The sequence below is a fragment of the Canis lupus genome, chromosome 13 (genome assembly GCF_003254725.2).
Source record: "Canis lupus dingo isolate Sandy chromosome 13, ASM325472v2, whole genome shotgun sequence".
Lineage (NCBI taxonomy): Eukaryota > Metazoa > Chordata > Mammalia > Carnivora > Canidae > Canis > Canis lupus.
The window spans coordinates 8,949,335-9,093,513 of NC_064255.1; the positions used below are offsets into that span (position 1 = coordinate 8,949,335).

Consider the following 144,179-nt stretch of genomic DNA (forward strand, 5'->3'; position numbering starts at 1 on the left):
CACAGAGCTCCAGGGAAGACCTGTGCGTCAGCGTGGACCCTTTGAGTTTGCCCATCATTGTGATCAGGGCAGGATTTTAAGGTCCCAAGCAAAGCAATTTAACAACTATCCCTTCTCTTTTTTCTCTTTAATAAATTGCCACATCACAGTGCTTGGAGGGGCCAGAATATACTCTGTATTAATCCCATTACCAAAAGCAGTCTCTTTAGAGCAAGACTTAAATCCCATCTCGGTTCTGACACAATAGAATTCTCAGAAGCAAAACCTTCTCAGGGAAAGAGCAATAAATCAGGATGCAGCTCCTCCCGGAGTCTTCGCCAGCAAATGTATTTTCCAGGCAAATAGGAGCTGGCGGCAAAAAACAAGTGAGCTCAGGTTTCCTGTGATGCGATTACTACCTTGGGGGAGGGAGAGAAGGGTGGATGGAGAGAAAATCTGACCCTACCTTGGACTGAAAAAAAAAAAAGAAAGAAAGGGAAGAAAAAAAAAATCTGGCATTTTGGCAGTCCATCTACAAGCGCGTTCTGAATGCCAAGTGCACAGTAGAACCCAGCCAGAAACAGAGACCTCCGGTGCCTTGTGATAAGCCACTGTTCCCTCGCTCCGCTTTTCAATAGTGTCAGGTGAACAGAGTCTAGCGCTGCAACCTTAGAATGGGGCGAACAGCAGCTGCAGGGCAACCGAACACCCGCCGGACCACAGCGCCGCACCGCCGGCGGGGGGAGGAGGACGCACGCCTTTCTTCTCTTCAGAGAAAGATCTTGATACTTTGCCCTTTTTCTTAACCTTTCCTTTTCTGCTGTGTACTCCAGTCAGGTTTATCAGTCAGCGGGCCAAGTTGGACCAGCGAACGCCACACCTTTGCCTGGACAATTGCACCCTGGGGGGTTTCCGGGGGTGAGGAGCTTGACCACCCAGCCACTCACCCCAGTCGTCATCTCCTTATACTCAGAGTGTCAAGGGCGCCCCTTTGGAGCCCGGAGAACCGAACTTGGACTTTGGCTGTGTGTTCTTGAGCATCATACCTCACCTCTCTTGAGCCTCAGCTTCCTCGTGTCTGTGATGACGATCATGATGTATGCCCGTCAGTGCTCTGTTAGAAATTAATGAGACAATAGTAAAATACTTAGGATCGGGTCTAACACGTAGGAAGCACTTGAACAGCAAATATTTAATGTAGGAATGTGCAAAACAGATGTGGAAAAGCATGGGTTTTATTTTACCTGGAATGTACTTTAAATATCTTCTTGTTCATTTGGTCCTTCCATTGGCCCATCAGGGGTCAATCTCTCTGCCTCTAAAAAAATTCCTGCCCAACCTCACAGAGCTCAGGGCTTCTCGCTCTGTGTACCCAAAGCAGATCATATGAGTATCTATCTACACTGCAGCAATTCCTGCACTGTTGAATGAGGCAGTCATCGTCTGTCAGCCCTATCGTGCCATAAGGCAAAGGAGACATTGTTCAGTTACAAAAGGGTTACAAGCACCTCTGTGGCCAGACTGCTTGAGACCAAATCCCATTCTCACTTTGCCAGTTAACTGCCTCAGTGTTCTCCCTGAAACTGGCTATAATAGTAATAGGGCCTGCCTCTCCAGGTGAGCTTAAAAGAATGCTCAGCATCACAGAAGTATTAACTTTTATTATTATTCTCCTGTGCCATAAGGCAAAGGAGACATTGTTCAGTTACAAAAGGGTTACAAGCACCTCTGTGGCCAGACTGCTTGAGACCAAATCCCATTCTCACTTTGCCAGTTAACTGCCTCAGTGTTCTCCCTGAAACTGGCTATAATAGTAATAGGGCCTGCCTCTCCAGGTGAGCTTAAAAGAATGCTCAGCATCACAGAAGTATTAACTTTTATTATTATTCTCCTCTGCGTCCCCCAGAGCCTAGGAGATAGCAGGCGTTTGAGGCATGGGTTTGGAGGAACCAGAGAATCACTGCAAATTACAAAGAGAGTGATCCATGTATATCTTTCTGGGCAACACATTACACAGTGATTCAAGAGTGGCTAAACTGGTATCCAAAAGATTTGAAAATAGGATCTTGAAGAGATATTTTCTCACACATGTTCATTGCAGCACTATCCACCATAGCCAAAATGTAAAAGCAAACTGAATGCCTATCGATGGGTGAATGGATAAAGAAAACATGGTGTATACACACAATGGAATACTATTCACCCTTAAAGAAGAAGGAAATTCTGTCATTTCCTACAACATGGATGAAGCTTGAGGACATTATACCAAGATGAAATAAGCCAATCACAAAAGGACAAATACTGTATGATTCCACTTATATGAAGTAGCTAACAAATCAAACTTACAGAAACAGAAAGTAGAAGGGCTGGGGAGGGGGAAATGAGGAGTTGCTCTTCAATGGTATAGGGTTTCAGTCACGCAAGACTGAAAAAGTTCTAGAGATTTAATGTGCAGCAATGGGCATTGAGTTAATAATACTGTTCTGTACACTTAAAATTTGTTAAAAGGGTAACAAAGCAAATTTAAGTCTTGTGTTCTTTACCACAATAAGAAAAAAATACATATTTAAATCCTAAAAAAGAAGCACTAAATTGGATGTATGGAACCCAGCCCTGCAAGCCTATTTGTGCCCAGCCCCATGCGAGGTAAGTGCTGGCCTTCCCGAGGCAAACTTGACACAGTCCTGGCTCCTTCTTTATGAGGAGCATCAACGTCTCCACATCTGCACAAAGGTAAACACCTTTGTGCTTTCTGTTGAATGCCTACAAACATCATTTCAGAATACCTAAGGCATTCAAGTAAGGAAGACAATACAGAATAAGGGATGCCTGGAATAGTAGAATAATGTTCTACTTTTCTGTCTATTCAAGTAGTTTGCTTTCCAAACTAGTCTTCTGCTAAATAGCCTACAGTTTTCCCCCTTATAACACTTATCTCCTCTGGCATTATACAATATATTCATTGGTTATTGGTCTATTGCCTGGTAGTAGAATATAACTCCATGAGAGCATAATCAGGATATGCCTAGCATATTGTGATGCTCAATAAACATTTATTGAATGAATGAATGAATGAATGAACAAATGAGTGAGTGAATGAATGAATGAATGAGTCCCTTATTAGAGAAGAACAGGAAAAAATAGTTTGTCCTTAGCTTGACCAGCAAGGTTAAGGTGCTTATGTTGAATAGGAAATTGTCTTTGGAAGAATAGAATCCCTTTATCTCTTTGCATTGCATCATTTTGCCCCCTCTAGTCCGAGGATGCAGACCCCAGTGCCACTCTGCAACACAATAAATATGAATTTAGTTATGATTTCTTAACTAGATATTTCCAGCACACACTGAACTTTATAGATTTTTATGAGCTAGGTAATTCCAGAAATTGAACTGCGTGACAAGAACTCATTAGACATAGGGGATGAGAACCACTCAGGTAGGGCCAAGAAGACAAACATAATTGTGTTGTCACCATTTCAACAAACTCTCAGATAACATCCCTTGAAATTGGGTTCAGGAGCAAAGAATGAGAGGTGTCTAAAACATGTAGACTTGGAGTATTATCCAGATATTCATCCAATCAGCCTTCAAACACGGAGTCCTCACCCTGAGCTAAAACTCTTCCTCTTTATTTCATTTCAGAGTCAACCAAACTTTCTACCACAGTCATCTGCTAGGTTTGGAAGGCTTAGAATCCTGAGGTTGCAGAGTCACTCTTTATTCCGATGCCTGCCTCACAGGCTAATGAAGAGGACGAACCACATCTTCCTCATTCTGACCCGTGGAGACCCTGTGTCGAAGCCATCAAGAGGATACTATTCATACTCGTGCTCAGTTCCTCTGAGCCTGTATTTCCATCTGTAGCATCCCATGTCATGCCTTCTGCAGGCCCACCGAGGATTATTTTTATATGCTTCATTTGGGCTTTCTTATGAAATTCTGGGCCAGAGCACTTTCCAGAATAATTGGAGAAGTTACCAAGGCTTCTGAGGAAGAAGATACCAATGGCATTTTTTTTTTCCTTTGGAACAGTCCCAGGGAAGAAGGTTTGGGGGAACCTCAGTTGGGCTTATGATCCCCCTGCATCAACAAACTGTCAGTAGCTGACTTTGCACAGCAGTTCCAAAACCAGAAACCAAAATAACTGCCACTGAGAACCTACTGACAGCAAGATTTTACAGCATTTTTCCCTGTTGTGTAACCCAGCCTCCCTTCCACCTTCCCTCCCAGAGATCATTCTGTAGCCAGGAATTGCTTCCCTTTTCCTGCCCCAAGCAAGTGCCCCACAAGTGCATCTGTAGTTTATAAGACTCCTCAGTCATATTGGATGTGGCAGGAAAGGACTGTGGAAGAATGAAAGCAGAAGATGAGATCTGAGACTGTGAGTTCTCTCCTAACCTCACTCCTGACCAGGGTAGCTCAAGACGAGCACAGGGTCCAGGAACTATCACAGAGAAGAAACACAGAGATACAGATAAAACCCAGATCAAACGCAAAATCAGTTGCTGTGTTCAAGTACAGAGTCAGGAGAGGCCAGCAGAAAGCTGCCAGCAGATGTGAGTGAGAAAAGGAAGGATTTTTGTCTCAGAGGTGGCGATGGGGAGACTCACAGAAGAATGGTGTGTATGTGGCACTGATGCTGCTGATGATAATGATCGAGTAATAATAGCTACCATGTATTAAGCACCTGTACTGCAGCACCGTGGTGGGTTCTTTCTATGCATCAACTCATTCAGGCACCAGGCAAGGTGCACAACTACCTTTAACTCCATTTCTCAGATGCAGGTCCCAACGGTTAGAGAAATTAATAACTTGAGCATGGTCATTCAGTTGCAGAGAAGAGCTAAGACTTCAGCTCAAGTCTGTCTGAAGCCCATATAGCTATCCCAGCCCCTGGATAGGGATACTGTCCTGGCGACCTGTGGAATGAACCCCAAATGGAATATTCAAGTTCTGATTTATGCCCTCCTTCTTCCAGCTCCCTGCTTATTGAGCATGCACAGGGCGAAAGGAGGATAAACCAGGGAGGCCATTGCTGCTTTATTCCTCACCTAGGGGTGGCTCTATGCTGTGATTCCTAGGGGTGGTGTCCATTGACTCCTGTGAGGAGGTGACAGGAAGCAACTGGTAGTCCACAGGGAGTCAAGCAAGGTGCCATGCTACACTTCTGCACAGTATTTCTGCCTCAAGACTCCTGGGCCCATGGGTGCCCACCTGTACTCACTCTTGATTGCTTCTTTAATTTCCCATCTGAAAGTTCAATTTGTCAGTAATTCTTCTGTTTATAATAATACTTTAGCCCCCGCCCCCCACCTCAGCTTTCGCTGACTGCTCCCACACCCTCCTATGAACATTGCTTCCTTCATCCCCAATGTGGAGAACAGCTGACTAGGAATGCTAAGCCGAAGCCAGCGAGCCCCCAAGCAATGCTTCCTTGGCAGCAGACTCTGAGTTGGCAACAGGCATGCAAGAGCTCCAAAGAACACAAATATTCCCCCTTTTTTGGGGCAGAATTAATGGATAAGTGCTTTTAAAAAGACAGGAATAGAACGGAGACTGGGAAGAAAGGAACAAAGAGGAGAGACTTTTGACTAGGTAAGAATCCCACATCAGAGCTCATCCCCTAGGCTGCGGCGATGACTTGTACTTCATACTATACGCGCACCCAAGCAAGGGTCTTCCTTCTACATTCGCAGCAGCTGCTCTCACATTGTCAGAGCTCCACACATTTTTGTTTTCTGTAGTGAGAACAGAAACCATTTCTCTTCCCAAAGGTAACTATTATCATGCTGATAGTGATGATGATAGCTGTCAGGTATACAAGCCCCTATGCTAAACACTTTAGATGATGATGATGATGATGATGATGATGAATGATAATGAGAACCCACAGTTTCATAGTTTACTAGGTACTAGGCACTGTTCTAAGTGATTTGTATAGATTAACTGATATACTAATACATCAGTTAACATACAAATCCTTACAGCAAAATGATGAGGTAGGAACTATTATTACAGATGGAGACACTATAGAGCAAAGAGTTTAAGTGACTTGCTCAAAGTCATGGCTGTGAAAGGTAGGTATTTATCTCCCAAGAACCTAAGGCTCAGAGGGGTTTAGTAATCCATTCAAGGTCACACAGTGAGAAAGTGAAGCTGAATTTCAAACCAGATCTGCTACAGTCCAAAGCATATACTATTAGCCAGTATGTTTGATTAACTCTCATTCTCTCTATAGATATAAAGATATATATATATATATATATACAGATATGTATATACATGTGTGAATGTGTATATACACACACCATCCATGCAACCTAGAAAATGAGAAGTTTGATGAGGCCAAACATACGATTGTGTTTCTATCCAAGAATTTGAGTAGAAGACGGTCTATGACAGCCTTCAAAAATTTTACATTTGGGTCCAAATAGAAAAGGATTATATTTGAAAGTGACTTGGGCAACATGGAAAAGCAGCTGAGGCCCCTTTGGCCCTGTCCTGCCACCTATGAGCAGCTGAAAGGATCAATATTTTAGCATGCCCGATTTGGGAAGCTCTGCCTTGGAGAAATTTTTCAGGCAGGTAAGCAGGAAGTGAAGAGAGATCCTACCTTATCTTCTCTCTTCTCCCCTTCTTACCTCTTCCATTTTCCTGCTCCTTCACCTGCTCTGAATTTCAATGGCCCCAGGAAGAAAAAGAAATGTGTTGAATAAAGTCAGTGTGGGGATCCCTGGGTGGCGCAGCGGTTTGGCGCCTGCCTTTGGCCCATGGAGCCTGCTTCTCCCTCTGCCTGTGTCTCTGCCTCTCTCTCTCTCTCTCTCTGTGACTATCATAAATTTAAAAAAAAATTTTTTTTTAAATAAAGTCAGTGTGATCACTAAAAAACAAATATGCCTCATCACCTAAAAATATGCCTCATCACCCAGTCATAATTTTCCTTATTCTTTTCTTCTTCCCCCAGGAAAAAAGAACAATAGTAATTAAAATAGAAACATTAGGAGGCCCCGAAGCAAATTGTGAGCACAATTTGCCTAGAAGACAGCCAAGCTGCCGAATTCACTTCCAGCCCCGCCACTCGCCCCCCACCACAAACAGCAACTACTGTCTTGCAGTGCTGGAGTCAAAACCTGCCTACTGGGTGCCGCACAGGCGTGCGACCACTCCGGGTCTCCCTCGGAGCCAAAGCGGTATGAGCTGCACCGCTTGGGGCATTTTTTTTCCAGAACAGAATAAACATTGGCGTACATATCATCGGGAGCAGGCGTGCCCTGGCAGAAGGGCACGCTGTGTGACTGGCAGCCAATCTTTGGCTTTCAGTTTTATGTTTCCAACTTCTAATTGAATTGCAACCACACCAGGAGCAGTTCTGCTTCATTTTTTGTTACATAAGGCTGATGGCCCAGGAGCACAGGGGCCGTGGAGGTCTCTGGAGCTCAGACTGGGAGTGAGTGAGTGCATTCCCAAAGGGGACTCCATGCGTGAGAAAGGGAGAAAAGAGAACAGAGACCGTGAGCCTTCACCTCTCTGCATTTTCCGCTCGAGGCCGCGCAGCGATAGATGCCAGGCAAACCCTGCTGCTCCTCATGCCAGATGCAATGTACATGTGTTGTCAAACTAGGATTAGTTTGTTATTTCTCCTTTAAGTAGGTTAAGCTTTTTTAAGCAGGGGGTAATTAAGATTATGACTAGACGAGGAATGAAGTCACGGGGCTTAATGAGGGTATGGTAGTTACCCTCGAATGCAAAGGATAGTAAGTTTGCTTTTATTGGTATAAAAGAAGAAAAAGAAAGGATACACAGATAGACAGCTCCATTCACCATCCCCAGTAGAACTGAGAGCACACAGGAGCTCTAACGTAGACTATCACATTTTTGAAAGGGTTTTCTCCCCATATCTCCCTGCTGCTCATTGGCTCCTTCAATCCTCTATCATTACTGATTTCAGAATACTAAAAGCATATAGCTTTATGCTCAAAGATAAATTGGCACACACACGCTTTCTGCTCACAGGGGCTATCTGCTGCAAAGAACTTGGTGGGAAACAGAAAGGGGCAGGGGATCAGAGAGGTTGTGCAAAGGCTCTATCTGTGATTCTAGGTGATTCTATCTGTAAACTGTTACAATAGCCTGCTTGCTGGGCTTTCAGCAGCTCTCAGGGGTTCTCTCCCAAAGAAATACAGGAGACTCCCAGTCTCCTCACTTCTGATTGTTCCTCCCTCTGCTCCGTTGTCCAACGCAGCCGCCAGACTGGTGGCTCGCAAAGGCCCACTTGTTGGTGCCATTCTCCTGTTGAAATTCCTTCCCAAGGGCACAGAAATGCTGCCCCAAGGGGCATCTCCTGTAAGTAATACTTGCACGTTTCCAAAGATGAGAATCTTCAAATCAGCACTGTGTACTGACTGGCAACACATTTAATGTCTATCATTAGTGGATTGGTTAAATAAACCATGGTCCAACCACATAATTGGAAAACATGGAGCTGTAGAAAAGAATGAGACAGATCTGAATGTGCCAAATGTGCTGATATGGGACAATCTCAAGATTCAAGTTTGTATCGTATGTTCCTGTGTGTTCAACAAAGGAAGAAGAAAGAAGATACTTACATATAGAATATTTCTACAAAGATACACAAGTACACAAGTAATCATGGCTGTGTCCTGGGAACGGGACTGAGGAACTGAGTATCTGTGGTGCCAAATTTTCTTTTCATTGTATGCTATTTGCAGGTCTTATAAGTATGTGTATATATTACTTGTGTAATAAGAAACACTAACTTAAAAAACAAGAATAAAACCCTGATGTAAAGCGCTTTCTCACCATCTAATGAAGGTACTTCATCACTCCGCCCAGCCCAGCCCACCTTTGATGCCTTCTCTGCTGGCTCAGGTTGCTCCCCACCATTTGTCACTGCCTGACACGTTCCTGCTACCCAAGAACATGCCACACACCAGCGCACAGCTGGGTCTCCTCATCTATGTATTGAGAATAATAACAGCATCTATCACATAGATTTTTTTGAGAATTAAATAAAACATAACAAGTACTTATAACAGTATCTATCTAGCAAATAAGTTTTCCATAAATATTAGTTGCTATTATTATTATTATTATTTTTATCCTAGGGCCGTTCTTCTCTATAGAAAAGCCTTTGTTCTATTCTCTTTCTGGTGAAAGGCTGCTTATAGTCTCTGGCCTAGCTCAAATGTCATCCTCTCTGTTCTAACAATGTCTGAGCACTTTGTTCATACCCTTTGTGTGGTGCTTTTCAGTGTTTATCACATTAATAACATATTTGTCTGCTTCAATTCATACCTTATGGGCTAAATAGAGCAAGGCCTGTGACATAGATTATTTTCTATAGTCTAATATAGTTTCTCTGCAATTATTTAGAGAATTTAGTGTAATGAAAACAGTACGAAAATCCCCAGAAGATGTAGCATATGTGTATTGCAGCAATCAAAATCCTCTCAGAGTGTGTGTGCTAACGGTTTCCCCACTGTGACACTGGAGAAACCTTCTGAGAAATAAGTATTGACATTAGTGCTAAGATTCCCCTCAGGGGATCTGAGTATTTCACACCATTTTGGTTGTCAGGCCGCACTGTTTACAGCTCATTCCTTCTTGCCAGAATGCTGGGCCAGCTTTTAGTACTTAGTAATATAGATTGCAAGCTAAATTTTGGCTGATGTTTAATTTTAAAAAATGCGCATTAAAATCCATAGAAGAAGAAGAAGAAGAAAAGACTTGAATAAATCATTATAAGAGATATTTCCTGGTTGATTATCATTTTGGAGTTGAGTTTCTAATATTAATACAGTTACATATTCAATGATCTTCCATGCTCATGTGAGAACGAATATATTATTCAGGAACATATAACACAATCCAGAGGTAAAATATCTGAAGGGGTAGGGTGTCTTGGACTGATATATCTCCATGGATAATGTGTTATCAGAATCATATGGAGGTACTTGTATCAAGACTCGGGTTCCCAAGCTTTACCCAAGGTGGTGTCTCTGGCCATGAGGACCCTAGAATCTGCTAGCTTACATAGGATACCTTGGTCATTCTTAAGTATATTAAACCTTGGAGAGCCAGTGATTTATAACCGCATTAAGACAATTTGGCTTAAATAAGAAAGTTCAGCAAATATAAAGATCTCGTGAAAAGTCAAGCTCCACCAAGTCACGAAATATCTACCATATGCTGCTCCCCATCTTACGTGCTCCTTAGGCAGGGAGCATCTTTGGTTCTGCCAAGCACCTTGTACGATGTCATGCTTGCAAAGATGTCAGATCTATAGCCAGGTTGGGACAACTGTAGGGAACTGGAATGTGGCTAGCTAGTGATTGATTCTCTTTCCCTTTGGCTCCACGTTGAGTTTCTCAACTCTAATTGGAGATTCTCTTTTCTGGGCTTCAGGCCTGATTAAGGATAATGGCCATGGGAAGGAAAAGGGAAAGCAACATAGTGTGGCTTGAGTCTCAAGTAATATGGAACCCAAATAATGAGAATTGAATCACAATTATACTTGATCTTTGCACCTGCTTGTTTTGCATTTTTAAATGCCTTTCTCTTGAGTAGATACAGTTGTCTCTTTCAGTCCTTCTTTATATAACCCTGTAAGCACATGGCATAAAGATAATAATCAAAAGCAACACACTCCACTCAGCAGGTTCCTCTTCCCCCATAGTAAATAAGTCAGTTCAGTATGATCTGAGAATCATTGTACTTTGTGAATGAATCTATATATTCACAGAGATTTACTGCAAAACTGTAGTCTTTAGTGGAAAGAGTATTTGTTTTAAAGTCAGTATCTATGTTTAAGACCCACTCATCTCTTCTTAGGTATACAACCTTAATAAACCAAGTCATCTCTTCTTTCTGAACCATAGTTTTCCTGTCTGTAAAATAAGAGTAAAAATTCCCACTTCACATTGTTGTCATAAGGATAAAAGAAATAATATTGACAAAGCACTGAGAATATTGTCTAGTACATAGTAAGTATTTAATAATATCTCATTAATTCAATCATCAAATGACAAAGCATCCATGATTTCCAACTATGCAGTATTAACTGTGTTGCTATGAGAAATACTAAGAGTAGTACAGATCGTGCTTAAGCATGACCAGCTACCAGCTGGTGCTTATCTACAAGATAAAACCTGATACACACAAACTATAGCAATATTGTATACAAATTTTTTAAGTAATACAAAATACATCATAAGGCAGTATGTGATCAATTGCTAGAATAGGGGTTTAACTAAAAAATCCAACAAATAAGAGTACTGAAGAAATAATTTAGAGGCCAGAAAAGTGATTTGCTAAGATCACTTTGAATATTACTGAGACATTCATGAAAGTATATCTTTATCCACTTAACAAATATTTCCTGAATGTCTACTATACCATGCACTATAGGCTCTGGAAAGCAGTGATAAACAAGACAGAAGGATCCTGGCACCATGGAGCCTATATTTTAATGGTAGGGAAAAGACAAAAAAAAGAATAAATTAATGTTCAAAACAAACATAAATCTAGATAGTGAATGACAAATTCTAGGGTAAGGCATCACAGTAGGACTAGCTGGCAGGTAGTTTAGAAATAGAGTTAAGGAAGACCTCTCTCTTCAGGGAATATTTAATGAGAGACCCAAATGAAGTCAGAAAGTGAAGCAAGAAAAGACCAGAGGGAGGACAAAGGAGCAGCAAATGCAAAAGCAGGAATGAACTTGGTGCACAAGATCCTGCGGAAGACCAATGTAGCTGGAATGAGATGAGCCTGGGGAGCAGTGACAGGAGATATGGTGAGAGAGGAAAGTGGAGGCCAAATCACACCATACCCTCTCAGCCGTCAAAAGAGGGGATTTGACTCTAAGCTCTGATATGAGCCCATTGCAGGATTTTGAGCAATTGAATGGTACAATTTAATGACTTCCTTCACATAGGAGTGAAATGATTTCCTTCACATGATCATGTGTGGAGAACAGATTTATGAGGTAAAGAGGATAAATATGAGACCAGTTAGGACATCAGCACATGGCTCTAGAGAAGAGGACAGTGATGTAAGCTGTGGGAGATGAGAAAGGGAGCTAAAAACACAATAATTAAAAGAAGAATTTAAAGAGATTATTAAAGGAGAAATGATGAAAAATATGGCAAGCTGGTGGACAATATATGAAAAATAAAGAGGATACAGAAGAAATGAATTAAAGCCGGATGAGAAGTAGGAAGCTCAGAGAGAGATTATTATCTGGATAATAGAGTATAAAGACCTGGAATCTGGAGCTCATGCTCTTGAATTTGAATCCCAGGTCTACCCTTTACTCTCCATGGGCCTCTGGAAAGGTTCCTTACCACAACTAAGCCAGTTTCTTCATCTGTAGAATAGGAACAACAATATCTGCATCATAGAGTTGTGAAGGTCAAATGAGAAAATATCTATTTCCTTACATATGGTAGATTCTCCAAAAATATTTGTTCATTCCCTTATACCTCCAACTGAATTTAAACTTTACTCATCTCCTGCTAATAGCAAGACCGTCTAAATACCATTATTTAGAAACATGTGTAACTTCTTCATGGAAACTTTATTACAGTGGATCAACAATTATATTTTTGTTACTTACTCTATTCTCCAATAATCCAAGGAGAATTCTAAAAACTGGCTCTGCTTTATGGCAAGATGGGAGATTTCCAGGCAAACTGTGTGGTGTAGTCAGATCACCTTAAGGGGAATCTCCGTGCCAAGCCCTGTTTACCAGATGGCCCAGTCTTAGGTCCACTGAAATTGTAAACTGTGAACGAGCAAACTGCAGGGCAATTTTGATTGTCTGGAACACTGTATAGAAGGAGGCAGGCTTTAAGAAAATCAAAGCATAAACTCTATAGGGCTTTATGGATTAAGGTCACAGCCCCTCAGTGAATACATAATGCCCTAAAGATGATTCCCATTTGTTCATCCAAAAGGAGAAATGGACCAACAGAAGGGAGGTGGCTTTTATTTATTTCCATTGTGCTGTACTAAGTGAATCCAGGACTCACTGTAATTTCCTGTCAGAGCCACCCTTTCAGTACAGCTTCCTATTCATGCAGCATGTAGGAAAATTGAAGTTTTCTAAAAATGAGAATGAACCCCATTAAGCAGTTGAAGATAAAATGTTGATTCAGAGCTGCCCAGTATGAGATACAGCTCAAGGTTTGGTCTTTCACACTGCTGGAATTTTATTTAATTAAATACTATTAATAAATTAATACTTAAAAAATAAAAAAAATAAATTAATACTTTATTAAATACTGATCACACAGCCAAACCAAAACAGAGAGTACTGTTGGTATAATACTGGGGTGACATGCAAAAAATAATTTGGGGTGGAGCATAGTGGAGAAGGGAAGGTGAAAGCACATATGAAAGCTCTCACAAGCTAGGGATGAAACAGGCAAGCACTTCTAAATCAATCAATAGTTTTTTCATCTCCCCAAAAGACACTAATGCTTAATTGGAAATAGTGGCCATTGAATCATTGACTGAGAAAGGATCACCACAATATATCTAGTTACCATACATAATTACAAACATTTTATTCTTGTAATGAGGACTCTTAAGATTTACTCTCAGCAATTTTCAAATATGCAATAGAGTATTATTAATTATAGTCACCGTGCTGTACGTTACAGCCCCATGACATTTATAACTGGAAGTTTGTGACTTTTGACTCTTTAGCCATTTCACCCACCACTCACCCCTCTCTGGCAACCAGCAATCAGATGCTGTCAGAATTTACCAATGATCATATTTTCTATAGTGCAAGTGATAAACTGAATCATGGGAAGAAACAAAAAGTGTTCTCCCTGACTCAGGTATTTTGATTTGGACAATGGAGTTTCAAATCATGTTCTTGATTTCTATGAAGATTTTAATGAAACTATGGAAAAACCAAAAGATTGTTCATATCTTGCTCAAATAGAGCTAGATTTTGCTTATCTATCTGTATATTCAGCAGATATACTACACAAATGTAAATTTTGAAAAATTATACTTAGTCTATAAACTTCTTATCAAAGAACATGAGATCTTACCTGCTAAATGTTCTACACACCTTGTACACAACACTACTTTAAAAAAATAAAGGAGTAAAGTTTATTTACCTGTAACATCGAGGCTTTCATAATGAAAACATTGGTCACTTTTTAAAATGTGTAAAATGTGTAACTGTATGGAAGCTCTTAATGAGATTATTGGCTCTATAGGAGTGGAAATTGTCTCCTTAGACATGTGCCTACAAGTTGGGTATCATTGTTCTCAGCCATAGAAAAGATGTTGAAACATTAACTTGCCATAAAAATCATATTTTCAAAGTGTGGCACAAGGAGAATGCGCCCGAGTGGCTCAGTTGGTTAAGCATCTGACCCTTGATTTAGGCTCAGGTCATGATCTCAGGGTCCTGGGATTGAGCCCAGCATCCTCCATTCAGAGCTCAGCAGGGAATCTGCTTCTTCCCTCTCTCCCTCTGCCCCCACCCCCATACACACTCTCTCTCAAAAATAAATGAATAAATCTAAAAAAACAAAACAAAACTAAGAATGTCCTCTAATTTGCAAATGCTTTGAGGATGAGAATGGAAAAAAGACTACAGTTAAACAGAAATGTATATGCCATTCCTTTGAAACTGTTTGGTCTTAGAAGGGGCTATAAGGAACCTACAGAAAGGTGAAGGGGCTGCACAGGAATTGTTCAATGTTACATGTAGATTGCAACAAAACTTATACACAGAAAAAGAAATTACTCTTTTTTTGGAAATGAGACTGCTTTCAAACGCAGAAAATGGCAGACAAGTTCAACAGGACTTTCTCATTTCTTCACTAAAACTGAACCTTATTTGGAATCCAACTTTAATTTCACAAGTTCAAACTACGTCTATGCTTTAAAATCATTTTCCCTGAGAAATAGAGGTTTCAGTGATGGTGACATGATTGTGTTTTGAAATGATAGACAATTTAGATATGGGCAACTAAATGATTAACTTCCAAGTGGTTTTATGATTAATAAGCAGCTGGCCTATCAAAACGGGTCTGTGGATTCAAATTGAATGGACATATCAGGAGACTTAGAAACTAATTCTTACAAGCCTAAAAACCTGGTGTTACTAGTGAGTAAAATCCCAAGTATTCAATGCTCACATTCTTTTGTTGAAAATATTTAGATCATCATGTTGGATTGACATCAGGAATCAATGTAATGTGGGTTTAGTAAGAGCAGAGCAGCAAAGTAATTTTACATTTGATTATATTTACTTTTGCAGCTACAAAAAAGAAAAAAAAAAGGGATGCCCTAAAGAAAAGCTTGCAGGCAGTTCTGAGAGGTATTATTGGAAAAGGAAATTGAAAGAATAAAAATACTCTACTGGATCATGATTCAGAAAGAAATATCTCATTATTATTTTTATTAGATATAGTTAATATCTGTGTAATTAGTATGGATCTTACAAATAATATAGCCTGAAATAGTTTAATATTTAATAAGATAATAAGAATGAAATCAGAGTAAAGAAATATTATCAAAATACTGTTAACTTTTCCTCACCCCTATGGTTTTTAAGTTAGTCCCTATCATTAATTACTAATTGCCACTGCTAGTTCTATTGCTTTAGTTTAAATCATAACATTTATATAAAAGAAAAGTAAATAATATAGAATTTTATATAATTTCAAATAAACACTCATTTTCATATCTTTATATTAAAGTAATAACATATAAACTACTTATTATATACTATATGGGGCTATAAAAAGTTGCTTACTATTTCTCTCCCAGCCAAACAGTATTCCTGTGCCCACAAAGTGCTCCCAGGAACACTCTTCAGTCACCCTTCTTCAGACAACTCTCCATCAGCCAGATTTCAGAGAGCCCGCTGATCGATGCAGAAATGGTTCCTTCTTTCATGAACTTCCAGACTAGCAGGAAAGAAAGCATCAAATATGTAATTATAGAGATAGTGTGTGGAAAAGAATGGGGCTATCCAGAGGACTAGAAAAGCACAACTGCAAGAGCCAGTTGGGGCAGGGAAGGCTTCCCTGAGGAAGTCACAGCTAGTCAGCTCCTGTAGGCTTAAGGGAAAACCATTTGCAAGCCCACATCTCCAGCATTGGAATGAGTCCAGGATTGCAAACCCATAGACTGTAGCACAGATTTAGACTGAAGGCGTCCTGTGATCTTTACACAGTTTTCAAAAAACTCAGGCTACTTTATATATACATATATATAAAATACTGAGTTGGTATCCTAGCTTCACTCTATATCCTTGATCAAATTATTTAACCTCACAGATCCTTGGTTTTCTTATCTAGAAAAAATATTCTTTCAAGGTTGTTGAGGAATTATGTGAAGTGTCTAGCACTTTATATACAACAATAAAAAAATATTATAGCAATGTAAGATTTATCTGCTATGGTATCCTACTATTCCTCATACTTAAGCTGTGGACACATAACTTGTTCTAGAATAATTTGAGAGAGAGATTGATTTCAGCTGAACCAAAATAGCACAGAAATACTTCCAAATATCCAGGTCTTAGCTGGTTTGCCATTAAAAGATAATAAGGGGCCTGGAATGAACTTTTTCCTTGCTGGCTAAAGTCTAAAGGCATTCAATACAATGTTAAACTTATTGATTTTAGTTCCCACCTGCTCGACTTGCATCTTATTTCCTTGACAGCAAGATTAAAAGAAAAGAGCAATGAGTAATGGAATGTCTGGGGCAGATTTTGGACACAGGAGATAGACTCCGAGTGTCTAAACTTGCACACATATCAGCCTATATCTCTTTCTGATCTTCCTAGTAGAAGTACATTCCTTTGGTTTATCCTCACCTGATCTCTTCCATTTCCCTACTGCGGACTTACCAGACCCTACTCCAGTCATACCCTTGATAGGAGAATGAATTCCATCATCTCTTTCGGTGGGGTGTCATTTGTCAACTGGAATAAGGGCCTCGATTGTGCAGAGGAAGCCCTGAATATCGATAGACAACTCCTGGCTATCAACACCTCACTTTTGCCTTGCGCCTGATTTCAGCCTGGCTAGCTAGGTGTCAGAGGTAACATTCCTCTTGGAGGTTTCAATACCCTCCCTTGTGACCCCTTGACTCTGCTTGATGACTTCCATGATTTGTTTCTATATATTGAGGAAGGTGAGATTTTTAAGCTTACAGAGGGAGAAAAGCAACCAATTGGATGCCATTTAGCCCTCAAAAAGAAATGGATTGAATATCAGCCAATTTGTTTTAATTCCTGGAACTCCACAACTTACAATATCCTCTGGTTGGGCTGGCTGACTTCCTGACCCCATTCACTTTCAACTGATTTTATTTTTTATTGTGAAATATGTCATCCATAAAAAAAGGATGTGTAAAGCATACATATACTTTTTAAAAAAACTATTGTGAATCACATACCAAGCTCCCTCCTCACCCTGTCTCTCTCAATCTCTCTCTCTCTCTCTCTCTCTCTCTCTCACACACACACACACACACACATGCACACACACTCATTACAATATGATAGAACATCAATATCTCAGGGGACTTCCCATCTCTTCCCCGGGTATAATACTAGTATAACTTTTGTGATAATCATTATCAATAGTTTCATCATTTACATATGTTATCTCTTAACAATGTAATTTAGCTTCACCTGTCTTCAAATTTTATAAAAATGGAATAACAGTAGCTTTTATTTTGTGACTTGCTTATTTTGTGCCATATTCTATTGTAAGACTCATTCACATTGATAGAGAGGTATAATGAGTTGATTTTCTCTGCTCTATAGTAATCCATTGTATTGGGACACCTGGGTGGCTCAGCAGTTGAGTGTCTGCCTTTGGCTCAGGTTGTGATCCCGGGGACCTGGAATTGAGTCCCTCATCAGGTTTCCTGTATGGAGCCTGCTTCTCCTTCTGCCTGTCTCTGCCTCTCCCTCTGTGTCTCTCATGAATAAATCAATAAAATCTTTTTTTTAAAAAGTAATCCATTGTATTACTTTACTAAACTGCAGTTTCTTGTATCTATTCTACTGCTGGTGGAAATTTGATTTGCCACGTGTACCTTGCTCCACTTCTGCTTCCATGTCTTTGTCCCAGCCTAGGAGACATGTTTTCTCCCCATGTATTTAATTCTCTCAAAATATGAATATTGTTCTGTTCCTGATTCTTCCTCACCAGTTCACTGTCCATTCTGACAGGTCATAGATGTTGAGGTGAGACTATTTAGTTACTGAATTACTAATGAGCACCTTCACAAATTAATCAAATATGGGATGCCTGGGTGGCTCAGCAGTTAAGCATCTGCCTTCAGCCCAGGGCGTAATCCTGGGGTCCTGGGATCAAGTCCCACATTGGGCTCCCTTCATGGAGCCTGCTTCTCCCTCTGACTGTGTCTCTGCCTCTCTCTGTCTCTGTCTCTCATGAATAAATAAACTCTTTAAAAAATTAATCAAATATTTTGAGTATTCAGTGCTAGGAACTTAGACTCAAGACTATGCAATTTAATATTCAGGAGAGCTTACAAATATTTTCTTTTACCAGCACTGTTGGACTGATAATAGTGCTCAGTTGGTATAGGTTAATCCTTGATTGACAATAATAAAAACAGCGTAATTGCAATAACAATAGTAGAAGCTAACATTTATTGTGTACTTACTATGTGTAAGGCACTGCTCTAAGAGTTTTAAAAGTATTAAATTATTTCATCCTCACAGCAATACTATAAGTACTACTATGTTAATCCTCGTTCTATAAATGAGAAAACTAAGACCAGCAAAATTATGTGATATATCCAAAGTCATACACTAATGAGTATTAAAGTAGAGGGAGTAATAGAAACTTAAAAGATAGGTTAGTTATGCTATGCTGATTTACATAGGCATAATAATAACAACAAATAGTAACAACTATTACTATCTTTACTGTGCAAAATACTAAATTGAGCTCCCTACATGATCTCATTAATTCTCACAATAATTCATTGTGATGAGTATTGTATTTCCAATTTAAAAGGAAAGTTAGCGGGATCCCTGGGTGGCGCAGCGGTTTGGCACCTGCCTTTGGCCCAGGGCACGATCCTGGAGACCCGGGATTGAGTCCCACGTCGGGCTCCCGGTGCATGGAGCCTGCTTCTGCCTCTGCCTATGTCTCTGCCTCTCTCTCTCTCTCTCTCTCTCTCTCTGTGTGACTATCATAAATAAATAAAAATTTTTTAAAAAAGGAAAGTTAAGCTTAAAAATGTTAGGTAACTTGCCTAAATATCTAACAAGTGGCACACTAGGGTTTGAACCTAAATGTGTCTTACTTCAACATTTATAATCTATCCTAACACTCTGCTGTCCCTCTATAGATTTTATCCAGCTTTTGACATTGATTCATTTCCTTCTTAAATCCCAATTTCTTCTTTCTTTCTTTCTCTCTCTTTCTTTCTTTCTTTCTTTCTTTCTTTCTTTCTTTCTTTCTTTCTTTTCTTTCTTTCTTTCTTTCTCTCTTTCTCTCTCTCTCTCTTTCTTTCTTCTTTCTTTTCTTTCTTTTTCTTTCTTCTTTCTTTCTTTCTTTCTTCTTTCTTTCTTTCTTCTTTCTTTCTTTCTTTCTTTCTTTCTTTCTTTCTTTCTTCTTCTTTCTTTCTTTCTTTCTTTCTTTCTTTCTTTCTTTCTTTCTTTCTTTCTTTCTTTCTCTCACCATAGGATGTGGTGGAAATAAAATCTATAAAATTCAACATTCAACTTGCAATGATGTCTAGGGAAAAGAGGTCATCACTGGTTGGAGTCACAGTATTAAGTACTCCATGGAAATTTTTTATCCATTCTATTCTGCTGTCACCATAAGTGTTTGGATGTAGCCTAGGAAGAAAAAGTGAGTGTGACCATTGTCCTGCTCAGTAAGACTCCAAAGAATATCAAGACATTCTCTTGGCCCATTAGCCCTTCCCTTAAATGACTCACTTCTTGCTTGTTTCCTAAGAATGGAAATTACCAGTTGGATCCTTCTCTGTTCTTTGTTGCTCTGATTAGTGAAAGCTATACATCACACAATGCTTTTAAAACCACTGTACAGAAAGTACAATTATAATAGTAAGTCTAATTGTTTTTATAGTTTGTAACATAGTTTAAATAACATAAGCAGCTAAATCTTGGCCCCTGAAGTGGCATTTAGCTATCTTTTTGGTTATTTATTTAACTACAAAACAATTAGTAAACTGGAAATGTAGATGTGCCTTTGAGAAATTCCCTTTCTGAGGCAACCACAGAGAAGTTAAAAACATTAGTACACACAGAAATGATCAGGGGATGATACAAATTAAAAAATCAAGATGTAAATGCATTTTTTTCCTTTTCACTTTAATTTACAAGCAGTAGAATTCACTCCTTTAAGTGCACAGTTCTACGAGTTTTGACACATGCACAGAGTTAGGTAATCATCACCATAAATGAGATACAAAGAGTTCCATCAACCGCAATCCCCTACCCCCACCAAGTCCTTTCTGTGGTACCTCTGGAGTCAAGCTTTCCTCTGACCTTTAGAGCCTGGCTACCATTCATAGTTTTCCCTATAGTTTTACTTTTTCAGAATATCGTATAAATGGAATCACATGGTATATCTGGCTTCTTCCACTTAGTATATTGCATTTGAGATTAATCCATGTTGTTGCATGTACCGATAATACATTCTTTTGTATGGATGAGTACCATTTTATTGTATGGATGTACTATAGTTTATCTATTCCCCATCTGAGGGACATTTGTATTATTTGTAGGATTTGGTATTGGGAATAAAGCTGCTATAATATTCATATACAGGCTTTTATGGAAAATAAGTTTTTTTTCTAAATTTCACTTAATTAAATGCCTGTGAGTGGGGCTGCAGGGTTGTAATGTGTGTGTTAAACCTTGTAATAACTGCCAAACTGTTTTCCAAAGTACCAGTTTGCTTTCTCAGCAGCACACTATAAGAGTTCCAGTTGTTCCACCCAGTCCTGTATACAAGGAATGATCAGGCTTTGATTTTAGCCACCTTAATCAATGAATAATGGTATCGTGCTGTAGTTTTAATTTGTATATCCTTAGTGATCAATAGTATTGAACATATTTTCATGCATATTTACAACATCCGTATAGCTTCCTAACAAATTGTCAGTTCAAATCTTTGCTCTATTTTTTAATTGGATTGTTTGTTTTCTAATTTTTGAGTTTTCATTATATAATTTGGATCTAAGATCTTTTTCAGATACAAGATTTTCTCCAACTGTATGGCTTCTGTTTTCATTTTCTTAGCAGTGTCGTTTGCAGAGTAAAAATGTTTTACGAAATCCAGTTTGTCAATATTTTTCTTTTACGGACTGTGATTTTGATGTTGTATCTAAGCATTCTTGCCCTAACTCAAGGCCACAAAGATTTTCTCCTACATTTACTTCCAAAATTTTTATAGTGTTCCCATTTACATTTACGCCTATGGTACATTTTAAGGTAAAATTGGTATAAGGTGTAGAGTATAGGTCAAGGTGCATTATTTTTGCATATTGATGTTTGTTACAGCATCATTTTTTGAAAACACTATTCTTTCTCCACTGAGTTGTCTTCACACCTTTGTCAAAAATCACTCTGCCATGTATGTAGAGGTCTATTTCTAGACTCTCTATTTTGTTCCATTAATCTATGTACCTGTTACTTTCAGGAATATCATACTACCTTGATCACTTACTTTTAAAAGTTATTAGTTTTTCTTAATCAAAAGAAATTACCAAGGTTCATGTGGTCCTGAATTTAAAATAAAATTATTTCAGAGATAAATGTTTTCCAGATGTCCTTTAAAATTTATGATTGATTTATATACTCATGTTGACTTAAGAAAAACAAAACAGGGCTTAGGAAATAATTCAAACATCTAAGCTATTAAAATTCAGATGCCAAGATAAACGAGTTGAAAATGTGCAATGCTCATCTTGTTTCTGGAGGCTCCAAAATTTATGACTAAGTTATTTCTATAAGTCTAGGACCAATTACTGCTGTTTCCATAATGTTTATTTTTTTTTGTTTCCATAATGTTTAAAGCAATCCTGCCACTGTACTGGATTCAAATGGATTAATCTGTATTTTAAGATATGGCTGTGATTCTCAAAAATCTGACTTAATAAAGATAGTGAGTGGAATAAAAGAACTTCTAAGAAATATTTATTAATTTTCCACTTTTTTACTTTAATAAAAATATTTTTCATAAATAGAAATTTACCTTGAAGTCCTCTAAAATCAGAATACTTTTTATTTAAGATTTTATTTATTTATTTATTTGAAAGAGTGAGAGACAGCACAAGCAGGATAGGGTGGGGGAGCAGAGGGAGAGAGAGAGGAGACTCCAGGCGGAGCAGGAAGCCCAATGTGAGGCTTGATCCCAGGCTCCCTGATCCCAGGACTCCAGGATCATAAGCCAAAGGCAGCTGCTTAACCAAGTGAGCCACCCAGGCGCCCCTAAAAATCAGATTAATTTTTCTATCTCCATATCCCATTTCAAATATTCTCAAAGCAGCTACATGCTGCCCTGCAAAACCGCTTCTCCAATACACGATATAAAAGTTAGGGCAATCAGATAGATATTCCAGCTCAGATAATAAATTATCATGTCACCCTATCTAAAATAAGTTTTGAGTCAAAGCTATTAATATAAAATTAAATATTCATTAGAGCAAGTACCAAGTGACCAACGCGAAATGCATAGCAATTTAAAGATAAAAAGAATTATTGCCTTCTGCTTTTAATGAAATGACACATCGTAAGTTGGTGTATACAAGCACTATCAAATAACAAGATGGAGTTTTCTAAAGCACTATTACTAATATGTTTAAAAGACTATAACTGAAAGAAGAAAGTTGAGCATAAGCTAGACTCAGCCCCATAAGAAGCATGAGCTTGTCTGCTTTGGTCCCTATTCTATTCTTGGCACCTAGCATAGCACCCAGAATAACTTCAGTCTACTGACTGTAAGTCTAGTGATTAAGTACATGGTTTTAGAGGTCAGGCAGAAATAAGTTGAAATCCTATATATACTAAAACTTTCATTAAAGACAGTATTGTTTGGACACGTGGGTGACTCAGTGGTTGAGTGGGTATCTCAGGTCATGATTCCCGGAGCCTGGGATCAAGTCCTGCCTCCGGCTGCCCACAGAGAGCCTACTTCTCCCTCTGCCTAGGTCTCTGCCTGTTTCTGTGTGTCTCTCATTAATAAATCATTTATATATATATATATATATATATATATGGGCAGCCTGGGTGGCTCAGCGTTTAGTGCCTGCCTTTGGCCCAGGGCCTGATCCTGGAGACCCGGGATCGAGTCCTATGTCGGGCTCCTTGCACGGAGCCTGCTTCTCCCTCTGCCTGTGTCTCAGCCTCTCTCTCTCTCTCTTTCCGTGTGTCTCATGAATAAATAAATAAAATCTTTAAAAAATAAAAAAAAATAATAAAGACAGTATTATGCAGGGGCACCTGGGTGGCTCAGTCAGTTAAGCGTCTGCCATCCACTGAGGTCACGATCTCAGGGTCCTGGGATCCAGCCCCTCATCGGGCTCCCTGCTCAGAGCGCGGAGCCTGCTTCTCTTTCCCTCTGTACTCTCTTGCCCTCTCTCAAGTAAGTAAAATTAAAAAAAGAAAGAAAGAAAGAAAAAGAAAAAGAAAAAGAAAGAAAGAAAGAAAGAAAGAAAGAAAGAAAGAAAGAAAGAAAGAAAAAGAAAAAGCATTATCCAGTTTATTTTTCTAAGTCTGAAGACATGAGTTTGAAAGACCCTAGTTCTAAAATTTAAATGTTTTCAAAAGTTAGGATTACCACATGAAAACCACTAAAAAGTCATGCTTTAGGCTTTAATAAGGCAATTCATAAAGAGGAGTTTCAGTGCTTGCCACATGTTGCATGAACAATGATCTGTGCACAGTGCTCACCTCACGGGGGAGGATACTTTGGGGCCGTAAGTGTGGGAGAGCAGGCCCTCGGCGGCCGGAGACCCGAGGGACACGCATACGCGGCAGCAGCTCCGCGCAGGCGCAGGCCGGGCGGCAGCTGCCAAGTACCCCTGCCGGGTCCTACCGAGGCAGCAATGCGGGCGGGAGGGCGGGCGGCCAGGCCCGCTGGGGTTGGGGGCGGCCCCGCGGCCCCGCGGCCGGCGCTCAAAGCGCTCTGAGGCCCCTGCAGTCAGTCACGTAGCAGCACCTGCTGACGCGCAGGCCCTCGGCTTCTAGTGGTTTTGCCTTCCTCTCTTCCACATACTTCAGGTCGTGAGATAAAACCGCCCGAGAGCCAACCCGAACTCACGGCTTCGCCCCGAGCCTCTGCTCCCCGGCGGCGCCTGCCGGCGTAGCCCCTCCCTCCGGGGCCTCTTTGTTCCAAGGTTCCGGGCTCTGAGGGTCGTTGCGTCTCCCACTGGGAGCCTACGCGGAACCCCGCACGTGACTCCCATGTGACAGGAGCGGAGACTGACCTCCCAAGCCTGCTAAAGGCAGAGGACGCCCCAACTTTCCTTCCGGAAAGGAACACGGGCGGCTTCGGAATGGCCCGGCACGCCTGTCGCCCGGTCGCTTTAAGCTGCGCACCAGAAGGTTTTTTCCTTACTTTCTTCTTGGCGTGGCAGCTCCCTGTCTCTCCTCCGCCGGCCCGGGCCTGGGCCGTTCTCTTCCCTGTGAGGGAAAACAACACAAACTGCCGAGTCTCCTCGGATCAACAGGTAAGTGATGTACTGATGGTTATCAGGCGGCGGTGCCCCTGGTGCCCTACCGAGGGGAGCTTCAGTTCCGAGGCCTGGGAGAGGGTGGGCAGTTGGCTACACCAAGCCGTGCGGCCCTGGAAGGCTTCACGTCCGGCCCTTTGGAATCTGTAGAATAGCCTTGAGGCCCGTCCAAGGGCCAGATAAGAGCTCCTTTGCTGAGTCCCAGACGCCGCCTTTGTTTCCACCGCCGCCGCAGCCTCTTCCTCCTCAGCCAACCCCTCCAGTGACCCCCCACCCCCCACCTCCCTCTCTCACTCCTGAGTCATCATCCTCCAAACACCATGCCTTGTGCTGAGTCTCACCACCACCCCTTTCCGGCCCCTCCCCCACCCCAGCGGAGGGGTGGGGGGATGGGGAGCCCTCCGCCATGAACCCGTCAAGAAACGGTACTTTCGGGAGGGATGGCAAACCCAAGGTAAATTATTGCAAGCCTTCCCCTCAATAAGGGGAGGAAATCAAAATCCCAGACATGAGAGTCCACCCTTGGCAATGTTAAGGAATTTAGGAAGAGCATCGCTGATAATGGGATTCAGAGCTCGTTTACCAAGAGGATGATAGAAGCCACTGGGCATGGTTATGAAATGACTGCCTAGGGTTGGAAGACTTTAGTTAAGATAGTCTTAACCACAGCCCAATATAGTGTTTGGTCACAAGAATTTAATAATGCAGCTACCACTATCTCTTTGGGAAATTTGGGAAATACAACTCTTACCGGGTTTGATAGGATCACTGGGTCCCGCCCTATGCTGACCCTTATGCCCAAGCCTAGTTACAGAGGCAAGTTTTTAGTCAGACATCTCAAGTGGCCATGAGAACATGGAATAAGATCCCTAAAGTCAAAGTACCCACCAGGTCCTTCACCACAATTAGGCAAAACCTCACAAAACGTTTTGTTGGCTTTATTAATAGGCTGCAAAATGCTGTTATAAAACAAGCTGATCACCCCCAAGCAGCTAAGGTTCTGGTACTGCACTTGGCTTATTAAGTGGCCTTTAGAAGAAAAAGAATTGCGACAAGCAACTCTCTCAGTTCAAGACTAATTAAAAGCAGGCTACATAGAGTCCCCATATAGTCCCCGGAACATGAACATGCCCATTTTCTATGTCCCTAAAAAATCAGGAAAATGGAGGCTCCTTCACAATCTCCGCCAAATAAATGCCTGACGCATAGTGTCTATGGGAGCACTACAACCAGGTCTTCCACACCTAGCATTAACTCCCAAAGGTTGTCACCTCCTCATAATTGATTTAAAGGACTGCTTCTTCACTATTCCTCTACACCAGGATGGTAGAAAAAAATTTGCTTTCTCTTTACCTTGTATTAATTCAAGAGTCCCACTAAAAAGATACCAATGGAAGGTCCTTCCCCAAGGAATGGTCAACAGCCCCAGTATTTGTCAGGACTTTGTGGACCATGCTCTACAGCCTACCCATACTACATTCCCTGAAGTTCTAATATAGCAGTATATGGATGATACTCTCTTGGTGCATCCAGATGCCATCACCCCAAGACATATGCCCATTTGGCAGATTATACCAACAGGCAGGCTTACAAATCACCCCTAAAAATACAAAAGATGGAACCATGGAAATATTTGGGCTATATTATTATCCAAAGACATATCCAACCACAAGGAGTCACTATTGCAATTAAGAAGACTGACCCTCAACGACCTTCAAAAATTGCTAGAGAACATTAATTAACTTCGGTCCTCTATGGGCATTCCCACTTACAGCCTGTAGCACCTCTTCAACACTTTAAAGGGAAACTCCAACATCCTTTTTCCTCGAGTCCCCTACCCACAAGCAAGGGAAAAATTAAAGCAAATAACCAAATGGCTTAGTATTTGTCGCTTAGAATGAGCCACCCTTGGTAGTCCAATACATTTAATAATCTTAGACACACCTCACAGTCCCACAGGCCTCATCTGTCAACTTCTCCCACATGTAGGGGTCCTAGAATAGACATTTCAAGCCCATCACCCCAAAAAGAAATTTTGTACTCAATTTAAACCACAGTCTTACTTAATGGAACAGGAACAGGTTTGGCACCAATGTCAAATACTTACTGGGTGACCCAGATATAATTAATCCAGGACCCAATGAGATGGATTTTTAGGCAGCTCTCCACCAATCTAAAATCTTTCAAATAGCATTAGTTGATTCTCATGGAAACATTAATTTTTCTTCATCATGAGACAAAATCATACAAGGCTTTCAACTCCTTCCTCTTGCCTCCTTTACTGTCCTATCTGCCCCTCCTGTTCCTGATGCCTTAACGGTCTTTGTCAGTGGATCAGGAAAATTGGGTAAGGGCTCAGTCACATGGCTGAAACAAAGCACTTGAAGACATTTTCTCACTATACACCACAGCTCCACTCAACGAACAGAACTTGGTGCTGTCATTACAGCTCTTCAACATTTTCATGATCACCCTTTAAATATTGTTACTAACTGCTTACATAGTTGGTACAATTCAAGTCATTAAAACAGCCTTTATCCATAATGGTAATGGTGAGAAAATTTTTAATATGTTTAGATACCTTCAACATCTGATACAGACCAGGACAAAATTAGTCTATATCACCAATATCAAGTCTCATTCTGGCTGCCAAGTCCTTTGGTAAAAGGTAATAAAAGAACTAACAAATTAATAATGTTTTCTACAACCACAAAAAAGCACTCGCTTCTCATCAGTTTTTCCACCAAGGGACCAAAGCTTTGGCTTTAACCTATAAAATACCTTTATGACAGCCTCAAGAAATCATCATTAAAACCTGTCCTGTCAGTGATACTCCAGGATTGCCCCCCAAGAGGGGTTAATCCATGTGGATTAATAAAAAAATGAGATCTGACAAAAGGATGTCACCCTTTATGAGCCCTTTGGGTACCTTAACATACCTCCATGTGACTATTGGTACTTTCTCTGCCCTACTCCATGCTACAGCCCAATCCAGAAAAGCTAGTAAGCATGTTAAAAAACATATTCTATCTGCAATCACCGCTATGGCCTTCCTAAACAAATTAAAACTAACAGTGGTCCTACTTTTACTTCCAAGGCCCTTAACAATCCTTTACAAAACATAAAAGACTAAACATGTAACTGACATCCCAATTAACCCAACCAAACAAGCCATTGTCAAATGGGCCAGTGGCTTTATAAAAGTACAACTGTATAAATAAAAAAGGAGGAATATGGAGACATATATTTCCCCTCAGGAACAACTTTATAAAGCAGTATTTACTCTAATTTTTTTTAATTGCAAAGCATCAGGACTTACAGCCATAGAACAAAACTTTGTTCCTGCTCAGAAAAAGCCTCTAGGGCTCTATCAGCATCTCCTACAAGGACCCCAATGGCAGAGGCTGATGAAATTGTTAACATGGGAAAGAGGATATGCTTCTGTGTTCTCTCCTTTGGGACCCTTTTGGATTCCAGCAAAAGCTGTACGACCCTACCATGAGCTGGCATCTACAGGGATCAAGCCCAGTTCCAGAACTTCAGAAGCTTGCAGTCCAGCCACCCTTGGAGATGATGACAAAGAAAAGGAGATGGAACCCCTAACCTCCACGATGTAGTCCTCTAGGCCAACATGGGGGTACCTGAAAAAGACTCACTACACAAGCAGAAAAAGCCTTAGAAATCATGGAAACACCTGTGGCTCCTGAAAATGTACTTCTTTCCATGTTTGCACACAAAACTATTAATTCTATAACTCCCAAGTGCTGAAGTCCCTTTGCTACCTGTTTCATAGAACTCTCCATGCTGAAGCCATGATGACCCTCCTGCAACAGTCTCGCTATCAGCCGATTCCCTAACTGCCTATAATCCCTTTGAGTTCAAACTTATGTAAACAAAAAGGGGGGAGATGTGGAAGAACAGGACCTCAGTGGGGCAAAGAAACAGTAAGAACAGGGACACACATAAGTGGCAACAGCTCTATGCATGTGGCAAAAGCCAATTATTCCTGCCATGAGTCCTGCTGAAAACAGCAATGATGGTGGATAGATGGCCAGGGCTGCTGAGGTCAGCTCTCTGTACCACATAGCCCCCTACTTAATGCTCCTCTGAGGCCTGTGCAGATAGTCATGTAGGCAGCTCCCTGCTGACCCTAGTGTGATTTGTTTCTTGAGCTGTTTTTCCTTCCTTGTTTCCACATATTTTATTTACACTGTATGATGATAAAACCTAGAGCCAACCCAGACTCGAGGCTTCACCTCTGCACCTTCACTTCTTGGCAGTGCCTGACAGTGCAGCCCCTTCGGGCCTCTCTTTGTTCCATGATATTGGACTCTGAGTAATAATTTCATCTCTCATCAGAATGCTCCACAAGGCATATAAGATCTCATGTATTTGTTTAAATTCAGTCTCAGACAGTATTGGGAGAATAAATTTAATAAAAAGTGGAATTATGTATCAAAAGCTGTTTTATAACTGTTTGTGTACTTTGACTCATTAATTCCTCTTCTGAGAATCTACCCTAAATCAAAATACAGAGTTCATTGAAGCATTACTTGAAACAATTACAACAAAAGAAACAACCTAATACCCAACAATAGAAGAATAGAACCAACATCAATTAGGAAAAGATTTTTGACAAGGAAGACTGTTTTGTTATATTGCATAATCAGAAGTGTATAACAAAAATTATGTATGTGGTATGCATTCAACTACATAAAAATATACACAGAATTAGCACTAAAACTATCTTAATTTAAAGCTAAAGACTGTCAAATTAGGTTAAAATAAAAGGCAAACACTTCAGATAAGAGAAGGAACTAAAAAATAACTGGTTTAAAAAAGTAAAAGATACCATAGAATATATTAGACAAACACAAATAAAATAGGTGTCACAAACATGAATTTCATAAAAAGAACAATTCAAGGAACAAAGCATTAAGTAGAATAAAAGATAGAAATACATGCGTACAATTATAAAAATCCATAACAGCTGTTTAAAAATCTGTGTATTAAATTACACAGCACTAAAATATAAAGTCATTCAGAATATATGCGAAGTATTTAGAAATACACTTGACATAGAAAATTTCAACATGCTATTATAAATTCTGTCATATCAGATAGAAAAAACAAGAACATTAAGATTTGAATAATTAATAGATGAATGATGCACTCTACAACCAGTACATATAATTTGAAAAGCACCTAAGTAAAGTAATATACTGATCTTTACTAAGCCAAAAATAAAATATTAATAGGTTCTACAAAAATAAATTATAGGGACACCTGGGTAGCTCAGTTAGTTAAACATCTGCCTTTAGCTCAGGTCATGATCTCAGGGTCCTGGGTCCTGGGAACATGTTCAGCAGGAAGTCTGTTTCTCCCTCTCCCTCTCCCTCTGCTCCTCCCTGCTCATGCTCTTTCTCTCTCTCAAATAAATAAAATCTTTTAAAAAATTATAACAGACTTATTTTTAAATTGCAAAGCAATAAATTTATAAAATAATGGAAATATAAACAAAAACACCTCAGCTCCTTCAAAATTAACCATGTTTCTCCTATCTGGATCACAGTTTGTGGAATATAGTCAAATTGTCCAAAGGAACATTTTCATAAGTTTTATTATTTAAAAAAATGAATAGAGGTAAATGAAGTAACATTTAATTCAAGAAGCTATACAAATAAATACCTATTAAATTTTAGAGGTTCCCAGTGCTAGAGTTTTTCATTGTGTTGCAAGCAATTTCATCCATTCTTAAAGCTTCATTTGTCATTTGTATGGCAATCAAAATTAAATTAAAAAAACAACAGAAGAACAGAAATTAGCTCTCAAAAAGAAAGACCAAGCAAAGAGTAAAAGAAAACTTTAGAAAGAAAAAAGCTTATAAACAACTTGCTCAGTCAAAAAAGAGGTAAGAAAAGTTACTATAGTTATGAAACAATTATCATACACTACTAAAGATCATAAAAGAAAATAAGAGATCTTAAAATCCAAAACAAAATAGAATAAAAATTTCTAACAATAATTTAAAAGACAGTACTTCCAGTTTCTGCTCTGGCATGAAGTGAGCTTGGAAGTCATATCTTCCACCTTCATAAGAAGAAAAAGTTTAAACAAATGTGGCTGCCATGCCATAAGGCCACAAACAGCCCTGTGGAGTAATCCATATAGAGAAGAATTACAATCCCTACCCTAGAGCCAGCACCAATTTGCCTCCTTGGAAATATATCCTCCCTCACCCTTCAAGCTTTCAGATAACTACAGTCCCAGCCAACATAAAACTTTAATCTCATGAATGACCTGGAATAGGAACTAACTAATGCCATCTTCTGTTATCTTCTACTGCCTCAAATAGTTCAGTAAATTTTAAGTAAGATTAAAAGAAAAAATCACACTTAGACTTCATAATAACACTACAGAACATCAAATATAGAGAGATCTCCAGGGAAGCCTAACAGAAAAAGAAAAATGATCTTCAAAGGAACAAAACCTAGACTGACAGCAGACTTTTTCATAGCAACAATGGGGCCCAGAAGTCTATGAAATGTTGTGTTCAATTTTACTAAGAGAAGGGAACTATCAGACTTCTGTACCCAAAAAGGCTATAATCAAAAAGTCATTAAAAATGGAGGTAAAGGGGCCACTGGGTGGCTTAGTCGATTAAGCATGTGCCTTCAGTTCAGGTTATGATCCCAGAATCCCAGGATTGAGCCCTGCATTGGGTTCACTATTCAGTGGGATGTCTGCTTCTTCCTCTGTCCCTCACTCTGCTTGTGCTCTCTCTCTTGCTCACTCTCTCTGTCTCTCAAATTAAAAAAAAATATTTTTTAAAAATGGAGGTAAAATAAAAATGTCTTCAGAGAAGAAAAAACAGTGAGTTTGCTACCAATAAAATATTACCAACTGGCACAAAAGTAAGCACATAAAATAGAGAGCCCAGAAAGAAACCCATGCTTATGTGATCAATTAACCTATGACAAAGGAAGCAAGAATATACAAAAGGGAAAAGATAGTATCTTTAACAAATGGTGCTGGGAAAATTGGACAGCTACATGCAAAAGAATGAAACTGGACAGCTTTCTTACACCATACACAAAAATAAACTCAAAATGGATTAAAACCCTAAATGTGAGACCTGAAGCCATAAAACTATAAGAAAACCTAGGCAGTGATTTCTTTGACATTGGCCATCATAATAGTTTTTAAGCTATGTCTCTATAGGCAAAGGAAACAAAAGCAAAAATAAACTCTTGGGACTACACTAAAATAAAACAGATTTTGGTGCAGTGAGGGAATCTACCAACAAAACAACAAGACAACCTGCTGAATGAGATAAGATATTTGCAAGTGATATATCCAATAAGAGATTAGTATCCAAAATATAGAAAGAACTTATACATACAACCCAACACCAAAAAAACCCCAAACATCCAATTTAAAAATGGGCAGAGGATCTGAATAGACATTTTCCCAAAGAACATATAAATGGACAACAGGCACATGATAAGATGCTGAATATCACTCATCATCAGGGAAGTTCATATAAAAACTACAAAGAGCTATCACCTTACACATGTCAGAATAACTAAAATCAAAAACACAAAAAATAACAAGTGTTGGTGAGGATGGAAAGAGAAAGGAACCTCATGCACTGTTGATGGGAATGCAAATTTATGCAGTCACTGTGGCAAACAGTAAGGTTCCTGAAAATATTAAAATTTTTAAGATTAAAATTAAAAATAATAAGAATTACCATATGATCCAGTTATTCCACTACTGGATATTTGCCCAAAGAATACAAAAACACTAATTTAAAAAGATATATGCACACCTTTTATTATTTATTATTTATTGCAGCATTTACAATAACCAAAATGTGGAAGAAGCCCAAGTGTTCATCCACAGATGAATGGATAAAGAAGATGTAGTGTGTGTGCGCATGCGTGCATGCGTGTGTGTATATATATATATATACACACACATATATATGGTGTGTGTGTTATGTGTGATGAAATATTATTCAGCCATAAAAAAGAATGAAATCTTGCCATTTTCAATGACACAGACCTAAAGAGTATTATGCTAAGTGAAACAAGTCGTTCAGAGAAAGACAAATACCATCATTTCACTTATATTTGGAAGTCAAGAAACAAAACATATGAAAAATTAAAAACAAAAGAGACAAACCAAAAAAACAGACTCTTAAATATGGAGGACTGGTGATTGTAAAAGGAGAGGTGGGCAGGAGGATGGGTGAAATAGGTGAAGGGAATTTAAGTGTACACTTATTATGATGGAAAATGAGAAATGTATAGAATTGTTAAATTATTATATTGTACACTTAAAACTAATGTAACACTGTATGTTAATTATATTCACTAGAAAATAATTTACTAAAGAAATTCCAAAATATGTGCTTTAGTCACATGGAATGGGAACTGTAGTGGAATTGTTTAAAGTACAAGAAGGAAAGAGTTATTTGGACACATTCAGTCAAATCTTGATGGCATAAAATAACAAAACTGATGTCTTTCTGGATTGAAATAAATGCAAGAATAAGTTAGAATTAAAATACATGACAATAATAGGATACAAATGGGAAGCAGGTGACTGGAAGCAACTGTGGTAGGTTTGTGTATTGTTCAGAAAGAGAATAAAGATTTTTTTATTAAACTTAGATCTTGATAATGCAACATCCATGTTACAATTCCTAAGAAAATCCTTGGAATAATACCTCTTATTATTTGATAGATATGGCAACTACAAATAAGACTAATCCAAAATAACAGAAAATACCATTTGGAGAAAAAAGATGAGAGAAAGAAATATAGAAAGAATATAATAATAAGGAAACACAAAATAACTGTTAGAAAAGATATCCAAATATGTGTATGTGGTAACTTAAAACATACATATTTATATGAACAGATACACACACACATATGATAATTATATCTACATATAGTAATTAAAATAAACTTAAATGGACTAAATAATCCTATTAAAAGAAAACAGATCAGGGCAGCCTGGGTGGCTCAGCGGTTTAGCGCTGCCTTCAGCCCAGGCGCTGATCCTGCCAGGGATTGAGTCCCATCGGGCTTCCTGCATGGAGCCTGCTTCTCCCTCTGCCTGTGTCTCTGTCTCTCTCTCTGTGTGTCTCATAAATAAATAAAATATTTTAAAAAAAGACAAAGATCATCAAAATACACTTAAGAAAAGTCTACATCTAAAACTACATCTAAATAAAAAGGTTTGGGACGCCTGGGTGGCTCAGCGGTTGAGTGTCTGCCTTTGGCCCAGGGCATGATTCCGGGATCTGGGATCGAGTCCCACATCCAGCTCCTTGCAGGGAACCTGCTTCTCCCTCTGCCTGTGTCTCTGCCTCTCTCTCTCTCTGTGTCTCTCATGAGTAAATAAATAAAATCTTAAAAATAAATAAATAAATAAATAAATAAATAAATAAATAAATAATAAATAAATAAATAAATCGGTTTTCCTTCCCCTTCCCCTCTTCTTCCCATTCCCCTCTTCTTCCCCTTCCCTTTCCCTCCCTTCCTTCCCTTTTTCTTTTCTTTTCTTTTCTCTTCTTCTCTTCTTTTCTTTTTTCATTCCAAAAAGCAAAAACCCTGAATGAACTAATGTATTCACTAATGCTCTTAGATGCAAACAAAAGAAGTCACTCCAAATAGCTCAAGCAAAAATTAATTTGTAAATTATATTATGCGATCAATGAATTTCTTATACAATCAACTATCCCAACTTGGAGACTGTGCAGACAGAAATGATGCCCATATTATTCTGCTAGATGGTCCCTATGAAGCTGCTACTTCAGTGAGGTAGACACTGTAGCTGGTTACACTAGGCAGTGAACATTGTCACAATATTCTGCCTCTGGACAGTTCTGTTCCCATGAGCATTGGAATGGATTTCTGGAATAGCTGCTTCTTTGTGATGGAAGTTTCAAAGTGATGGGAAATAATGAGCCTAAGTCATATGCTGGAGAAGTTGAACACAACAAAACTCTGCAAGGAATAATTCTCGTCATCTATGTGAATGTCATCCTCCAGAGTTGTGTAGTACAACTGAAGGAGTCTGCAGAAGTCCTGGCACATTTTAGAAAGTGAGTTTTTGGATTCCAGCTATTAAAGGTATGATATCTGGAAGTGTGAAATTCTCCAAATATGAGAAAGGTGTTAGAAATTGCTAGTGACTGAATTGTGTTCTCCACAAAATTCATATGTTGAAGTCTGAACTCCCAGGACCTCAGAATGTGACTGTATGAAGAGATACAGTTTTTAAAGAGTTAATCAAGTTAAAATCAAGCCCTTAGTGTGGCCCTGAACCAATGTGATTTGTGTCCCTATAAGAAGAAATTTGGACACACAAAAGAGACACCAGGGGTGTGTTCCCATGGAAGAAAGGTCATATTAAGACACAGAAGGCAGCCACCACAAGCCAAGGAGAGAAGGCTCTGAAGAAACTGAACCTGCTCATACCTTGATTCCAGCCTCCAAAATGGTGAGAAAATAAATTTCTGTTGCTTAAGCCATCCATCTTTGGTATTTTGTTATGGCAGCCTTAGCAAACTAATACAGTGGCCGAAAAGAACAATTGTTTGCTGAGATTACTCCCAAGAGAAAGAAAGAGAAAAATTATTTTCAAGTCAAAATAGTGGTTGTTTTGGAGGGGTTTTCACTGGGATGTTGGAAATATTTATATTTTGATTTGGGTAGTAGATACAGAGCTGTGTATATGTGTGTCTTTATATGCATAAAATTTCACTGGGCCATACATTTTAGGTTTGTGTAGTTTACCATATGTATAATTTACTTCAAATAAAATATTACTTTTTTAAAAACTACCACAAAAAAGCTTGGCACCGGTTTTACTGGTAAGGTCTTTCATAGTTTTTAAAACTATATATTTCTCAGGCTATATAAACGGAGAAATTTTTAAGTAAATTTGTCACAGAGTTTATGACAGAATTTGTGAGTAAAGCTATTGAATTAGTTTTGTGAAATTAGCATAATTGAAATGAAGGCCAACTAAAAACTGGACCAATTTTACTTAGAAATGGAGATTTTTAAAATAAATTATTAGCAGTACATTTCATCAGTACATTAAAAAGTAAATCTTTTACCAGAACAATGCAGAATGTATTCCAGGATTGAAGATGAGAAATCTTGAGAAATTTATGAATTCTACCACATGTCAGTAAATGTCAAATTGCATTCAATGTAGATTCCGGATTTTAGAATGAATAAGCTACTAAAAATAGAAATAGTCATTTAAGATTAAAAATATATATGGTAAAATAAAAAAATAATAATAAAAGGATACCTACCATCATTACTGTTGGTCAACATTGCATCAATAAGGGATTCCAGAACAATAAGAGAGCGAATGAAAATTGAGTTAGCAGGAGTCAATGCTATTGTTTGTAGATAATACAACTGTATGCTTAGAAAACTAGTGAAAATCAACTTTACAAAGTTCTAAAATGCTTTTTAGTTTTCAGCAAAGCAACAGCAAAGAAGATAAATATGCTAAAGTAGCTTCTTTTCCAATCAGCTAAAAAAAAAAATAACTGAAAAGAATGATTCCATTTGCTAGAAACAAGAAACATAAAATAATTCTAATAGAAATTATGTAGGGCTCACATGACAAAACTATAGCACTTTCCTTATACAAAATCAGACTTAAATGTAGATTTAAATGTATGATCCTGAATAGACAGGCTAATTTTGCAAAGGTATCATTTCTTCCCAAGTCAACTTAAACTAGAAAAAATATTGGCATATGGTTGTTTCATAATGTGTCAACATTCCTTTCTATTTATCACAGGAATGGGTAAGAGAGATTCTTTTGGGAGATTTGGAGAGTAGAAGTGAGGCAGCAGCCATTTTGTAGCTTGTACACATTTTCACTGATCACAGCTTCATCTCTGGGTGTGATACAGTGGCAGCAGGCAGTGTTCCATCTTCCCCTGTATCCTCCTTTTTTTTGTTTTTTTGTTTTTTCCCCCTGTATCCTTCTTCACCTGCTTCTGACTCCTGGGACAGATGTGTGTTTGGCCCCATGATCAAAGGCAGTCACTTACACCACACCACCAAGGGCAGAGGCAATATGAACAGGCACTGGTATCACTCTGTCCCCAAGAGGCTCAGCTTGTGATTATGGCCTCACCTTGTCCTTGATCTTCCCAATGTTTCCCCATATTGCCTTCCCAGGATCAGATGCAAAGACAACAGCCTTGCAGACACTGCTTATCAGCACCTACAATTGCATAAGATCTTAGCTATATGTGTGAACCTCCTAGTGTTTTTGCTTCATAAAAACTGAGAAGTATGATTGCATACAAATTAAAACTTCTGAATATTAAAAACACATAAAAACATTTAAAGGCAAAACAAAAAACATGACAAAGTTTTAATGTCTTTAATACATGAAAAGTTCCCTCTGAATAAATTCTTAAAATACTAACTATACAGCCAGAAAAGAGGAGAAAATAGGAATAGCTATGTTAAAGAAATACTGTAATTGGCCATTAGACATATAAAATCAATATAGAATATCAATTGTATTTAAAGAAATACAAATTAAAATAAAAATTGTTATAATCTACCAACTATAATTCACTAAACTGTTAAAAATGTAAGTCTAATCTCACTAATAATGAGAAAGTAAATTGATATAAGATTTTCAGAGATCAGTTTGGCCAGATCTATCTAGAATCTTGGGGAGATATTAATTCTCTTCTAGATCTCTAACCTAAGAACACAATTAGTATTTGAATAATAATACACAAAGATGTTCATTGCAGTGTTATTATACTAACAAACTACTACATACAAAGTTATTAGAAAATAATAGGAAATTGGTTAAATATATCGTGGGACATTCATAAGATTTTGTCATAAGTCTTCCTCAAAAACTATGTACTTGAATTATTAAAAAAATAATGTCCAAATACAGTGCAGTGCTATGTGAAAAGAATAGCCTATAAAACTTTAAGTATAAGTTTTGTTACAAATCATAAATTAAATTAGATGTAAAAATAAAGGACTAGAAGAAAAATACATCAAAAATGAAAGTGATTATGTAGAAACTTATGGAATTTTTTAAACTTTTGTCCTTTGCTTTTCTTATATTTTTCTCTTTATACTTTGCTGTATTTAAAGCTTTTATAATCATAAAAGATAGATGCTGCTATTACATCAAATTATTGTCCCTAGATGATGGGATAAGGAGCAGCTTTCTGGTTTTATGGAATCCCATATTTTTATGCGTTAAGTTTATAATCTTTTTATAAAAATTATCCTTTTCACAATAACTCAGAGGCCAAGTGAACACAATTAAATAAAGGTCTCAGATACCAGTTTTTACAAAAAACGAGATACCTTTCTTTTCCCCGCGAGTATGAGATCTGAGCTAGAAGATGAATACAAATAGTTAAACTATGTTTGGTAAAGGTCTTGCCATTATTTTTCAGAATGTGATTTTTCATGGCACGACAGTTCTAATTGTTAGAAAGCACTCATCTCATAGAGTTCAACAAATGGTTCTAATTCTATCCTCTTGAGCCACACAGAGTATATCTAATCCTTCCTTCACATGCAAGCCCTTCAAATATTTGAAAAGTTTTCATTCCCCCTGGGTTTTCTCAAGGCTAAATATCTCCAGATTCTTCAACTATTTTTCGTAGGTCATGATTTTGTCTCTTCAACTCAGATGTCATCCTCAGACACATTTCTTTTTCAGACAATTAACAAATGAGAAAACCTTACTGACTAGCCACACACACACACAAAAAGACAAAAAGTCAATGGTAAGATTTTTTTCAGATTATTTTATTACTATTTATTAGAAAATAATTTCTTTTTCCTTTTAAAAGTTGAATTTCCAGAAACCGTTCTTCATTTTAACTCAAGTAGTCAAAGGATGCCTGGGTGGCTCAGCGGTTTAGTGCCTGCTTTAGCCCAGGGCATGTTCCTGGAGTCCTGGGATCAAGTCCCACATCAGGTTCTCTGCGTGGAACGTGCTTCTCCCTAGGCTGATGTCTCTGCTTCTCTCTCTGTGTCTCTATGAGTAAATAAATAAAATCTTAAAAAAAAAAAAAAGTCAGAAAATTCCAAGTAAAGAACACACACTTCACTAAATTATTTAAATACTCAAAGCAGGGGGGCAGACTAGACTAGTGTTTAGGAGCATAGGCTTTGGAATCAAACCATCTACGTTCAAATCCTTCTCTACTATTGATAGCTGTAAGACCTTGAGCATAATTCTCTGTCCTTGTCCTTGATGTTTATAATGGTAAACATCTCATAGGTTACCGAGAATTAAATAGGATATTGTATGAAAGCACTTAAGTCAGTGTCTAGCACATAGTAAAGTCTTTTTAAGTAAAGCAGTTCGTAAATGTTCTCAAAGTAATTTTAAAATCTTCTAAATAAGTCTATATGAAGATAGCGCCTATAGGAAACATATATACGAAGAGAGAATACAAAAGCATAAGAGTTATTAACTGGTTTTTGCAAAATTTCTAATCCTAAATGCATAATTTCATTTAAAAACTATAGTTTTACATGGGGTGATGGACATTAAGGAGGCACATGATGTAACAAGCACTGGGTACTATATAAGACTGATGAATCACTGACCTCTGCCTGAAGCCAATAATACCTTATATATCAATTAATTGAATTTAAATTTTAAAAAAATTTTAAAAAGAACAATTGGTACATACATATCCTTTTATGCCAATAAGTATTGGCATAAAATAAATAAATATTTTTAAAAATTTGTACTTTCACAAATCAAATCAAATCAAGGATACAGACCTTTACTGTGAAGGAGGTAGATAGAGATAGATAAATAGTTAACTAAATTGAACTAAATTAACTAAATTCAGTTTTCCAGGGGAGAAATGATGAGTGCTTGATTCCTAGAGACGACAACAACAATGAAGACTGTCATTTTGTTGAGTGCTTACCCTGTGCTAAGCACTCTACTCAAAGAGGAGGAAGAAAGACAGAGGGAGGTAAGGGAACAGAAGAAAGGAAGATGGGGAGAGGAGGCAAGGGGAGGGTAAGAAAAGGAAGGGCCAAGAGTGAGTGGTAGTTAACATGCAATGAGTGCAGGCACTGCGTTGTTTCACAGGAACTGTTTCATTTAATACCATAAACCTACAACATTGCTACTAGAAACCATCTTTAGAGAGGTTAAGTAACCTGCCCTCTATCTGAGGCCGTACAAATTCATTAACTGGCAAAGGATTCAGACCTAGTTCTAACCACTAAGTTAGTATCAAGGAGGGAACTAGATTAGGGCAGCAAAAGGACAAGGAAGAAAATACAAAAGTCTGGTGTCTAAATGAGAATCGGTTAGCAATAGAAAGTATGGATTTGAGTGAGGATGGGAGGTGGAATAAAAAGAGTAGACAGTAATTCTTTGGTTTTTGCATTTCTGAGGCAATATCCAAGACACTCAAAGCAAAGAAAATTGAAATAGTTCAATTACGCTAAATCAATTTTACATTGTGAAGGAATTGAACACTAAAGGTCAATAACAACATTTAAAAGACTAGCGAACATTCCTTTTACTTAAATCTGATTTCAGGGAAAGTAAAAATAAAACATGGAAGATAAAAAACACTTTCCTTTTTTTTTCCCCATCAAGGTGATTTTTTAAGTTTGGTAACTTTTAGAAAGGTCCATATTTGCCTCAGTTTGATAAAATAAAGTTTAGCAATGGGGAATGGATTTAACCAATATCTTCTTAAATTCATACACCAAAGGAAACCTTTCAGGACCAGCAGCGTGTTTTAATCATGCCATGTTCACTTTCAGAGGGATGTGGAGTCTGGCTGGTGATATTCCAATGCCGATGCTTTCTTCTTCTAGACACACACCTGATTAAAGGCTACAGGATCAAAGAGCAAACCACTTACAGCAAAGTGCTACAGATCCCAAGGCTCATCTGTGAATGGAATCATTTAAAACTATTTTAAAGGGTCATCACAAAGAGGGTGCTTATTTTTAGAAATAAGTTTTCTTTTGATACAAAGAAAAATGTTGGCCATTTCCCTTATGTTTATAACAACATTCCAATTTAATCTTCAGTTTAAAAATTCTTTAATTATTGCACAACAGTGTTTTTTTGATTGCATAACATTCACATCTCTATTTGATACTAAAATCTAGACTTTTCTACGTTTGTGTGTGTGCATGCGCATGCACATTCTTTTCCTTTATGGTAATGATATATGTTAAAGCTTTGGTTTATAAATTTGATTCTGCTCTCAGGGGAAAGCTATAAACATGAATGATGGGGAAAAATATGTTATAAAAACATCATATTTTAAGTTATTTCATTATGACTTACCCAAATCTTTTTTCTGGTAACAGCAGTGCAGCTGAAAAAGAGAATGGTATTGGAAAGCCTGGGTGGTTCAGTAGTTGAGCATCTGCCTTCTTTTGGCTCAGGGCACGACCCAGGAATTCCGAGTCCCCTGTATGGAGTCTCAAATCGGGCTCTGCACAGGGAGCCTGCTTCTCTCTCCGCCTCTCTCTCTGTCTCTCATGAATGAATAAATAAAATATTAAAAAAAAAAAAGAAAGAGGATGGTATTGTGTAGGTATCTATTCCAAAAGTTTATTCCTCTGAATTCCACATTCCTATCTTCTACCACTTAAAGTCATTGACATATATATAGACATAAGGTCTTCAAGTAAAAGTAACCAATAGATTTGGAATTGTTTCTAGAGTGATGATTAGAATCTTGCACTGAAAAAGAACTTCTAATCTAAATTTCTTTTGTTAGTTATCATGACTATCACTGAAAAAGCTGGAAGAATATATGCCAAAACACACAACCACATGTTTTTTGTCCAGTCATACATAAGAAAGAATCCAGCATAATTATTCTTGAATTAAAATCAAAAGCAAGTTTGTAAGATCTATGTCGTTAGAAATACTGAGATTTCATCTAGTATACAGTTGATAACGATCATTATATTTACTCCACTTTTGTTTATAGTGAAATTAAAAGTTGAAAGACAGAAAAAGTCCCAGCAATTTAAATAAATTATATGAAAGAAAACACTGCATGCCACTGTATACCTTTATGAGCCTTTGGCATTTCTGTTCTGAGTAAATATATTGTTCTAATATAGTATAATTTTTTAATTTCCCTTGTCTTAAACTATTTTATAAAATTGGAGTGACCTTTTAAAAACAAACAAGCAAACAAACAAAAAACAAAAGAAGTTTGTCTGCTCCTAGAAGACAGAACCAAAAAAACATTGGGCAAATTTAAAAACACACACACACATTAGCTTTGCTTCTCTACAATTTAGTCATTATAGTAGAATATAAGTTTCAAACACACAAAACCTCGAGTCTCCTGGTGCATCTTGTGTTACCATCTCTTATTCCACTGGAATTCCTACGTTGGAGCAGAGTGTTCTTAGGATAATTTAGCTTAAAAAAAAAAAAAAAAAAGCTACAGTTCTTCCTTGTTGTCTATTCAAATTATCCAGAGATGCTGAAGAGAGTTCTTTCCCTTGTTTTTCTCCTTAATTGTTCTAGAAGAGAGCAAACTAATTCAGTATTTTTTTTTAACTTTGATGAGTGATGTTTCACCTAAATGTTCATTCTGTTTTCTTGTAAGAGAATGCAGCATCTTATAAAAGTGGTAATTTTGTCAGTATGTGGTTATACTTTTTTTGCTGTTTCTATAGTCAATTATTTTTCCAGAGTTCCATAGGTCATTCATGTCAGATAAGTTTACGGTGATCAAATGGTAAACCTGAAGAATAATGTTTAACTTACAAGGTTCTTTTGAAACTCACTTGAAATAATGTGCATGATTGTTAAGTAAAAGTGAAAACATGAAGCAATAAAAGAGGCATTTTTGATTGTTGGTGAAACCTCATTTCAATCCTACAAGTCTTCAAAAACAAGTTCCAACTCCCACAACAAGGTTTATTACTAGATAACTAAGAATGTTGTCTATTCATGTCATCTATTAAAACAAGGCATAATGGTCATGTAGAGCTCTGGATGATTTCTGAATCAATGAGACCACATTCTGCCTAATATTTTCTAGGACTAGTTATATTAACTTGTTAGCAGAAATTTAATTTTTAAAATTTTAATTTTTTAAAATTGATATAAAAATTGTAATACTTGTTTGTCACAGCTTCTTAAGTTTTGTCTCTATCATGCAGTGTTTATGCTAATAGCAGCACATATGGCAGCAATGTACTGACCTTTGAATATGCTGAGATAAAACTTGTGATCTACCATTATGGGATTCATGCTTTATGCTTTGTTTGTTTTGTTTTTAAAAGCTGTGATGATTTTAAGCTGATCTATCCGACTCTTTTCAGGTCTCCCTCACATCCAATGGCATGTACTTAGGAAACAGCTGGCAAAAGTTCAAGGTGCAATCTGTGGCTAAGAATGGAGAAACACTAACTGGCTTATGGACAGATGGACCAATAGCTCTGGCCTGATTAGCTAACTGAACGAAGATACAAAGCTAATCATATGCTTCCTCTCTAGGCAGACCATTTGTTTTTAAAACCAAGTGAAAAGCTGCATACTCCCTAAGGATAGCAACCAATCAGAGACTCACAGCAATGCCCTCTCTACTTTAGTATGTCCCAGACATCACCTGTGTACCTGAATGAATGAATGAGTAGTAAAGAGTAAATCTCTGTGGTATCCATTATCATGCCTACTGTTTGGGGAGTACAAAGATGAACATATCATGGTTATTGTGCTTAAAGGGCAATATAGAAGGCAGGAAAAAATGGCCACAAATAAATGTAATCTGATAGTATTTTATTCCCCTAGAAGAGCTGCCAGGTTTCAAGTCCTGATTAAATAGGAGTGTCTGCGATCTGATTTTTTCTCCATGCCACCACTCTGATTAAGCTCTGCCTCTGATTCCCCAATAGCTGCGGTCTACACTGATCAACATGGAATCTTAGATGTACACCTTTAAGCAATCAGACTTACTTGTATACACACACTTAGCTTATCCATAGGGAGCTGTGCCTAAGTGCCCACACTGTTTCCCAGTTCAAAAAAGCAACTTCTCCTTACCCCTCAATTGTCCTCACAACACTTAAAAACAAATGAATCAATCTGGCATTGTTCTCCCAATCCCATCACACTAAATGGAAGTCAGCACAAAAGTCAGAGTTTCAGAACCAAAATAGGAGATGCCTTAGATTAATGTTATTTCTTGCAGATTCTAAGAGTCAAACAGTTTATTAAATACATGAGATGAAAAATTAACAAAGCCTAACAGTGTTTGTGCAACCTCTCCACAAAGTTAACACTTTTCCAGAGGATGGCTTGATCTCTAAGAGAATTTAAAAGGCATGGGAGTAAATTATGCATGGAAAACACACAAAACAGTTTAAAAGCAGGCTATTTTCTAAGAATCTAATTAAAGCCTCATTGAAAATTTTAAACATTTCACTCTAGCAGATAGTTTGCTCTGGCCTTAATTACTTTCTTACTGATGGTCTTTACTGCTCAGTATTTTACTTCTGACCTTTTTACTACAGAGGTAAATCTGATTTGGGTTTTCAATTGCTCCTGTGTTAGCAATAATGGTACTAGAATCAGAAGGATTTACTTTCCAACTGAAGATACTTCAAGATACTTGAGGGTATTTGATGATACCTGTATCCCTGTATCCACACATCCACCATCTAGAAAACAGTCATATGTGACAATCAACAGTAGGGTGCAAACTTGAGTTCACAATATTATGAATTTGAAAGTCAGCAGTTCTGTATGCTGTCCAGCTGTTTTCCTGACCACTAGGAAGTAGACAGGGAGGAAAACATCTGAGATTATTAGTATATCTGTCTCTCTTTTTACTTCCATCACTACCAAGAAAGAGCCAAGACCAAGAGAAAAAAAAGTTTTGAAACATTTCATAAATTATAGCTAATGATTGGGGATCCCTGGGTGGCTCAGCGGTTTGGCGCCAGCCTTTGGCCCAGGGTGTGATCCTGGAGTCCCGGGATCGAGTCCCACGTCAGGCTCCCTGCATGGAGACTGTTTCTCCCTCTGCCTGTGTCTCTGTTTCTCTCTCTCTCTCTGTCTCTCATGAATAAATAAATAAAATCTTTAAAAAATATATAGCTAATTATGATTTTTGCAAGTCTTCAATTGACCTTAACCATTAAAAAATATCTTAGAGCAATTCTTCGTAAGTCTTAAGTGTTTTCACATACAATATCACTTACCATATAATATTGTGTGGCTGTCTCAGACATCAATTGTATATTCATGAAAAAAAAAAGGGGAGGGAATGTGGCAGTCTTTTTGTTTCTTATCTCCAGTAAGTAGGCATATAAAACAGCTAATATTGCCATTAGATTAGGAAACCAGAGAAAGAAGTACATGATTTTGTTCAATATCACCTGATAATAACAGAATGAAATTAGGGTTTTTGGATAGGTACATTTATATATTTTTCTTCAAGTCCACTTTTTCCCCCATTATGCCATTCTTTTTTTTTTTAAAGATTTTTTTAATCTCAAAATCTATATCTTACTGTTTAGTAAGATGAAGTTCTCTAGATTCAGTTCATCTAGATGTGAAAAATCTTAGACCTATACAAGAAAATATACAAGTTGTCTGACCCCTTATCCCCAAAACACAAGGATAGGACATTACAACATAGATTAGGATAACATTATAGACACTCTACCCCCACTCCCCCCAAAAAGGGAGGGGGAATGGTGGTAGAGGGATGGGAATCACTGCTACCCAGAGAACTTGAGATCCAATAGAGAATGGGCTGGTAGTATGTTGATCAGGATTCAAGGCTTGGGAAAGCCTTGAATTCATTCAATAATTTATCATGGGCCTCATATTAGCCAGGCATTAGGGATTCAGTAATGAATGAGACATCATCCATAAATAAATGAAAATGACAGTCTAAGATATTAATCAACTAATTATAAAATTAATAATGTAGTAACAGTGAAATTACACACAGTAAATAAAACAAATAAGAGTATATCTAGACTAGTATAGGGGGAAGAAAAATTTTCCCACAGGAGGAAATGTCAAGTTGTCCTTGATACTTGAGTTGCATTCTGGAGCCTAAATAAAATACAAACTAGAAGCATAAGTATGCGTGTGCATGGGAAGTAGGGGGTTGGAGGGAGAGAAAATTCATTCCTGGGCAGAGGGAACAACATTGCAAAAATCAAAGCCTAGGAAGGATTATTGCTTTTTAGAGTATTTTGCAAATGTGGATACCAACTGGTGGATTACAAAATCAATTTATGGGACATAATAACTATTACATGGAATAATAAAAAATTAGAGATCATCACATTTACTAAGAGTACGTATTGTTTTATAAAACTTCAATCAGTCAAATATGTATTTTTTTTTTTAGCAGTGGGTCATGATGTAAAGTATTTTTCTTACTCTGCAGCAAAATAGCTTGAAGCTACTGTTTTAAGGGATTGAGAAAAGGTCAGTGGGGCTTGAGAATATCATAAAATGAAGCTGATACAGCAAGAAGATAGCAAATAATGATAGCCACGTTAAGGTTTCAGTCTTTAGGCTAAGAACAATAGGTAGTCACTGAAGAATTTTAACTGGGAGAGAAAAATGATCAGATTTAAACTTGAAAATATTACTCTGGCTCTATAATATAGAAAACAGGTAGGTATGGGGGTCAAGAATAGCTATAGAGAGAAAATTCAGAAAATACTGTATTCATTAAGTGATGGATGCTAGCCTGGGTAAGAATGGTGGCACAGAAGTAGGTGGATTCAAAACACAGAATATTAGTTTAAAGAATATAAGTTGGCACTGAAAAATGGTAAATGAATAATAACCTATCAAAGATGAAAAAATTGTTGAAATAAGAAATTCAATGGAGGCTTCAGAGCAAATTAGACACAGTTGGTAAGATCATTAACAAACAGGAAGAAAGAGCTGAAGAAATTATGCAAAATGCAATGCAGTGCAGGTGGCAGAGATAAAAAGTACGAAAGGGAGGAAGGTTTTTTTGGGAACTCAAAAACACACCTGATGAACCAGGAAGAATTATCCAAAGAGATAACTTTCCAGAACTAATGCAAGACAAAAGCCATTTTCAGAATCAGAGGACCAATGAATCCCAACCTGTATAAATAAAATTCACACTTTAGGCATATCATAGTGAAACTTCACAACACTAATGAAAAGATCCTAAAAACAACCTGAGGAAAGTCTCATTACAAAAGGAATGCACAAGAAAAAACGCATTATTGTATAAAATATCTAAACTTATGAAATTACAATAAAAAACCAGAATGGACGTAAGTAAGTAGGGAGGAAGATCACTGTAGTAAAAGCTTTCCTTGTATCGTTAGGGAGAGTCAGAGATACTAATTTTAGGACATTGTTAAAAAAAAAGTTAAAATTTCTAGAATGATCATTAAATAGAAATAAAACATTTAGTTGCCCAACTAGAAGGAAGAAAAATCTTAAGGCAAGAAATATGGAGTGGGGTAATAAAAGCCAAAGTGGGACAAGTAGAAAGCTTGTAATGAGATGGTAGAAATAAACCCATATAGGTTAGTAATCATAATAAAAGGAAATGGATTTAACTCAGCAGTTAATAGAAACAATTGTCAGACTGGTTCCAAAAACTCTAGATAAACGAGAATGTGAAAACATCGTGTTCATCAATACTTAGTTGAATTAAATATGGTATATCCCAACAATGGAATACCACAAAGCAGTGAAAAAGGATCAAATACAGCTGAATACACCAACATGAATATATTAACATGGATGAATCTCAGTGTTGAGAAAAGTAAGCAATAAGTTACTAAGCATGATTTTGATTAAATTCATGTCGAAAACATGCAAAAACATGTTAGGTATATGTGTGTGTCTGTAAAACCATACAGAAAAGTAAAGGAATTATTAACACAAAAGTCATGGTAATGGTTGCTTCTCAGGGGCAAAGAGGAAAATTAATGAGAGGCCCACAAGCTTGTCAAAGTTACTAGGACCATTCTATTCCTTAAGTTGAGTAGCAAGTAGGAGTATTGGGTAAATGAACACTGGTTTTTAACTTTTATGTATTTCATATTTTAAAAAGCATAAACACATATGCTTGTGAATGCATGGAAACTTTTAAAAAGTATACAAGAAACTGTTTACTGAATGTAAGCCTCATGAACTCTTGCTCTTTCATGTGTTTTCAGTGCCTGTAAAAGTTGCTGGGATAGAAGAGGGCCTATTTATTGAGTGGAAACAAGAACACAAAAAAGAAAATTAATCACTACATAATTTGTGCCCAATGCCTTACTGGGATAGTTTACATATAATCAAAAGTTACAGTTAAATCCAGAACCAGGTAATTTGTTTTTATGCAAATTCAAAAATGCATTTTTAACAATGAACAAATTGTAGGTAATATGTAAAAATAGCCATTAGTTATAGTTGTTTTTTTTTCTCCCTCTCTGATGGATACTAGTAATCTATAATGGCATCATCTCTCAAGTTCAAAGGGCAATATGTGAAAAGCAAAAAGTGGTAGGAAAAGTGAACATCAATTATTCATATAATGGATAACCTTGAAGGAGCAAACCATAAACAGAAAAAAAACCAAAGAGATGTTCATCAAAGTTTTGTCTGTTCCAAATAGATTTTTTTGGTGGGGTCACTGTATCCAATGATTATGCTGGTAGAAGAAAAATGAGAATCTTTTACTCACTTGAAAATAATGGTGCACAGAGACTTAAACTCTTTCGTGGATCAAGAGCCTCCTTTACAACCTACTAAATGTATACTACTTAACCCTTTGTAAATTTAAAGCAATAACGATGTAAGAAGGGACAGTGTGTTGTAACTGAAAAAGCCTGCGTTTCAATTCATTGCTTTAACACTTACTCGGTAGGATCTTGAGTAAACATGTTTCCCCATCAATAATACACAAATATTAATGCCAAAATCTCAGTGTTTCCAGGCAAAAGTGTGGCACTCAAATGTTAGCGTTCCTTCTTAAAATTCTCTAAATATATAAATGTGAAAATGCCTGACACATAATAAATGTTTAATATTAGCTTCCTCTTTCCTCCTTGGGTTTTCTTTCTGGTCCAGCAAAGCACATAGTTAACTGCTGGATTTGCTTTCAACTGCCATGGAATCACCTAGAAATCCTTGCCATTAATGTGGTTTGGTTGAGCCATCATCTTAGATAAAAAGTCGTTCATTAGTGATGCCTCTAAGAACTTTTTGCCCTTGGGTCACTAGTGGAAAGGGAAACAGGCAGCTTAACATCCTTCCCATTTCTGTATAGCTGGAGTAACATATGTAATTCTATGTGGGTTTGTGTAACTATTTCTCATAGGTGTGTACTTCTGATTCATGGAATTAGCCCTTGCATACAAGATAAAATGGGCCTGTATTGATCTAGTTACTGATATACCCCTTTTGGATACCTCTCTATGAACTTGACCATTTTGTACTACTGATGATCCTTTAAAATTGGCATTTTCACATGGACTATAGAGAGATAAAAAATTAGCATTTGGCTTACCCTAGCCAGCAACCTTCCTCTACTGTAGCACCTTTGGGCTACAGTTTGGAAGAACCAATACCACAAACCAGGGGGCCTGAAATCATAGCACATGGGCCAAATCTGGCCCATAATCTCTAAACTTAACTGCAGGTTGAGGGTGATCTGACCAGTTGCCAAATAAAAACCCTCTTTTATCCTTGTACCACTGAGTGCAGAAACAGAAATGTCTGTTGTCCAACTAGCTTTTTTAGTTCAACAACCAAAGTGAAAATCAAAGCACTTCTGTGTAAAGGAGACCCAACCAGACTTTATATACTTAAAGATCTTGGGTATCCAGTAAACTGTGTGTGCGCACACATCTGTAATATTCAAGAAGTCATTTATAAAATTCAGCTTATACTCCTGTTTAGTCTCTGTAGCTGTCCAGTGAATGACAAGAAGCCACATTAAGAAATTAAGAAATAGTAGCTTTATTTATAATAGCCTCAGACTAGAAACAACTCTGTCCTTAAAGGTACATGGTTAAGCAATGTGGTACATCAATACCATGGAGTAAGACTTAACAATAAATGGGAAAAAACTACTGATATAGCAACTTCAATAGATCTCAAGGGCATTATGAGTAGAAAAAGTTAAATTCAAAAGGTCATGTTGTATAATCCCATTTCTAGAATATTCTCCTGATGACAAATTATAGAGATGGAGGACAGATTAGTGGTTGCCGGGAGTTAGAGCTGGTGGAGGTAGGTATGACCATGGAGGGAGCAGCACAAGGGAGAAGTTCAAAAAGTTTTTCTGAACAAAAGATCTCATATATTACTAAACCAACCTACTGGTACAGAGGCATAGTCACAGAAAAATCATTTCCCCAATAAAACATGTCTATTGTTCAGATAGTAGTGATGCACACAGAATGATAGGATACGAGCACGTGACCTTCGTGCAGGATAAGCATGTGTGCCATCTCATATGTAATCCCTTAGAGACCTAGTCTGGTTCTCCTCCAATGCATCCTCTTGGAATTATACCTGGTTTTATTACCAGTTCTCATCTGAATCCAGTGGGGGAATGGGATAATTCTGCTTTTGTTTCTTGGCCAGAAATCACTTGATCCTGAAGTTTTGTGAGAAAACATGGAAAGGAACAGTCAACTCCACACACCATGAAGGCAAAGAATAGTTCCTTATCTTGACTGTACTGAAGGCTACACAAACCTACACAAGTGATAAAATGGCACAGAACTATTTGCACACATTGTCCCTATGTCTATATCCTGGTTGTAATAATGTATTACAGTAACATAGACGGAAAAACTGGGGTAAACTAGATTTAGGCTTCATGACACCTTTCTGTACTATTTTTACAACCTGCTGTGAATCTGAAATTATTCCAAAATGAAAAGTTAAAAAAAACTTAAACACACGAAATTCACAAGATAAAATGAAACACAGCCAATTTTATTCAAATTCCCCCAAATTTATACTCAACATGTTAACTGTTTCTAAAATGTATGTCACTCTTTATACAGTGATTTTATTATTTCATCTTTATTTTATAGTTTTTTTCATATTATCTTTATACAGTTCTTCAGTAGAAGCCAGAGTCCTGAGTTGCCCAGTTAGGAGCCTAAAAACACAGAAAGAGAAATTGACATGGTGAGAAGAAAGTACTTTTGGAAAAAGCTAACTTAGAAGAAAGTGAGGCTAGCATTTCCTTTTAGAATTCCTGCCCAAACCACTATGATTTTAACGACCTCCACCATTTCTAAATGTCAAATGTGCCACTTAGAACAAAAAACCACATCAAAATATCAGCTAAAACAGTTTTTGACCAATTATAAAGAGTAACAATGACAGTATCATCAATATTATTTTTTTTCATTTTTTTCAATATTATTTTAAAAAGTCCATACAAATTGATCTTCAAGCAAACAGAAAAGAATAAAATAAGTTGTTTTAGGTTGAGTTATTCTGGACTTGGTTGGAAGAGGCATAAACATAATTTCCCAATTCTTCCTCTCTTTTAAAATTGAAGAACTAGGGCAGCCCGGGTGGCTCAGCGGTTTAGCGCCGCCTTCAGCCCAGGGCGTGATCCTGGAGACCCAGGATTGAGTCCCACATCAGGCTCCCTGCATGGAGCCTGCTTCTCCCTCTGCCTGTGTCTCTGCCTCTCTCTCTCTCTGTCTCAAACAAACAAACAAACAAACAAAAATTTTTTAAAAATTTAAAAAATTGAAGAACTATTCAAAGTATTTGAGTATGAACTTCAATCATGAGGTCTCTGATTGTCCATCTGTTTTAGGAAGCAGCTATATGCTTCCTAAACTTCCTACACTCCAATTATACACAACCATAATGGCCAAAAAGCATTAAAGCTGGTTTGTGATTCTAAAATTACAAGGCCATTCAAGTTCCTTTAATACCTAATATGCATGCTCTCTACCAAAAGGGAGGAGGTATATTTTTTTGACACAGTTAAATACGAGTATCAGATAAAATCAGTTTTTAAAGATCAACACTATAAATAAGATCAATATTTTCAGAGAAGTATTTCTTCAGATTTAAAAAGAATTTCAACCTCTTGAAAGAAGTCTACACATGTAAGTTATCATATGCCAGTATCAAAATGATATGTTGTAAACCCTCAGCAGAAGAGTAAATGAAGCCACACAGGCAGAATAAATGGGAAGAAAAACAGATATAATATAAACCAGGAACACAATTTTTTTCAGTTTAGTAACAGATTTTTAAAAAAATGTCCATATCTCTAATTAGAAATACAAAATCAGATATAACCAATATATTAGTATTTATGTTACGTTACTGCTAAATTCCAGACAAATCAGAAAATCTGTGGTTCTTACCTCTGACCTACTATTCTGATTAAGTTTCTTCTCAATATTCATGGCCAACATCTGGCTTCTAAATGAAAGGCTTTTGGTCTTTTCAATCACTTGCTGATATGGTGAGACTGCATTGTTACCCATAACCACATGACCCTAAAATGAGACAGAGGGAAATTGATTCTGTAATACTACATCTGAACTGTCCAGGTAGGTCATGAGCATGACATCACAACACTACATGATTGTTGCACACATTTTTATGCACTGGAGATGACAATCATCATCCAGCGACAAAAAAAAAAGGTGGCTGCTATTGCCTTAAAACGAAGCAAAAATTCTTAACAAAATACAATAAAATATCCAAATGAAAAATTCCCAAAAAAGCTTTACAATAGTCAGCAATTTATAGATGTAGCATAACTAATTTAATACTCACTAATTTAGAATCAATCTTGGCATCCAGTCTAGCATTTCTAATCAAATTTACAATCCACCTTTCAGCTTCTTCTGGAGTCATGTTCAGTTTGTCTGCCAACATGCTAATGAAAAAAATAAAAATGATGTTAATGGAGTCTAGAAACTAAATTTCATGTACATAAGTCTTTGAACTCACTCTAGAGACTTTCAGGTATTTATGGATCACCTTCTTTTAAATATTATGATTCAGTACCTGCAGTGTTCATGTTTGTGCTATTATCTTCTACTATGCATGACCTATCCCATTTCACTAACCAGAGACTGTAAGATCCTTGAAGGGAGGAGACCACATTTCACATTTACAGAAATCCTTAATTAGTAACAATCTAAGGGAGAAAAAAGTTTTACGATGTATAATGATGACAGAAATTACATCTACTATAAGGAACATCAGTGATAAAAATATAATGAAATAACCAAAGCTTAGGGCTAGCGTATATATTTATGTTGTAAACTCTGAGGACACTCAGGATTGCACTCTATAACCTAAACGGCCACTGAATTTCAGAGGAAAGAGAAAGACACAAAAGGAGAGAGGGAAAGGAGCAAGGGAGATAATCGTTTTTGAAAAAGAGGCTTAATTTATTGGTACCAACAATAGCACCCTTTAGTAGTAGGTAAGTAGGTAACTCAAGCTGATGGAAGAAGATGTATGTATAGTATTTAAGAGTATACGGTATACATCTATGCACATATGGGTGTTTGAACATTAACTGTTCTCTTTTCACCTCTCTTCATTGAAGACATTGTACACTTGCCAGGCCCTCTCATGTTATCACTAGTTTGATGAAGAAAACTAGAAAACTAGTAATAAAATCTTTCCTTAGAATATTATAAACTGGGATCCCTGGGTGGCGCAGCGGTTTAGCGCCTGCCTTTGGCCCAGGGCGCGATCCTGGAGACCCGGGATCGAATCCCACGTCAGGCTCCCGGTGCATGGAGCCTGCTTCTCCCTCTGCCTGTGTCTCTGCGCCTCTCTCTCTCTCTCTGTGTGTGTAACTATCATAAATAAATAAAAATTAAAAAAAAAAAAAAGAATATTATAAACTAAAATTCCTAGCCTGATAGCCTTCCTGATTTTAAAATATAGTCAAGACATTGGCAATCACATAATTATGTAATTCCAGAGCTCCTAACCAACCCAAATAATCTAGTTAATAAAAATACCCTTATAAGAATAACAGAATTTATGCTAACCCTATTTTATAATTTATTGAAAAAGTTAATAGAATTTCATTCAAAATGTGAAAATTAAACTAGGTCATCAATAAAATAATTATAAACTCAATCTACAAAGATATAATCATTTAAAATTTATCCTTAAAATATGCTTAGAGTTAAGAACAATTTGATGATAAATATGAGCCAACTCAACCATAAAACTCCCTGGATTTATGTGTCAAAATTTTGTTCTCTGTGTTTCTGATCAATTTTCTTCTAAGTACACATTCTAAGCAAACATAAAGAACAAGTAATCCAAGAAAAATGAAATCCACTACTATTTCAATGTCATGGATAGTGGATTTCATTTTATATCACTGTTCTTTACTAACCCTCCTTTTATTTGTTACTAAAAATCAGGAATTGTGTCGATTTACTTAAACAAGAAGGCTTATTTTTTTGACTGGTAAAAATTCCTGCAGCTTGTGTGGTTTCCCATTAACTCCTGTGTTTTCTGCTGGTGCCTGACTTATTTTAGAAATGTGTAAATTTCATTGTCTCTGCATTGCTATAGTTAGCTAATATCTGATACTCTTACCTAAAGCTGAACTCTAAAGGTAAAAGATTTTCCACAACATACTCAGTATTTTATCACATTCGATAGCCATTTATCTTTTGTGTGTCTCCTGCATCCCCCAAAACACAACTCTTTAAAGTGAGGTCAAAAGCATTTTACTCTGAAAAAAACAAAAGAAACTGTACTAAATATATTAATACTCCAATGTTTAAGACCACTATATTTTGTTTTAAAAGAGCAGAAAATTTATTCCCATTAAAGCTACAGATTATGTGGAGTTGGTATTACAAACATGTTTTTAAATGATAATATAAAAGCTATTTATGAAGGTGGTTTAAGTAGCTAAACATTTAATGACACATTCAGTCTTGAAGTCTAGGTTATCTGTTGGATTCTTTCTCTTGCTGCCATATACAACTGAGAAGACCTAGAATTCTCTTTAACCACTGCCTCTTATCTAACCATTCTATTACTATCATGAAAGACTCCTCTCCACCAGCCATACTAAATTTCTCCATTCATTAAACATGACCAGTTTTCAATCACTTCAGGGCCTTTGCATATACTGTGCCTCCTGCTCAAAAAAAGGCTCATCCATGTTCTTCTTCATTTAGCTAGCTGTTCTAAGGCTCTCAGCTATATCAGTATCCTCATAAGCCTTCCAAGACTTCTCTGCAAGCTGTAACATATCTGTTTGATGCTTTCATAGCCCCTTTATTTTCTCTGGAGCAGTCATAACAGTTGCAGTTTTTTCTGCTGAATATCTGCTTTTATGATATACTGCATAGATAACCAAAGATCATGCACCATAGCTTCTTTGTTCACTGCTTTCTATCCAGCAATTAGCAAAATGCCCAGTTTATAGGAGTCGATTAATAAATATTTACTGTCTGATTCCTAAGCTGGTCACTCCCCTAAGTCCAGGCTCATTACTATTTCCCCGTTTTTTAACGAATTTACTTCTCCAGTCTCTCTTTAATCTATTTTTACATAACTGTCAACTAACCAGTTTATGCCCAAATTCCTTTTAAAACTTTAACAGAGCCTTTCTACCAAAACAATAAAATCCAAACTTCTAAATTTCTCATTCATGGTTCACTACAATTTAGGTACAACCTCGTTTTCCAACCTCTCATTATTCTCCCCCATGAGTACCATATGCCAGCCAAACCAAACCAATTACCTTCCTTCCTTGCCTTTCATTCAACAAAATATGAACTATTAGATGCTAATGACAAATACGTCTATTCCCCACTTTTATAAAGTTTACGCCAGGCGATGGGCAGTAGAGGACAATCACTTAATCCCCAAAATATATAAATTATTATAGATGAAAAAGATGGAAAAAAAGATGAAAAAGTAGAAGGAGCTATGTGAGATGCAAAAAAGTTTACTAGTTTTAGTTTGGAGGCTTGGAGATATATTATTTAAGGAAATATTTAAGGTCAGATTTTAACATAAAAGAAAGAAAAGTCTATTCTGCATAATAACTTCATGTAGAATTAATTTTTTTGTCCTTCCTTTCTTTGCATCCATATTCTGTCTCATATTCCAACATAGCTGGGGCAAAATGGCAACATACATCAAGACCCACAAGTACTGGGGCATCCCTGGGTGGCTCAGTAGTTTGGCATCTGCCTTCGGCTCAGGGCATGGTCCTGGAGTCCCTGGATCGAGTCCCACATCGGGCTCCCTGCTTGGGGCCTGCTTCTGCCTCTGCCTGTGTCTCTACTCCTCTCTCTGTGTCTCTCATGAATAAATAAAATCTTAAAAAAAAAAAAAAAAGACCCACAAATACTGCAAGCTGATCCATAATCCTACTCTGGGGATTTACTGCTTTGCATTATGCTTGTTGATCTTTTTATGTATTAAAATCAGGTCAAAGCAAAACCTGAAATAAGGTCCATGAAGTATTAGTAAATTATTGATAGCATCTCAGGTTATCTAGGCTACCAATCACTCCGAGAGTGAATTACAGAATATGGCAATAGTCCAGTTCCTTTAAATAACAGGAAAATATATAGAATAAGAGAAATTAAATGACAGAAAGCCTCAAAATTGACAATTCTTACAGTCTACCGATTTTATGCAAAAATAGTAAAGATTTAAAAATAAAAATATAAATTCAAGCTTAAAAACAAAAAGCTGGTTTAAGCTATCCTATACAATGCTTATCTTAAAGTAATTCAGCTCATCAATAAAATACAAAATGTATCAAAATGCAGAACTTCTGAGAAAAATATCTAATTTGGTCAAGATTTTAAGCACAAAAATAATTTTCTGATTATTCAGATTATATAGAAAAATCTCAATCTTGTCCAGACAGCTTAAATATTTTGTGTAAATATTCCTTAATAGATATCTTCAAGTTGACTAGCACTCCTTTTCCTTTCCCAAGTGATGCAACAACATATTGAGTACGTTAAATAAGAAATACATATGGAACCACAAAAGATCCTAAACAATCAAATCAACCTTAAGCAAGAACAAAGGTAGAGGTATCACACATCCTGATCTCAAACTATATTACAAAGCTATACTAATCAAAACAGTATGGTACTGATACAAATAGACAAATGGAACAGAATAGAAAGCCCAGAAATAAACCCATGCATATATATGTGGAATTGACTTCCAACAAAGGAGCCAAAAATATACAATGGGGAATTGTATATTCTTTGATTATATATTCTTCAATAAGTGGTGTTGGGGAAACTGGACAGCCACATGCAAAAGATTAAAACTGGACCACTATATTACACTATAAACAAAGTTAACTCAAAATGGATTAAAGACTGAAGACTTGACTGTAAGACTTGAAACCACAGACATCTATTAGATCGCACAGGTGTGCTAAGTTCCTTGACATAAGTCTTGGAGATGACTTTTTGGATCTGACACCAAAGTAAAGATGACAAAAGCAAAATTAACTAAGGGGACTATTTCAAACTAAAAAGTCTGCACAGCAAAAGAACTCACCTACAAAATTAAAGGGCAAGCTACCAAATGGGAGAAGATATTACAAATGATAGAGCTAAGGAGTTAATATCCAAAATACATAAAGAACTCTACTACCGAATAGCAAATAAACCTAAATAATTCAACTAAAAATTGGGCAGAGGATCTGAACAGACATTTTCCCAAAGAAGACCTATAGATAGCCAACAGGTACATGAAAAGATAGGCAACATCACTAATCATCAGGGAAATGCAAATCAAAACTATAGTGAGATATTATCTCACACTTCTCAGAATGGCTATTATCAAAAAGATAAGAAATAACATGTTGGAAAGCATGTGGAGAAAAGAGAATATTTGTACGTTGTTGGTGAAAATGTAAACTGGTGCAGCCACTATGGAAAACAGCACAGAGGTTCCTCAAATAATTAAAAATAGAACTACCAAAACAAAAACACGAAACTCAAAAAGATACATGTATACCCATGTTCACTGCAGTTAATTTACAATAGCCAGACATGGAAACAACTTAAGTATCCCATTGATGGAGGAGTGGATAAAGAAAATGATAAGCATCTAGCTATTTATAGGCCATAAAAAAGAATAAAATCTTGCCATTTGCAATTCCATGTATGAACCTTGAGGTCATTATGCTAGGTGAAATAAGAGAAAGACAAATCCATGTGATCTCACTTATAGGTGGAATCTTCAAAACAAAACAAAACAAAACAAAACAAAACAAAACAAACAAAAAGCTCATAGATACAGAGAACAGATTGGTGGTTACTAGAGGTGGTGGGTGAAGGGACAGATAAATGGATGAAGAGGGTCAAATGGTACAAACTTCTAGTAATAAAATAAGTCATGGGATATAAAGTACTGCATGGTGACTATAGTTATTAATACTGTACTGCATATTTGAAATTTGTCAAGAAAGCAAATCTTAAAAGTTCTCATCACCCCCCCAAAAAAATACTATGTGTGGCTATGGGTGGTAACTTAGACTTATTGTGGGGATCATTTCATAATATATTCAAATATCGAATCATTACATTGTATACCTGAAACTAACATGTCATATATTAGTTATAGCTCAATAAAAACCCTAGAACTATCAATATCCCTTGAAAAATGAAAAATCATTGATATTGTATCAATAATTGATACAATATCAATAATTATCAATAAAATAATTGTCAATAAAATAACTGAAAGATGTAACATCAGATTTTTTTTTAAGATTTATTTATTCATGAGAATACATAGAGAGGAGAGAGAGAAAGAGGAAGAAACACAGGCAGAGGGAGAAGCAGGACCCATGCAAGGAGCCCGACGCGGGACTCGATCCTGGGTCTCCAGGATTATGCCCTAGGCCGAAGGCGGCGCTAAACCGCTAAGCCACGTGGCTGCTCAGAGATTTGTCTTTAACCTACAGAAGATTTGGAAGATGATGCGAGAAAATCTCCCACAGTGTAGAACACAAAGAGATGGGAAATTGGAGAAAAGATTAAAAAAAAAAAAATAGAAGTCTGGTCCAAGAGATCCAATATTTAACCAACAGCAGTTCCCCCAAAGAATAAACAGTGAACATAAAAGAAAATAATTCACTTAAGAAATAATTTAAAATATTCCCCAGAACTAAAGATGAATTTCTAAATTAAAAGGGTCTATCTAGTATGAAGAATTAAAATAAACCTATACTAAGGAATATCACTGTGAAATTTCAGAGCAATGAGGATAAAGGAGGAAAAATAAACCCTTCAAATTGCTAGAGAGGAAAATACATGATCAAGGATAAAAATGGCTTCTGACTTCTAGAGTAGAAAGCTAGAAAGTGATAGAACAATGTCTTTAAATTCTGGGATAAAGTAGTTTTCAACCTACTATAGTACCATGCTTAGCAATACCATTATTCAAATATGAGAGTAAAATGGACATTTTTAGGTGTGAAAAATTTACCTCTAAAGCAACCTTCCCTATAAAGCTACTGAAGCTTTACAATAGTAAACCAAGAAAAAGGAAGACAATGAAACTGCAGCTCTATCACAGGAGACAGACTAAGGTAATCTCCAGAACAAATGACAAAGGGAGACAGGTATTCCACCAAGGCACAGAGAACAAGTCCAGATTTTTTTCCCCCAGGAGATATAACTGATAGAATAATCAATCTTGAGAAGAGATTTATAAATTGGCAAAAAGTATGAAGTATAATTAATAATGAAGACAATAAGAAAAACAACTAAGCAAATGACAGTGGGTCACAATGATCAAGTCTAGGGAGCATAGCAAATACTAAAACATATCACAAATCTACCTTTTTCGAAACAATTTGGTCCTGACTCAGGAATCAAGACACAATCAGATTAAAGGGTTCAGAAAAAGTCCCACATACAAATGAGAATTTAAAACGTGATACAAGTGGCATTTCATATTAGTGGGGGAAAGGATAATCTTTCAACTGAACACAAGAATGATAAGAAGCCAACAGCCCTACTGCTGATAGGGAGAAATTTTCAGTGGTCTGGAAAAAAGATCAAAACAGGCATAACATTCCCTGAAGCTGAAACCTAACCCTAAACAAGGTCCTAACTCTTGTCAATTCTATGAGGCTGAGAAAGGTTAAGAAAGCTACAGAAGAAAAGTCTAAAGCTAGTAGAGGTTAGTTCATGAAGCTTAAGGGAGTTACTTCTAGAACATAAAAGCACCCAATGTGAAGTTGTATTAATGTAGAAGCTGCAACAAGTTTTCCAGAAGATCTAGCCAAGATAATTAATGAAGGTGACCATACCAAACAGATTTTCAAGTAGAGCCTTATATTGGAAGAAGATGCCATCTAGGACTTTCTTTTTTATTTTTTTTATTTATTTATGATAGTCACACATACAGAGAGAGAGAGGCAGAGACATAGGCAGAGGGAGAAGCAGGCTCCATGCACCGGGAGCCCGACGTGGGATTCGATCCCGGGTCTGCAGGTTCGCGCCCTGGGCCAAAGGCAGGCGCTAAACCACTGCCCCACCCAGGGATCCCGCCATCTAGGACTTTCATAGCTAAAAAGAAGTCAATGCCTGGATTTAAAGCCTCAAAGGACAGACTGACTCTCTCATAAGGGGCTAATGTAGCTGGTGACTTTAAGTTTAAGGCCCTTATGAATTATGTCAAATTTACTCTGTGCTCTACAAACAAATTATGTCAAATTTGCTCTATGCCTGGATGATAGTACATCTGTTTACAAAACCATTTACTGAATATTTTAAACCCACTGTTGAGACCTAATGCTTAGGAAAAAAAGATTCCTTTCAAAATATTACTGCTCATTGACAATACACCTGGTCACTCACGAGCTCTGATGGAGATATACAATGACATTCATGTTGATTTTGTGCCTGCTAACACATGATCTGTCCTGCAGTCCATGGATCAAGGAGTAATTTCAAGTTTTATTAAGAAATAGCCTTTCCTAAGGCTATAGCTGCCATAGATAGTGATTCTTCTGATGAATTTGGGCAAAGTAAATTGAAAACTGTCTAGGAAGGATTTACTATTAAGATGTCATTAAGAACATTTGTGATTCATGGGAAGAGGTCAAAATAGAAATATTAACAGGAGTTTGGAAGAAGTTAATACCAAGCCTTATAGATGACTTTAAAAAATTCAAGATGACAGTGGAGAAAGTAACTGTAGATGTGGTGGAAATAGCAAGAGAACTAAAATGAAAAGTGGAGTCTGAAGATGGGACTGAAATGCTGCAATCTCATGGTAAAACTTAAACAGATGAGGAGGTGCTTCTTATGGCTTTCTTGAGATGGAATCTACTCTTGGTGGAGATTATTGGAAATGACAACAAAAGATTTAGAGTATTACATAAACTTAAGTTGATAAAGCAGCAGCAGGATGTGAGAGAACTGACTCCCAATTTTGAAAGAAGTTCTGTAAGTAAAATGCTATCAAACAGTATCACATGCTACTGAGAAATCATTTGTGAAAGGAAAAGCCAGCCAATAGATGTGGAAAACTTCACTGCTGTTCTAAGAAACTGCCGCAGCCACCCCAATCTTTAGCAACCACTACCCTGATCAGTCAGCAGTCATGAAAATCAAGGAAAGACCCTGCACCAGCAAAAGATTATGATGCACTGAAAGATCAGATAATGGTTAGTGTTTTTTAGTAATAAAATATTTTTAAATTAAGGTATATACATTGTTTTTTAAAGACATAATGCTATAATGCACACTTAACAGACTATAGTACAGTGTAAACACAACTTTTATATGCACTAGGAAACAAAAAAATTCTGACTAGTTTTATTATGATACTCATTTTATTGCAATTGCCTGGAACCAAACCCACATCTCTGAGGTAGGTCATATATTACTTTTGGTTAACACAGAAATGCAAAAAGGCTTTTAAAACTATTTCATCTTCATCTGGAAGTGCACCCTTCTATATTTTTCCTTAATATCAGGAAGTATAATTATGAATATAAACTGCTGTGTAATAATAAGAACTTTAAGAAAAATATTAAGATTTAAAATGTTACTTATAAATCAAGTAGAATGGCTTCATAACTTAAAGAAATGCAAGCGTAGTTTGCAAATACCTTCTTTTGTGAAAAGCCAAACTAACTTCCTTAAAAAAATTACACAAGTGTACACTCCAACATGTTTATCACACACATTCAAAATATTACTTCCATACTTTGTTTTTATCTACAATTGAAAACTGGTCCAAGAATTATTCTAGAACAGCTTTTAAATTTCAGACACACATCATATCTGATAAATTATTCAGCTATACAAAATTAAATCCCACCATAGTAATCTTTTTTGACAGATGCTGCATACTTTATGGTAAACAGATTGGTTATTTATCCTACAAATCTATAAGACTGTATATAAACTGATAAAAACATTCTTAATATGCATTTTTATAAAGATATAACTATCACATGTGCTCAGTCATAAGTCAAGAAACCTATCAACTAAGAATGTTCCAAATCACAAATAGAATTGTTTAATAAACAACCTTGGTTTTATACTATGTACTATTCTCTTCAGCATTTAAAATGTGTTGACTATTAGACAGTAAGGAGGACAGAGACAAATCCTTCCTTCTCTGCCCCCCCCAAAGATAGAGTATCAAATAATTTTAGATTAATTAGAGGCAAAGATAGGTCAGCACAAGCTAGTGAATGGAATAATTTGTAATGATTAGTATACAGTGGAAGAGAATTTACTTTGCAGCTTAAAATATTCCATTTTGGGGCACCTGGGTGGCACCTGCCTGTAGCTCAGGTGATGATCCCAGGATCCCAGTATTGTGTCAGGCTCCCTGCTCAGCGGGGAATCTGCCTCTCCCTCTGCTCATACTCTCTCGCACTCTCTCTAATAAATAGATAAAATATTTTTAAAAATTCCATTTAGTGAGTTACCAGGGTTCATTAAAGCCTCAATCTAAATTACTTCTCTGACTGATTTTCCAACATACTAATTATGCCCATGTCATTTTAATTATATTTTTCTTCAAACACCTATCATAATTTATAATTTTATCTTCATTTAGTATGTTTCTTCTGGGATCCCTGGGTGGCGCAGCGGTTTGGCGCCTGCCTTTGGCCCAGGGCGCGATCCTGGAGACCCGGGATCGAATCCCACATCAGGCTCCCGGTGCATGGAGCCTGCTTCTCCCTCTGCCTAGGTCTCTGCCTCTCTCTCTCTCTCTCTCTCTGTGACTATCATAAATAAATAAATTTTTAAAAAAAATAGTATGTTTCTTCTTCTGGACTTAAAGCTCTGAGGATGTGCTCTCTACCTTCTACCAGTGTGTGGCCAGAAGAGGCACTCATTAACATTTGTAACATTTCCTTCTCTGAACACCTGTACTAGTTACACTGCTATTACTAATTACATCATAATCATGACACATAGTGTATTTATCCTCTTGGGAAAGTTGAACATTACCTTTTAAAAAAGTTTTTGCATATCCTTAAATGACAGAATTGTAGAAATGGTTAACAGATGAGAAGGTATCAATGTCAGTATGCTGGCTGCAATATTTTACTACAGTTTGTGAGATGTTATTCCAAGATGTTATATTGGAAATGTCAACTGTGTAAATGGGAAACTGTATGAAGAACAAAGAGGATCTCTTTATTATTTCTTACAACTGCATGTGAATCCAGAACTATCTCAAAATAAAAGGTGTAATTAAGAGGTCTTACAGAAGAATTACTTAAAGGAGCTTTAAAAAAATATAGATGCCAAGATCTCCTCCCCAGAGAATGTTTCAGTTTTTTAGGGGTCGGACCCACCCTTCTTTCTTTCTTTCTTGCCTGCCTGCCTGCCTGCCTCCCTCCCTTCCTTCCTCCCTCTCTACCATTTAGTCATTCATTCATTCATTTTAAAAGATTTATGTATTTGAGAAAGAGTGCATAGGAACACAGTGGGGTGGAAGGGGATAGAAAGGGAAGGAAAGAAAATCTGAAGTAGACTCTTAGCACAGAGCCTGACCCAGGGTTCAATCCCATGACCACAAGTCAGTTAAGATGCTTAACTGACTGAGCCATTCAGGTGCCCCTCAGTCACCCCTTATTTTTCTTTTAAAAGCTTCCCACTTGGAAAAAAAATTCCCACTTGATTCTACTGTGCTGTGAATACTATAAGTCATTACTTTAGAGCAAATGTTTCTACCCAAGGCTGACTATACTTGGGAAGATTTAAACTCATATTCTCAAACCCTGATCCTAGAGATTCTGATTCAGAAGATCTGTGGTGACTCCAGAAAATCTATTTATTTTAAGTTGCTGTTATTTTAAGTTCTGTACAGCTAGGTTAAAAACCTGGGTTACAGAACAATGATTTTTTTCTACGTACTGTTTAAAGGTAAGCATTAAGCTTGGTAGATTATTATCATGGATTTCAAATCCTTGGGAGTCTGAATTAAGATGATTTCTGAATTTATAAAAGGCCAACTTAAATGCCTATTTTAAACCATATTCCTAACCCATTTAAACAGTTTTAAAAAAGGAAAACCTGGAGTGCCTGAGTAGCACAGTAGGCTGGGTGTCCAACTCGTGGTTTTGACTCAGGTCATGATATCCAGTCCCATGTTGGACTCTGTGCTTAGCACAGAGCCTGCTTAATGCTTAAGATTGCATGTATGTATCTCTCTCCATCTGCCCCTCCCCTAACTATTTGCATGTGCACGCTTACTCTCTCAAAAAAAAAAAAAAAAAAGCCTAATCCCTGGACTAAGTCCTACTGGATACACACCTTAGAGATCTCATTGTTGCTCTAAGTCGAGTATTTCTTTTTTCACCTGAAGCTATATATTCTGCTTTGCCCCTATCTTCTTAATTCTTTATATACTAAAAATACCAACTCACTGACTTTTCTTTCCATTACGTTAACAGGCTGTGAATGTGCGCCTAAAAAACTGGCAACCTGATGCAAGTTCTTAATCTTGGATGTGCTTTCGAATAACCACTCTGAAGGTATAGTACAGTAGCTCTGTTATACAACATAGCAGAGCATACTCAGAAAATCTGATCCAAAAAGTTTGAGATGGCTTCAGGGAATGTGTATTTGTAAAACAAAATGAACTTATTAATAATTCTAAGACACAAAATTAAACAATGACTTATGGTTTCCATCTTTATCTTCTTTTAGTGAAAAGACTAAAGACAAATTAGTCTAAATCTGATATTTCTAAAAATATCATTAGTTCACAATGAAAAAGAAAAAAATTGATTTTCTAAAAAGATGTTTTATTTATTTGACAGAGAGAGTATGAGAGAGCACAAGCAGAGGGAGTAGCAGAGGGAGAAGCAGACTCAGACTCGCAGGACCCTGGGATCATTACCTGAACTGAATGCAGATGCTTAACACTGAGCCACCCAGGTACCCCAAAAAAGAATTTATAGTGAGGCACAATACAATGAATGCCAGAGACCTATTAGAGTCCAGGCTCTCCATTAAATAAGACCTAAGCAGCTTAATGTCTCTGAGCCTTAAGTTTTCCAGCTATAAATAAGGAATCATCTCTTTTTCTGGTATAAACAGTGTTTCCAGAAATCTTATGGCTCTACAGAAGTAATTCAGCAGTCAAGAGGAAAGCTGAATAGCAGGCTAAACAGCATGAAGGGGCTCTGACTGGACTTATACACACACACACTAATATATATATACATACTGCTCATCTGAAAACAAGCATAATACACACACACACACACACGATTTAAAAACCACGGTTGTAGAACTTGAAACTTGAGCCACATTTAAAGTGCTCAAAAACTACCAGAGGACTACTGGCAACTATACTGAACAATGTAGTTATAAAAGATTTCCATCACTGCAGAAAAAAGTCCTATTGTTGATGATTCAGCAACTGTGCACTGCTGGATCAGAAACTCTTAAGATTTTTTCCAACTCAAATTCTTCCTTAATATTTGAAGAAAATGCATTAATATAAATCACTGAATTAGAAAACATTTCACAGGTAGCCAAAAACATTTAAACAACTAAAATAAAAAGGAAACACTATCATTGGAAAAGAGAAAAGACTTCTGGACTTTAGACAGCCACTAGAACTTTAACCTGAAAATGCTTTATTTAGACTTTGTTCAAAACTATAAAAAACTACAGGAATCAAAAACATAAAAACTACACTGGTATCAACTTTACAAAGAAAAAAAAATTATTCATTCAACAAATATTTATTGAACACCTATACTGTACTAGACTGGTATATTGTGTGTACTAGACTAGTATACTCTGTATACTACGTGCTAAAGGTATAAAAAGGAGAATTTGTTTTCAAAAGAGTCATAACAGAGATAATTAAGTTAGTTCTAGATAAAACAAAACACCCAAATGATCATATTCTAAAGAGAAATAGGGGAAAAGTCCACAAGGAAAACCAAAGTATTGGAATCCTTCTATCACAAGGCTGAAATTATACATCTTTGGGGGGGGAAAAAAAGGCAGCACAAGAATTCAGTTATCTATTGTCCACTACCATTTCACATATGATTCATCTCTTTATTTCACAACCAATAACATATTAGGAATTGAATGTATTATTTAAGAGAATCAAATTTTTTTAATTATATGTCTGCTAGCTTTAGTAAAGTACTAATAAAACTGGTCAAGGCTTTAATTCCCATAGGAAAAGCCTCATGACTACATGATACTTCTACTCTGAAAAACCACTTCAATAACAACCCAGTAATAATAGGCAAACAAGTACGGATGCCTCAGCAAAACAAATGGCACTAAAGAAAAACTTTGGTCTACACACAATTCCAAAGAGACAAACATTAAAGTAATTTTTTAAACATTTATGGAGCATATTTAGTTTTGACTTCTTCTGTGGCCAAAAGGGCGCTAGTTATTTTTCAAATTCTAATATGTAAAATTAGTTTCTAATAGGTTATATAAGTTTCACAATTTTTCCACCAATAATTTTCTCACACAACAAAGAAAATTTCAACTGAAATTCACCATACTTTCCATGTTTCAACATTTTAGGATGTCATAGGAGTTTACTATATGAGAATTCAAATATATAATTAAATGAAACAAACTCAATTAACTGAAATGATTACCAAATGTGGTCTTTCAACAGTATTTCCGATTCACTAAGGGCTAACTTCTTCCTTATTTGAACTTCTGTTGAAACCATTCTAAAACTGGCTATTTTTTATTTTTCTTTTCTCCTTTCATAAGGCATAACAGTATTCTTTAAAAAGGTAACTGACAATTATCGTGATACTCCCCTGAAGTTACCATTTCCAAAAATCTTGCTATGCCACACATGTAGAAGCTAAAGAAAGTATTTCTGAGTCTGTAGTATTAGCATCCCGAATAAAAACAAAAGTTAGGATTTTAAATAAATCACTATCAGATTGTTTTCTTTTTCTTCTAAAGCAAAGGGAAATAAAATAAAAATCCAATTAACTGGAATTCTATGAAGTGTCATTTTACAGTAAATGGAAATTTCCAGGAATTTAAAAGTAGAAAAATACAAATCAAATCAGGGTGTTCTTACTTAATGCTGATACACTGGTGGATGCGACAAAAAGTCTCAAATATGAAGAGACGAGCATTTTCAATGAAATCCTCAAGACAAGCCACCAAGAAGAAGTCATTCACAAGTACCTATGTATGAAAATTTAACAAAAAATAATTAATAGCACTGACAAGCAATTTTCAAAAATGTGACTCAAAATACTTCCTGTGCTTTACTCATTGTTCCAGTTTACTACAGTTCTCTCACCTAATATCACAAGTTCTATATACCACAGCACCTTATATATATATATATATTTTTAATACATATATTTTTTGTGACAAACCACAGCACCTTCTAGAACAGTATGTTCAAGCCTCTAACAATTTAAAGAGATAAATGAATGCTACAAGAAAAAACCTTAGGCACTGCCATGTTTTCTTGTTCTACTGATGACTTGAGCAACCTTGTGACAAAGTAGTTTTGTCCTGTTCATTATCCTACATTAATGCTTTGTAGATAACATCTTTTCTAGGTTCTTAAAATAGTTATGAACAGACTAAAATATGCATATTTATATGTAAAGTAAGTAGACTTGAAAATAAAGGAAAAAAATTCAAGGCTTTGGCTCCTACTTCACAGATGGTATCATAATTAAAAGAGAATATTTTAACTTCATTAGTGTCTATTTAACAAATGTACACCAATACATAACACTGCATATAACTACATGAACACAAATTATCACACTGTAGTCTATTTTATATTTTGTCCAATGTGTGAAAATCACCTCTGAAGTTCTATTACATGATAATTTTCTTTTCCTTAGAGAAGATCTTAGTTCTTGAACTAATTCTTTATATTTTGTGTTAATATTTGGGTTTGAAAATGAAACTGACAACTAATAACTTTGGATTTGGTAAATGCATTTAAAAGGTAAGTTCCTGGGTAGCCCCGGTGACTCAGTGGTTTCATGCTGCCTGCAGCCCAGGGCCTGATCCTGGAGACCCAGGATCAAGTCCCATGTCGGGCTCCCTGCATGGAGCCTGCTTATTCCTCTGCCTGTGTCTTTGCCACCCCCCACCGGCCCGTGTCTCTCATGAATAAATAAATAAAATCTTTAAAAAATAAAAATAAAAAGTAAGTTCTTCATTTTTTTTTCATTTAATTTCTTAAAATTCTGCAAACTAACATAAAAAAAACAGAAATCTGACTCACTCAGTTGCTCCGAGGTGCTTTAATTTCTATCAATTAACAATAGACATTATTGTTAAAAAAAATACACATCCTTATACCTTAACTGGTTTATAGCAAATGTGAAGTACAATCATGTGAAAAATTCTAAAGATAGGCCCACTTATGAAACAAATTGAGAATCAGACTTAGCATGTGCAATTTTATACAATCTTACACGTACCTATGAAGTACTTCATATATTTACTCATATAAGATAAGACATGGAATTACGGGTATATGTATTAATTTATAATGTCACCAATGTTTTAACAAACTACTAATAAAAGGGATACAATATGGCAACATAAAAAATGTCAAAAAAAAAAAAAACTCATAAAAAATGTCTTTACCCCAGCACAATTCTAAACAAGTATTTTAAGACTAAGGTTTCTGATTTAATTACTAAAAAACTGCAAGTTAACTCTTACAATATCCAATATCCAAACATTAAATAATGTTATTAATGTATAAGTAAAAATTCATACTTACTGATTCGCATTCCCTCAGCTTTTTCTGAGCCCCATCAAAATCAAAGTTAACATATAAGCATTCAACAAATTCTGTAATTGGGTCTTTATATGTGTAAGACTCCTGTAAAATTAAGTCAAAGGTAGGTTGGATCAGATTTTACACTGTTTGGTAGACTGCCTCTAGAATATTCTAATCTTCATGTTTTCTCCTCCCTTACCATTAATTTCTAGCAAATACCTAGTGTCATCTTCTTGAAACAATTGCTCATATCCTGATTCTAGGCCACTCCTTAAGCTTATAATGCCTTCCAGACTGAGTTCTGTACATTATCATCCTACAACCATTCCACCAAAGGCTTTCACGTTCCTCTACTGCCAAAAGTCTCCCTTAGTCAATAAACAGTGATGAACCATCCCCAAGTATGTAAGGGTATTCTTATTTAATTTATTCTTAGGTCAAATAAGTAAGCTCTTTTTCCAACCCATAGTTATTGCTGAGAAACTTGCTAAAATCAACCAGTAGGGCCACAGCTTTTGTACAATTGGAGACTATTAATATTGTATCCTATGTAAAGATCACTACTCTGGAATTATGTAGGTAAGCCATCTCCCAAAAGACAGTGCCAAGCTCCAAATCTCCTTCACTCTTTGCAATAAATGCAACACTAATATAGAAGACACATTTATCCACCTAGCAGAGAGCACTATTTATTCATATCACATCTAACATAAGTATATCTTGGAATTAAAGAGAGTAAATTCCCAGTTGAGTATCCTGGGCTCCGTTCTCAATATATATACTGCATATATCCTTTTTTCCTATTTTTAAAACATTTTTACCTTAACATGTTTACCTAGAAACATATGTTAGATCTAGTTTAGACACATTTTAAAACTTAATAAAGATTTTAGTTTTTACCTGTTGAATAACTTTAACAAGATCTTTTAGCACCTGTCGGCGTTTCCGAACATCTTTGTTTGTTATGACGGCTGTAGTCAAATATCGCAGAATATGTGGACACATTGTCTGAATTGCATTAAGGTACCTATAGTAAAAATTTAAATAACTTTAGTATTTTTAAATTTAATAACACAGTTTCTCTAAATCTATAATCAACCACGTGTGATTCAAAGAAACACCTGAATGGCCAATTAATTACATTGTGCTGTTTCAGTAACGGAAGACTGAGAATACTTAAGAATAATTATAAGGACCATCTCCTCCAAGGAAATGAAAAAAACAAAAGTTTGAGGAGAATGCCAGCTTTTATGAAGACTCACTTCAGAGGTAAATAATCCTATTATTATTGTAACAGGATTTGGGAAGGCCCCTATACATGCTGCCAGTCTGTTCCAAAAGATTGCTAAGCTATGGCTTTCAGTCATTCACCTTCTGGAAAAATGTGTGAAAACTTTCTATGTGCAAATCAGTCATCATAATCAGAAAATGAGGCACTTAAAGTTTCAGAGAATGAAAGACTGGAAACTACAGGGAGAAAGAAACTGTTACAGTATTATAAGGCTCTGGTTAAACTGGTAACACCGGGAATTAGAAAGGAAGGATTAGATGTCAGACAAATGTCAACAGGGGCTCAGCTAATATTTGACAAATCCTGCGATTCTGATGCAGCTGGCCACCCTCTGTCACTTGGTGTTTATCCTGTATTCCTCCTGCTCAATTTCCTTAAATAGCTCCATAATTTTTTTTTTCTTTTTTAGCTCCATAATTTTTATCCAAGAAGTACCTTGAAGTGTCAGGCAGTATGCCAACCTCGGAAATACATGTCAATACAGTCCATTACTCTGGGCTGAATATATAAACCCCAAAGTACCATCCAGCTTCATCTCCCACCAGACCATCACTGACTGCTTCCTGTTTTTCTACTTCTTAAAGCTCACTCCACATATTCTCCCAAACACATCCCTCTGGAAGCCTAAACTCTAGCCATCCTTCAGGATCCAGCTCAGGTACCTTATCTTCCAAATTCTTCCAGACCATGATATTAATAAATCTTTGTATTTCATCATGTAGTAGATTACCAATAAAATGTTGTTCGAACTCTTTAGAGGACCCTAGACACTGTTAATAATCTAACAATTAATAATATTTAGTCCCTCCTTAAATTTCCTCTAAACAAGGCAGAGAATAAAAAGAATCAACACTCACTCAAGAATAAACCACTTTCTAGAGAAAAATAACTAAGTAAGTCGGCTAAAGTTTCATCATCTGAAAAATTATGCCTGAGTTTCAGGCAGAAATTTATAAATTGCAATCTTCATTCAGAATAACTTTTTGTCTCAATACTCTCTTATCAGAGATCTCATGCACAAACACAGGAAAGGATGACTGTTTTCCTCAATATTAATTTTCAAGTAAGTAATTTTAAATAGGCATTCCTGGAACTAATAAACTTATCCATATAGTTTAAAAAACTAAGTTTATGGTATGAAATGTTAAACGTATTTACTTATCCTAGCTTTCTATTACTGCACCACATATATCCTCATTGTTTTTAATATAGGAGAACTTCTTGGGAAATCAAATCCCACTCTTGGAGAGTATATGGCAGGGGTTAGAAAAAACTTTTCTAAAAGGCAGATAATAAATATTTTAGGTTTTGCAAGCCAGGAGGCACAACTGAGAATATTGTATAGGTACTTATATGTAAGAAACCAAAAAGAAAACAAATTTCCTGGGGGAACCTGGGTGGCTCAGTGGTTGAGGAACTGCCTCTGGCTCAGGTCATGATCCCAGAGTCCTGGGATGACCCCTCCCCCCGCCCCACCACTGGGTTCCCTGCAGGGGGCCTGCTTCTCCCTTGGCCTATGTCTCTGCTGTGTATTTCACAATAAATAAATAAATAAATAAATAAATAAGCGAACAAACTTTAAGAAAGAGAAAACTTTCCAAAATATTTTATTGATAAAACTCAAAGTATTAATAGCGGAGTATGATCTTTTAAATAACTTATTTACTAATGAGAAGAACAGCATTTATCTATTGGGGATAATTTTGCTTAATTGCATTCAAAGTTAAAGATCCTAACATTAAAACTTACTGCAAATGTTTATCTGTTAATGCTGTTCTTAATTTTACATACTCCGTTCTTTGTAAATGTGTTTCATGAACCTAGCTCAAAAACTTCTCAATTGACAGAAATGTGATCTTAATTTAGCATATTTATCAGCTGGGAGGCATTATAGAACTCTGTTAAATTATTTTGATATTGTCCCTTATGATACTACATTATAGATAAATCACTTCCAATTCAATAGCACAGTTAAGTGAATTTGAAATATGGAAATTTCCTTTGTACCTAACAATGAGGCCTAAAACATTCTGGAACTGTAATTTGAATTTGAAAAATGGATCTACTATAAATCTGTGTGGGAATGAAGGTCTCCTTTTTTGTTTTATCATGTGAAAGAATGGAAAACAAAGCAGCTGGACATTACTTCTTATTCATTCTATGTTAGTTGTCATCAGAGTGACTGCTAAAATATAGTTTTCTTATTTATTTATTTATGAATGATTGTCACAGAGAGAGAGAGAGGCAGAGACACAGGCAGAGAGAGAAGCAGGCTCCATGCACCGGGAGCCCGACGTGGGATTCGATCCCGGGTCTCCAGGATCGCGCCCTGGGCCAAAGGCAGGCGCTAAACCGCTGTGCCACCCAGGGTTCCCTAAAATATAGTTTTCCATATAAATACTATTTTACTTTGACATTTTAGGGTGAATTAAGACACAGTAACACATTATAGCAAAGTTAATTTCCAGAGCCATCCAAGGCTTGATAATTATTTTTGAGGGCAATTTTTCTCAGAAAAAATTCAATCTTGCCCTGAGCTCAAAAAAGTCACACTAAAACTTTGCCCTTGCTAAGCCATCCAACTGTTGTTAAGTAGGGAAAATCAGGATATTCTATTTCTGACAAAAATTCATGGACAACGGTTAAGTCCACAGGAGCAAATGAAGTTCACTGTTGACAAAAATGGTTCAAAACTATACCACATGAGGTGCCTGGGTAGTTCAGTCAGTTAAGCATCCAACTCTTGATTTCCGCTCAGGTCAAGACCTCAGAGTGGTGAGATCAAAACATGCATTGGGCTCCATGCTGGGCATGGGGCCTGCTTAAGTTTCTCTCTCTTCCTCTCCCTCTGCCCCTAACCCTTGTTCATTCTCTCTCTTTGAAGGAAGGACAGCTAGCAGGCAGGTAGGCAGAGAACACACAGATTCAAGTATTTGCCACAAAGTATCTGGTCTCAATAGGTTTTGAACTTTTTTTTCTTCCACAGGTATTTGCCACAAAGTTTTATATCTTAGCAGATTCCACTTCAGGTTTTATTAAATTAGTGTTTTGTCCACCTTGAAAGTATTTTCACCTACACCTGTTCCACATAGACTATTCATAAAGGTATATTCTTTAGTCATTTCAAATCCAACACTGATTCCTCAAATCAACAACTAAGCCATTTGGTAACATCTGTTGACTCCTCAAGACCCAAGGAAAATCACTAAAAATCACGTGCCTTGTTTTTTAATTGATTATTGACATTGTTCCAGATAACTTCAACTCTCAGTAACTGTTCTCAACCAAAAAGTTAGTATTTTTAAGCAAGTTTATTTTTTCTGAACATTATTTCTTCAGCTACTTCAACTGAACATGATTTAGAATCATCATTGGTAAAATGGCGTTCCCTACCTGGTGAAACAAGAGCCACTCAGAAATTTATCTGCTTGAAGTCTTATTTTCACTAATTTTTGTGAGGAAATTCAGCTATAATGACATTTTAAATTTCCTAATTCTTCTGATGCTTTGCTGTCAGTTGCAATATTATAATGAGTGCTTACAGTCTTGCAATATAAATTAAATTGTACTCTTTCAGCATACCTATAGTGTCAGTTCAATGCTTTGCTTTCTAATTCAGAACAAAATAATCCCCACTCCATTGTGCCTTAAAAGCACATTTGAAGTCCACTTTTCTTGTTTTGACATGATGAGTATGCACTGGTAATAAAAGTGGTGAAGTATTGCAGTATGGCAATATAAACAGGGCCCCAGAAACATTGGCCAGGTGTATGTGCAGCATTGTTGGTTTCATAATGCACTGAGTAGCAGTGTGAGGCAACAAGAGTACAACAGTATATGATCCCTGTCACAACAACTCTGTCCTTATAGTTCAAAAGCAGCCAAAGACACTATACAGATCAATGAACATGGCTGTGTTCCAATAAATTTATGGACATGAAAACTATAGTCTCAATGTAATTTTTACATGTCACAAAATATTTTTCTTTCAAAAATTTTTTAACCATTTAAAATGCAAAAGCCATTCTTCAATCATAGGCCATAAGAAAAAAAAAAACAAAAAAAGAGGCAGTGGCCCACAGTCCAGACCCTTAGTATACAGTATTACCATGGCTCTAGACTTCCAAACAGGAACTCCCTACCTTCTAGAACAGAAGTGATCCTTCCTATGTATGTATATCTACATAAATCAATACATAAAGAAGGGGAGTGAGGGATAAAGTGACTCTTAAGTTATCTTAGTTCACAATCTTGTAGGATCAGTGATGATATGTTTTATTTTAATTAAAATACAAGCAAAATCACAGATGTGGTTTAACAGTCTACACATGTCTGCTGTACTATTTTATTCTATTTCTTTCTTGTTGTCTCTTTTTCTGTCAACTGAAATCAGGATCAATGTTCATCTTTACTGGACTCTTCTAACTTTTCCAGATCTTACTGATCTGGAAGGAAACTGTTAAACCTATTGTATTTATAATGCACAATACATCAGTACTTAGTTAAATATGTTTTTAAGCTACTTCTTGTATTATTTGTTTGGATTATAAACTATTTAGGGATAGAGGGTGTAACTCCTCTATTTTTGAAATCTAATTTTATTATTTTTCCTTTCTTTTTTTAAAGTAGGCTCCACACCCAATGTGGAGCCCAACTTGTGGCTTGAACTCACAACCCTGAGATCAAGACCTGAGCTGAGATCAAGAGTCAGACCTTAACAAGTGAGCCACCCTGAGATCAAGACCTGAGCTGAGATCAAGAGTTAGACCTTAACAAGTGAGCCACCCAAGTACCCCTATTATTTTTTTCTTTTAAATAGAAACATCAATATTTATTGTATTTAAGTATAATTTCATGATAGGTAATTAAAAATGTTTTAGTATATTTTTTCTCTAGTAAACCCTGCTCCAATTATACAGTTTTATGGAAGTTTTTTGCAGTGTTTTCTAATTGCAAGTCAGATCATTTAGTAATCAAGACAAAACATCCCAAAATAAAAAAATATATAAGTAGCTAATGTGCCAGATGCTATCATAACACAGAGAATAAAAATTCTGTCCTCATACATCTTATACTCTAGAAGGAAAAATAAAGCAAGTATAAGTTATTTATTTTAAAGGCATTAAGTAATTAAATATCAAATATAAAGTAGACACAATACATAGACAGGACTTCATGAAAGTTGAAATAAGCCTGAGCTGGATCTTCAAAAACAGGCAGGCTGAGATAGGTATAAAAAAAGAAGAGAAGGGCATTTCTGGAAAGACAGTCTGAAAAAACAAAAACAAAAAACAAGGCAAGTAACTTAGGAGAACTTCAAAGGATAAACTTTAATTTTAAAAAAAATTTTTTTTAGATGGAAACCTTAAATGTCATCATCTTGTGCTAGATTAGCTAAAATATCTGCATGAGAAAGAGTTTTATCAGGAACAGTCCAAAAACAGGAAAAATAGAGACGGAAAGGTCAGTCAGGACAATTTCTGAATACCACCCAGTTGACTATTAACAGTAAAACTTGAAATTTCTTAGGCGGGAACCCCGGGTGGCGCAGCGGCTTAGCGCCTGCCTTTGGCCCAGGGTGCGATCCTGGAGACCAGGGATCGAATCCCACGTCGGGCTCCCAGTGCATGGAGCCTGCTTCTCCCTCTGCCTATGTCTCTGCCTCTCTCTCTCTCTCTGTGTGACTATCATAATTAAATAAAAATTAAAAAAAAAAAAAAAGAAATTTCTTAGGGTGTTTATGTTTTTAGTTAGAAAACACTCAAGGCAGTGTTTGACTCCAACTGAACTTTAAATCTTTTTACAATTGGAGAGTAAGTAACTAGGGCATTGTATCACAAATGCATTCTTTTCTCTAATAGCCTATGAACATTTCTTTGTCTTATATTTGATACCTTATCTTATAGATGTTACATTTAAAAGTTCAACATTTTTCAAATGTGCAAATCATTTCCATTTTAGATTCAGAATAAATTATGTCAGAAATGGTAATATATATGATGTAAAACATTATTTAACCTGCACTGGTACCTAAACTTTCACTTCAAGGACAAAAGTATAAATTATCAACTAAGAACTTTTCTGTTCTACAAAAAAAAATTATGTCCAAAATCTATATTAACTATCAATTTGATGTAGTTTTATCGATTAATATACTCAATGAACCACATTTAATTGTATTATTGTGCTATTAGAAATTGAAAACAGGGGTGCCTGAGTGGCTCAGTTGGTTAAGCATCTGCCTTTGGCTCAGGTCATGATCCCACAGCAGTCCTGGGATGATCCCTGCATCTGACTCCCGGCTTGGCCAGAGCCTGCTTCTCCCTCTCCCTCTGCCTGCAACTCACCCTGCTTGTGCTCCCTGTCACATAAATAAATAAAATCTTAAAAAAAAAAAAAAAAAAAAAAAACCTGAAAACAGGAAGAGTAACTTCTCCACAAATTTCTAGTATTAATCAAAGACAACTGAAAGCACATACTGATTGCAGACCTACAAATGCAAATGACACTACTTACTGGTAGGTACTCCACAATCTAGAAAAATGGCTAACACAATGATATGCCAAGCCAACTAGTTATATTTTTGTATGAAAAAGATTAGAATCAAGCAAAACTCAAAAAGAGCCATGAAGACATTACTAATGTGGAAGAAAAAACAATGGTAACCTGACCTTATGGTAAGTGAAGAATAAGCACAGTATTTTAGTGAAAAGTGAAAGCTATAATCCTGCAGGAGTAGTTATTTTCCACTTGTGCTAACACACTGTTTAAAAAAAACAAAAACAAAAAACAAAACAAAACAAAAAAAACACATACACACAAAAACACAATTCCACAGCCATGAAGTTTCCTTATTGAGCAGTTGAAAATATCCAAAAATTGATTTATGGTGATGGTTGCAGTATCTGGTAAAGTTACTAAAATTCAATGAATTGTAAACAAACAAATAAATGAAAATTTGAGTATCTTAGCACAAATTGGGATAGTGGCATCATTCTATGCTAGCACTGTTTTTTTCCCACTACCATACTTGCAGTCAAAAAAAAAAAAAAAAAATAGCAAGCCGGTGCACCTGGGTAGCTCAGTGGCTGAGCATCTGCCTTTCACTCAGGTTGTGTTCCTGAGATCAAATCCTGCATCAGGCTCCCCACAGGGAGCCTACTTCTCACTCAGTCTCTATCTCTGCCTCTCTCTCAGTGTCTCATGAATAAATAAGTAAAATCTTAAAAAAAAAAAAAAAAAAAAAAAGCCTGTTTAAACTACGTCCTTGATTAGGCAGTACAAATTATTGATTAAAAATAAAATTTAACCCCTCTATACTAATCTTTTTAATATTCTGTATGACTTAGTGGGAAGTATGTATAATGCTCTTCTGCAATATACTTCAGTGTCTCAGTTATTTTAGGGAAAAGCACTTGTAAGATTGAGTTTTGTAAGCTTACTTGTTTCTCTCACAGAACACTACTTTTACTTAAAACAATGGATGACAGATAAACCAAAGCTATTCAGAATTGGGTATTTGGCAGATATTTTCTAGAAAATTAAAAGTGAGCCTAAACTTTAAGAAAAACAAATGATAAAATTAGAATTTTCCCAGAAAAAGCAGAATTTTTGAAAATATCTGTCAACCAAGAGCTTGACTACTTTCCAGTACTTTAAGCCTTTTCTAATAGGTTTAGTGGTGATAGTAATGAGTGATCTTTTTTTTTTTTTTTTTAAAGATTTATTTATTTATGATAGACATAGAGAGAGAGAGAGGCAGAGACAGGAGGAGGGAGAAGCAGGCTCCATGCCGGGAGCCCGACGCGGGACTCGATCCTGGGGCTCCAGGATCGCGCCCTGGGCCAAAGGCAGGCGCTAAACCGCTGAGCCACCCAGGGATCCCGTGATTTTTTTTTTGGTATTGCATGTGAACATAATTTGGAATATCTGCCTAACTCATGGATCCAAGATTTCCCAACCAATGTATGATGTTATATAGAGAAGTACAAAATCCATCAAGTGCAAGACTGACCACTATAGTTTAGGATTCAAAAAACCAAGTAAGGTTTCAGATTCCACTTATAATAACCTTTAAAGTACCACTACTTGAGTTTTTTTGGATTACCAAAAAAGAATATTCACATCTGAAAAGGCTTTATTAAAACAGCTTTTCTTTTTCTTTTTTTTTTAAGATCTTATTTATTTATGAGAAAGAGAAAGAGGCAGAGACACAGGCAGAGGGAGAAGCAGGCTCCATGCAGGGAGCCCAATGTGGGACTCGATCCCAGGACTCCAAGATCACACCCTGGGTCAAAGGCAGGGGCTAAACCACTGAGCCACCCAGGGATACCCAAAACAGCTCTTTTCTAACTATAAGTATGTGTGAGACTAAGTTTTCTTCATATCCTTCAGAAAAAAATAACATCAGGTATGAAAGTAGGTATAAAAAATCTAGTTTATGCCAGAAATGGAAAAGTCTGCAAAAATGTAAATGTCAACACTCTCACTAAATTCTTAAGTAATTTTTAAAAAATGAGTCAACTATAATCAATTTACTACTTGTCAATTACCAAATATGTCAACTTTCTTTTTTAATAAATATCCAATAGCTCCCCTGTATCTATGTTAATTTAGGTCCTGCAGGGAGTGCAAAGCTCCCATTGGATATTCCAATAGAGTTCTATTTGCCTTATAAAGATAAATGAAGGCTATCTCTCTATATAAAACATACTTTTTTTTCTAATGCACCAAAATGACCAATAAATCCATCACATCCTTTTAGTGGAATCACTGAGAAACAAAACAAAACCATCTCAAATTTCTTTCCTCATTAACTGATCTGATAAAGTAACACTTGTGTCACTTAGGACATTTCAGGTTTTGGAGAAAATCGTACAAGTGTATAACAGTATTCCTTGTCATTTTTATTATTATATCACTTCCCATAAAAAGCCATTTCATTTCTAATTCTTTTTTCATTCTTGAAATGAAATTATCAGGTTTAATATTAGTAATTTCAACATTGATAATTTTCATTGCCTTTGTTGTGTTTTTCTGTACTTTCAATCAAGGTTTTAAAAGCTGAATAAGCACTCAAAAATATGAATTAATCTGAGTGTTGCTTTGACAAAATTTTGTGTTTTATGAACATTTACTCTCTTCTTTGATTCTGTTCTTTATAAGACTCTAAATAATTTCTAGGTTTAATGTACTCTGTTCAGAAACTACAACCTATAAAATTTATATATTTTTTAACTTATTAGATTTTAAATGGCAAAAGGTACTGTCTTTTTGTATATGAACCATGGAAGTACAAATGAAGAGAAGAATTAAACCTATTAATCTAAAATAGCTTCATAATTATCTTAATTCTGAGTGTCATTTTAATTTTATTTCTATGGCTATGAGTCTCTATCTTACCTTAAAATTTTTTTAAAAATCTACTTTTTAGGAGGAGTTCTGGGAGACAGCAGAGTAGAAAAGATCCCAAACTCAACCTCATCCTATGGATACAACTAGTAACCCTGTAACAGTGTAAATAATCCACAAAACAGCCTGAGGACTGGCAAAACAGACTCTCTACAGCTCCGTGCAAAAAAAAAAGAGGCTGCATCAAAGTGGGTAGAAAGAGCAGAGATACGGGTGGAGACTTTCCTAAGGAGACCTAAGGGATTGTTCAGAAAACAGAGGGATGCCTTGGGCTTGAAGTGGGGAGAGAAAGGAAACCTCATGCCAAACACTCCAGGCACAAGAATAGCACACAGGGAAAACAAATCCCCTTAACATCTGACTTTGAAAACCAGAAGCATGTAATTTCACAAGTTGTTACATCAGTGCTTAATACCTGGAACTTTAAAATCAGTAGGTGTGACTCTGGGAGCCAGCAGGGAGGGGACACTGAGTCCTCACCCTTAAAGAGCACAACAAATAGCCTCTAATAGACACAGCATAAACGCAGCAGTTTGAAAAAATATCTGGGGTATGCAGGAGGGAGATCTGTTTACTAATCTCAGAGCCTATGCTGGACAGGTAGGGATTGTTGGAAGACTTCTCCAAGAACAAAAGAGGTAGCAGGTGCCATTTCCCCCCTTTGCCTCTCAGATACCTGGGTCCCTGCAAGGAATCAGTGCGGACAACACTCTCCACCTAGCTTCCTAACAAAGCACCACACCCCCACATTCTCCAGTGGACACACCCTCTCCAGCCAGGAGTTGGTTCCACATCTCCTCCCAATGCACAAACCTTCTTAACACTACCCATCCTCACTGGCTACCCCTGCTCTTCTGATAACCCTACCAACTTCCCTCCCAAGAGGCTACAGATTTCCTACAGCAGACCAGCTAGGACCTAGCTGGCATGATACACCCAACCCCTCTAACCCCTGCAGCAGGAATTTTCTAAAGTGGAGCAAGGCTCCATAACAAGAGACCCACACAAACCTTACCAACTATCAACACTGAAACTGAATCAGTAATCAAAAGACTCCCAGCAAATAAAAGTCCAGGAGTAGACAGCTGCACAGGTGAATTCTACCAACGTTTACTATTTTTCTCAAGCTTTTCATAAAAAACACAAAAGGAAGGAAAGCATCCAAATATATCCTCTGATACCAAAATCAGATAAAGGCACTATTAAAAAAAAAAAAAAAAAGATAAAGGCACTACTAAAAAAGAGAACGAACTACAGGCCAACCTCTCTGATGAACATAGATATAAAAATCCTCAACAAAGTATTAAAAAACAAAAGCCAACAATACAAAAAAATCATTCACCACAATCAAGAGGGATTGATTCCTGGGATGCAAGGGTTCAACATTTACAAATCAATCAACATGATATATCACATCAATATGAGAAAGGATAAAAACCATATGATCACTTAAATAGAAGCCAGAAAAGCATTTTACAAAGTACAACATCCAGGGATCCCTGGGTGGCGCAGCGGTTTAGCACCTGTCTTTGGCCCAGGGCACAATCCTGGAGACCCGGGATCGAATCCCACATCGGGCTCCCGGTGCATGGAGCCTGCTCCTCCCTCTGCCTGTGTCTCTGCCTCTCTCTCTCTGTGTGACTATCATAAATAAATAAAAATTAAAAAAAAAAAAAGTACAACATCCATTCATGTTAAAAACCCTCAACAAAATAGGTCTAGAGGAAACATACTTCAACCTAATAAAGACCATATATGGAAAACCTCACACTCAGTTGTGAAAAACTTCGAGCTTTCCTGCTAAGGTCAGGAACAAGACAAAGATGTTGACTCTTAACACTTTTATTCAACATTGTCCTGAAGTCCTAGTCAGAGCAATCAGACAAGAAAGAGAAATAAAAGGCATCCAAACCAGTAAGGAAGAGGTAAAACTTTGACTATTTGCAAATGACATGACACTATATATAGAAAGCCCGAAAGATTCCACCTAAAAACTACTAGAAGTGATAAATGAATTCAGTAAGGTCTCAGGACACAAAAGCAATTTACAGAAATTCACTGCATTTCTATACACCATTAATAAACTAGTAGAAATAGAAATTAAGAAAATACCAGGTATGACTACACCAAAAATAGCAAAATACCTAGGATTAAACTAACCAAAGAAGCAAAAGATTTGTACTTTGTAAACTACAAAACACTAATGAAAGAAAGTGAAGACAACACAAATGAAAGCTATTCCATGCTCATGGATTGGAAGAACAAATACTGTTAAAATGTGCTTACTATCCAAAGCAATCTTCAGATTTAACACAATCCCTATCAAAATACCAAGAGCCTTTTCACAGAACTGAACAAATAATCCTAAAATTTGTGTAGAACTACAAAAGCCCCAAACAGCCAAGGCAATTTTGAAAAAGAAGACGTAACTGGAGTATCACAACACCAGGTATCAAGATACATTACAAAGCTGTAATAATCAAAACAGTATGGTACTGGCACAAAAAGAGACACAGAGATCAATGGAACAGAACAGAGAGCCCAGAAATAAACCCACAATTATATGGTCAATGAATCTTTGACTAAGGAGGCAAGGACATGCAATGGGAAAAAGATAGTTTCTTCAACAAATGGTATTAGGAAAGCTGGACAGCCACATGCAGAAGAAAAACTGAATCACTTTCTTATACTCTACATCCATACAAACTCAAAATGGATTAAAGACCTAAATATGAGACCTGAAACCATAAAAATCCTACAAGAGAACACAGGCAGTAATTTCTCTAATATCATCCATAGCAAAATTCTAGCTATGTCTCCTGAAGCAAGGAAACAAAAGTGAAAGTAAGCTACCAGTACTATATAAAAATAAAAAGCTTCTGCACAGCAAAAAAAAGCAATCAGCAAAACTAGAAGATAACCTACTGAATGGGAGAAGATATTTGCAAACGATGTATCTGATAAAGCGTTAGTATCCAAAATATATAAAAATTTATACAACTCAACACCAAAATAAAATAAAATAAAACAAATAATATAAAATGGGCAAAAGACATGAATAGACATTACTCCAAAGACATACAGATGGCCAACAGAACATGAAATGCTCAACATCACACATCAGAGAAATGCAAGTCACAATCAACATGAGATATCACCTCATACCTATCAGAATGGCTAAAACACAAGAAAAAAACTGTTGGCAAAGATGTGGTTGAAAAAAGAGCCCTCGTGCGCTGTGGGTAGGAATATACAAACTGGTGTAGCCACTCTGAAAAACAGTTTAATGGTTCCTCAAAAAATTAGAAATAGAATTATCATATGATCCAGTAATTCCACTACTATTTATCCAAAGAATATGAAAAACCTAATTTGAAAAGATACATACTCCTTGTTTATAACAGTATTATTAACAATACCCAAATGATGGAAGGAGTCCAACTGTCCATTGATAGATTAATGAATAAAGAAAATATGATATATATTTAATATATTCATACATAATGGAATGTTACTCAGCCATAAAGAATGACATCTTACCATTTGCAATAACATAGAAGGATCTAGAGAGTACAATGCTAAGTGAAGTCATTCAGAGAAAGACAAACTCCATACAATTTCACTCACATGTGGAATTTAAGAAAGAAAACAAGGAAAAAAGAGATAAACCAAAAACAGTCTTAACTACAGAAAACAAACTGATGGGTTACCAGAGGAGAGAGGAGTGGGGAAATGGGTGAAATAGGTGAATGGGATTAAGAGTACTTATTGTGATGGGCACTGAAAAATGCACAGAATTGCTGAATAAATATATTGTACGCCTGAAACTAACATAAACCTGTGTGTTAATTATACTGGAATTGAATTTTTAAAATGATCTATTTTTTTTTTTGCATTATTTACCTTTTGCAAAATTTTGATTTGTATTTTTTTAAAAAGATTGTATATCAAAGAGAAAGAGCAAGAACATGAGTGGGGGGAGAGGCAGAGGAAGAGGGAGAAGCAGACTCCCCACTGAGCAAAAAGTCAGACACAGGACTGAATCCCAAGGCCCTGGGATCATGACCTGAGCAGAAGGCAGCCACTTAACCCACTGAGCCACCCAGTTGCCCCAGTATGATTTTTATCTTGACACTTTCTGCAATCTCAACTGAACTACCTTTGTATTTCTAGTATCCATAACAAATGGTTCTACTAATTAATTAAACATATTCTATATACCTTTTAAAATTCTCATAAGTCATAAGGTTGTCAGGAATTGATCCATATTGCTTCCCCTACTTGTATTACAGAAATTTCAAAGTGAGTTTGAATACTTTTATTTTTGTTGTTTGCATGCTTCTTTTTATTACTTGAAAATAATCAAAGAGACTGTTAAATTTAATGTTCCTTCCTAAATATATATGTAACTGCAAAAAACACAGAAGAGTAGCTCTACTAGTAAGTAGTACTATGGAAAGCCAATTCCTAATGATTCCTACGGCTTATTTCATTCAGGAAGAGCTGTCCTTATCCTTAACCCATCCCCTACGTGTCAGGTTACAGGCCAATGACTGGGTCAAATCTGCTAAAACAGAGTATAAGATCATCTTCCCACACTGATTTTAGGAATATCAATCAACTCTTAAGATAACCTTACAGGTTTTATTAAACAGGACAGAGACAAAATACTAAGTGTTATTTTTAATCTCTTTTCATTTGAATGCATATTTGGCTAATTTCCATAAATATTGAGAAATATATCCTTAATTCTTATTTAAAATACTGAGAAATATATCCTTAATTCTTATTTAAAATTCTCAGAAAACATATCCTTTATAAGATGCATAGATAATTGGGGAGCCTGGGTGGCTCAGCGGTTTAGCGCTGCCTTCAGCCCAGAACATGATCCTGGAGACCCAGGATGGAGTCCCATGTCGGGCTCCCCACATGGAGCCTGCTTCTCCCTCTGCCTGTGTCTCTGCCTCTCTCTCTCTGTGTATCTCATGAATAAATAAATAAAATCTTTTAAAAATGCATAATTTAACATTAAAGACAGGTAGGTAGCTATTTTACTAACCAACATTCCCAAATTTCCTGCAGTAATCAGTCATTTTTCTGGATACTCCAGCTTCATCCCATATTGATGTGTCTCAACTACTGCATGAGATTAACTTCAATTGTCAGTTATCACAAATAAAAAAGCCTTTTCTAAAATGTAATGGTTGCATAAAAGTACTTCTCAAAAGGGTACCTCTCAAGAATCACTGCTCTGAAAGGATTAAATAAGCAATGTACCACAGCCAAAAGAGATTAATCAATTTAATCTCTCATAGAGAAAGCTACCAGATCAGGAAGACTTGAGAAGAACCTGATAAAAGACATTAATATATTTAAATCAGAATGGGGGACGGAGGTAAGAACACAGTGAGAAATATTGATCTGAAATGAAATCATGAAAAAAGTAAAAAAGCAAATCTTAGAAATGCCCATCTAAACGTTTTGGGTGACATACATATCAAAAATGTTCATTATCTGGTACTACGGCAAGAATAGTCCTACTGTGAAGATAGATCCATTAGGCCAGCTTAATCTGATGGTCCATTAACAGTCCAGTCACAAATTAACTTTCCATTCTGATTCCAAGTACTCTTAAAGCAACCTTCTCTTTATTATATGGCTTCCTAGGTGTTAAACTTACAGGGTCAGAACTCTTACCACTTATCCTTCTCATTATGAATTACTGATGGCATTCTGATTTTATACATCAGTCTTTCTGAAGTTGGTTCAGCTTTGTCCTTCATAAATCTTCAAGATACTGCTAATATTGCTGAGCTTACTATGGTAAAGCCCACAACCAAGAATTACACCCTTGTAGGATCTTAATATACAGTTGTTTTTGTTTTTTTAAATTTTTCCCACTAGCCTTTTTCTTAATTCAACAGACTATGATTTATATATCTTTTAGATTATAAACAATTTATTATGGCATTCAGCAAACAGCAAAATATATAATAAATAAAATTTAAAAACTGCATATATGTAATTTTAATAGTGAATTTCCCACAAACAGGATTTAAGGAATAATAACTCAGAATTAGCTAGTATGTACACAGTGAATAATATGAATCTCGAGGGCATACTTAAATATATCTCTAATAAAGGAATAAATACAATGCTATGTAAATTGTAAAATTTCACCTCTTGCCATTTATATTTAAAGTGGGGTGCAGGGCAGCCGCAGTGGCTTAGCAGTTTAGTGCCGCCTTCAGCCCAGGGTGTGATCCTAGAGACGGGGGTTGAGTCCCACATCGGGCTCCATGCATGGAGCCTGCTTCTCCCTCTGCCCATCTGTCTCTCTCTCTCTCTCTCCCTCTGCCCATCTATCTCTCTCTGTCTCTCTCTCTGTGTGTCTCTAATAAACAAAAAATTAAAAAAAAAAATAAAATAAAATGGGGTGCAAAATCATACACTGTCTTTTATCTTAACTAATGCCATGTAGTTCTTCTTTTTATCTTTTTTTCAAGGAAAGAAAAACACAATTTCTTGTTACAAAAACTCCTCTGCCCATGTTTGGTTTTAACATACTGGGTCACCAGGTCATTAAAATACTGACTAAATATACTAATACTGAGCTTACATTACAATGTTAATATGAAAAATAAAACAGGCCTATTTCTGTTAAGACTGCTTCTTTTTACCAGATTCAGGGGAACAGTTAGCATTTAATGCAGAGAACAGAATATACACCATTTAAAAATGGTTCCCTTGATTCTCCATAAAAAAAAATTACTGACATTTCTAGGTTGGCTGGATACTTTTCATCTGTATTACCACTAATAACTTAATTTCTCTTACATTCAAAGTGCTATTATGTTAACTTCACTGAAGAGGTCAAACATTTTAGTCTTAAAAATCTTACTAAAACATTTAAAGTACATTTACTAATTAAAAGTCACATTTCTTAATGTGACTCAGTTTAGAATCTCATCAACTTATCCAAAAATATTGCTATAGATATTATTTTCAAGACTTTGAAAATTACAAAACATCTTAAAAACAGGTAACTCAATCTTCACTGATGTTTTAATTCAGAAGGGTATTATACCATCTATTTCCAAGCTATACCTTTATAAATTAAATATGCATTTTAGAGAAAAACATTAAAGTAATAATTTGACAGACATGAAAACAAGTGAAATATAACAACTATATCTTCATTTTGGTAACATATAACAAAGAGATGGCTCAAAAGTTATGGAGTTTAGCCAACAATATAGTCAATATAAGCCATACCATGAAGCAAATGCCAATCCATTATTGCAATCTTGAACTATGTCTATATAAGCACATATACAGGTCAAGAAGTTAATATTGCCCCTGTAATCTATAAAACAACCCTAGAATTCTGAAGATCTGTATTTTAAGAGGACTGTGGATAAACTGGCAGCTACCTACGGAGGACAACCAAAACACTAAAGAGTCTGAAAAATTACACACTTGATAAAACCATAGATATTTAGCCTGAAGGAAGAGATCAGGAAAAATTATCTTCAAACATCTGAAGTGCTCCCACAAAGTGGTTTTGTCTTCTGTTCTTCTAACCAATAAGAAATAATGAGATTCAAAAGGCACTTAGCTCAATTGGAAAAATAAATTTTCAAAACTGATTTGCAGCTAACAATAGAATGGTCTAGTTCATAAAGCAGTGAATTTCTTAGCACCAAAAGTTATATAATTGAGCAATGATGATATAAAGGACTCTGGGATATATATATTTATTCCATGCTTTGGCCTGGAGTCCTAATTCTGAATATATTAATTATCTGGGATCTTGTTAAGATTCCGATTCTGATTTAGTTCCTCACGGGTAAGGCCTGAGATTCTACATGATGTCTATGCTGCTGACATAAGCAGCACACTAAAGAAGCACTTCAGCAAATTCAAAGTACACTTTTTTCAAATAATTTACTTGAGTTACATGTAAGCTTTTTTAATTAACAAGCAAATTTATCATTTGCAGAGGGAAAAAAAGGTTGACAACAAACTGAAATGTTAGTGAGAAGTACATTTTTAAGTTAAAAAAAAATCCATGTAATTTCACATAACGAAAGAATCATACTGTGAAATAACTTACTGCGGCTGGTAGAGGAAGAGATCAATTATGTTATCACGCCCTTTGGGGTGGTTAAAGAAAACGAACAGAGACCAGTGGATGAGCCATGTTCGCTGCTGAAGAGACTGAAGTGGAGAACTCACAGACTACGGGGTTAAAAAATTCACACATAGTAAATATTAATATATGAAAAAGAGGCAAGAGAATAAACATTGCTGATCTGAGAATTTTTATTAAAAATGAGAACCTTCTGAGGCATGCTCTAAGGCCATTATGATCAAAGTCCTATCCCCTAGAACCTCAACATTAGAAATTACCTCTCTGCTCTGAGAAATAGATTCCATAATGTCCCATATGCCATTTTTACAGAAGATGTAAACTAACTATACATCTTCTGAAAACATTTTACACATTTCAGAAAACATTTTACACGCAAGGACTGACCTAATTACTCATAAGTTGTTTTATTAGGCAGATTTTAAGTGAAAACTGTCATCTTCTGCATAGGACTTTTTGAGGATCTATCACTGAGGTGGCACTAATAGTATCATGACATTTTCACTGTACAAATAAAAAGGTGCAGTAGTTTAGGAGAAATGAAAACTTGACTTCATTTCTCCAAGAGCCAAAAAGTTTGACAGTTTCAAGGAGATTCAGTGAAACCAGTCAACCCCTAACCAGCTGTAACTTTTATGTCAAGTTAACAAAAGCTAATCTGACCATTTTAATTTCCCCCACTTATCCTTCCATTCCTCCCTCCCCTACTCTTTTTTCTTTTAATGTACAGTGTTCTCCTTATCAGAAAGTATTAAAGATACACAGAAATTTCATAGAACCACCCTGGAAAAATGTAACTCACATTATTATCTATGGTCTCTTTTAACCGTGTAAGGTCTTCCATAGCTGCATCCCAATTCTGCATTAAGATTTCAGACGCCAGTTTTCCCCAGAGTGAACTCAAAGCATTTCTATCTGTTGCTGGAACCTGTTTAAGCAATCATAATGAATTATATTCTGAATATTCTAGGAAAAAAATATACTGTGTATTTTATATGTTACATATATCCACCTAGCCTACTAAAAGACTTATAGCTTTCCACCCCAAACAGTAATTATCTAAGTTCTTATTGGATCACATTGGTTAAACTGATTTAAACAGTTTCCATTTAACTTACTTTACTAAAAATACTCCCCTCTTTGATATTCAGTCTAACTCAGAAAGAGTAACTTAAAAGTAAGGTACAGAACCAGCGTTAAAAGTATTATTTTCAGAACAAAAAAAATATCCAAATTACAACACAAATGAAAGGAGTTAGAGAAAAAAAGCAAGTCTACTGGTTAATAATAACAATAATTAAAAAAAAAAAAAACAATAATTATCAAAGGAATATGTACTGTGCAATAACATGTTTATTTTCACATAATCCTAATAGAAACACTAAAAGGTAATTTTTTAAATCTCCATTTTTATTATAGAGGGGAAACTGATGCATGGAGAGTGTAATTTGCCCCAAATTACACTTCTTTAAATTTTAAAAGCTATAGATTTTTTTTAAAGATTTATTTATTTTTAGAGAGCGAGAGGTAGGGGAGAGGCAGAGGGAAAGGGAATCTTTTAAGCAGACTACCAGCTAAGTGTAGAGCCTGATGGGGGTAGGGGTAGCACTTGATCCCATGACCTATGAGATCATGACCTGAGTGGAAACCAAGAGTCTGATGCTTAACAACTGAGCCACCCAGGCGCCCTCAAAGCTACAAATTTTATACCACAATCTAAACCACAAAAGAGGAAGACTAAGGGCACCTACTCTTTCTGCCACTGATGGAAAACGGTAACAAACCCAAAATACCTATTAAGGAATTTGATGGCAGTAATTAACTATAATGTACTGAATAACATTTAGCAAACACATTATTCGTAATAGACAAAAAAATGGAAGTTCAATTTTTTTTCTAAAACCACAACCAATTCAGGATACATCTCAGTTTGATATTAAAATGTGATAAGCTATGCATCTGAAAATCAGTAAGTAACAGACATCTATCTTTTACAGCAATATTATCAAACAGAACACATCAGCCCTGAAACTTCAGCCAAGACCCAAAGCTTCCAACATTACTTAAGCTTTCTTGATTCAAGGAAAAGTACCTTTAAGTCAAATGGAATGTACTTACAGGAGATAAATTTTATTTTATTCTTTTTAAAGATTTTATTTATTTATTTATTCATTCATTCATTCATTCATTCATGATAGAAACACAGAAAGAGGCAAAGACATACGCAGAGAGAGAAGCAGGCTCCCTGTGGGGAGCCTGATGTGGGACTTGATTCCAGGACCCCAGGGATCATGTCCCGAGCCAAAGGCAGATGCTCAACCACTGAGCCACTGAGGCGTCCCAAAGAAAGAAATTTTAAATTCTGAATGAAAACAATAACAAAACCCATGCTACTAAAATATGATCACCAACAGTTCTAGCATCTTAAAATCACTTTTATTTTAATAACTGCTGGATGAGGGGAGAGGTTATATTTTCATGCCAGATTAAAGGCACAGAGAAGGCAAATTTTTTTTTTAAGATTTTATTTACTTATTTGACACACAGGGAGAGAGAAAGAGAATAAGCACAAGCAGGGGGAGTGGCAGAGGGAGAGGCAGACTCCCCGTTGAGCAGGGAGCTGGATGCTGGACTTGCTCCCAGGACCCTGGGATCATGACTCAAGCCCAAGCCAAATGCAGACTTAACTGACTGAGCCACCCAGGCGCCCAGAGAAGGCAGATTTTTAACAATATAATTAAAATACAGTGTTAATCCCTTTTATTTATTTTTTAGTAACTTTTAAAACAAAAAATGTTCAAAAAATTCCTACCAACTCTGCTCTACCATTTCATTCCAAGTTAATGCATTTCTTAGACCACAACCAAATAGGGTGCATGTAAATACTCTTTCGATGTATTCTAAAAGCCATCACATTTTTAAAAAATAAAGGTAGATTCTGGGGTCACACAGCTTTAATTTACACAACACTGACCTACAATAGGTCACCTGGAGAGTCAAATTCTAATCACAGATCATAGTTACAATGGTTCTTTCATAGCTTATGTTTCCCTAACTATAGATTTAAGAGAATAACCAACCACCAGACAAGAATTTAGACATGAAAAAAGGCTATTATAAAAAAATAAAAGTAAGTATAAGTAAAACACTGATATTATTCATCCCAAATCCAATTCAGGATTTTTAATGTTTGCTATTAACAAGATTTTGAACAAATACATAGATTTTATGTAGTGGCTATCTTAACAAAAGAAAAAGAAAAGTAAAATTATCCACTGTTTTAAACTTAGCTTGGTTAGCTCCAATCAATAAGCCAATTTCCACCTACTCAAATGCTTTGTCACACAGATAGGACATAAATTTAAAATAACTTTCACATAATTTCTAAGCACTATCCAATCACTATATTTTGACTGCTCTTAATGTAGAACATTGATTTTTGTGCTCAAATCATGGTAATCAATCACCTAACCAAATGTCATTTGAATTCCAACACAAGATCTGTTAGGTAATACAAAAGCTTTAAAACCGAGAATTTTTTTAAATTAGGGAACTAAGATCTTATTTAAACAACAGGAAACATAAAAACTTCAAAAACCTTTAAGTATATATACCTATCCTTTGTATAAATTTTCAGACTAATTGTAAAACCACACTACATAAATGTAATATACTGTTAAAACTAGAATATATTTATTAGGATAAAAGCTTTTTGTAGCAGGATAGCAAGTTTTTAATCCCCTAAAGGTTCATGCGTACTACTCTGGCTCAAGTCCATGTCATTACAGTTGGCTCTTCATACCAACCTGCTTTCAAGGGTGGATATGCTAGAAGAGTTTCAATATCTGGATTTCCAGCAGTTACCTTAAGTTTCCACGTCTTAGCAAAATGGCACATTCACTCACTGACCAGCAACAATAAATTTACTGTGCTAGAACTCTAACATGACACTAAATCTTCATTCTCAAAATTCACTCCCAGCATTAACAAATGATATGAATAACCAACTCTTTTCATGTACCTGTAATCATATCAGGCTTCTGATTTTACAATCCTGGTTTAAGCTGTTTACATTTCCAAAGTAATCAACTTTTGCTCTCCTAAATCCTTCATAATATTCAAAGTAAAACTGATGGAATTTTCTGATAAGCCACTACATTTTAGCATCACTGATTACCTTCAATGCACTTGCAAGCTAACCATAGCTAATCTGTAAATTAAGAATATTCGTAAATGGGAGCAAGAGAAAAATATTTTTTTTTCAAATCAAATTTTGAAATACACTGAAAATATTTTCTTCTGAAGCAAGGATAGTAGTTCTAAAAAATGAAGCTCCCGAAGTACTTTTTAAGTGTAGCAATTAGCTGACTTAATAAAACAATCTCTTCTCCTTCTCTGCTCCCCCGAAAGGAAAATTTAATTTCCTAGAAAACAACGAAAGAAAGCAGCTATAAGTCTTTCTTTGTGGCAAGCATATGGGGCTAAAAGAATAAAGGCAACAGAAAATAGAGACAGAAGAAATAGACTCTTCCAAGGTTAGAAAACAGTAAGTCCCTGTCTTAAGAAGTTATTTCCCAACATCTAGGATTAACTAGAGAAATCAGAGACTCAGGTACTTGCTTACTAACCCAAAGTGAGTAACAAATTATAATTTCTCAAGTGAAAAGCTAGTTAAAACAAGGGCATTTTGATAACTCTAGAAGGCATTAATACAATTACCTACAACTAAGGCAGAATGAGAAAAACACATCTTTTCATTTGAAAGCCTGACTTTTTTCTTTGGCTTCATGCAATTCTCCTTCCCAAACAAAAGCACTGAATCTAGCAATTTGTCAAATAGGCAAACGAAAATAACAAAGAGGGTTCTCTACTATTAGAAATTTGCTCTAATAGTACCATTTAACCTCACCCTCCTCCTCATTATTAAAAAACATCATTGAGTTTTATTTTCTAATAGCTAAGGATAGAAATAAATGGAAAAAAGTTACTATTAAAAGCCATAATTTTTTTTCAAATATTATTAGAGTTCTACAGTTGTTTAAAAGAAACTCAAGGGATGTATACAGCATAAAATACTGAATTAAATTTAGGAATAACGGATTTATTCAACGAATATTTATTAAACATCCACGATGTGCTATTCAATGTGTTATATAGTAATATTAACAAATTGATTACATGATAGAATTTTGATAATGCTCATCATACAATTATACATAAAATAAGAAATTAGTGGCCTCTACTTTTGGCTTTCAAGAACAAGATAAATTTTCCTCCAAATTTTTAGGTCTGATACAAGCTTTCCTATTTTTACTTGTTCTTTGTTGGGGAAAACAAATTTTTTTTCTCCTTTCAAGGATTCTTGAAAACTTACATACAGACTCAAATCTATGACACATTTTGACAACCCAAGGGAAACTGACAGCCATATGAAATCTGAGAAGAAAAAAAATTTACTTACCAACACTCTAAAGAAGTAAAGATACTCAGCTGCTCCAGAATAATTCCCACATTCATATTGGAATTTTGCATACCTATAGAGTGTATCTAAATATTCCTGCCTAAACTAAAAAAAAGAAAAACAAATTCAGTTCTATTTTTGAGTTTTAAAATTCAAGCCATTTACTTCTTTAAATGTCTCCAGAAGTTAATTCTCTCAGTGCATCCTAGGTGTCACAAAAAAAAAAAAACAAAACAAAACAAAAAAAAACAAAATAAAACAAAATCATGATCAGAAATACATGATTCTTAAAACATACATTAGCAACCGGTGGACTTATCATTCATAATTCTGGTCTCAAAAGAATTATGAGCTGTAACAATACCTAATTTGTTGCAATGAAAATCTGAATTGCAGTAGAAGGTCTAAGTTATAAGTCTCTGTCAGTGACTGAACTTAGACAACTAACATGCACATGCATCCCTAGAAGGTTTTGTGATTCTGTGCAAGTAACATGTACAGTAAATTTCAGTTCTGTAAAAACTGGAAGTTTCACCAACTTTTGAAGTTAGCAATGAAAGCAAAGTGAAAGAGAAATATAAGAGAAGAGCTCTGAACTAGAACATTATCAAACACACCAAACATTCTCTATAGAAACCAGGAAGAACAATTTGCACAGTGGTCAGCATACCTCTTGTTATAGTAATTGTTAAATAAAAGATAAAACCGAATGCAAGTGAAGAATTAATTACATGCAAGTCCTCAAACTTTACGTTAACACAAGGGAAAGGAGCCTGGGAGATGACTAGGAAAGTCTACAATAAAATTCCTTTATTGGGGATTTACGAAGATCTTAATAATGTCAAGAACTACTATTTTCCAGAAACCAGCCAGTGTATTAATTCTATTGCTCAAAGCTTTTCTAACTCAAATTTAGTTCTATCTTTATTTGTAATGCACCAGAAATAAAAAATGGTACCCATTACTTGATTATTCTAGAAAAAATAAGAAGTTTTGAAAATTAATAGGACCTAAAGGTAAGTATAAGCATCTCATTTTCTCATCAGCATCAATCTTTAAAAACTGAAGTTCTGAAAACATACCAGGTATTATATTAATAAGTTAATCTGGAATTTAAACTCATGTCAAGCCTCAAACCTATATATGCAACACTATTCTTTAATTAGCCTTATTAAAACAAGACAACAATAGAAAATTTTTTAAATATCACTTACACCATGCTTGTCTGCCAGGTAGTCAAACAGCATCCGGCCATCTCTTAATTAGAAACAAAGATTGTATTTAATAGGCCATAGAAAACAAAATATGCATATCCAATGCTTATCCCATTACCCACATAAAGCCATTTAAATATCTTAATACTTAAACACTAGAAATAAGACTTCTAGAAAAAAGTAAAAATATTACAAGATTCATCAATTATGCTTGTTACATATCTATGCTATATACCCTAAATAATTATTATCCATATCAGTGTCAATTCAACTGAACTTTTCTTAAATTAGCTTTGCATAACTATGATGTTGACAGGCTGGTAAAAGACAAAATGATGACAAAGACACCAAGGAACGAGTGACAGATGGGCACAGTGGCCCACTTACTGGGCATTTTCAAAAAAGAAAACATTTTCTTACACTTATCACAGAGCAAATGCTATGATGTTTTTCCAGAGCATAATTTTACTTGAAGATTTAATGGGAGAGGGAATATATCATCACCAAAATTAACATGGGTATATTATAATACTGAATATGAAACATGCATGAAATTTTAACATAAGATTTCAAAAAAAAACTTAACACTTGTGTATCACAGTGAATAACTGTTTTACATTCCTTGTATCCATAATCACTGTGGCAGTATTTTCAGAAAAGTATGATAAGTACAATATTATATGTTCAATGAAATTTAAAAACGAATTGGTTGGAAGAGATTATCACTTTGAAAATAAGTAGTTTACACGTTTTTAAAACAATTCCATCCTTTCATTTATCTCAATGCCAATGCCTATTAAACTGCAAGGAGTTCTCACTTTCTAATAAATCTATATTCATCTTGATTTATATCCTAATCTCATTAGTTTCTAGTACTTAAGTGACTAAATTTGGAATTTAAATTCTAAATTTTCTGTTGAACCCTAACAGCTGGGTTATTCCAGCTGTTCCTTTGTGGACACTTACATGTGACCTGAAGGTCTGTCATTATATTCTATTCTAAGTGTACATAAGTAGCATAACACAGGCACACACACATAGCTATACATGTCTGCTTTGTTAAGACATAGCTGTGTGTACATGTATAGGTCCGTGTAAATAGATACATTATGTATGTGTTATACATAGTGTAACGTGGCGAACATTAGTAACGTAGCAGGTTACATTATAATATGGTTATATTGCTGTTTTGCTTATAATTATCTGGTAACACTTCCCCAAAACACAAATGAAAACAGAGCTAATCTCTCTAAAAATTTGGTTTGGTCACATATCGTATGAACTAAAGATACAACATAGCAAAATCTTCAGCAATTCCTCTAGTAAATACAGCAGCTGAGATTTACCACAATGGCAATATTCAATTTTAGTAGCTTTTATTTTAAAGAATTTCTAATAACCCAAAGGGTTTCCATTTAATGATATACATTAAGTCAGAGTGAGGCAACATGCTTTCTTTGGAAACCAAGCAATCAATTTATTTCTGGTTAAGAGGAAGTTAAGAATAAAATAACCTTATCAGCTCTACACTATTCACCGTCCTTGGGCTGAGCAATGAGGTTGGAAGGATACAAGAGAATGCAGCCAAGTGATAAAATGAGCTCAGGTTTCCCTCTTGGCACTGCCCAGGCACAGGTATGTCAACCTCAGTACTACTGACACTTTGGAGGTGGATAAGTCTTTGTTGGGGGTAGGGTACTGATCATTGTAAGATGTTTGGCAGCAACCCTGACCTCTTCTTGCTAGGTCCTAATAGCAACCTTTTAATTATGACAACTAAAAATGTCACCATACACTGCTAAATATCCCCTGGAAAGAGAGGAGGAAGGCAAAACTATTCCAGCTTAATCAGATTTGGGTAACTGGTAAAGAAGTTAAAAATAAAACTAGCATTAATATTTTAAGGAATTTCTGGGCCCTACACATTAAGGATAAATTAAAATAAATAAAGTAGTCAATTACTCCATGAACTTTTATGATGGGATATTAGACAAAATTTGAATGAACATTTGTATTAATCCAGAGAAGAGAATTTGCAGAATACAAATTAAGGGAAGATACCTGGTTGACTGCATCTGCCTTGTAGTTTCTGGATCTTCAAACATCTTCACAATTGGTTCCGTTTCTGCCTGAAGCTGTTTCAGTTGTGCAACAACTGTGGTTCTTTTTTCTCTCAAAGCTAATTAAAAATGCAAAGGAGTACTCTAATGTTAAACTATACTGCTCACCATGAAGATGTCTCTGGAAATTTTTCAGTTTACTTAAATTGTGCATAAATTTTTTACCAACATATTCATATCTAGGAATCATCAACTCAGTAAGTCTCCCAGATCCATTTTTTTTTTCTTTCTAGCAGTGCAAAAGCACATAAAGAGGGAATCTTCTTATTCTTAAAGAAAACTGAGGAATATACTGATACAGCCTGGGAGAGGGGTGGCTGCTATGAAACAAATTATTTGATTCTACATTTCAGAGACTTCAATCCTGGTGTTTTTGTATTTGTTCTCACTGAATTTTCTTAGGTGAATATTATCCCAGAGTTTCTGAATAGACTCAGAGGCGTTTACATATTAGTATAGATCTTCAATTAGGTTGAATGGAATTTAAATCCAGTCAGTAATCTCTCTATAAATCTAATTCTGTAATCTCTCATCCCAATTCTAGTTTCTACTGCATGATGAAGAGTCAGAGAAAACATGCACATAACCTACCCTGCAGGCATGTTTTAAACTTTCAATAAGAAATAGTTAACTTTTTCATCACAAACTAAAATTTAAAGAGCTATTGTCATTTACTATAAGTAAAAAATGTGATTATGTCTAGTGTAATAATTTGTTATACATTAAAAAAGTATTATTGGAACAGTGTTTCTCAAACATAAAAGGGTACCTGTGATCAAATTTTAGAAAATGTCAATTTAAACAATGTAAACTCTATTTCTCTATTGAAAGCGTTCATAGAATTTTTTATAATACCATGTTCATAAGCGTAATAATACAGCATTTTTCAAACTTAACGGGAAAACTTTCCTTTTTTTAAGGGAACATCTATTATCACAGAAAACAAGAATGTGGAAAACATCATGCCACGGTAGTGCTCCAATTTAAGTGCTGGGCCTCCACCCGCAGTTTCTGATTAAGTATATCTGGGGTATGACTCCAAAATTTGCATTTCTGACATAACTCTCCCAGGTGAACTGATAATGCTGGTACTGGGGACAATACTTTTGAGAATACTGGATATACCCAGATACTTCAAGATGGAAAGAAATCTCTTAGAAACACAGATGCTAAATGAAAATGTTAGCAGACCAAAAACAGCAGCATTCTCAGATCATTCTAAAAAGACAATCTGATACATAAGCACAATTTTGATAATACACCCTATGAACTGAACATATTTGAAAATCATGTTTCAAGATAGTTTCACACTATTTGGGGTGAGAAAATAATATACTTTAGATGACACATAACCTTCACATTACCTTTCATCCAGAGAACTTTTAAACCATTCGAATAATTGATTAAAGACTTTTGGCTAAAGCTCTTAAAAATCACAAAACTTTAACACACACATCCTCAGTTCGCGAGGCAAGCTGCAGTTCCAAATGACAAAACTTACCATGTGGAATATCATCAGAATAAAGGTTTTTGTATACATCCATAGCAAAGTCTACCATGTTGGTATCACTAAGAAGATCCAATTTCCCTTGTAATAATTCTTTTTCATTATATATCTGCAAGACAAAATTACTTTCTAGTGAGTATGCTGAAGTACCTCCAAATAGAAAGATAAACAGCCGCACCAACTCAACTGATAAGCACATATAGGTGCTTCCTTGCCACACCAGGTAATTGGGCATCGACTCAAATTTTTTACCTTCTTAGTGTCTCACATCCACATGATGCCTACCCATCTCTCCTTGAGGTGGCCTCTTTCTTGTCTACCCCCATATATTTTTTCACTAAATCATTTGAATCCTTTATAATCCTTCCCCAATTGACACCACTAAAACAGAACCAGCACCCATTCTCTAAGTCAACTATGTCTTATCAGGTTTTTACTTTGCTAGGACTTCAAGAAACAATTTAACCCCAAAGTACAAGGACCAAAGAGATACACAAGCAAACTTACATAAATGTGAAATTTAGTGCAATGAGCAACATGGAAGGATTCTATACAATAGTATTCAAGGAGATAGTAACCAAAATTAAAAAAAAAAAAACTTAAATAAGCAGTTATCAAGATAAAACTTAAGCAAAAGAAAAGATTTGCATACTACATTTAATTTTGTCAAGGAAAAAAAAATGCAGGAAGATTCCACATTACAGTTTGTGAGAAGATGGTGATCAAATGGTACAGCTATGAGATCAAAACTGAATCTTCGAAACTATGTAAAGAACTCCTACAAAATAGTAAGGAGAGAGAATTCAATTGAAAATGGCTAAAAAATTTTAACAGCTGCTTTATAAGAGTATAACCAAATGGTCAAGAAACTCCAAAAAGGTTCTCAACTTCACTAATCATACAGAAAATGCAATTAAAGCCACATTAAAACAACAACAAAAACACCTGTCAATACCAGTGTTGGTGTAGATGTAATTGAACTCTTACACTTCTGGCAGAAGTATAATCACTTTGGAAAATTGTTTTTATTTCCAAAAATCAAACATACTTTTTGACCTAGTAATTCTGGTCTTTGATACCCAAGAGAAATGGGTGCATATATTCAAAGGACATATCCAAGAATGTTCATAGCAGATAGACCAGTCTATCAATATTAGAATGAATAAACTATAATATACCTATATAACTGATTAACATTCAGCAATGGAATCAAAGAACTAGTTATCCTACCAACTTGGATGACTCTCACAATGTAGAATGAATTAAGTCATACAAAGCAGTACAATGCTTAATTTCATGTATGTAAAATCCAAACCAGGCAAAAAACTATTCTAGATCAGACGAGTCCTTACTTTTGGGAGATGTGAGTAGATTAAGAGGAGTCAAGAGGAAGGTTTTTAGGATATTTGTCATGTTTTATTTATTGATCTGGATGGTGGTCACACAAGTGGGTTCACTTTGAAAAAGGTGCTTATATTTAGCATTTTTCTGTATGAATGTAATATTTGATAAAATTTTTCTTTAAAAAATTGAGGCTTCCTTTCAGTGTACCCTATAGAAACTTAATTTTAAGTGAAAACATCTTTCTCTAGCATACGAACCTCTTGTCACCCATTTATAGATTTTAATTTATACGGTCTCTATTGTAGATTAAAAGCATTGCTCCTCTGCCATCAGACCTTACTGGCCTCTTAAATCTATATCTCCGCTTATATCACCTTCCCTAAATTCTGCCATATACCCACACTTACTATGTAAAGGGCAGACAGTAAATAACTTAGGCTTTTGAGCCAAGAAGCAAAATCTAGGAAACTAGGGGTACCAAGGCGGTGCAGTCAGTTGAGTATCTGACTCAAAGTTTCAGCTCAGGCCGTTATCCCAGGGTCCTGGGATAGAGTCCTGCATCTGGGCTCTGCTCTCAGCGGGGAGTCTGCTTGAGATTTTTCTCTCCCCCTGCTTCTGCCCCTTTCCTCAACTCATGCGTGTGCATGTCCACACACATGCTCTGTCTCTCAAATAAATAAATCTTAAAAAAAAAATCTAGGATACTATATATAAGTCCTGTAAGAGTTTCCACAATTTCTTTTCTTTCTAAAGTAAACAGTAATAGAGTAAAATTTTTTTATAAAAGAGATCTACTAACAAGAAGAATGAAATTTTGGGAGGGTGGGAACTAATTCATTCAACTGAGGTACAGAGTTAGTGTTTTATAATTGAAAATGTTTGCACATTTTCATCTATTAAAAATTATTTTTAGCTTACAGACCATACAAAATAGGCAGAGAGTACTTGCTGTATTTGCTTCACGGACTATAGTTTTGCCAATCCCTGCTTGGTCTATCAATCTCTTGAAAACAGCTCCTACTTTTTAACAAATTGAAAATATTCTTTTGACATCTCTTCCTGCTGTCATCCTCCACAAATCCAACATCCATACTGATGATTAAGAAACTCAAGCCTTAAAATTTCCCACATCTTTCCTTAACTTTCACTTAGTACCTTATCTCTAACACTTCAATTTAAATTCATCATCTTTTTCACTATTACCATTAAAACACTTCATCATGCCCACTATACCCCACTGTCCTTTGAAACTTTTATATCACCCTTTTTGGTTGTCACTTACATTAGTTAAGATACCATTTTTAACTATTCCAAAGATTTTCTCATTAGTAGTATCATTGATTCCATCCATTTTCTCCAGCCACATACAATTCAATGTCAATTTCTACTTCTGGAAAAAAGTCCTCCGCCTTCTATGTTCTGGCTAAGAATAACTATAAAATGTTTCAAAAGCAAGCAATAATGCTATTCTTATTCATATCTGTGCTTTTCTCTGATCTGTAATCCATCTCTGACATATATCTACAAGCCTACCTCCAAATTTCTGCACTATTTCAATAACCTTCCACTGCTCCTCTCCCTCTGACAGTGACTGTCATAGGCCCTTATAAATATATGATTTTCAATCTCAGTTGGGCCATCCATTCCCACCAATTCTTATACTTATACTTTGGTCAGTGTTCTCAGTCTCGATTTCTATTCCTTTTTTTTTTTTTCGATTTCTATTCCTTATCTCACTCCACAAAACCCCAACTGGCTGCCTCCTCTCTCACACAGAATGGCCTACCCTCCCAAAAGAAAATATTCAAGAATATTCACTTTGTCCCAGAAGGCTAAGAGATAATGCTTTAAATGCATTACCTCTATGCAATTTTTCTAACAACCCCATAAGGTTGGTGGCAGTATCAACACTTCATGCATGCGACAGGCTTAATTAAGATGAGAAAGAAACTGCTCTGAGATATTAAATAATTATTAAAAGCATGCATGCCAGACTATATTTTACATGCTAAGGACACAGCAGAGAACAAAAGTTTCTGCTCTCATAGAGCACACATTCTCCAACATATTACAAATATATCAAACTGTTACTCTCAAGAATAATGAGCACAGCCTTTATCCTAACTATCTAAAACTCAACTTAAAACCTATCCTCAAGGGACGCCTGGGTGGCTCAGTGATTGAGTGCCTGCCTTCAGCTCAGGGCATGGCCCCAGAGTCCTGAGATCAAGTCCCACACTGGGCTCCCCTTGAGGAGCTTGCTTCTCCCTCTGCCTATGTCTCTGCCTCTCTTATGAAAAAAATCTTTAAAAACCTATCCTCAACAAAAACAAAAACCTATCTTCAAAGTCCTTTTTGCCCACAGAATAGAATCTTTTCAATTCTAACAGCACTCTGCCAGTACTTCTCTACCTTTGTCCCTTTTTGCATTGTATGTAATTATAGACCTTTATCTCCTCTAAAGGATAGGTAAGTTTCTCAGTGGTGAGAGGTCTGAGTTTTATCCTAGATTTAACACAATTCCATGACAGACCTATACTTAGTAACTGCTAAGTAAATACTCCAGTATCTTTCTTCCTCTGAGTGTATTCCAGCCATCTCACCCATTCTCTACAAAATGGCAGGTACTGAGCAGTTATTTTCCAATGACTCTCAGCTGCCATTCATAGTTTTGGTCTTACCTTATGAAAAACTAATTTTCCTTCACATATTCCTCCCTTTTATCTACCTGCCTTGTAAAACAAAAACATAAAGACCACATCACAAGAATATGGACTTTGGCTAGTTTAGGAGCATTTCTACAAGTAGCTGATAAAGGATTTCTAATATGGCATTTTTCTATTCTTTCATTTTTAGTGAATTATCCTCACACATCCAGAAAAGGAAACAAGGCTGAATAGGCGGTTTTATTCAAGCTCTAAAAATATAGGTGTAAAAAAAAAAAAAAAAAAAATATATATATATATATATATATATATAGGTGTAACTACATGCTAGGTAAAGAAAAATCAAATGAACTTTGCTGCTCCTTAATATCATAACTTTAGAGTCCTGCTATGTGTTTGGAAAAGGAACAGATAATTTTGCGGACTATACCTGAACAGTAACTACCAAGATCTGAAAAGTTATCAGAACAATTTAATGTTGATTTGCAGAGCTCTTCTGTTTTATTGTCGTTGAGCCACACAAATATACTTCCCAAGTCTAGAGTTCCCTATGTAGACTTATGTTGTAACCTGCTTTCTGATACAGGATTCACTTACTTTTCTGGCCAATAATCGAATCCCTTCATCATAGTAACACTGCTTTATCATAATTACTATGTATCTATTTCCCAACAAACTCAAGGTAGAACTAACACCAACATTTCAAAACTTTCAGGATTGAGACGTTTTGAAATGAGGAATCAGAACCACATAATTCAAGGTACCTAGAGTAGCTAAATGAAGGTTAACTTTCAAATTACTCTTAGTCTGTATACACCGGAAAACCACTTTTAGGTAAAAAACAAACAAAATTGTCCAGTTTTTTTTTTTTTTGAGGGGTCGGGGAGAAGGACGCCCCATCAGACAAAATATGCCATGCTCTAAGAACTGGCTATACTTCTCGAAAGACCGGGAAAACTATGCGAAGGACTCGCAACTTTATGGAAGTTAAAGTAGGACTTGGTTTTTAAGTGTATGAAAATTATTCCAAAGATCTGGCAAACAAAAACACAAAGCCAAGCACACCCTTCCCCATAGTCCCCGAAAGAAAACCCCAAATCTCCCTACACAACAATTTGCTTTCAGAAGCAAGCGTTACTACTTGGAAGCTGGCGAATGGTCCACTTCCGAGAGGACCTGACGCGGAAGTCCCTCTGGCACTGTCCCCTCCAGCAGTGAAGCAGAGACCTCTTCAACCCGCAATTCTTGTCACAACCGAGTTCTGCCGTGCTAACCAACTGGGACGGCGCTAAATTACCCGCAGATGCTCCTGCCTCACGCAGGACCAAACTCGCGGCCGCCTCACACGTGTGTCAGGCCTAGGGCTACCGCCACCGCCTCTCGGCCTTGCCCGGCGTCTTACGCGCTCCCGCGGCTTCTTCGCGGCCAAAGCCCCCCTCACCTCTTTTACGGAGAGAAACTCAAGCAACGGAAAGACTAGATGCCGATCCAAAAAGTGCGCGATGCGAGTAGTCAAGTCGTACTCCGCCATCTTGCCAAGGAAAAAGAAAGTCTGTACTCACTAAAACTTTATTGATAGCGTCGACGAACGAACGGACAAGGCCCGGGTTGCGCGTGCGCAGTGGTTAACCACGCCCGGGGAAGGGGGCGGCGTTCAGCCCCAAGCGCTCAGAGAACAATAGCGCATGCGTGCGGGTCCTCCCTTCCTTTAGGCCACCGTGAGGCCGGGCGGAGCCGCGGGCGCGCCTTCTTCCGTTCGCGAGTTGACGGGCGTGCGGCCATCCGTTCCGCTAGTAAACACTGAGAAGGGGTTGTCGATTTCTCCGGGAAGTGGCAGAGGGCCAGATAATGAGGCCCCTGCTTTCCGGGGAGTTGCACGGGAGAAAGAATGAATACCTGAGGTTTCGTTCGGCGTGTAGTGTTTGTTTTGTAGTCGTGGGTTGCATTAAGGTGGGCGGGTTTCTAGGCAGGAAACTAGTGAAGTAGTTTTTGATGGTAATTAAGATCCGTGATCTGTCGGGCGTGGTCGGCCGGACCTATTCATTTAGGAAGGTTAGAGGAAGCACAGGGTAGCAGTTTAATGGAGGCTTGTAGCGGCTGAAGGAGGCGACAAAATTGGAGCCAGGGTAAAACCGTGCGTGGTGGATGGCTTAGCAATCAGAAGGGCCACGACACAGGAGAGGACTTGGTATAGTCCAAAAGCTGAATATCCTGTGTGACTAGACAGTGAGGCAAAGACGATGTGAAGGGCCAGGTCATGATTAAGGTAAGAAGGTGGATTTTATTCCAGGTGCTCTGAAGTCTCCTTTGCCAGTCCGCTTTCATCTTTCAGGCCTCTTCATTCTGGAGGGCCTCAGGGTCTTGGACCTCTTCTCTATCTAAGTCGATATACCCTAGTTGATATCATTCAACCTAATGGCTTTAAATGCAGTCTATACATGGACAACTCCTAAATTGTAGCCCCAACACAGACTCTTAGTTAACTGCAGGCTCACATGTATCTAGCTGGCTACACAGCACCTCAACATCAACATGTCCAAAACTAGACTCCCACATGTAGCTCATCAAAACCTGCTCTTTTTGCCCTCTTCTCCGTCTCGGTGAATGCTAGTTCCATCTGCCCACTTGCTCAGACCCTAAACCTTGGAGTCATCTTTGGCTTTTCTCTTTCTGTTACATTTTGCACTGAATGCACCAACGAACCCTTTGGTTTTTGACATCTGAAGCATGTCTGGATCCAGTCAGTTCACACCACCTCCAAAGTCACATCCCTAGTCCAAACCACCACCGTGTCTTGCTTTGGTTTTTACAGTATCTTCTTCACTAATTACTTTGCTTCCCTTCTTTTCCACCTGTGATTTATTCCCACAGAAGCCAGGGTGACTCTTAAAATAAACATGCTTAAAGCTATCAAAGCCTTGTTATCTCTTGCACTAACCTCATCTTCTTCATATCCTCTTCTTGTTCACTCTACCCCAGCCCTATTTTCTGTCTCTATAGATTTCCCTATTCAGAGCTTTCATGTGAATGGACACATATAATACGTGGCCTTTTGTGTCTGACACTTTCAATTTGCATAATATTTCCAAAATTCACCCTAGTTTTAGCATGACCAGTACTTCATTTCTTTTCATGGCCAAATTATATTCTATTATATGGCTATACCACAAAACAATTATGGACATTTGGGTGGTTTCTACCCTTTGGCTACTATGAATAATGCTGCTATAAATATTTGTGTACAAATTTTTGTGTAGACGTATATTTTCAGTTTTCTTGGTTCTATACCCAGAGATGGAACTGGTGGGATACATGGTAACTATGTTTAATCACTTGACTGTACTATAATTTTGCAAGATATTAACACTGGGGAAACTGAGTAAAGGATCTTGCAAGTGTTTGTGAATCTACTATCTCAGAATAAAATTTCAATTTGAAAAAAATGATTTCTAGACTTTGGGCATAGGAAACTGGGTTCCCACTGGTGAGTAGTAGATGAGGGGAGAATGGTAGAGGAATAGGTATGGGTGCTAAAATCAGGAATTCTGTTTTAGAAGAATAAGATCCTTATTAGATATCCACATAATGATGTGTAGTATGCAAATTGACATACTATTCTGGATCAGTTGATATAGTTGTTACCACTTACCATGTATGTCACCTTGTAGAATAGACCCTCGTTATCCATAGCAGGTACGTTCCAAGACCCCCAGTGGATGCCTGAAACCATGGACAGTAACAAACCCTATATATGTACTATGCTTTGCCCAATACATACATACCTATGATAAAATTTATAAGTTAGGTGTAAAGTTTCCCAGAAGCCCAGAAACTAAAGTTGTAAGAGAATATAGACAGGAAAAGAGGAAGTTAAAGAAGTAGCAGCCAAAGCTTCCAGCATAAGTGACCTAGGGCAGAGGAAGAAAGCAAGCAGGTAACAGTATGGAAACTTGTCAAAAAAGGAACAGCGGGCTTTTTTGAGAAGCAGAGAGAAATAAGATGCAATTCAATTTGATTAACATTTTGAGCTTTTACCATATGCAAGGTATTAAGTAAGCTAGGTATTAATGGAAGTATATAATCAGTAAAGGCTATATAGAAGCTTTCAGTCTTAATAGGTGGCAATTGTGTATTCATTCATTCTGTGTTAATCAAATAGTTACATGGTTCTAAGCACCATTCTAGGTCCTGAGAATATAAAAACAGACTACCTTCTCTGAAGAAGATTATATTCAAGGGGAAGTTGATGAATGAAAACAGATAAATAGGGGATCCCTGGGTGGCGCAGTGGTTTGGCGCCTGCCTTTGGCCCAGGGCTCGATCCTGGAGACCCGGGATCGAATCCCACGTCGGACTCCCGGTGCGTGGAGCCTGCTTCTCCCTCTGCCTGTGTCTCTGCCTCTCTCTCTCTCTCTCTCTGTCTCTCTCTCTGTGTGTGTGTGACTATCGTAAAAATAAATAAAAATTAAAAAAAAGAAAAGAAAACAGATAAATATATACTTCTTTCAGTGGTGATGAATGCTTTGAAGAACAGTATGCAAGGTAGAGGTTAGAGAATGGTGGGGAAGATCTTCAATGTATGTAATGTGGTCAGGGAAGGCCTCTCTGGTAAAGTAGAATGTGTAAAGGGACCTGAAGGAAGTAGGGAGCCTATGGCTCTCTAGAGCAAGAAAATTTCAGGTAAAGGAATGTTCAGTATAAAGGTACTGAGGCCCAACTGCACTTGGTATTAATGAGAAATAGCAGGGAGACTAGCAATTCAAGAGCTGACTGAGCAAAAGGAAGTGTGATAGAAGATGAGTTCAGAGAGTGAGTTGTGAGACAGATGACATAATGTTTTGAAAGCCACAGTCAAGACTTTGAGTTGTATTCTGCATCAGGTCGGAAGCTATTGGAGAGTTTTGAACAGAGAAATCGCATATTCATAGTTAAATTTTATAAAGACCACTTCAGGGGCTTAGTTGGTTAAGCATCTTGCCTTCAGCTCAGGTCATGATCTCATGGTCCTGAGATCGAGCCCTACATTGGGCTTCCTGCTCAACCGGGAGTCTGCTTCTCCCTCTCCTTCTCCCTTCCCTCCCCCCACCATGTGTTCTCTCTCTCTCTCTCTCTCTCTCTCTCTCTCAAATAAACAAGTCTTTAAAAAAATTTAAAAAGACCACTTCAAAGGTTGAGGGGTAGGGGTGGCAAGCATTTACATAGAGAAACCAGTTAAGAGACTATTGAAATAATTCAAGCAAGAGATGATGGTGGCTTAGACCAGAGTGATAGCATTGAAAAAGTTGTTCACAGTAACAAAAATCTGAATACATTTTAAATGCAGAGCTATCAAAATTTGTTGATGGATTAGATGAGAAAAAGACGGGTCAAAGATGACCCCAAGGTCTTGAAGAACTGAGAGGCCATTGACCAAAATGAGGAAGGGTATGATAGATGCATGTTTTAGAGGAGAGAAATCAGTTTAGTTTTGGACATACAGTATTTTGGATGCCTATTAGACATCTAAGTACTGATTAGGCAGTGGTGTATAGGGATCTGGAATTCAGGAGATAAGTAAAAGCTGGAGACAGAAAACTAGATCTTGTTAATCTATTGATGAAATTTAGAAACGTGACTGAGTGATATCAGAGTATGAGTGTGCTTGAAAAAGATACAGAGAAGACTAAATCTTAGGCACTTCAACTTGTTGGGACAAGTTGGGACAACTTAGATCAAGCGAAAAAGCTAGAGAAGGATGCAAGTAGGTGGTGGAGAGAAGAGGACAAGCAAGAGAAAGTGGTGTTCCAGGCGCCAAAGGAGGAGAATGGTCCAAGCAGCAAAGAGCAATGAACTGTGTGGTGCTGTTAGTTCAAGAAGACAACTGAGTATTGTGCTTTGGCTTTCAAAAATATGCAGTTATTAATGACCTTGGTAAGAGCAGTTTCAGTGAGTGATGAATGAAAGTCTATTTTGTGTGGGCCCAAAAGATGGGAGAAGTGAAACAACATAAAAAACATATCTTTTGAGGAATTTTACTAGCAAGGGAAGCAGTGAGATAGAGGTATTGGTGTGGATGGAGTCTACTGATTTGACATGATACAATACTTATGTATATAACTGTAATGAAAGGATAGAGTATTATCAGAAACATAGGGAATCTGAGAAGAACATGGATCCCAGTCAGGCTGATCCAAGAGATTGACTCTCAACGGGAGTAGAGAAAACAGAGAGATCTTGGTGGGTCAGATGTCTTTTGTGTTGGGACTGCTGACTTTTTACAACAAATAGGGAAGAGAGCATTGCAGTGGTTCAGGAACAATTGGAACGTTGTGGAGATGCAACAACAGGAAAATAGAAGAAATGCTTGAGAAAGACAGCTTGGGAAGTCAGCTGAAGATCAGAGACTATGCCAGAATATGCCAGAAGAGAAAAGATGGGGGCCAAATAGTAGAAAGCTTATGTGAGGAATTTGAAATTTATCTGAAATCATGAGGAACCTTCAAGTATTTTTGAATATGGGAATGAATAATTCTGTGTTTCAGAAAGATAATTCTGACAGTTGTATGGACAGTGGATTTGATAGGTGAAATGGAGCCAGACTGTGGAAGGTCTTCAAAATCAGACTGGGAAACTTGGATTTGATCAGATAAGCAATGGGAACCACTCATTAAGTTCTTAAATAAAAAAAGACACGAAGACAGTGGTGTTTTGTCCTTTAAAATTAAACTAGAAATGATTTACAAGTTGGATTAAAGTGGTGACAGATTGGAAACTCTGCTGATTTGCCTGGCTTTTCCCCTGGAATTTTCCTTGCTGGTTTGTGAAAATATCTTGTTTCTTTTTATAAGAGATTTAGCCCCAAATATGGAAAATCTGACTTTTTGGCTTTAGTCTCTTCCTAGTGTTGTAGTTAAAAAGAGATATTACAGAAGGACAGGCAAGGCCTCACCTGGTACTCTGGTATTTAATTCCCCTTCATTTATTAGATGTCGATTGAATACTTGCCATTGGCTATCACCGTGTCAGGCTCTAGGGAAACAGAGAGGAAACCAGTCTTAGCCCACAGGGAGCTTACCATTTTATCAGTGGAGGCAGGCATCTAAAATGTAAAATAATCGTAGCACAGTGTGAGAGAGTCCATGCACAGAGTGCTTCTGAGAGTGCAGGGGAAGGAATGATTTGCTGCTAGAGGAAGTTGGAGCTTCATGGGTAAGGTAACATTTGATTACCTCTACCTGAATGCATGTTCAGCTAGCTAAGAAAAGGGGAAAGAACATTTCAGACAGAAGGAAGAACAGGCATACAGGCTTGGCCTTGAGAAAAAGCATAGTGTGATCAAAGACACTGAGAAGGTCTTTATGCCTAGAGGATGCCATGTGTGATGTTGAGTGGCAGAACATGAGTCTATGTTGAGGGATCATGGCTAAAATGTCAAGGGCACTGAGGACTCTGCTGAGAAGTTTGAATATTAGCTTGCAGGCCAGTCTTTCTGATAACCCTTAACATCTTTCAACACATCCTCTTCCTCTGTCTTTCTAGTTCAGGCTCTGATCATCTCTCATACTTGAATAATCTTTCGAAGCTTTTCACTATCCCTGGTCCCAGACTCATCTAACCTGTCCTCCCCTCTGCTATTTGGATGACTTAAATAGGCATCTAACTTTGCTATGAACTGAATTGTGCCCCACCCCCAACTCCCAGATTTCATATGTTGAAGTCCTAACTCATCCTGGCTTAGAATGTAACTATATTTGGAAATAGGGTCATTAAAGGCAGTAATTAAATTAAAATGAGGTCATTAGCTGAGCCCTAATCAAATACGCCTGGTGTCCACATAAGACAAGAGATTAAGATACACACATGTACAGTGGAAAGACCGTGGGAGAAGATGGCCATCTACAAGTGAGGGAGAGAGGCCTTTAGAGGAAAGAACTCTGCTAACACCTTGATCTTGGACTTCTAGCCTGTTTGTTATTAAGCCACCCAATCTGTGATACTTTTTCATGGCAGCCTTAGCACAGTATATCAAGTTTTTTAGAAACTTATCACTCCAGAACCTTAGACCTTCCCATGCTAAGCTCTCCTCAAACAACTAACCAAATTTATTGTTTTTCTACATCAAGAAGCAAGAAAGATCCCAAATAAACAACCTAACTCTACACCTTAAGGAACTAGAAAAAGAACTGAGCCCAAAGTTAGTAGAAGAAAAAAAAATAAAGAGTAGAACAAAAATAAATGCAATTGAGAACAAACAGTAAAGAAGACTAACTAAACCAGGAGTTGTTTTGTTTTTTGTTTGTTTGTTTGTTTTGTTTTGTTTTGCGCCTGCCGGGCTCCCCGGGTGCGGCTGCGACACTGGCCGCAGCTGGGGCGATCCACGGGAAGGGCCCGGCTCGCGTCCAGAGTCGCCGCCAAGGAGTTGTTTTGAAGATAAACAGAATTGACAAATCTTCAGCTAGCCCAACCAAGGAACAAAAACAGGATGCAAATCAACACAATTAGAAATGAAAGAGACATTACAACTGATACAAAAGAAATATAAGAATTATAAGAGGCTCCTAGAACAACTATACACCAACAAACTGGACAACCTACAAGAAATGAAAAAAAATTATTGGAAACATACAACTTATCAAGACTAAATCAAGAAGAAACAAAGTCTGAATAGACCAATTACTGGTAAGGAAATTGAATCAGTAATTTAAACAAAAAAATCTCTCAACGAAGAGAAGCCCAGGATCAAAGGGCTTCACTGGTAGATTTTACTATTTAAGTAAGAATTAGGGATGCCTGGATAGCTCAGTGGTTGAGCATCTGCCTTCACTCAGGGTGTAATCCCCGGGTCCTGCAATCCAGTCCCACATTGGGCTTGGAGAGGGCCTGCTTCTCCTGCCTATGTCTCTGCTTCTCTCTCTGTGTCTCTCATAAATAAATAAATAAAATCTTTAAAACAAATAAGATTTAACACAAGGAGGTGGGAGGAACACCCCCAAACTCATTTTATGAGACCAGTGTTAACCTGATAACAAAACCAGAAAAGGATACTAATAGAAAAGAAAACTAGTTGGATAAATACACTAGTTATACTTTTAGTAAATAAATATAAATATATTTTTTTCAGGTAAATATAGATGCAAATACTCTCAATAAAATACTAGCAGACCGAATTCAACAGCACATTTTTTAATTTTTTATTGAAGTTTTATTTGCCAACATATAACACTCAGTGCTCATCCCATCAATGCCCTCCTCAGTGCCTGTCACCCAGTTACCTCAACCCCGCCCCCCCTCCCCTTCCACAACCCTTTGTTTGTTTCCCAGAGTTAGGAGTCTTTCATGGTTTGTCTCCCTCTCTAATTTTTCCCACTCAGTTCCCCTCCTTTCCCTTATAATCCCTTTCACTATTTCTTATATTCCCTGTATGAGTGAAACCATATGATGATTGTCCTCTGATTGACTGACTTCACTCAACATAATACCCTCCAGTTCCATCCACGTCGAAGCAAATGGTGGGTATTCGTCCTTTCTGATGGCTGTACTCCCTGTACTCAGCATTCCACTACATCTGTATCTTTGAGGTAAATACCCAATAGTGCAATTGCTGGGTTGTAGGGTAGCTCTATTTTTAACTCTTTGAGGAACCTCCACACTGCTTTCCAGAGTGGCTGCACCAGTTCACATTCCCACCAACAGTGTAAGAGGGTTCCCCCTTCTCCACATCTTCTCCAACATTTGTGGTTTCCTGCTTTGTTAATTTTCCCCATTCTCACTGGTGTGAGGTGGTATCTCATTGTGGTTTTGATTTGTATTTCCCTGATGGCAAGTGATGATGAGCATTTTCTCATGTGCTTGTTGGCCATGTGTATGTCTCAGCAGCACCTTAAAAGGATCATTCACCTCACCGTGATCAGTGGGGTTTATCCCTGGGATACAAGGATGGTCCAGCATATGCAAATCAATTAGTGTGATATATCACATTAATAGAACTGAAAGAAGAATCATAAGATCACCTCAGTAGAAAAAGTCACACATTTACATCTAGGTGTTAAGTCTTTTTTTTTTCCCAAAATAATTATTTGACAAAATTCAACAAACATTTATGATAAAAACTCTTAAGTTAGGGTTAGAAGGACTACATCTCAACATAGTAAAGGCCATATATGACAAGCCCACAACTAATATCACACTCAGTGGTGAAAAGCTGAAAGCTTTTCCTCTAGGATCAGGAAAAAGACAATGTGTGTCCACTCTTACCACTTGTATTCAACATAGTCCTCAAAGTCCTACAAGAGTAATCCAGCAAGAAAAAGAAATAAAAGTTATCAGAATTGGAAAGAAAGAAGTAAAATTATCTCTATTTGCAGATGACATGATTTTATAGAGAAAATCCAAAAGACCCAACCAAAAACTGTTAGGTCTAATTAATGAATGCTATAAAGTTTCCAGATACCAAATTAATATATAAAAATCAGTAGTGTTTCTATACACTAACAACAAATTTTCACGAAAAGAAAGAAATCAGTCCCATTTACATTAACATCAAAAACAAAATACACGGGAATAAATTTAACCAATAATGTGAAAAATCACTACTCTGAAAACTACAAGGTTTGATGAAAGAAATCAAAGAAGACACAAATAAATGGATAGGTGCCTCATGTTGATGGAATAAAAGAATTAATATTGGGGTGTCTGGATGGCTCAGTCAGTTAGGCTTCTGACTCTTGATTTCAACTCCAGTCATGATCTCAGGGTGGTGAGATCGAGCCCTGTGTTGGGCCCGCACTGAGTATGGATCCTGCATAAGATTCTCTCCCTCTCCCTCTGGCCTCCCCACCACCACCACCACCAAAAAAAAAAAAAAAAAAAAAAAAAAGAATTAATACTGTTAAAATATCAGTACTGCCAAAGCCATATATAGATTCAATCAATCTCAATCAAGTTTCCAATAGCATTTTTTACAGATACAGAAAAAAAAAAAAAAAACCTTCTAAAATGTATGTAGAATCAGGCATTTACTATTTCTTCACTCACTCTCCAGCAGGTCATTCAAACCAAACTGCCCTCTGCCCCTTCCCACCCCATTGACCACCTTTTCACTTTTTAAGACTCAAATGAAGCATCATCTTCCCCATTCTGTGCTCCTTAGCGGAGCATATCTGAAGTAATCAGCCTCTCTACCTCCTCTCTACTGACAACAAACTTTTATCACAGCCTGTAACAATCTAACCCACTTTTTCTTTTTTTACATCTTTTTTTCCCTCTCCTATACTAAAGACTGTGCATATAAGGACTTGAGTATAAGGACTAGGAATATCTGTTTTTATACTCCCAATTCCTGTCTTAGTACTTGGCACATAACAAGTACTCAATAGATGCTATGGAAATGAATATATGTGTATAGAGCTTGGATATCTAGACCTACATATTTTTGAAAGAAATTCAGCCACATTTTGGAATAATTTAATGAATACCTGTCACTACTTTAGGGGACACATTTTTTAAAATGCTCATGTCTCCTGATTTAATAGCTGTCTTAGATATTTATAAATAACACTAAATAACTATTTGTAATTCACTGAACCCTTATATATGGCACCAATGCAGATGCCTATTGCATTTTTAAAAAATATTTATTTATTTGAGAGAGAATAAGTGGTGGGGATGGGCAGAGGGAGAGAGAAATCAAGAGAAGCAGACTCCCTGCTGAGCAGGAAGCCTGATGTGGGGCTCAGTCCCTGGACCAGGAGATCAGGACCAAAGCCAAAGGCAGACACTTAACTGACTAAGCCACCCAGGCGCCCCCCTCCTATTGCATTTTAATGTCTGCCTTCTTTAGTTATATTTCCAGTTCATTTATTCAACACACATTTGTTCCTATTTTGTGCCAGACACAGTATTAGATTTTGCAAGTAAAAAATGACTAAAATGCTCTTTCTACCTACAGGAACTTATAGTTAAGTCGAAGTGACAGATACATAAGCCAGTGGTTATATTTTAGTGTGGTAAGTGCAATGATAGAAATGTACCTGAGGTATTAATGGAGTAGTTTAATTAGATTAAGAGCCCAAACATAGCTTACATCTAGGTGTTAAATCTTTCTTTTTCTCCCAAAATAATTATTGCTTCTTGGAGTGCATATCTTCAGAAAATGACTTTTTCCTGACCCATTCTCTTGCACTGGAGGGACCTTCTTGTAATTCCTTCTGTACCAATTCTACCCAATGCCTGTGTGAGAATTTCCAGAAGCCCCCATCCTGCTGTCATCCTCATTAAAGTATCACAGAGAGAGAAGGCGCCTTTGGAGGACTTGAATCCCCTCTTTCTTCACTTACCACCTCATATAAAGCTAGGATTGACAGCTAATTCTATTCTACTCTGAGACCTTGTAATAAGCGCAGTGAAGGATATTGGGCAAAGGGAACCATTACTGCTCTTATCTGTCTCCAACACCAGGACCTGGAATGTGGCTACCCCACTCTTGGGGGAAAGTAGCAATTACCCGTAGTTGGGAGAATCTTAGAAGAATCTGAAAGAATTGTGATGAATCTAAAAGAGTTGACAAGCTAATATAAACCACTAGCCACTTCAAAACATAATTAAAATACCTGTGTATCTGTTCAAATACTTCTAATTCTGTATGTCTTTTATAGAATATTCTGTGTTGGTATTATCTGTCTTTAAAAATTACTGCAGTTCAAATAAGCACTTAGTGCCTGATTGCCAGACCAATGGGGTTGGTTAACATACTTATTGATAGAAATGTGCCCTGAAATGCAGTACAATCTTCTAATGACAATTGTCATTTGAATACATTCTCTTATGTGAGAATAACCAGCTTCAATTATCTGATCAAAAATCCTATTTAGCATTTAATTTGGAAATTTTTATGTAAAAAATGTGGGCTCTTTAAGAAAGTAATTTTTAAGTAAAGTTTCCATGTTACTTTAAGTTATATATCTCAAGCCAATGCTAGGATCTACTGGCTATGAAGGAATTCAGCTAGTATCACATGCAAGTCCAGTTACTGCTGATCTAGCCAAAAAATAAAAAGTAAATATTGAGATGATGTAGGGAGCCAGGCAGCATTTTCAGCCTGGAACCCAAACAAGAAAACACAGTTTTCCAGGGACTCTAGGGCCCCAAGTAGAAGAGTTAAGTAGGAGAACAGTAACGCTGTTCATACTTGTGGTATACCCTTTGTCATGTTGTATTTACTTGATCTGTTTACATGTCTGTCCCTTCCACTAAACTATGAGTTCTACAAGGTCAGGAATGAGACATATTTATGTCTATTCCCATGTAACCTTTCAGAGAAATAAAAGGGGGAGTGAGTTCTGTAGGTAGCCCCAAAGGAGAATAACAAAGGGGATTCATTGGAAGGCATTAAATATTTTAATATTATCAAACTAACCAGACAGTAGGAGACTACGGATATGCTTAGTGAAGTCTTCCCTGACTTTCCCATTTAGAATAGCTTCCTCCAACATTTCCACATCTTGTTTATTTCCCTACCAATGCTTATCACAATCTATAATGACCTTGTTTATTTGTTTACTGGTTTAAATCTTTCTCAACTCAAGGTAACTTCATAAAGGCAGGAACCTACTCGGCGGTCTTGTTCATTACTGACTGATAACTATTTGTTGCTTAATAACTATTTGCTGAATTAATCTTTGAATGAATTAATATGTGTTATTTAGGTGGGATATGTTTGTGTCTAAAAATTTCTTCCTTGATACAGAAGGCTTCCTTATACCAGGTTACAATGGGCACGAGGAGAGGTAGAACTATTGAAAAAGTAAAGAACGTGAACATGCCTTGATTCCCGGTGCTTGATCTCTGAGAGATCTTCTCTTTTTATTCTCCTATATAACAATGGAAAATGAACTCAGTGCCATGAAAGAAGAGAGCTGGATTAGTGATAGTCGTATCTTTGAAGGCTTCTCTGGGTCCTGGAGATCAGGAATGAGGGAGTTGTTGCAGGCACTAAGCTCCATTTATTTAACAAAAGTATTCTGTACCTGTTTTGTGACAAGAACTAAGTGGGGCCACGAGATACAAAGATGACTAGGAGGAAGGTTGTAAAGCAGCAACAGGTTAAAAACTGGAGCTCTCTGTCTGCAGCTGCTGGAAAAGATCCATGTACTCACTTGACAGGTTTTTTTTTTTTAATTTATTTATTCATTAGAAGGAGAGAGAGAGAGAGAGAGAGAGAGAGAGGCAGAGGGAGAAGCAGGCTCCATTCAGGGAGCCCGATGTGGGACTCGATCCCGGGTCTCCAGGATCACACCCTGGGCTGGAGGCGGCGCTAAACCGCTGAGCCACCCGGGCTGCCCCCTTTCTTCATTTCTTTTTGATTTTTAAAAGAATTTGTTTTTTAAAATTAAAAAAGTGTTATTTCTTCACTTTATATTTAAGGCATTAACATAATTCCTTTTAATGTATAGATTAATTATCTAATTATTAATCCTCTAATTCTGTCACCTCAGTGCTGAGCTTTTCTAATTCTGATTAAGGAGGTTCTCTCCCATCTTGAATCACTACTTTAATGGCTTGTAGGCTTGTTTAGAAACGGCGGGTTACCGTTTTGAGCTGTTTTGTGGGCGCATCTTCATGGCCTGCTCTCCTGGTCTGTGGGAATGTTAGTTTGTCTCATTCCTTTTTCTTACAGTATTTTTATACGGGATTTTCCCTCCATACTATGGGAAGTTCGTTTTTTGTTTTTGTTTTTTGTTTTTCCGAACACTGATAGTGAGGCTGATGGAGAAAAACTTTTCTGGGGAAAAAAAAAAAAAAAGAAGCCTCTTCTGTTGTTCCCGTGTAGCGGTCAAAACCTGGGGGGCCTGCCGCTGGAATTCCCTCCCGGACCTTTCCTGCGTCCCCGGCCCCGCGGGCTAAGGCTCCGCCCCGGCGCGGCCGCTCCTCCTCGGGGCGGAGCCGGGGCCCAGGTCGCGGCCCGGCCCAGTCCCGGGAGCGCCCGGTCCCGCTGCGGCCGCCGGGGGTCCGCGGGCTGCGGCGCCGCCCGGGCGGGACCCGACGAGGCGAGGCTCTCCCCGGCTGCGCGCTGCCGGCTGCTCGGTCCGGGGCACCTGCCGGCACCTGAGCGCACCTGCCGCGCCTATCGCAGGGCGGGGCCTCGTGGCCGCTGCCGCCCGCCGGCTTCCTTCGTCTCCTGCCCGGCCCCGATGGCTCCGCCCGCTGGAGTTTGGCTGCCCTGGCTTTGTTGTGCGTTTTGCCCGCGCGTTTGGGCTTCGCCACCCAGTTGCTCTGTTTTTGTGGTTGTCGTTTGCTTGCTTTTGCTTTTTTGTTTTTGTTTTGCTTTGTAGGAATTTGAAGACTCAAAACCTGGGCTTCCACGATCTCCCCCGAATCCGGGTCACCTGCATCTAAAGCTGAGAGGAACCTGAGACTAAGCAGATGTGACCTTCCACACAGGCTCCTTGAACCGAAGAGCGGTGCCCAGTGTGTATCGAATGGATGCTTCCTCTTTACCCGCCTCCCCCAAACATGTAGCAGCTCATTTCTGCCCTAAGCAATTCTGCTGTGTTAAGCTTTGTCCTCAACCTCCGTGCCTGGCTTCAGTAGACTCCCTAACAGGCACGTAGGACCATGTCACTCCTCTGTTCTACGATTAACTTCCCAACTCCTTGGCAAAGCATACAAGACCCTCCATAATTGGGCCTTTCCCTCTCTCTCTTGTCTGACCTGCTGCACAACCTTTAAACTCCATGGGTTTATGCCACTGGCCTGCTTGCCAGACACCATTTTCATGCTTCAGTGCTTTTGTGCATTGTATTGCTTCTGCTTGGAATGCCTTTCCCACCTTTGTTCTTCTGGCTAATTCTCATTCAACTTTCCAGACTTCATTGGCCTCCTCTTGGATCTTACAGCACCCTGTACTGTCTGTCACTTACAGGTAAAATGTACATGATCTGCGAAAGGGTCTGTCACCCCCACTTGGCAGTAAACTAGGGACCATATCTCACATCACATACAATGCCTTGCACATAGATAATTTTAACAGTTTCACTGCTTCTTGCTTCTATTGTCCTTTCTGAGTCATTTTACCTACTCCGTGGTACCAGCTATGCTCTATTTCATTTACTGCAATGGTATGTTAACATTTTTTAAAAATTCAAATTTCTCTCTGGTTCAGGTATTCTTCTGAGCTTCAGATCACTTATTTATTCACTGCTTGGGCAGCATCTGCACTTGTATGTCTCCCAAAGCTCCAAAATCAAGAGCCAGCTCACCACTAGTGTTCCCTTTCTTCATCAATGACACCTTGTTGATCATGCCAGAAAATAGGAGTCAGGCTAAATCACTCTTAACTCCCAGTCAGCAAGTCCTACTGATTCTACCTTCCAAGCCTATCTCAGTTACTTTCTTTTCTTTCTTTGTTCCTTTTTTTTTTTTTTTTAAGATTTTATTTATTCATGAGAGACACAGAGAGAGAAGCAGAGACATAGGCAGAGAGAGAAGCAGGCTGGGAGGGAGGGAGCAGAGACCCTGATGCAGGACTCGATCCCAGGACCCTGGGATCATACCCTGAGCTAAAGGCAGATCTGTGGGTGTTTTTTTTGTTTTTGTTTTTGTTTTTACGACACAGTTCAAACTTTTATTTGGCAAGAAGTTTGATCCTAGGACATCAAATCAACATTGGGAATAAATAGCAAATTCATATTCAGAATAATAGTAGGTCTGCGTACCACCCCCCATCCCCCCCACCCCTGCCCGCACTATCGGCCTGATGCCACAGGGCGCAACCTGTCACTCTGCTAACCTGCGGGGCCAGAGGAGAGGCGCGGGAGCAAAGTGGGTACCGGAAGCCGCCAGACCGTGCAGCGTGTGGGCCCAGGACCAGGGCGGGGGCACTTGGGATGGACGCCTGGGGGAGGGGAGGGGAGGGGGGGAAGGAAGGGGAAGGGAGGAGGGGAGGGGGCGGGGAGGAGGGGCGGGGTGGGGACAAGGAGGGAAGCAGGCAGGGCTGGAGCAGGTGTTCCCCGAGGAAGAGGCCTGACCTCGTCCGAGTGTGGGAGGTCCAGGGCGTCCTGAGGCCCCCAAGGCTGCTGCAGGCAGTGCACCACGTGCGGCAGAGTCCAGGTACCCGCACGCCGCTCTCTACCCGCGTGCAGGCCGGGGCGCGGGGAGCGGAGCCGCCAACACGGAGCCACCCGGGCATCCCACGTCCATTCTTCTCTAATCCACTGTAACCGCACCGCTTGCAGCCATGTAATCTCTCACCTGAAGCCACTTAAAACATATTCCTAACTATATTCCTGGATCTACTCTTCACTTTCTCTCGCCTATTTTACAAATGACAGACAAAATTACTCTTTGAAAATGAAAATTTGATCTGTTTGTCCTCTGCTTAAAACCACTCAATGGCATGTCATTGTTTTTAGTATGAAGTCTGAAAATCCTTAAAATGACCTCTACATTCCTTGAACCTTTTGTTCATTGATTTCCTTTAAATTTCTCAAATTCAGCAAACTCCTTCCTATCACCCAGTCAAGCTATTTCCTCTGCCTGGATCCTCCCTCCATCCTTCTTCCTCCCTTTCCAGGCCAAACTCATATTTTGCCTTTAATATGATAAATACTTTTCTGCTGTTTATAGTTACATTCACTTAGAAATGTATCCGTAAAAATAGTGTGCGTTTGCTTGTTATAGAACTCTATGTTCTACATAAGTAAATCAAATCCTTTTTTTTAAATTTCCTTTAAAAAATATTATATTTATTTATTAGAGGCAGAGCTTGAGAGAGAGAGAGAACGAGCATGAGCAGGGGGAAGGAGTAGAGAGAGAGAGAAGAGCAGACTCCCCACTGAGCAGGGTGCCTGACCTGGAACTGGATCCTGAGTGGAGGAATCATGACCTGAGCTGAAGGCAGACACTTCACTGACTATGTCACCCAGGTGCCCATAAAATCAAATTCTATAAATCTGTCAATGACTTGTATTTTATATTCAACATTATGTTTGAAGAATCCATCCATGTTGCTGAATGCATAATTTGTTCATTTTTTTTCTCTATAATATTCTACATTTTCTTAAAATCTATTCCAAAATCAATGAACTTTAGTGTTGTTTTCAGTCTGGAGCTGTAGTGAACTATGAATAATGCTGCTATGATCCTTCTTCTACATGTATCTGATCTACCAGTGTACCCATTTTTTCAGGGTATATACCCTGTGATCTTTGACAATTAATGCCAGATTGTTTCCTAGAGTGGATGTTCAAGATTATACCCCTATCAGGAATATAGGAGAGTTACTACTGCTATACATCCTAGCTGACACTTTTTAATTCATGACAATCTTATGCATGAGTGTTTTGCTTACACTTTTAAAAATAAGTTGATACTTTGTAAAATAATACCATAATATGTGGTCACTTGTTTCCAAAGCGGGACACAACAATGCCTCCAATCCCACATGCCCTTCTGCAATATGATTTTGTAGTTTCTCCATTAAAAAATTGAGTCTATTTCTCTTCCCCCTAAATCTGAGTTGGTGCCAAGACTTGTTTTGATTTCTAGATCTGAGTCTTAAGAAGCCTAGTAGTTTCTACTTTCACTCTCATGGAATCCAGCTGCCATGTAAGTTCAGGCTAGACTACTGAATGATGAGAGACAACATAGAGAGGCCAAACCAGCCCCCAGCTATTCCAACTACCCTAGCTGAGGTGCCAGACACAAGAGTGAAGTCATCTCAGATATTCCCACCCTAGTTGAATGCAACTGCAAGAGAGAACCCATCCAATATTATGTACAGAAATAATAAATGGTTATTATTTTAAGCCAGTCAGTTGTGGATTTATATAACAATAGCTAGTTGAATGACAATATATATATATATCAAAGGTATTAAAAAATGCTTCTACCCTCCCTGTTTCTTTCTTTTAATAATCTATCTTAAATGTTTTTAAATGATCTTCTAAAATACATACAAAAGTGTTAATCATAGTTATATTTACATTTTTAAAAAAGTGGGAACTACCTCTATGTTTAAAATTTAAAATGTGGGGACACCTGGGTGGCTCAGCAGTTGAGTGTCTGCCTTTTGGCTCAGGGCATGATCCCTGAGTCCCGGGATTGAGTCCCACATCAGGCTTCCTGCCTGGATCCTGCTTCTCCCTCTGCCCATGTCTCTGCCTCTCTTTCTCTGTGTCTCTCGTGAATAAATAAATAAAATAAAATAAAATTTAAAATGTGGAGTAATTAAATTATGATGCTTTCATAAGGTAGGACACTCTACAGAAAAAACTACATTGAAAGGATTTTTAATGACACTAGAAAATGCTGAAGAAAAATATCGGGGATTGGTAAGGGCAAGATCGATATATATTTACATATATATTCTTGTTTAAAAATTGTACATAGAAAAACATTGGAAAAAAACAATCAATATATTAACAATAGTTTAGTGGGTTTTCCCCCCTAGTCTTTGAAAGTTTTCTACAGAGAGGATATATTACTTATCTCATGAGAGAAAAGATACTAATGCCATTTTTTGGAACAGTAAAAAAAATTGACGTGCTCCTGCAGAAAAAATTCCCCTACTTTTAAAACTGTACAGGCTGTGGCACGCTGCTTCCCCTGGTGGCTATCAGTTCAAATTTCAGGAGCAGACCTGGAGGCTTGTTAGCCTAAATTTTTGAAATTCAGAGACAGTTTCTAACTCTATTTTCTATGTTAAAAATAAACTACTATTTTACTATTGTAATTATTTCATAAAAGAAATGACATTTCAAAGTCCTGAACATGAGAAGAACATAATCACAAAACAAAAGACAACCCTTTAAACACATTTAACTTTATGAAAATCTCACTAGGGACTTGGAAATTTTCATTGCCATGGACTGATGGAGACTTCATTTGTGAGACTGGCTCAAAGAAAGAAAAAAACACAACACTAAACTTAAGACTACTCTTAAGGATATCAAAAGCCAATATATTCTTACTTGGTAGAAAACCAACTAAATTTCCTAATAAAATTATCTTTCAAGTTGAGAGGGATGAAACTTCTAGAGCCATGAGTTATGTTCAGTTTCTTCAAGGGTAGAGTTTCTCCAAGTGGAGGTGCTTCCTCAATATTCAGCCCCAATGATGCTATCCCAGATCTATTGGTATGAATCTCTGGGAGTGTGTGGCCTAGGAGTCTGCATTTTTAACATCATCCACAGGGGAGAGTTATACACTTAAAATTGAAAGAAATACTGTCTTTTAAGGGTTCTCTATCTTGATCTTGTTGATAGGTCATGACTGTAAATAAAAATTCATCAAGGTGTACACTTTTATACTTCATGTCATTTATACCACAGTAAAAAGTAAAAATGAAACAAATAATAGGAGTTACATAATTGCCTTGGTAAAATATATTTAGCAAATTTTAATTCATACTAACAGTCATGATTTACGTATTTCTGTTGCTCTGAAGCAGATAGTTTTGCATTCTAGAAAATTTAGGCGCTGGTCATTTTAGAAACAATTTTTTATGTAGTTTTGGTTAAAATAGTCTTATTTCTTTAGTGGAAAAATGATTCTAGTTTCCAGTCAAATTTATTTGAAAAACAAGCCATTATTTTGTTTTCTTTCATATAGATAACATTCATTATTACAGATTGCTAAAAATTTTTGATTTCCTTAGAAAGTTGATGTTTTAAGTAAACAATACATTTAAACCCCTGTAGTTTTTGTTTTGTGAATATGAAAAAAAAGAAAAGAAAGAACATGGAACAAACAGTACCCTAAAGACAAAATATTTCTGCCTATCCACTCAAAATAAACCCCCTCAAATAACTGAAGACATTTCACATGTTTTGATTGTTAGTTGTTTTTGTTTTTGTTTTCTTAAGGGTTTTATTCATTTACTCATGAGAGACACAAAGAGAGAGGCAGAGACATAGGCAGAGGGAGAGGGAGAGGCAGGCTCTGCAGGGAGCCTGAATGCAGGCTTGATCCCCAGACCCTGGGATCACAACCTGAGACAAAGGCAAACACGCAACCACTGAGCCACCCAGGCGCCCCTTGATTGTTAGTTTTATCTTAACTATTCTGATTCCCACTTACAATAGCTTCCTTAAGGCATAGTAGCTTATTGTAACACTTCATGTTTGAAATACTTTGTAGGTGTTTCTATTGATGTGTGTTTATAAGCTTTGTTATTATTATTTAAAATATATGATTGCTTCTGTGTTGGAAAGAGAGCAGCAAGGACTCACTAAGAGGTAGAGCACCTTAAAGAATTTGTGGCTTCTCATCCTGATGCTTGATTTATCACACACCTTCACAATTTTACTAGTGTCAGAAGGAGGCCTGTTTTCTCTTGGAATGCTACATTCTTTGGGGAATGAAGTGTTCAGAGTCTTTAACACTGTATTAGAGTGTCCCCTGAGTATTTAGCATCTGGATATGGCCATCATCACAGTCATGAAAGATAGAGCAGACCAGAACTGACTCTGTCCAGGGGAAAAGCAGGATCAACACCAAATCTACCATGGAGTTTCCTAGTGTTACAAAAATAATGGGTTATGGCATCTATATAAAACACTTCTGCAGTCTTGCATTTAACTTGTGTTATTGTCACCCAGCCTATATACAATCAGGAAATAATAGTTAATGACATTACTATACAAATTTAGGTGATTATAAACCATAATTTTCATAACAACAATTACAGGCTGTTAGGGTAACTCTATTTTTCTCATACACATAGTGTCTCTTTCTTTTAATAATGGTGCTAAAAATTTTAGAAGGATTTCTGAAATATAATAAATAATCCACATTTGTTCAGAAATTATTTCTTTAGTATTACCAGGAGATATAAACTTCTAAACTAGATGGTTCAACTGACTTATTTTGTATTTATTTTTAAAATTATATTGCTTAATATAAAAATTATATAGGTAATAAAAAGATTTAAAAATTCAGATAAACTGAGAAGAAAATAATTAAAATCTCTCATAGAACAATTACTTGCAAATAATCCCTGTTAACATTTGTGTGTAGGAAAACATCAAGAGTGAGACTGCTAGGTCGCAGCATTTATTTAGCACAATGTACTAGATAGACCCTGCTTTACAAATATTAATTCATCTGATTCGAAGAACAATTCTGTAAGGTAGTCTTATTATCAAGCCTATTTTACAGAAGAGAAAGCTACAGAATAGTTATTAAGAGACTTGCCCAAGGTCAGACCACTAGTAGGTGGCAAAGCTGGGATTCTGGCCAGACTTTGGAGTCTCTGTTTTAGTTACTTGCTAAACTTACACTTACCAATATACTTTTTTTTTCCAATATATTTTTAAAATAGCTTTATTGAGATATAATTGACATGCAACAAACCGCACATATTTAAAATATACAATTTGATCATTTTAATCATCCTCACTGTTTTTATGTGTATAGGTTAGTAGTGTTCAGTATATTCACATTGCACATAGTCAGGCTCCAGGGCTTTCCATTGCAAAACTGAAACTCTCTAACCATTGGACAACATCTCCACCATTATCAACCCTGCCTCTGCCTCAGCCTTTGGCAACCACTGTCCATCCTACTTTGTTTTATGAATTGGACTATTTTAGATGTCTCATATGAATGGAATCCCACAGTGTTTGTTTTTCTGTGACTAACTTATTTTCACTTAGTATAGTGTCCTCAAGTTTTGTCCATGTTATAGCATATGACAAGATGTCCTTCCTTCTTTACTTTTTAAGCCTGAATAATATTCCTGTGTGTGTATGTACCACATTTTATCTATCCACTCATCTGTCAATGACATTTGGTCTGCTTGCACCTCTTGGCTGTCATGAATATCGCTGCTATGAACATGACTGTCTGTACAAATATCTCTTTGAGACTCTGGATTTCTTTTGGATATAAACCCAGAAATAGGATTGCTGGATCATATGGTAATTCAATTTTTTAAATTTTTTGAGAAACTATTATAATGTTTTCCATGGCAGCTGTACCATCTTACGTTCCCACCAACAGTGCACAAAGATTTCAATTTCTCTGTGTCCTTGCTAACACCCATTCTTTTCTGTTTTTTTTTCCCCTATAGTAGGCATTTTAATGGATATGAGATGATAGCTCATTGTGCTTTTGATTTGCATTTCTCTAATAATTAGTAATGTGAGAATCTTTTCATGTTTGTTGGTCATTTGTATTACATCTTTGGAGAAATATCTAGTCTAGTTCTTTGTCCACTTTTAAGTTTTTTTGTTGTTGTTCATGAAAGAGATCTTTATATATTCTGGATGTTGATACCCAATATATGTTTTTTAAATAAATGTAGAATAATATTTCTATTTTGCAGGCTATTTTACAGAATGCCTTTTCATTTTATGTAATTTGAATATATTTAGTATTACTTTGCTATGAAATCTATATTCTGGCATATGTTTACAGATAGTTTTTAATGATCTTTCTATTGCAAACATGCTATTTTCATTTTTTGCCATGGCAAATTAAACTACAATGATCATATATATTGATTTTATGATAGTTTCTGTGTTAGTTTCTAGAGTCCATTGTAACAAATTACCACAAACTTCATTGATATAAACAATAGAAGTTATTCTCCTAGTTCTAGGGGCAAAAAATCTGACACCTGTCAGGACCACACTGACTAGGATTCTATGGGGTAATGTCCTTTCATTTTCTGGCTTCTGGTGGCTGTTGGCATTCTTTGACTTTTGTCTGCATCATTCTGATATCTACTTCTGTGGTCACATTGCCTCCTCCTCATGCTGTCTATGTAATCTCTCTCTGCCTTAATCTTATAATAACTCTTGTCATTGGATTTAGGGCCCACCCAGATAATACTGAATGATCTTATCATCTCAAGATCCTTAACTAAATGACAACTGCAAAGACTCATTTTTCCATGTAAAGTAACACCAACAAATTCTGGGGATTAGGACATGGACATACCAGGTGGAGCGGGAGGGAGGCATACTATTCAACTGATACAGTTTCATTAAAATAAATTTCTGAAATTTGAATTATTAGTTCAAGGTATGATGGTTTTAGACAAATATTTTCAAATTGTGTTCTATAATGACTTTAATTGCATTTTTAATGATCTTAAACATATATGTGCTGTGTGTGCTTACATACACATTATGGAAAAATATATATGTAGTCCATAAAAATTAAAAAAGGAAAGAAAAGAAATGAAAATTGGAGGTGAGGAGAAAGTGAAAAAGTAATACTGAGAATTGTCAGAGCTCCTTAATAATTTAAATTCTGTCGAGAGTTGTATCAGTAAAATATACCTTACTGCCCCAGGCTTAGACATGTGGCCAAACTTGTTGTTTTGTTTCTGTTTAGAAATATATTTTGTTTTCAAATCTTTGCATTTTATTTAAATAATCTTCAATTATGACATTTTCTATTAAAAAGAAACGTTTTTCCTATTTTCTTCAATTGTCACATAATCTTTACATTGTAAAATATAAATTTTTGGACTTTTAAAATCATTTGATGAAAAAGCTAAGAAAAGCTTTGTATACATGTATGTATTTTGTAGGGATGTGGAAAATCATTAGGATTCTTTTCTGAAACCTAGTTCAATAGTTCACCAAAAAGGAACTACATCTCAGGGTTAAAGTCATTTTCAACAGCATTTGGGTAATAAATCATGTGGAATTGTATTTTCAATACTTTATCATAAATAATGATGAATCATTGGGTCTTGATAGAAGGTGATTTTTGTAACCAACTTGTAGAACTTACACATCCAGCTGAGTGTGAGTTCCTTTTTTTTTTTTTTTAAAGATTTTATTTATTTATTCATGAGAGACACAGAGATAGAGAGTCAGAGACACAGGCAGATAGAGAGAAGCAGGCTCCATTCGGGAGCCGGAGGTGGGACTCGATCCCAGGACTCCAGGATCACTCCCTTGGCCAAAGGCAGGCGCTCAACCGCTGAGCCACCCAGGCGTCCCGAGTGTGAATTCTTTAAAGTCAGAGACCATGTATTTTTTCCGGGGATGTGACAATTGCTCAAAATTGGGTTTGAACTTCTCTCTTAAAACTAACTGGTTTTAACTTGTGGCTTAAGATTCTCAAAAATAAACCCATTTCTTTTATTTAAAAAACCCGTTTCATATTTAATCCAAAATTCCTATTTATTTTTCAGTTTGACCATCCATTGGACTTGGCTCTAAATAACTTTTGTCTGGCTTCAAAAAAAAAAAAAAAAATCAAATCCGTTTTCATGAAAAAATAGTTTGTCACCAGAGAAGATGCTCAATATGTTGCCACATTTACCAAAAATGATTTAAGCAACATCATTATCATTAAAATAAGTAAATGGCCTCCTGAGGAATGTACTTTGAGACCAGACACTTAGAAGTGTTATTTCTGGTATGTTTTCAGTAACATCCTGACACCTGCTACAGACGTAACACAATAGAGTTATTGAATACTGGATTTTATGGGATGAAGATAACTCTCAATATTTTCTAGTCAAACCTCCTAATTTTACAATTAAGGAACAGTGAGTTTCAGGCAACTTAAATTGCAGAAGGCTCGCTACATCCTTAGCTGGTAATGGAGTTTAGTGAGATCCAAATTTTTTATTTGATTTAAGGGCTTTAAAGGTTTTTTTTAATATATATACTATATACACATATGGTGTAGCTGTTGTGAATTGGCTAGTGACTGCAGATATGTTTACATTGGCTAGAAATTTTTAAATAACTGAAGGAGGGTGGGGCAGTAGCTGTCCACTTCAGATTAGCAATGGGTTTTAGTTCTGTATGAAACATATGCCCTTAGGTAAAGTAAGATTTGACAAATAAAATTTGAATTTCAGATACATAATGCTTAATTTTTTATTATAGGTATGTCCCAAATATTGCATGGGATATACTCATACTAAAAATATTCATTATTTGGAATTATTTGGAAATTTAACTGGGTGTCATGTATTTTATCCAGCAAATCTAGCTTTGAAGCATATGAGACATACTTATTACCATTTCAAACCCAGCCTAGCAGCCAGGTATGGCGAAACTATTTACAATTCACTAAAGAGCCATACATTCTCTCATATTTTGCAGCTTTCTTGAAATTAGGCAGAGCCACATGACTTGTTCTGGCTAATATCCTGTGGTTTGAAGTGATATGTGTCAGTTGATTGATGTACTTAAAAGTCAACCTGCAACCAATTACCCCCCACCACCTTCACACTGTCCCTCCTGCAGTGAACTAGAAGCCATGTGTTCAAGATGGCATACATGCAAGATGCACTACTTTTGAATCCCTGTAGAAAAGTTAGAATCAAAGTACCCAGGAGAACTGTTGGACCCACAGCATATTTTGTGTGTAAGAAATAAACCTTTATCTGTTAAACCACTGATATTTTATAGTTTGTTTGTTACTGCAGCTTGGCATAACCTACCCTGATAAGCCTACTATGTATCATTAGATAAATAAAATAAATTCTGTGAGTCTAAGTTTGCTGCTTTTTTTTTTTTTTTTTTTTTTAGAGTAATCTCTACACCCACGGTGGGGATTGAGCTCACAACCCAGAAATCCCAGAGTCCCACGTTCTACCAACCAACAGGGTATTGTTGTTTTTTAATCTTTATGGTGTTGCAATCAACTTTGCAGAACTGTTTGAAGGATTCAATGAGAATTACAGGCGAAAAGCTTTAGCACTCTGTGGGCTGCAACAAATGAGAATGATATTTAATGATAGCATGCCTGACTCCAAACCAGTATTTTCAAATCTATATCACATAAACATTTACCCATGACATACAGAAGCTTATCTCTATGTCATTTGTTCATTTTAGAAACAATTGTTGATTGCCTCTCATATCAGTCACCTGTATTAGCATTAGAATGCTAAATAAAGACCAGACCTCTCTTTCCCTTAAGGAAGTCTCAGTCTTGTCCAGGCATGTAAATATGTAATTACTGATTAGTACAATGAGTTATGTGATAGACAGAAGCAAAGACTTCTAAAGAAACATGTTGGAAATGGAGTATGGTTAGATGAGGCTTCAAGGAGGTGATGAAAACTGCATGGAGTCTTGGAGGATAAATGTGAGCCGGTCTGACAAAAACAGCCTGGGATTCTAGGCAGAGAGAACATATACTAAGAATGCATAAACCCATTTGGTATGTTCAGGAATTGTAGTTAGTTGTATACCTGGGTTGCAATCATCTAGCAAGTTCAGGAACTGAGTATAACCAGTGGGAGCTAGAAACATGGCAGAGGGCTGCTCAGTAGGAGTGAGACTATAGACATGGGGTGGACCAAAAGGACAAAGAAAATGAAGGTACCACCAGGGATTTTGAGGGAGGGGTAGAAATAGCCTGACATACTTCTTCCTTCCTCCCACCCCTACCTCCCATTGAACAAACCTAACTAGAAGCCAGTTGGTAAGGGAGCCAAGGAAATGTAGTTTCAGGAGCCAGCTTTCTGCTATACTGAACAGTATAGGGAATGAGTGAGAAATGGATCATAGAACAAATAGCACAAGATTTTCAATTCCACCCCTTGCTCTGAGAGGAGAGTGTTCATATTCTTCAGGCAACAATATTAACATATCCTATTGTTTCCCAGTTGGGTTTCCTCAGCAGCAGACCTTGAGATGGAGATTAGGGTATAGGAAGTTTATTGAGAAGTGCTTTCAGGATCAACACTTGTGGAAGAGAGGAAAATTAAGTAGAATTGGGTAGAGGTGATGTTGAGCTGCAATGCAGTCCCAACAAAGCTGCAGCTGAACCCATGTGAACCCATCTGTGCAGCCAGGACAGCCTTTCAAAGTTGTTTCCGTGGGGGTAATGGAATTGACCTTTATACTCCTATCTGATTGATGATTGGATACCAGCTATTCTGGGAAGAAGGCATGACCTTGGGCCTATAGAATGCTGAAAGCCAAGAACCATCTTCCAGCAGCATTCCCAGAAGCCAGGTATGTCTACCATGATCCACCCCTTGTGCCGCTCAATCTCTGCATAGTTTCTACAAGCAGCTCCTCATGGAGGAGGGAGGGAAAGGGGGAAGTTTGGAAAGGGAAGGTTAATGAGACAAGCTAGAGTTCTCAATGCTGCAGTTGGTTACAGGGCCACACTAACTCATCTCCCTCCTCTACCATGCACTCTAGACCCTCTCCCCCTCAGCTGTCATCTCTAGTGGTCTCAGTGGTTTACCTGGTGGCATGACCCAGATCCTTTTCTCGGAGGTGTATCTAAAGCACTGATTACCCTGCCCTTTTCTGGCCAGAGTTACCTCATTTGTCAATTTGCCATCAGAACTGGGCAAGGCATGTAAATGGATTTTACAAGTGGATTGCCTGGGCTCCACACTTTTCCAACCAGCCCTACCTCCTCTTGATCCTCTTGTACTCTATCTTGCTGACTAATCACTGGACAGAAGGAGCCAAAAGTGCCCGGGCAGTAGCTCAATTGGACTCTTGCTCAACTGGACTCTTGCTATGTCCCCTGGAAGAAATGTTCTCTCTCCAGGAATTAGGATTTCTATATACACAGAGCCCAGAGTTCTATACAAAGAGTAATAAAGAAATCTTAAACTTTCAGTGAAGAGCAATCTTTGGGGCTCTTAAAAATTCAGAGGCCAAGAGGAATAAAGACAGCTAGGAAAAAGGAAATGACCAGTTACATAGGAAGGAAAACAGGTGTATAATGTTTGTGAAGTCAAAAGAAGAAAGTCTTCAAGAAATGGATTTAATCAACTAATGTCAAATGCTGGGAGGGATACAATATGATGAAGTCTAAGAGTAGACCACTGGATTCAGCAAGAATTAAGGACCTTGAAGAGTGTTTATTTCAGTGGAGTGGAGGAATGAAAGCCTGATTAGAGGAATTTAAAAATAGAAATAGGAGACAAGAATGGGAAGATGCTGAATATAGATGCTTTTAAGATGTTTTCTAGAAAAAAGAAGTAGAGGAAAAGAAGGTAGCTAGAGGGAAAGGCACAAATAATTTTTTGAAAGAGGTGAGACACTACAGCATGTTGATGGAAATGACCTAACAGAGAGGGAATGATTGAGAGGCATAATTAGTCTTTGCCATAGATGCCTGACAAGAAGTGCTCAGTGAATGCTAGCTACTCAGAACTTGATAATTATAAAATCATCTGCCTACTTTCTTAGATTTTGATTGAATTTTTTATTTCTAGAAGTATCCAGGTAATGTCAGCAATATGGTTAAGTGTTATTAAGGTCCATGAATGTTGCTATGAAGAATAATAAACAAGAAGTTTAACATTCCTTATGACCACGTGAAAATAAAATTATATTCATTGTTTTCAGGGGAGGGGTTTATGTAGGTTAGCCCATGCATCTGAATATAAACCAATTATTTCCACAAAACACTTTCGAATTTTGATTAGGTTTATTGTTTGAGTAGACTTTTGTCAACAGTCAATACAGAGTGGCTGGCAGATGTGTAGGGCCATAAAAACAAAGAAATAAAAACAATAAATGACAACGCAGAGAAGAAAGAATAAGGTCAGTGGAATGGTTGCAAAGCATTAAGCACAATCTGAGTGTTCAGATGAAAACTCTCCCTTTTAAACAGTAACTATGGTGACTGGGAAACTAATCAGGGTGCCCGGGATTAGACCTAGTACTTTAGTGGATCTAGGACAGAGACAAAAGGGAGGATATTACATATAGTTTTGTTATTTTGAACAGAGGAGAAAAGAATAAATCTCTTTATTTGTGAAATGGTTCAATTTGTGTGTGACTATAACCAATCAGAGTCTTCGTCCAAGTAAAAGATTACACAGAATTATTGTCAGATGCTGGATTTTTCCTTCCAGAGAAATGACAACCCTATACCTTGAAAATTTCAAGAGCAGTCTTCCAAAACCCCTATAAAATATTAAACTAATATACTTGCAATTTTAGTACAAATCAGGAAATTCAGAAATTACAGTACTCATAGTAATATTAACTAAGTTCACAGGGCACACATGTAAGACTTTTTATTCCAAAGCAGCCCAATTTTAAGAGTTAATATTTCTTTGGGGACCGATGTATTTTCCATCTTCTCTGAATTAAGATTATAAAACAAAAATGTGTTTGCATACTTCATTTAATGTATAATTTCTTAGCTCTGCCAAGATGTTTGGCTGACCTCTGATTTTGTATCAATATTTAAGGGAAGATATTAAATGGGAAATCATCTTGAGGCAAACTTAAAGACCAGTCATGTAGTAGGACTTTTATACTTTGTATATTTATAATGCAGTAATTTTATTTTGTGACTAGTTTCCATAAAATGTTTTTGTTAATTAAAAAGAGAAAAATATTTAATTTCCAAGGGCAAATTTCCAGTTTTTCACTTCTTTACTCCAAAACACTGAATAGAAGAGAATCATACAGACGCATAACATTTGATTTACTTATTTTTCTCATGCTGTGTTTAGTTTTTTAAGTCCAAATATTTTTTATTGGTTTAAACTATCTGGAAAATTGATTTAGAAACTGATAAAATACTTCTGAAAGTCATGATGGCATATCTACTTGACAATGTAAAAATGGACATAACTAAAATATCCCTAGTCCTATGCTTTTCAATTGAGAAAAAAAAAAAAAGCATTCTTTTAAAGAAATATGCCAGATCAACCAATGCAATTTTATCAAATGAGGGCAATCTGAGGAGTTGTGTGGAGCATACCTCAGAATGGCCCACTCAAGGGGATGGAAGAGGGGAACATTTCTCTCCTGATTCTTGTTCTGCATTGTTTTAATACCCTCACACTTCCAAGTTTGTATGTGAGTCAAAATGTAGCTCAACAGTTACCCTCAGGTACTACAGCAAGAAATGCCTGATGTAGAAAGCAAGAAATTGCCATAGAGGCAAGATGCTGTCTCATTTTTTTTTAAATATTTTATTTATTTATGACAGATACAGAGAGAGAGAGAGGCAGAGACACAGGCAGAGGGAGAAGCAGGCTCCATGCACCGGGAGCCTGATGTGGGATTCGATCCCGGGTCTCCAGGATCACGCCCTGGGGCAAAGGCAGGCGCCAAACCGCTGCGCCACCCAGGGATCCCGATGCTGTCTCATTATACTTGTATATATCTGATTGTCATAATAACACTTGGGCTTGAGTATGTTGAGAGAACATGAGGTGGGATGTAAGAGGTGTTTAAACACCTTTTCATGATTAATTCTGGAAAAATAACATGATATAACTATTGATAGATATAGCTATTTGCAAATGGATATTTAAGGCAATACAAGAATACCCAAGGTTTATCAAGATGACTCTAAGAATGTTTAAGTCTAATCCATCATGTTGTGTTTAAAAAAGAAAAGATAGGCTATAGCTATAGAATATATCCCGTGTTTTCAACTCTGCATGGGGCCTCTTAAGAGGAAGACGAAAAGTACTATAGAAGCTTTGTGTGCCTTCAATATAGTTACAAGGCATTGTCTCCTACAAACTAGTCAAATACCTAGCCTGTTCAGCAGCATGGTGTTTAGTGAAGACGGACATCATGCAATCATAGCTTAAAGACATTAACTAGGAGTATCATCTAATTTGTTTTATTCTGCTTCTCTGTTTATCAAACGACCTCTGATTCTCTTGAGGCTTTCTCATAAACTGGTCTACAGAGATAAAATGGGCTCATTTTCAACATGAATAATTGCTTTCCTTCATAGTCACATTTATCATCATAAATTTAAAAACTGAACCATGATTTATATATCAATACTTTGTGAATCTGGATAGTGTGAGATGAAGATTACTGAGCATTGTTGGGATATTGTTTAAAAAGATATCAAGCATGGGGGGTGCCTGAGTGGCTCAGTTGGTTAAGCATCTGCCTTGGGGTCAGGTCATGATCCTGGGGTCCTAGCATTGAACCCACATCAGGTTCCCTGCTCAGTGGGGAGTCTGCTTCTCCTCCCTGTGCCCCTCCTCCCCCTCCCCGCTCATGTTCCTCTATCCGAAATAAATACATAATATCTTTTTAAAAATATAAAAAATAGATTAAGCATGGATGTGACAAGGAAATCAAGATGATATGACAAGAAGAGAATTATATAAAGTTCTAGTAGGAAAAGCAGTTGAGTGAAAGTTGAAACAGTAAAGTAGCTTGGAAGAGTAGAAGATGCAAAGCATGTTGACTTTTCTTCTTGGCTCTGTGGATAAAGTGAAGGAGGTCTGGGAGATAATATAGTTTTCAATTAATGGGAGACAGTGTGAGAAAAGGTTCAAAACGATAGCTTGGCTATTCTGATAGTAGAGGGGCTTCTACAAAATATTGTAGACCCAATTATCCTAAGTTTTCAGTTGGAGCATGGCATAATGGAGCCTTCGACCTTGGCAAAATCGCTTCTTCAAGTTAGTGGTTTGGCTTGATCTTTTATCAAAAGTCTTGGGAGATTGAGAAATAAGGTGATTGCAAAGCATTTGGTAAACATAAATTAATAGAAAACTCAACATTAGGAACTTTCTAGCAAATGTCTCTGAAATAAGTGGTGTATTTTGTGAAAAATTTCAGAGTGGTTTCTTGATCCATTAAAATGTTTTTCTCATATTAGTGATGCTTTCATAGTTGGCTTGATTCACTTGATATCGATGATCTGCACTATAATAAAATTTAAGCAGAGAAACTTAATACAGTCTGAATTGGGAACCACAGCTTCATGGGGACTTAATATATCATGTTGCAACATAACATTCTAATATACATAATTTCCTAAATTGTGCATTGACTTCAGGGAGAACTTAAATATTCAGCTCAATTCTCTCTCTTAAGTGTTCAGAATATAGTTAACAATATAATGTCCTGTATGCAGAAGGTAGAAAAGCTTCCTTCCACACCCAGATCCACCAGCAGAGCCAGAAAACAAGAAAATAGCTGTATGGAAAAGTTCCCTGGCAGAGTTTTTTTCAGCACATTTTGATAGGACATAAAAGGAAGAAGAATCAACATTTCCTGAATGCCAGCCCTTTTACTAGTATTTTAATGCACTTTAGCCATTAAAACAAACCTGCAAGTCTAGGTATTCATCATTCCTATTTCATTTTTGAGGAAATTAAGCTCAGATGTGCTGTTGAAATTACAACTGTGGTGGAACTGAGACTAGATTACAGTCCTGTCTTCATTCTGTTCATACACCAAGGATCTATGTACAAATCTATGAATGCAAGAGCATTCTGCTCAAGCATCCCAGCATCCCATCATGGGTATTGTAGCAACATTCCTTTCAATATTTTCAGTGCTGTCAAACTAGGCATCCATTTATGAAAAGAATATCTCTGCTCCTTCCTTAAAGGCAAGAAGGGGGTTATCAGACTAGTTTTTGCTTTCTTAGTAGCAGTGGGTATGGTTTCAGGATCCAAGCTCTAACATGTTCATCAATTGTAAACTCCTGCATGACAGAGGCCATGACTTTGACTTCCAATTTCCAATTCCTACCTGTTTAAAAGAAACTTGCCCAGAATCAAGTCATGGAAGCTTATGTTTTAGTTGTTGAATTCTTGCTTCTTCTAAACTCTGAAGGCTCAAGCCCTGAATTATTTCAATTATTTATGAAATAAACCAGTGCTCACATTAATACAGTTTTTTAATTTATTTGGAAAAAGTAGATGAAGAAAATGTTTGGCAAATGCTCACTTTTACAGTGAACTGGGTTTGGCTTGTTGACTGAGTGGATTTGGATATGAATATTTTCAGTTGGCAGTAAGAAGGAGAAAGAATTCTTTATTTGCTTCTTGACATTGTGAGTTTAAGGAATGCTTTGTGCTGTTATTCCGACAGACTTACAAATCAAAATAAGCACGAAATGGTAACCTCCAGAAGTTAGTGGAAGATAATACTGGGGGAAGAGACAAGTATGTTTTCACTCTCATAAAGGGTGAAATATGTCAGTAGGAGAAAGGGGAATTCTTATTTTGAAGCTATTGTATAAACCATTAATTTCATATAGCTTCACAGGGAAACACATTAAAATTCACTTTAACTCCATGAGGAAGTTAATAAATACATTAAAAAACTAAGGTAACTATTTCAAATGAAGAACTGAGAAGTTATCTTATAAAAGGATATAGTGTGCAGCCTCCAGAACAATCCCAATGGTCCCTACCTCTTGATATTCCCATCTTCCTTCCATGAAGTATGGCCTAGACTTAGTGACTTGCTTTCAATAAGGTGGAACTAGCAATGTACATCATAAAAGGCAGCGTAGTTTCTCTCCCTCTCTCTCTCTCTCTCTCTAAGATTGTTCGCTCTGGGAGAAGCCACATGTACTACCATGAGCAACTCTATGGTGAGGTACATGTGGCAAGACACTGAGGCCTCTTGCCAACAGCCATGTCAATGAGCTTGGAAGTGGATCCTCCAGCCCCATTCGAGCCTTTAGATGTCGAGATTCCCAGCTAACAGTTTGCCTGCAGCCTCATGACAGACTGAACCACAACTACTCAGCTAGGCTGCTCCTAGATTCCTGATCCTGAGAAACTGCAGCATAATAAATGTACATTGTTTTAAGCCACTAAATTTTGAGGTAATTTGTTGTGCAGCTAGTACAAGGAGGCAGGAGTGATAACACATACTCTATTCTGTAAAGGATAGAGCTAGAAATTCACTTCAGCAAGATAACTAGACAGGAATAGATCACGTTTCAGTAGGAAGAAAATGTAGCCCACAAGTCTTGAGAGTCAGCATGTCAAGGCTGAAGGACTGAAGGCCAGCAAAATAGGCACACTTTGGAAAAGTTAGTACATAAAAGTTTAACCCCAAAGGTTAGTGGAGGAGATACTTTTTGGGGGGAGCTACAGAGAAGAAAATGAAGAAAAAGACCTTTTTTGGGGGAAGCTACAGAGAAGCTAGAATTACCCCACAGGTTGGGAGACTGTCTGACATTTGATGTGGAAATTGTCCCAGTTATCAGAGTTCAATCAACTGAGTAGGCATGGTTGTTACCCTTAGGAACTTATATTAAAGGGACATACTGACATGAGCAAGCATATAAAAAGGTATAACTCTAAATTCTAAAAGAATATTCTTCTTCCTTTCCATTCTCTCTGCCTCTGTCAAGCTCAGATTCTCTGCACCTCATGCCTAGCACTTAATTGCTACCAGGTTGTTTCTTGTTCTTGAGCCTTGTCTCCTCAGCTAGACTGTAGGTTGCTTAAGAAAAGGATCATGTCTCATTCAATAATCCTCCTCTAACCACAAATTCTTATTTGAAATGTGAGTATATGTGGACATATTTCTGTGTACCTTCTCTGAAGCCACAAGAATTTTGGATGATCATACATGAATCATTTCAAATGCCACCATCTTGTCTCCAGTAAGATCCAAAGCCCTCTGGGTTATTATTTTCTACCCTCTTCTGCCTCTCTATATTATTGGTTATATTTTCTCCAATTTTTGAAAAGGTGCATTAACCCATTTTCTTTATAATATGGACATTATAATGTAGTGCAAGAAATGATGCTAAGTGTTGAGAGGACATGCTGCCTTAGATAAGATAGACACAGACCCTGCCTTTTTATCATTTGCTACCCATGTAGTCTGTACAATATTAGGAAAAAAGTAATTAAACAGTGATAACTCCCAGCAATGTTTAAAGATAGTATACATGATGTGTCATGCTATTTCCCAGTGGAGAATCCATTTTTTCATCTGACACTGCCATAAGTGATATTTTGTACCAAAGAAAGCTTCATAAGATCTTCCAACATGAAACTCTTCCAGAACAGAAAGATGTACTCATGGGGCACCTGGGTGGCTCAGTCAGTTAAGCATCTGGCTCTTGATTTGGCTCAGGTCATGATCTTAGGGTCATGAGATGGAGCCCCATGCCAGGCTGTGCTAGGCATGGAGCCTGCTTCCTGTCCCTCTGGCCCTCCCCTCCTTAAAAAAAGAAAGATATACCCACATAAAAGGACATAGATAAAGAACATGATTGTTGGAGAGACAAAAATGAAGTATCTTAAAAGCATGCAGGTGGCAGTTATCAGATCTTGAAAAATAATTTCTCAATCCTTGATATCTAGAACTTTTCATTTGAGAAAGTGGACATAAAGTGTATTTTAAAAAGACCTTTACACATATAGTAAATGATTCATTACAATTCTATAAAATGACTAACTCTTAGTTAGGTGTCCATTTAAAGTTGTTTCTTCCCCAGAAACCATCCCATGTAGTCCAATAGCCCTTGTACTCTAGTATAATTTAGAGTAATTTAATATTTAATTGTCTATTTCCATCCAATAAATCACAGGCTTTTAATGAGAGCAAGGACCTGTCTTTCTTGATTAATTTTGTATCACTAGTCCCTAGCACAGTGCCTCACACATGGAAAATGTGATGAATAAGGGAATAAATACATAGAAGTAAAAAAGGTCTTCAAAAAAAAGACCTGTTATCATATGCATGCTTTTTTTAAAAATTAATTTTCTTAAAAATATTCAATTTAAATTTAATTTGCCAACAAATAGTATAACACCGAGTACTCATCTCAAGTGCCCTCCTTTGTGCCTGTCACTCACCCCATCTACCCCCCCCCCCCCCCCCCCCCCCGGCATCATACTCCACCCTCCCCTTCTACAACTCTGTTTGTTTACCAGAGTTAGGAGTCTCTCCTGTTTTGTCTTCCTCTCTAATTTTTTCCAACTCATTCTGACTCAGTTTCCCTCCTTTCCCTTATAGTTCCTTTCACTATTTCTTACATTCCCCTATGCATGCTTTCTCTAAAAAGATAGAAAAAACATTGAAAAGAAATAAAATCACTATGTAAGGCTGTTCAAACCTGTCTGCCTATCTGATGATAAATAATTCTGCTCGGAGCACAAGATACATTAATTTTCATTCATTTCTTCATTTATTTATTTCCTTCCTAGCGCATACTAAGCAAAGCCTTGACCTCTCCTGTTTTGCCCCCGAAGCCTGTCCAGAGGCTGCTTTGTAGATTTGGTCCTAGCAGACAGACCTGACATTCCTGGAACTCACTCTCCATCTTTTGCCTTGAAGGCCCTGATATCAAACGGTCCCAACTGGTTCATTCAAAACAGGCTGAAATATTTGAATCGAATTATGCTAGAAAAGGCAGCCATTAGAGGTGTGTGAACAAAGAAGCAATATTGCAAAGCAGGGTTCAGAAAGATTCTTCTGTTGGTAGTGAGCAGAGCAGTTAGAGTGTAGAGGATGGGAACTCAGGCTGAAGCTGAGCAGGGAAAGTAGAAGCAGACAGCAGCTAGGAAACTCAGGCAAGGGTCTGATCCTGACAAGATGATAAACTGGATTAAAATATTGGCAGTGGGAATGGAAAGAAATTGTTGGATGTGAAAGACATTAAATAAAAATTTGAAATCCATTCACTGTGAGCCTAGAGGACAGGGACTTATCTTGACATTCTTTGCTCCCAGGCTCATGCCTGGGACAGATTTTACTGCAGGGGGCACAGCATACGTCCAGGAACTATTTAAGGACTGAATCAATAACAATTAATAGAATTATATAACTGACAGAATGTGGGAGAAGAGGAAGAAGGAATAAATCAAGAGTGATTTTCGGAAAGTTTGGAAGGGAATATTATTTCAGTAAAAGAAAGTATTCAGTTTGGTCTTATTGAGTCTCTGTAGTGTCAGAAATTAGCAATATGGATTTGGAATTTGAATTCAAAAGATAGGTTAAAGAAGGGGTTCTTCATCCTTGAAGAACTGGGAAGACTGAAATCTTTAGAGCACATAGAATTTCTAAGAGTGGGTAGATGAAAGAATGGAAGTCAGAGTCAGCCTCTCAATTTGGCATGGCAATGCTTGTTTCCTACTCTAGAGGATGAGTTCCCATGGGGGGGGATACATACATAATATATATATATATTGGAGTCAGCAGACAGGGTTTCCAGTACATCCTTCTTCCAATCAACCTGCGACTTTTCATGTATTTAACTTGCTTAAGTTAGAATTTCCTGACTTATAAAAAAAAAGATAGTAAATATAAAGACAAGCTCTTAAAGATGTGTCTAAGAAAATGGCAATAGGGATCCCTGGGTGGCGCAGCGGTTTAGCGCCTGCCTTTGGCCTAGGGTGTGATCCTGGAGACCCAGGATCGAATCCCACGTCGGGCTCCCGGTACATGGAGCCTGCTTCTCCCTCTGCCTGTGTCTCTGCCTCTCTCTCTCTCTCTCTCTGTGTGACTATCATAAATAAATAAAAATAAAAAAAAAATAAAAAAAAAGAAAATGGCAATATAAATCTCATTGTAGGGATGTATGAGTGACAATGTGCAGTAAATATGAAGCTTTAGTTTGCTGTTTAGGATAGTTCCACCTTCTCAAAACATGACTTCTTAAGTAAGAGTGGCCATCTTTAGTGATTCTGCCCTTTCATATCGTATGACAAAGATTAAGAATTTAAATGTACCCAATCGCTATCAAAACCATGGAATTTTGAGAGCACTCTCTAGAAACTAAGTAAATACACAATAAGGAGGAAAATCCTTTGACCTGACAATTTTTTAAAAAGATTTTATTTATTTATTTGAGAGAAATAGAGCATGAGAGGGGGAGATGGGTAGAAGGAGAGGGGGAAGACTCTCTGCTGAGCAAGGAGCCCACATGGCTGGATCCCAGGGCCCCAGGATCATGACCTGAGCCAAAGGCAGATGCTTAACCTAGTGAGCCACCCAGGAGGCCCTGACTTGACAATTCTACATCGAACCATTAATATGGCTGTTAAATAAAAGTAAATATATTTGAGATAGCTCTTGCCTCGCCCATTCTGAGTTTTGTAAAAACTTATTTCCAGACAGCTCACTGAAAACAGGCCTTTCTTGTTAAATTCAACGGAAAGGTGGTGGTGTTCTATACAAATGCTCACTCGTCCTTTACTATTACTGATATATTTTATAAAATAAATGTCTCAACATCACACATAATGAAAATCAAGTTATTAAGAATCAGGAAAAACCCAGGCTTCAATGAGAAAATTTGAAACTTACAAGAAAACATCTTTAAGTAGCAATGAGGTACACCGCACCGTGTGTTGGGGTATTTGTGCTCCCACAAGATTCTTACAATCCACTCAATGTTAGAGATACAAAAACCTGAAGCATCATTTCCATATTTGACTTGCACATGGTCTTCTTGTTTATCATACCATCCACCTAAAGATGCTAACATTGATTTTCTTTTCTTTCTTATACAAGCCTTCATTCTCCAGCTTTCTTGGGGCAGCAGGGGTGGTGGAGGGCAGGAGGGGCCCCAGCTTACTGCAACGATTTGTATAACCTGTAGAAAAAGAACACTGGCCGACATGTTAAGATATCCAGCTTTTAATTCAGATTTCTAAAAATATTTTATTTATTAATTTGAGAGAGACAGAGAGAGAGAGATAGTGAGAGAGCACAAGTGGTGTGGAGAGGGAGGAGCAGGCTCCCCATTGAGCAGGGAGCCCAATGTGGGGCTCCATTCCAGGACATTGGGATCATGACCTGAGCCAAAGGCAGACACTTAACCAACTGAGCCACCTTGATGCCCTTAATTCAGATTCTACCCTAATCAAAAAATGGAAGAAACAAACATTAATTGAACTTTTACAACACACCAAGCCAAGATATATATAATCTTGCATAAGTGGTAAAGGAGACCCAATAAGGTAATTATCATTAGTCTCATTTTATAAATAGGAAAAACGGGGGCTCAGAAAAGATAAATAATTTATCCAAGGTCATTGACTAGAAACTAGGATGTAAATATTTAAACTGACTTTGAAATCCCTAGTTCTTTCTGTCATATTAACTTCTATGACTATAAACCATTCATGATTTTTTGGTTGTTACTTGATACTATAGTTAGGCAAAAGCTACTACAAGTTAAGAATTTTTTTTCAGAATGTTGGGAAATATTTTTGTAGAAATCATTTTATTAGTTCACAGCATGAGTTAGATGTGAAGTATAGAGATCTGGAACTGTGCATTCTCAGTAAGTACATTTTAATAATATTGGAATACATCAATTAACTACATTGTGATATTGTTCAATGTTACACTTAAAGCTTAACGTGAGGAAAGAAAGACTGAATTACAACATATGATTGGCATCCTTATTTTTATACATTAGTCTCCATTATTTTTCCTAGGGGCTGCATTTCCAGTGATCTTTAGGAATTTTAAGTTTCCTAGTATTGCATTTTTCCAGCCCAAGTCTTTGACAGTCTCAGTCAAAATTCAGCTGATGTTGTGGGCTGATTTTTCCCCCTAACTTTTTATTGAAACAGTGTATTTCTCTGAAATAGTTTAAGGCTGTTCTTACCATTTCCTGCTGGGTGGGACCTTTTTTTTTTTTTTTTGGCTATGCTGTTTGCTTAAACTATGAAGCCATTTCAAGTAGACATGTTTTATCATCCTTTTTCCCCTTTAGAGGAACCTCCCTATAATTTAAGGTTGTTAATAGCCTCACCAAAGTGACATTTCTAATGTTTACTTATTTATTTTTCTCATTAGACATACAGGATGAAGGACAGTGGTTCTTCATTACTACTTCTAATTCCAACCTGCAATGAGTGGTTAATAGGTATCCCTTCGGTAAAATTGTGTGTCATAAAAAAGAGTATTTTAAACATAAATGTAAATAAGGCTAATAATTTTAAAAACATGTTAGAGAAATAGCTCATATTAAATAAAGCTAATAATGCCTTAAAACATAGTTCATCCCTTGAGGAGTTGAAAATCCAAACACATTTCCTAAAGTTGCTTCTGGAAAGCAAAAGGCATTGGAATTAAATCAATTAATTGAGTATTTAGGACATGTGTGTTCTTATTTTCCTCATCACTGTTATTATCAGGGCACTTTAATGATAATAATAATGTGGTATGTGTACCCATTTAAATTTCATCATTAATTAAAATAAGTAGCATGTTCCTCAGGAACTTATTAATAAAACAGAACAAAAATGACAGAGACTCTATGAAGCCAACAAATACATTAGATCATTGAAGATAAAGGAAAGAATGGAAACAAGACCCCTTTCACAGATCCAAACATGTATGCTGTTTTAGAAAATTATTACAGCATTTCCTGCTTCATTAGTGAGGAGTTTCTCATTTTGAAATTCCCCTGAAAGGACATCCTGATTTATTCTTAGTAAGTTACCATTACAGTAGTCCGCCCACTCCTCATCCCATCTCTGGTTTTTCTTTCCACTATTTCAGTTACTCACCATCAACTGGAAGTGGATGATCCTCCTCGCGACTATCGTCAGAAGACTAATAGTAGCCTAATGCTATGTTCACAAACCCTATATCATTCACCTTCATTCATCTTATCAACGTAGGCATTTTATCATCTCACTTTATCACAAAAGGAAGGGTGAGTACAACATGAGATATCTGGAGAGAGACCACATTCACATTATTTTTATGACAGTATATTGTTATAATTGCTCTGTTTTTATTATTAGCTATTGTTGTTAATCTCTTAATGTGCTTTATTTATAAATGAAACTATCATAGGGGTGTATGTATAGGAAAGAACATACTATATATAGGATTCCATACTATCTGTGGTTTCAGGCATACACCGCAGGTCTTGGAACGTATCCCCCTCAGAGAAGAGGGGCTACTGTAGCTGCATTTCTGCATGAAAGCAGATTAAATCTTCTTCCATATCTATTGATCTAACAAGCTGTCCTTATGATGTGTTTTAATGTTCTAGACCTACTGAGTCAAAGAGTGTGAAAAGATCAGGCATCCTGGAGAAACAACTCACAATGCAGGTTGTACCAAAGTGAGAAAGTGCTGTCTTTTCACACCACATAACATGTAATCACCCCTTATTTTTGGAAATTGTAGGGAAACTACTGGCCTGGTAGTCATTAAATGAAGGTTCTAGTTCTCAGCCCATTTGTAACTTAAAAGGCCACCTTTGGAAATCACTTAGCCTCTCAGTCTCGGTTCCCAAACAGTAAAATGAAGGACTTTTAGAGAGAGTATTGTCTCTAAGATGTCCTCCAGATGTAAGGCTTTAAC

At 36.9% G+C, this 144,179-nt stretch overlaps 1 protein-coding gene and 1 long non-coding RNA gene across 2 annotated transcripts in view; both read right to left on the reverse strand.

The window, feature by feature from the left end:
- LOC112661992 (uncharacterized) overlaps nt 1-24,217 on the reverse strand; it is a 26,541-nt gene extending 2,324 nt beyond the window's left edge. The window contains exons 1-3 of the long non-coding RNA XR_003138142.3: nt 23,947-24,217; nt 15,784-15,937; nt 1-1,093 (exon numbers count right to left, since the gene is read on the reverse strand). The exon at nt 1-1,093 is cut by the window's left edge and continues 2,324 nt beyond it. This is a non-coding gene — a long non-coding RNA (uncharacterized LOC112661992). The remainder of the gene's footprint in view (nt 1,094-15,783; nt 15,938-23,946) is intronic.
- Nucleotides 24,218-50,732: 26,515 nt separating this feature from the next.
- On the reverse strand, nt 50,733-103,815 carry EIF3E (eukaryotic translation initiation factor 3 subunit E). The gene is made up of 13 exons (XM_025450145.3): nt 103,652-103,815; nt 98,195-98,309; nt 96,635-96,752; nt 94,574-94,616; nt 93,360-93,464; nt 88,701-88,826; nt 87,863-87,987; nt 69,945-70,071; nt 69,045-69,146; nt 67,359-67,468; nt 52,578-52,680; nt 52,160-52,294; nt 50,733-50,922 (listed from the first exon to the last, which is right to left on the reverse strand). The coding sequence occupies exons 1-13, from the start codon at nt 103,739-103,741 to the stop codon at nt 50,884-50,886; spliced, it is 1,338 nt and encodes a 445-aa protein (XP_025305930.1). The 5' UTR covers nt 103,742-103,815; the 3' UTR covers nt 50,733-50,883.
- Nucleotides 103,816-144,179: the final 40,364 nt, after the last annotated feature.

Coding starts and splice junctions, on each gene's coding strand:
- EIF3E (XM_025450145.3), bottom strand. CDS start 103,741: ATGGCGGAGTACGACTTGACTACTCGCATCGCGCACTTTTTGGATCGG. Junction 93,465..94,573: donor ACCTGGCAGACAAGCATGGT/GTAAGTGATATT, acceptor TCTTTTTTTTAG/TTTAGGCAGGAATATTTAGA. Junction 67,469..69,044: donor AGCTGAGGGAATGCGAATCA/GTAAGTATGAAT, acceptor TTTCATACATAG/GTACTTGTGAATGACTTCTT.